This window comes from Gymnodraco acuticeps, unplaced genomic scaffold (assembly GCF_902827175.1).
Source record: "Gymnodraco acuticeps unplaced genomic scaffold, fGymAcu1.1, whole genome shotgun sequence".
NCBI lineage: Eukaryota > Metazoa > Chordata > Actinopteri > Perciformes > Bathydraconidae > Gymnodraco > Gymnodraco acuticeps.
The window spans coordinates 1,552,035-1,696,213 of NW_022989803.1; the positions used below are offsets into that span (position 1 = coordinate 1,552,035).

At 41.8% G+C, this 144,179-nt stretch overlaps 7 protein-coding genes and 2 non-coding genes across 21 annotated transcripts in view; 1 reads left to right on the forward strand and 8 right to left on the reverse strand.

The window, feature by feature from the left end:
* Positions 1-5,708: 5,708 nt before the first annotated feature.
* irf2bp2a (interferon regulatory factor 2 binding protein 2a) lies at positions 5,709-8,553 on the reverse strand. The gene is made up of 2 exons (XM_034227443.1): positions 7,128-8,553; positions 5,709-6,829 (listed from the first exon to the last, which is right to left on the reverse strand). The coding sequence occupies exons 1-2, from the start codon at positions 7,960-7,962 to the stop codon at positions 6,111-6,113; spliced, it is 1,554 nt and encodes a 517-aa protein (XP_034083334.1). The 5' UTR covers positions 7,963-8,553; the 3' UTR covers positions 5,709-6,110.
* A 22,639-nt stretch (positions 8,554-31,192) lies between these two features.
* tomm20a (translocase of outer mitochondrial membrane 20) lies at positions 31,193-33,521 on the reverse strand. Its single transcript, XM_034227305.1, has 6 exons — positions 33,320-33,521; positions 32,936-32,982; positions 32,765-32,846; positions 32,353-32,495; positions 32,027-32,094; positions 31,193-31,741 (listed from the first exon to the last, which is right to left on the reverse strand). Exons 1-5 carry the CDS (start codon positions 33,504-33,506, stop codon positions 32,053-32,055), a joined length of 501 nt encoding a protein of 166 aa, XP_034083196.1. The 5' UTR covers positions 33,507-33,521; the 3' UTR covers positions 31,193-31,741; positions 32,027-32,052.
* On the reverse strand, positions 31,839-31,970 carry LOC117553515. The gene has a single exon (XR_004570153.1). It is a non-coding gene; the product is annotated as a small nucleolar RNA SNORA14 (small nucleolar RNA).
* On the reverse strand, positions 32,169-32,299 carry LOC117553506. The gene has a single exon (XR_004570152.1). It is a non-coding gene; the product is annotated as a small nucleolar RNA SNORA14 (small nucleolar RNA).
* A 323-nt stretch (positions 33,522-33,844) lies between the features above and the next one.
* Positions 33,845-78,022, reverse strand: arid4b (AT-rich interaction domain 4B). 4 transcript variants are annotated; one of them, XM_034227269.1, is made up of 24 exons: positions 77,801-78,022; positions 75,685-75,727; positions 63,217-63,327; positions 59,374-59,439; positions 58,977-59,067; positions 57,125-57,204; positions 56,537-56,628; positions 54,055-54,196; positions 52,602-52,681; positions 47,814-47,890; positions 45,762-45,910; positions 45,600-45,672; positions 44,245-44,339; positions 44,030-44,127; positions 43,614-43,812; positions 43,316-43,512; positions 40,405-40,587; positions 39,323-39,407; positions 39,110-39,245; positions 37,676-38,905; positions 37,432-37,542; positions 37,076-37,318; positions 36,231-36,377; positions 33,845-36,109 (listed from the first exon to the last, which is right to left on the reverse strand). In XM_034227269.1, the coding sequence occupies exons 2-24, from the start codon at positions 75,688-75,690 to the stop codon at positions 35,958-35,960; spliced, it is 3,843 nt and encodes a 1,280-aa protein (XP_034083160.1). In that variant the 5' UTR covers positions 75,691-75,727; positions 77,801-78,022; the 3' UTR covers positions 33,845-35,957. The 4 variants fall into 4 exon arrangements, with proteins under 4 accessions (XP_034083160.1, XP_034083154.1, XP_034083175.1 ...); XM_034227263.1 differs by having other exon boundaries at positions 39,038-39,245; XM_034227284.1 differs by lacking the exon at positions 40,405-40,587.
* Positions 78,023-78,257: 235 nt separating this feature from the next.
* Positions 78,258-93,609, forward strand: ggps1 (geranylgeranyl diphosphate synthase 1). Its single transcript, XM_034227295.1, has 4 exons — positions 78,258-78,734; positions 80,653-80,745; positions 85,178-85,248; positions 92,023-93,609. Exons 2-4 carry the CDS (start codon positions 80,673-80,675, stop codon positions 92,824-92,826), a joined length of 948 nt encoding a protein of 315 aa, XP_034083186.1. The 5' UTR covers positions 78,258-78,734; positions 80,653-80,672; the 3' UTR covers positions 92,827-93,609.
* A 17,509-nt stretch (positions 93,610-111,118) lies between these two features.
* Positions 111,119-122,092, reverse strand: b3galnt2 (beta-1,3-N-acetylgalactosaminyltransferase 2). The gene is made up of 12 exons (XM_034227457.1): positions 121,857-122,092; positions 120,813-120,939; positions 120,360-120,460; positions 118,393-118,592; positions 117,784-117,879; positions 116,461-116,571; positions 116,277-116,355; positions 115,644-115,827; positions 113,580-113,705; positions 113,258-113,417; positions 113,124-113,180; positions 111,119-112,095 (listed from the first exon to the last, which is right to left on the reverse strand). The coding sequence occupies exons 1-12, from the start codon at positions 121,963-121,965 to the stop codon at positions 111,958-111,960; spliced, it is 1,488 nt and encodes a 495-aa protein (XP_034083348.1). The 5' UTR covers positions 121,966-122,092; the 3' UTR covers positions 111,119-111,957.
* A 4,961-nt stretch (positions 122,093-127,053) lies between these two features.
* Positions 127,054-142,985, reverse strand: LOC117552930 (guanine nucleotide-binding protein G(I)/G(S)/G(O) subunit gamma-4). Its single transcript, XM_034226641.1, has 3 exons — positions 142,414-142,985; positions 141,086-141,191; positions 127,054-127,734 (listed from the first exon to the last, which is right to left on the reverse strand). Exons 2-3 carry the CDS (start codon positions 141,182-141,184, stop codon positions 127,606-127,608), a joined length of 228 nt encoding a protein of 75 aa, XP_034082532.1. The 5' UTR covers positions 141,185-141,191; positions 142,414-142,985; the 3' UTR covers positions 127,054-127,605.
* Positions 142,986-143,255: 270 nt separating this feature from the next.
* Positions 143,256-144,179, reverse strand: part of lyst (lysosomal trafficking regulator) — a 78,169-nt gene continuing 77,245 nt past the window's right edge. For all 10 annotated transcript variants that reach the window (XM_034227357.1, XM_034227340.1, XM_034227330.1 and 7 more), the window contains one exon: positions 143,256-144,179. This exon is cut by the window's right edge and continues 1,342 nt beyond it. The gene's annotated coding sequence lies outside the window, so the exon portion shown is untranslated.

The window sequence follows — 144,179 nt, forward strand, 5'->3', positions numbered from 1 at the left end:
GTGAACAAAGGCGATAAAAGCTTTATTCTGCCTCTGCAGATATTGTGCAGTGGCTGCCACTATAAAGCCTTGATTGACAACAACATTAGCACTCAGAGGAGAAATTGCTCCCACTCACGGTTATGTAACATACAAAGAAACTACAGCGAGGTTGTGGATGGGTATTAGTGTGCATGTGCTTATGTGTGTGTGGGCATGCACACGCTTCGTACTCCCGGATAAAAACACAAGTGACAGGATATCTAAGCGCGTTCTTATCTTCCGACAACTGTATGCCTGCATGAAGATGAAAGGCAATGTACAACTCGCTGAGGAATCCTGGTTTTATGCAGCACATAAAAGTCGTCTCAGACAATTTTGCGTGGCGCTTTGTTGTTTGGCAACGCGACGGTGAAAGTTAAATTGTGTGGTTGTGGTGGAGGCAGCTGATTTTGTTTTATGCAGACACTGAGTGCTGTGTCCCAGCTTGAACTGGCGATAATTGTCGGTGGCCAAGGCCCTGGAACAGACAGGGACACGAGGAAATGAGCATCCCATTATACATCCCCACAGACCTGCTGACACACCCCAGAAACATCCATTCGTCTAGCCCGTCCTCTCAACAGACATTCAGCTAAAATAGTTGACATCACTGTAGCTGCTATGTTTCCCTTTTATCTTAATATGGTTCGCTGTACGAGCCCTTTGTTTGAAAAGATCTGCTTAACCTCCGTATCGTGACTTCAGGCACATTCTGCGTTCCCCTACATGGGCTTTGTGTCGTTGTTCAGCTTAAAAGGCAGCGCACAGATGGCCTCACAAGCCGCCACATCCATACAGGCTCTCAGCTGACTAAACAAGCACCTCAGGGTGCGGGGGGGACAGACAGTCACCTGCTACCCCCGTAATGCCTATACCCACAACCACCACCGAGCCCATTCACTGACAATACAGACACAACAGCACAACTATGATTGCATCAGTGTTTTTGAAAAGGCTCACTGCCTTTCAGAATACACACTGCGTGTTGATAAATGCTTTTTGCCAAAGCCCTAGCTGGCTACGGATCCTTCCACAGAAAAGCTGCTGTTTACTTTTAGCGCCTCTAAGATTGACGGCTACATCTAACTATAGCTCAGAAGTGGCAACAAGTATCTTACTACTGTGACTGTCATGTCCCTCCCAGAGTCTCAAAATATACGTCTGGAAGGCAAAGTTCAGTCAGAGAAAGAGGGAAGTCATGACTTTTGTTTCATACAATAGATCTCTATAGCTGTTCAAATCTGTAGGGGTATTTTTACATTACAATGTTCACAATAGGGTGTATTTAATTAAAGCCTCTTTAGGGTTAAATTCGACAGCCGCGTTGTTATGCACTGAATATTATAGATGGCAGGAGATAACACTCCCCTTGCTCGCTTCCTAGTTTTCATTTGGCATCTTAGCAGAACGCCATCTTATCAGCTGATCCTGAGCCAGAAGCTAGGAGTAGTGGCTCAGCAGAAAAAAAGAGGGATTGTGCTGGTCTCGGCTATAATGTGAGAAAAAGCCCAAATGCTCTTGGATCAGTCCCATGCTTTGTCCTCATCTCTCACGTTGCCTCTCTCCCCTGTACATTTTTCATCCTCTCTCCTTTCATCTTTTTTGTCATGCGCCCCCTCTCCTTCCTCTGCATTCTGCTCACTCTCTTCCTCCAACCCTCTCTCTCTCTCTCTCTCTCTCTCTCTGCTCCACTTATAAGATTTGGCAGCACTCCAAGATCTGAGAAAAACATTGGAGGCATAGCCTGGTTTTGATGTCTGGAAAGAGAGGGAGGCTGAGAGTGAGAGAGCGAGAGAGTCCTCATTTCCATTTCACAGACTTGATTCGCAGCAACACCACAGCAAAAAGGAGGAATACAGGAATATCGAGAGTGAGCGTAACCGCCAGTCAGAGAGAGAAAAAGAAAGATGGAGGGAAAAAAAGGCTACCATAGATCTTATTTCGCAAGAAAGAAAATGAGGTTCACAAAGTATGATGATGTGTATAAAGGAATGCAGATGCAAACATGAAGGACAACGTAAAAGGGAAAGGAAAGACAGATTTGGAGACAATGATTTGGTTTCCAGCATCTACGTAGAAAATAAGCGCTTTCGAAACAGATTCAAACTCATTGAACTCACATAAACACAGAACTATTCGAAGGCCTCTTACAGCAATTTAGTCTCATACCAGTCTGAGAGAAAACAAATTTGGCACCCAGCATTTTAATCATCTTGAGTTTGCAAGCCTTCATGGTAACCAGGCCAGACCAGTAAGATGTAAAAACCCCCCTCAGAGCACCAAGCCAAGAATCAGAAGGGACATTTTACACATCCTGCGGATTCAGCCGTGCTCCTTCCTCCTAATTGCTGGTTGGAGCTCCAGCTACTCCCCCGGTGCTGAGAAGAGAAACTGTCATTACTAGTCTCAAAGGAGCTCGAGACCAACTCCAAAGGGAAACTTTGATTGATGAAAGAAAGGAAAAATGAGCAGATCCCAGCGTGTCCTCGATACAACATTTGCTGTGACCTTGTTTTGCCTGACAGGTCTAAAATTAACCAAGCGGATCAGTTATACTGGGAGCGGTGAAATGTGGACCAGATTCTCATTTTGGCGCGTCTCTGTCTCCGCTCGCTTTCAGGGATTACAGCAGCACGAGCATGCCTCTTGATTTATTGTGCTAAACATAGATTCATTAGTGAAACAGCTGGCTACGGCGAGTGCTTCACTGTCTCCCACAAAGGCAGCCCTTCCCTCCCTCCAACCACCCACTCTACCATATTCGACGTTTTAATGTAAAAATGTAAATGTAAAAAAGCCTAAGGATTAAACATTATAAATCTTTTTGATGTAGATGTTTTCAGCGTTAGTCACTTGCTCTTTCTAGCTAAATGAATGCATATAAATGTGATTTATTTTGTGTATTTTTTAGTATTTCTTCATACCAAGGTGGCATAATACTAGAAACATCAAGCACATGCTCCAAAAAATACAACAAATATGAACTCTGACCAACCCAGATATGGCTTTACTATCACATAAAGATCTTTGTGTAACATTGCAGTCGACCTACAATTTAGTCAACCATTAAAAGGAGAGAATAAATCTGTCATTGCCTTTCACTTAGCTTGATTAACAAGACTGTGTCAAGTAAATCAATCAATGACAGGTTTTATGACCATTGATTGGGCTGGGTGTTGCCGCAGCTTGATAAAGAACGTCTGGGTTGGAGTTACTTCTCACTTGGATGTAATCCTGCAACACAACATGACTGTTAGCTAAACCAGACAAAAAGCTACTATAATAAAGCAGCGGAAGGAGGAGGAATTTAAATTAATCTCTGCCCGAGGTGATATCAGTTTCACCTGGACTTCACCTGGCTCAGACTAGGTTTCCCATAAAGAGGTTCCAGGGTAAAAGCAACATCAAAGTCCATTGCTTGTCTCATAAGCAGGAGATTAAACAAATAAAATCCCTGAAGGTTCTTATAAGTAAACAAAAATGAAAGCCTGTGAGTCATTTACCACAAATGGCTCCTGCATGCTTATATGGAAAACAGAGGAGATATTTTCACTTTAGGAAGTGTAAACACAAAAAAATATATAATCATAGAAATTCAAGCTCCTGCCATCAACTCTGTGTGACCTTGTGTTCACATGCAGGTTGTTTACTGAAAATCTCCCCATAATGTTCCCTCCTGCATATAAATGGGCAGGCTGCAGCCGAGCATCTGCTGTGCACCGATTCCTCTGGTAACAATGCAACACCCGAGCATTGTGTTATGACAGAGCCACTTCCAGAGACACATTATCAGCGTATTAGATACGGCGTATAGGCTATTTTAGTCAGTACTGAACAAACAGGTATTGGCCGTGCTGCGATAACTCGTTACGGGAAGAGAGACAGAGAAATGTTCTCGTTGCATCATGACAGGCTGCAAAAACCTGCCTTTCATCTCTGATAGCATACGGTGTGTCAAGTTCAACTATCCTCCCAGTACACTATCATAAGGAACAAGTAGGTCAAAGTGCCGACTAATAAAATCTCTGAGAACAGTATGTGAGTCGAATATTGTAGTGGGTGTGTCGTTGAGCACAGTGAAATGTGAACCTTTATCCAAACTGGGCTGCGTTTGAAGTCCAACTGATAAGATAACTATTCCAAAGATTCCGGAAAAGGACTAGAAACAAACAGCTGGCTTTGGAATTTGCACTAGTGAAAAACAGGTTTCTGTCGGTCAGAAAAAGCTCTTCAGCCCCGGATCAAACTGTAGAAAGCTGTTTGTTCTAAATGTTTGAGGGTTTGTTTTGTCAATTAGGGGAACGAGAATTAGCCATGCCCTTCTTAGTTTGCTAAACAGTGGGGTGCAAAGGCTATGTTTTCATTCAACATAATGAATCAATCAGTTAATCAGGATACCATACAGCTTATTACAGAGGGGGTAATCCCTGTTAAGTCTTCAACGTGCCTACCAAAATACATTTAAAACATCAGTGCATTGACGTCAATGGACTTTCAGTTCAGAAAAAAAAATGAATGGGCACCAATGCAACACAATAAAGCCACGACTTAAAGGTCTGTGTGTGGACAAAAAACTAAATGTGCTGAATTTAAGGTGCTGCACTGACAGCTCCAAAGAAACATGAGCAGGAAGCAAGTTTATGTGTCAAATTATTACGCAACCACACCAAGTCACTCGCTGCTAGATATGTATCTCCATGTGACTGTCGGCTTGATGCAGTGTCAGCCACATGGGAGTGAGTTTTCTTTGTCTGAGGGAGCAGAAACCAGCCTCAAAATCGCTTCTCTTTTGCAGACACAGTAACTGCAGTTTGCCACATAACGACCCCATAAGGCGCTTATTGCTTGTAGAGATGAGTCTGGCTGCCTACTCGCCATTACGGAGACAGAATTGCTGTTTTTATGGCTGTGCCGCCATGAATCTGCGACAATTAAATGTGCATCTCAAGAGATACAGAGCGAGGTTGGTACGCAAGGCAGCAACAGTGTCATTGTTTACTCTAAAGGAGCAAACATTGCATACTTAGGCAGACATTTGCTCTTGGTAGTATCAGTGATAGTCAAAGGGGGTGTTGCTGCAGTGCTTATGCACCTTATCCATGCTTGGGGATATTTTTGACATGCTGGTTTTATTCAAAATGGGTTTTCATCTGCTTGGTAATTCAAAAGTTTGAATATTTTAAAATGACAGGTTTGTCTTAAATCAAAAACGTCACAACATCTAAAATAATTTGCATACACGCTTGAAAGTATGTGGCACCATTATAAAAGCTATGAATGTTTGCAGAGAGGTGAATTTCAGCTAAAATTCCAATTTGTGGAACACTATGGTATCATGTTGACAATCATGCACATTCACACATTACTGACTCAACAGATTCCAGCTGACTGAACATGACTTGGCACCTATTTCTGTACGCTGCCATCAGTTACAGTGATGCACAATCTGGAGCAAATTTGGGACAATGTGATTTGTGTTTTTTTCCGCCCATGCTTTTCCATGAATCATACACAGGCATGTGTGCAGAAAACACAGTAGCCTACTTATGTTGTGCAGCGTAAATCAAATCTCCTGAGCCGTCACAACAAGCCTGCGCATCAGAGCAGAGAGCCACCTATCCTCATACCCCTCATCTGTCCATGTGTAACTTCTTAATCACTCAAATGAAGCAAGCTCAGACAATAAGTTCATACAAGATCAGAAATTGTATTTGGCAATTTTTAAACAAGTGCATACAAGTACAGCTAAAAGCATTTCAGTTTTGCCAAGTGCTCGTAGAGTAGCATTAGTCACATTCTACGTTAAACAGGAACTGCCACCAGACCTAGAAGTACATCAAGAATTTTGTTAAACATCAACAAAGAGGAACGTAGTCCATTATAATGAGTACATACCTTTATCTTCAAAAATATAGAAACACAATGTATTCAAAAATCAAAAATTATACAACCATGTTTACGAAGTATACTCTTCCCTTGGGTCCAATATGTACAAGTCCGTTAGTTTGTTTGAATGGTATGTATGTGATATTTATATATTTATACTCATATTTTTGCTTCCCCTTCCCCAAAGAAGTGTTCAAACAAAATCAAGGGTCCCTCTCCTTTTTTACTTTGACATCTCCTGCAAGGATGGTGGCGATTTCTCCTTGCATGAAAGCCCACGGTACGTTTGAGCCAACCAGGGGACATTTCTCTCCACTTGGACAGTACACTTCACCCGTGGCACCTTGCTGCTTTATGCTTTCCCTCGAGCAGGGGAAGCAGAACTTGTGAGAGGGCACAGACGGGCACTGAACAAAGTGTGTGTCCTCCAAACGCTCGTGGCACAGCGTGCAGCACAGGGGTATGCTGCCAGGTACCGAGGAGTCCGGAATGCTTTGGGGGTGCACTTGGTCCATGCCTGGCACGTGGGGTGTACCTGCACCGGATGCATCTCTCTGCGCCAGCCTCCTTTGATTCATGGAGGACGGTGAGAGGGGACTGCTGCTGTTCCTCCGGGTGGTGGAGTGGACTTGGTTGGCGTCCTTGGGGGAGCTGTTCCCACCTGCATTGTCTGCCGCCATGATGAGAGCAGCCATTGGGGACTGGCCGTTCTGGGCAGCCTCAGGTGGGGTGGTGCGGGAGTGGGGGGATATTGTTGAGGGGGGAGAAGCGAAGCTTGGCGGGGGAACTGGAGGCATTTTCAGTCCGTCAGTAGGTGGTGGTAACCACTGCTGTCCTTCTCCATTGAGCTTGGCGGCTGTTCCCTCTCCGTCTGGTTCAGGCGAGGCTTTTCTCTTCATGCTCCGGGGGTGTTTTCCTCTGTCTGGAGGTGGGAAAGGGTTAAACAAAGTAGTTGAGTTGCATAGCTCAGACAAGGACCAACAATTCCACTGAAAGGGAGACATGCTTTTTTGCTGTTCCCTGCTGCATCACAGGGCACAGAACGAAAAAATAACAACAAATACATAACAATAAAATCAAGTTTGAAAGTTGCAGGCTACTATACTTCTAATTTGTACACTACAACCCAATTACTATTCTTTAACAAGTAAATACAAATAATTTAAAAAAAATTAAATTGCACAAAATATTCATGAATTTCAACACTATTGGATGCTTACCTGATTTGGAAGCCGTGGCGCTGGATTCATAGCTCATAACCCTTTGTTGCATGGCCGCATGGTCCTTCTTGAACCTGTTGTCGAAGGTGTGCAGAGCCATCAGGTCCCTCACCGTTTTGCCCTTGCCTATCCACTCCGGGTCTGCCCTGTTTTTGTGGCTCTCGGAGAGCTCCGGCGTGAGACTGTCCGGTCTGTGCTTCTCCTTGCCGTCTCTGTCGTGCTCGGTGCTGGAGACCGAGACAGGTCTCTTGCCCATGTCTGCGGGACTACCGCCCGCCAGTGCGGAGGGAAGCCCCATCTGGCCCGGTCTGCCGTTGACTGCGTGCACCGAGGGCATGTTTCCGTTAACCAAAGGCACTAGGTTCGGGGGGACCGCGCTATTCCTGCGCGGGTTGGGGCTCTGGCGGTTCAGCTCCGGAGGTTCGTCAGGCTTAGGAAATCCATTGGGGACGGGAATACCGTTTGCCTGCCTGCTAGACTGATACTCTGGACCCAGCCTGGGCGGGCGGTCGGAGGACAGCGGGTAGCGGTCCAGCGGCTGAGGCGGCCGGGAGCCAGGATCTCCGGCAGAAGCGTGGTTGATAGCCTGGATCTCCTTCCCGGAGAGCTGCGACTTCCCCGGCCCGGGAGACCTGCCCTCCTGAAACCCGTGAGCCCTCTTGAGCTGGCGGGCAGTCTCGATGACAAACTCAATGCGGTCTGCTCCTTCGTAGTTGACACATCCCCTGCAGACGGGCTCGGTAAAATCCCAGATCATTGCCCACGGCATGCGGGGCAAGTCGCATAAATAACACGACTGCCTCCTGGAAGAAGCAGCGACCGCCGCGGACGACATAGCGCTCGTCGTCAACCCCCCGAAAAGAAACCCAAAATATGTCTTCTTCTCCTGCTTTCCTCCGAGCTCCCTTTAAAAAGCCAATAAAGAGCACGTTCCCGTTGTCGAAAAAACACACAAACTCGTCTTCTCCCGACGTATAGAGCAACAACGTTGAAGTTTTAGAGGGAGAAGTTCATGACGGTGTGTACTTTACTACGGCGCTCCTCTATCTATCTCCACTGACTCTCTACTACTGGCTCAATGTGGAGCAGTGACGTCACCACGGAGCTCTAAACGCCTGCTTCCACTTCAGTTTCTATTGACTTGATTTCTTCGACAGACCCCCCCTCCTTCCTCTCCCCCATCGGTTTACTGCAGCCTCTGTCACTCACTGCTTTTTTTTATTTTAATTTAATCACTTGAGCCTCTGCCAAAACTGCACCCAGTTCAGCCTCACCTCCGCCTCCGACTGAATAGAGTAACCCGTGTTAGCTCAGTGTTATTATTATCAAACCTGCAAAAATATGACCGCCAATACCAACCTGCCTGCAGCGAGAAGGAGATTTTTTTTTATGACCAAAACGTGGCTGTAGGTTAGCAGTAGACCGCCAGGGGATAAAATAAAAAGAGAGTCGGTAGCTCCTGCAGTTGACTGTTGCTTTGTCCTAAATTCAGTGTATTATCCGGTTCAGGCTGAAAAACGCTCTGCAGCTTGTTTTTCTCAATGCACACACAGCGCCTCGACGCCATGAGCTGCTACTACTACTGTTGTGCAATGAATGAGGTGGATCGATCCTTGGAAAAACAATTACTGTAATCCAGGAAATATACATATAAAATGTGCAGCAACACACTGTTTTTTGTTTTTTTTCATAGGGGATATTTTTAGGATCATTAGAAGGTTTGTAGCCTACTGCCAATATAATGATGTCACCTTGCCAGAATGAATTCAAAATGCACTGACTGGTTTTTTATCACCAGTTGGATAATATTTTCCTACCCTGTTAATGTTAAAAGAAAGAAAAGGGCACCTCTGTTAGCCAGTAACCAGGAAGCTCTGTCATGAGGTGGGGATTTCCAGCCAGAGCCAGTGTGTTGCAAGCTTGAATGGATCGGGGTTAGAGCATGAATATAGCTCTGCCTGCCCACATTTTATTCTAGTGAACAAAACAGTCAGTCATCTAAATCTGCCACCACTAAATTACACTTGAATGAATCATCCATTCTGACTTGTTTGTAAGTTAATGATTAACTAAAGCACTCAAAAATAAAAAAGTATTAGGCCTACTCTGAGTGAGATGTCAAGATTTGTGTTTACACTATACACAAAATGTCACTCGAAAGTTTTCATATGCAAAAAAAAAAAAACCAGCCAAAAATCCCCTGAAGTAAAAGTGTAGGTTTGAACTGGAGGAGTGTCCCAGGAGTTCAGATTCCTCCCTCTCATCTGGGCTCATTCCAACTCATTGCAGCTTAGCCTCGGGCTTTGGGTGAGGCAATGCGTCTGTAACCTGCAGACACAACGCAGGATATGTTTGTGCAAGTCCATGTGACGTTGGAAAGAGGAAGCAAGATGTTTAGTCACGTACCCTCATCCGCCTCACCCATCTACGGGACATCAGGGCATTTGGCTCCCTGCCCGGCGGCCATGATTCAAACACTGTGGCGTGAGGCTTTTTTTTTCTTCAGAGGGTTTCCATAAACAAAATAATAAGACAGCCATGTTACCACCAAGCACATTTCCATTACATGATTGTTTCTGCCCACAATGCAATACAATTATATTCCCTTTAGAACATCACATGGTTTTAGTACCCCCAGTGTTGCTCTGAATGTAAACTACTGTATTGTTTGTTTCCCATGTCCGCTTTCTCTCGAACCCTAGTCCTTGTTGGGTGAACAACACTAGGAAGTGCTGGTATAGGCTTTATGACACAGTTAGGAAATGGCCGTTGTGTGGAGCAAAATAAACAAAAGATTTCCTTAAGATTGGTGGGAAACAGTTATGCTGTGATCCTTTGCTTTTCCGCTCACTCGATGTTTGTGCAAGCAAATATACGCACTATTATGCAAGACGGAGGCATGCTGGGATTTAATTAAATGACAACTAAATCACCCGATTCTATAATAGGAACCCATTGATTTAAAATAAAAGCTGCTGTGGCTGCAGAGCAGAGGCGACAACAGTCTGAGAGGAAGCCAGACATGCACATTATGGCTCTGATTGGCAATATGAAGCATGAATACAGTAAAATCACCACAGTGTGACCCCGCCACACCAAACCAGATGGAGTATAACGCTGTTTTGAACTTTTTTTCTTCGAGCAGTATGTAAATTGAGACATATCTAAATAAAGAGTGAGAGCTACAGTAGGTGACGGCCAGGGGAATACCCAGAGTGTGACAGCATCGCAGGCCTAATGTGATTACGTTATTTTTGTTCTATCGCTTTCTGAGCCTGTTCAATTTTATATTGGTCATCTTTTATTCATGGCAGCAAATCATAACAAATTCTCTCTGAAGTTTTTTTATGCCTAAACCGAACTCAGCACTGGATGTTTTCTCCATCTGTCCTTCAGTAGAACAACATCCATGTTATATAACCTTTTTCGGCACAACTGCTGAGGTGAGCAGCCAACTCAATGCTAACATGTTGCACAGACATAAAGGAGGTTACAGCAGGACAGTGTGAGGACATACTACTGAAGTTAAGCAGCTGCTGTGGTGACCTGCCTGCAGATTAATAGCTGCACAGAGTGGCGGGGGGTGTAAATGTAAGGACTAATGTGCAAGCTTTGCAGAGCTCCTGTATGCAACAGGGATATGTAACCATGGAGATTATCACAGTACCCCAATTACCATATCTATCCTGTTTACGGCGCTATTTTTAGCCAGCGAGGATTAGAGTTGATATACAATGAAAGATAATGCTAAAGCATTATATATTAGCTGCTATCCTGATTTCTTTAAAATATGTTTTATTGCTTTTTCTGAATGGATTCATTCTATTTCCTGGTTGCATGATGCATGGAAATGCTGTGCAACATATGCACAAAAGCAGAAATTAGGCATTTTAAGGAGTCTGTTTTGATTAGGTATAAAATGGTGGAATTCAAATAAAATGGAGGGTCGACGGCGAAAAGGGAAAAATGTGCTGGGCGGCTGGAATCTGGGGGCTGGAGGCTGCAGAGGTGATGTCATTGGGCCAGAGCAAGAGGCGAGTGAAAAACAAGTCTCTCTCTTTATTCTGATCCTCTTTGCAGTCCCAGTGGGGGTGGGGGGTGGAGGCCTGGCAGTTGGCCCAGGCAAGGGCTGCTGGGAAATGGCAAAGGATGCCAAGCAGGCCCCACCGCCAACATTAGAAGCTCACATCTTTGTTCTCAGAAACCTGGTGTGCTGCCAAAGGCCTCATTTCGGCTCCATGGCATGATTACACTGGATGTAGGCCAACTACTGAGAGCTTGCTCGATCTCCCTCCCTTTTTTTTGCTCTCCCTTTATGCTCCCTCCCTAGGCTCCCACTCTCTCTCTTTTTCCACTGCCTTCAAAAGCTTTCTGCCAAACATGCAGCAGTTGCCATGGCTGCAGAGAATGGAACATACAAAAGTGAGTAATGAGTCAGGCTTGGACCCAGATGCGCCACATGTGCATCCATTTAGAAATAAAAAACAAGATGGTAACATATCCCCTTAATCTGACCGCATCGACCGGGCACAGGCGACCCAGAAAATAGCAGAGGCGAAAGTAGAGGAAATAGTCCCAGAAGAAAAAAAATGTAAATTCATATTGTTTTCACATCCATTTTTTAAACAGAAGGATGCAGTGCAGAGTCTATTTTGGCAGTCAGGAACAGAAACTGAGCTTTGCTACTGTAATGCTAAGCTTGCATGCATAGCAAGCTGACGACATAATTTCCGTCCAGTGGAAACCCCCATACATTTGCAACCAGACGTTGATGTAAACAAACCTTCGCTGACCTCTTTTAGCAAAATCAGCACATAGTTTGAACTCGCTGAACCAGTATTCGAGGTTAGGTAGTCCAATATATAAGTGACTATTAGAATGAGTAACATTAACTGCACATTTAAACGGTTCGTACTTATTGCCCTTAAAAGGCAGTTTCAGCCATGACTCATAGTTGTTATGTTTAGCTCACTGAACTGAGCAGTGCAGTCATTCCAGCTTTGTGGCAGACTCAGACAAAATATTCATAATGTCCTCATGCATCATGCACAAAACAAACACACACATATTTATAGAAGGACAGCACAGTATCACTGCTCTAGCTTCTGTACGGCTGGTTTGTTCTCATACCTTGAGTGATTCTCATGCATACAGCGCAAGGGACAAATCCAAATTATGAGGATCTACAGCAGTATGAATATGTATGTACAGTAGGTGTCTGAATGTGTGTATTTGTGTAACAGGAACGTTTATATTTTTGACACATAGCATTTTTCCCTTCAGCTACTCATCTTGACAAAGGTTGCATTTCTTTCCTCTCGTTGAGCCAAAAAAGAAAAGAGTATTTCATGTGTTATGTAACCTCTACGTCTGAGCCAAAATAAAACTTTCCCAGAGTAGGCTTATTTATTACCGGTGCTCCTGTCTGTTTCTGAGCTGCCTAGCTAGAAAATGGACTCTGACATCCCCGGCACAGCAGTTAACACAGCACTCGGATGTCAAATAGTTCAAATGCAGCGCATGATTTTCACACTGCTGCTGTCCTTTTCTGTCATTAGTTAGAGCACCCGTGTGATTTGTGATTTGTATTTACTTCTTTGCATGTATTAATTCAGCTCAAACTGGATAAAAACCCCGGTGAATAATGCATAACTATGTGTGTGTGTGTGTGTGTGTGTGTGTGTGTGTGTGTGTGTGTGTGTGTGTGTGTGTGTGTGTGTGTGTGTGTGTGTGTGTGTGTGTGTGTGTGTGTGTGTGTGTGTGTGTGTGTGTGTGTGTGTGTGTGTGAACATGCATATGTATAAGTCCTTTATTTAGAAGATATTTCAGGGTTGCTATTGGAAGAAGATCAAAGCGACTCCTTTTCTAGTAACATTTGCCTTGAAAGCAGAAAGGGTAAGCAGAGTAATGTCTGTGATGTATAGAATATAAAAATAACTGGGAGGAAAGGAAGCCAAGAATAGCAAATACTGACCTAATTGGAAAACCTCAATTTTCGGGGGGAATTGTTCATAGAGAGAATGTGGCTTATTCAGATTGGGAAGATCATAGAGATATGCAACCGTAATGCATCGCTTACAGATGTTGTGGCTGGATTTGGAAAGTGATCTCTCTTTCTCCCGCAATTACACTCTAAACACATTTACTTGGAAGCAGACCTTTTTTGGTATTGGTCATAAATCCGCAGAGGTTCCCGTCACAGATTCCACAGATGCTTCCCTGCCCTCCCTTTGATTGTCTGGTTTATGGAGGATGTTTCATCATATGCTGTGAGCGTCCATGCCAGAGATGTCCTTCCCCCCCTTTCCATAAAAGTGCAAGTTGTCACGATGGCGTGGCATTCATTATCCGCCTGTGGTTTTGCAGGCCTGGCCCCTGAGCAGCTGAGGAGCATTGGTTGTCACATTCAGCGTCCCGCCGCAGTAAAAGATGGGAGGCCAGGCGATGTCCTCCTGTCTGTGTGATAAAGCCCTCTTAACCACAGTGTCTGGGCATCTGGGCACACGACGCCTCACCTCCCACGTCCACTTCAAAGCCTTGTCTCAGAAAAACAGCTCGCTGTGAGGAGCTGGAATAGAAAGTAGAGCTGGAATGACGAGTACAACCGTGTGCGTGTGAATTCACGGGGGATGATCACAGTTTATTACAACTTGGGACTTATTTTAGTTGCGTTTGGCCATTAAAGTCAATGTTGATTTTTGTTTTACATGGGACATGAAGAGCGGTCCCCTGTTAAAAGGTCATATAATGGTTTGAACCATCCATCCACCTGGACCTTCTCACCATTCAGACTTTGATTAGAAACCTTGACAACAAAATTTAGATTACAGTTTTTTTTATGGGAATGTCATTTTTTGGATACCAAGCTGCTTATGTTGGTATATAATTCTCTATCAAATATTCCTTTCATCCTTGTGTTAGAGCCCTTTTTTATGGAATGAAAGTGGTGACAACCTTTATCTGGGAACTTAAGGTCACATGACCTCACACTCTCTTCATCTTTGACCAACCAGTTTTGCAACAAATATGAATGGTGTTGTCATACATGCAGCCATTATACTTACCAGGCACACAGAGTAGTTTAGTCATATTCACCACATCCAGCTCAGCTTAAGTGGTACAGTAATACTGTGGGAAGCACATGTAATGAATAGCAGAGCCTTTGCACAACAGTAAAGTCCCAACAGGATACAAAAGGACGGAGTGAAGGGAGCACTGTGGGAAAGTTCAGTGCCCTTGAAGGAGCCTGATAAGCCTGAGGTGATATGAACCCGCGTGTTTGTTTTGTGCAAATGTGTAACGACTACAAGCTTGCTGTTGATAGAGAGCCGTCTTGCAACATGTGTTTGCAGAAAAAACCTGCCTGTCCAAAGGCCATGTCGAGCTGGGTGTGGTAAATGATATCTGTGTGTTTCTTGTGATGGTAATGTAACAGTGTGTGTAGATTGGGATTGTTTCACACCATCAACATACAGGTTGGGGCAGTTTTCAAGCTGTTAACATTTGAAAGCGGGAGATTACCTCTCCTTATGTGGAGTGAAGGGATCCACATTGTTCAGCAGGCTCACATACTCTGTGTAACTTGACCTTGCTCTATGCAAATAACTTGAAAGCTTTCTCTCTCTCAACAAAGCGGGATAAAGTTCACCTACAGCACATTGCCACACAATGGCAGGGAGGAGCCAGACGGCCTTGAAGCGGAAATGGTTTCACATTGACTGACACGTCTGGCTATACCCAGGGTTGCCCTGAAGGACAAAGCACCCTCCCCATTTCAACACTTTTATTTTCACGTGTTGCATCTACTTTGCAAAGAGTATGTTCCTGCCTCCCTTCCCCAGGCTGTGTGACGTGCTTCGCTCTCCTCGCATGACAAAATCGCTCTAATCAGTTGCCTAACAACAAGACGAGCAAAGTTCACCTCCTGTGTAACTGCAGTGCTCACATGATCCTCTGCCAAGTTAACCATTCACAGCGAGGGGGAAGAGGAGAGGCTTAATCTGGGTAAACAGGGTGCTGTGTTTGAACTAGTTAACCCAGCTCCTCACCACCTCACCTCGCTGCTCATTAACACACAACATGCAGGGACATGGAACTCGTCCTACACCGACACAAAAGCTCCTTCCTCCTTCCACAAAACAATGCAAGCGGGTCGGTCAGAGCATTATGAAACCGCTCTGTCACAAGACAAGCGCCTCACAGGAATGCTGTTGTGACACATGCGCGCTGTTGACACAAGGGTTAAACATTGAACCGCTCACACAGACACACACTCTTGAACTGCCAAAAGGGCGGGAGCTTTTAACCGCTTCAGCTCTGGTTTGCCGGCAGTTTGTGTTTATCTTTCCACTTTTGGCCGACTTTGCCTCCGCCACCTCCCAACAGTCATAAGGCTTATCAAAAGAGAAGTCCTCAATATAACTGTAGCCAGGTGCAGCACAGTGTAATAATTAATGCAGCAGACACTGCAGATTGCCTAGCCCTAGCATGTTTGGAGCTTTGCAGAGGTCCCTGAGTGCAAGTGTGTGTGTGTGTGCGCGAGTGTGTTGAATGTCATGTGCTGCTGATCCCTGGCTCGGTGCTGGTGCAGAGGGTTCAGCAGGAGTTCAGTGCCGATTCATTATTCATGCATTTCTGTTCAATGATGGCACCAGGGAGCCAATTCACCCTGAAAAAGTCCAACTGCTAAACTCTTTCTGTTGTATTTTTATTTTTAAGCAGAGAAAAATAATTTGAAAGGAGGTATTTATGAGCTCAGTGCTGCTGTATTTGAAAAAAGAACTTGTTCAGTGTTTGTATCTTGGATTTACCATGTATCGGTGTAATTCTGAGAGATGTCTTCACTTGAATGTGTATTGGCAACGGTTTGAAAAATCCCTGCAAAGTAAAGCCAAGTCACCTGGAAATCACATGACTTCCTGAATCTAATTCCAGGCCGCGCTATCAGACTGTCTGACTAGCAGCTTTCATTGTGGGGTGTAAACATTGTAGGCCTATGTAAGGCATGTTTGCCAGAGTCAGTGTTGAATCAGGCATTAGTACTCATGTAATGCCTGCGGTGAACTCAAATGCCCCGGCAAAGCCCTGATTATATTTTCTCCCTGTCTAACAGATTTATAGTGAACAGTGAACTATTCTTGTTGTCTCAAATGCAGTCTACACTTTCCTCCAAGCTAGTAATAACAAATGCTAGCTAAGGTGTGACATTTTCAAAACCTGTAATTGTGATCTGAAATGCACAAAGAACAAACAGGAAAAAAAACAGTAAGTAAAGGTATGACACCACCCAGAACAAAATCCCCTCTCATGTCACCGCATGCTGTGTTGGCGGACTGTGACCTCATCCAAAGTTTACACGCAGCCGCCTCATGCTGCTTTGTTATCTTCAAAACTTGCAAACCAGCACATTCCAGCCCTCAGCGGCAACAAAAAAATGTCAGCGTGCAGAACCCGCTGCGCTGTGAAAAATGCGATAAGCAAATAAACGAACGCCCCACAAAGTGAGTCAGAGAGTGCAAAAAAACCACACTTGTATGTGTGTTTGCAGCTACACAAACTTTCATGAGCACAAAGGCTGAGATGTATGGCAGGTCAGTTGTGGACACTGATTGGAGCTTTGCGTGTCTGCTTACTCAGCAAGACTGCACCAGCTTAGCTCGCTTTCAGTCTTTTTTTAAACAGACCACAGGGTAGTAAATAGCTACGAGGAGGATCACAGCCTTCACAGCTGATTGGCTTGATGCTCGCCTGACATAAACAGGAAGTGGGCCTTGCGAGTCAGAGAAGGGAGAGAACAAATAATGGAAGGACCAGAGACAAGCAGAATGTGGTTGCAAGACAAAGAGAGAATGTGTAAAGGCCTGAGGGATTTAGAAAATGTCTTTCTGTTTGTGCCATGTGACTCATGGAGGAATGCAGCCTGTGATTCAGTCCTCTGCATTGTCAGCAGGCAGTGTGCAAATATAGTGATGAGGTGTATTGGTAACAGTAGGGAAATACAAAATGATGCCACTCATAAACTGTACTTAGATAATCATTATGGACTGCAGTGGCGTAATATGTTTACATGGTTCCATATCATTTGTATGACCTATCCTTGTCATCTGTATGTGTGAATGAGATCATGAAACAACCAGAGATACCTAGCTGCTGCTGCTGTGAATCTAAAGACGCCACTCCTGCATTTCTTTTTACACCTTTTCATAAAAAGATTGCACCTCTAATTGTACACCTCTATTTCACCCGAGAAATGTGAGACCTCAGCTGACGTGATTTTTAATGAATTCCTCTTATTTATTTTTATCAGGTTGCACAATTGTTGTGTTACGTAAGTGAAGCGTTCAGTGACAAGAATGATTTCACTTCCCTGTAATTCAGCCTTTTGGGTAACACTACACAAGTTCCCTTTTTACATCTGCTTATAAATGTGTGTTTATGTTCGGATAGTGTCGAGAAGATGTACAGAAGCTAATACTATATGCTGATGATAGATTGTTTTAGATAATGCTTTCTCATCTGATAGCATTGTGAAGCCTCTGCGTGCACAGCAATGTTTCTTTGCATGTTTCTCAGAGGGCTGTGACAGGGCAAAGGCACGGAGTGGAAATAATGAGTGACATATCAGCCCTGCTACCCAAAGAGCTTAAAAAAACACCCCTTCCCCCCTCCGCCCCCTCTCAACCTACTGTACCATGCCTGGCTTTGAAGGTCAGATGAGAAACAAGAGAGAGTGACTGGTTCAAACAGGCCCTGCGAGGTTGGGGAGGGGGGGGGGGGGGGGGGGTGGGGTGTGGCCCACTGAGCATGCCCAGTGAGGAGGAAGGCCATGTGATAGCAACACAGTGGGCTCTCCCATCTGCTGGTGCAGTGTGCACTTCTCGACCAAGGCCCTTTTCCATCCAGTCTAGTGAGCAGCCAGATCAATTTACTGTGGAATGAACACAAAGTCAGCGGCTGACACATGCACACACACACATATCCACACATTCTTTATGTACAGCAACAGCGGCGACCCGGATCCCTGCAGTGCAGCAGGCGGCCGCGCAGAGAAGCACGCATCGGAATTTACTCATGCATGCAAAAAAATAGTAAGGCTGAATCAAAGGGCTGATATATAATTCAGGGAAACTCCCCCTCTCCTCCAGCTGAAGTTTACGATGTTTTATCCTCGCTGCACGCAACGCTCGAGAACGTGTCGATATTCTGTCGTCCAAATTCCTGTAGCATACTGCTGACTCATCTGATCGGCACAGGCAGAGGTGCCTTCATTTATCACCGGGGTGGAGGGTGATGGCTGCTGATGGCGTGTTCAGGATTAATGGCGCCGACTGACGTTTTCATTGTTGAGCCGTGCACTGTTTCATCACCTCTGTTTTTGCTAAAATGCCAGAACAAGAAGCATTATTTGTGGGAAATGCTATCATCTGTCTTCAAACTCTCTCACACACACACCAATGCAAGGTGAGACCACATGTGTGTGTCTTATGAATAATTGAGGAGGCCTGGCTTGTGTAGTTGAGCAGGCACTGGGGGTGGCACTCTTAACTACTGTGACAAAATGGTGTAGCGTGAAAAGTGACATTTAAGGCATATTGACACTAAGGCGTATTGTCAGGCTACTTAATCGTCTGTGTGCGACAAAGCAGGCGGACACACCGCAGGCTTGGGAAAACTTCCAAAAGCTAGTGCTCGAATGAGAGCTCAAGAAATGTTAATTTCCTCAGCTGAATGCAAATCCAGGTGTGACTCGGTTCCATCCGCTGGCTCTTACATTATATGAATAATTGAAGCATATTGTGAGGAGGATCTAATGTGTTCTTTTATTTGCAGAGTCACGCCTGTGCTTTCTGATATGCTAATGGGTCTCCCTTGGAGTAATTGAGCTGTGCTTTGGAAAATCAGCCAAGGCCTAATGGAGCATTGTCTGAAAGGATGATCAAAAAGCAGCCGAGACGGGGAAGAAAATGTTCTCGATGATCCACAGATGACATTGATAACGAGGCACTTGAAGGAGTTTTCTGGCACGACGGACAATGCGGACGTTTCAGTGCTCTCCAGAGAAGCTCTCGAATTTCATCTCAACAATTGTCTCTTGACCCTCAATCGGAAGAGAGTTTTTTTGTGCGTAACATGTCCTTCACAACTATGTCCTTTGCCTCCCTCCCCCTCTTTGACCCCCAACCCCAAACCATTACAGCCCACTCCAGACTGAGCTGCTGTGTCTCTGCCACCCCTCCTCATGCCTCTAGCTCGAGGGTTTCTAAATCAGGACCATCTGACATACTCGCCACCTACTCGTGTGTCTCTCTGCAACTCCCTGTGACCTCGATCCACCCTCTTACTTTGGAATACGGTACAATCTTTCTTTAACACTGTAAAGGAGCCCCATGTACAAACACAACCCGTGACCACATGTACGCGCAAATAATGCCAACAGGAGATGGGCAGCTGCAGTTCAAAGCTTAGCAACAGCTGTGTTCCATTGTCCAACCGGGTGCTGGGTGACATTTGAAGCTGGCGATGGCTGCCTTTAAACGCTTTTTTTCTTTCTCTCGCCTTCCCTCTTATTTGCCCCCTCCATCCGCCCCTTTGTCCTCCACGGCCAAACACTTCTCATTCCTGTTTTGTTTTTGGTGTCGCTGAGGTCTGCCTAGACACCGCAGTGTCTCCGATTCTCACTCAGTAACCCGGGGAGGTGCAGAAAATGTGCCGTATTTGCTTCCCGCAGGAGGCAGACACTCAATCCAATCTCTTCACTGTCAGAAATGGAGATATACTTGGCAAGATGTGTTTTACGTCGCCCCCCTTGCCCCCCTTTTTCCTTACTCTCAGTGTGTGTGTGTATGTATGTATCTTTCAAGCCCTTCATTTCCCAGAAAAGGAGCCAAGGATTTATGAGTGCATGAGCCGCCCCGAGCGACATCTCCAGAGAAGGATGAGTGTTTCCTGAAAACAGTTTGGTGGGGAGGGGAGGGGGTGCTGCTGTGTGTGTGTGTGGGGGTGGACAGCTCCCATAGAAACACTATCCAGTAACACTTGAAGAGCGTCATCAAGGGGAGGTGTGTGTGTGCACATGGAGGGGGCGTCTTTCTGAGAAAAAGCCCATGAGGCCTGCAGGTCTGTGATTGACAGTTACCTCTGCGGATTTCTGCCCCTCAGGGACGGACTTTCGACGACAGCTGCTGCTTCAAACTCATCCTGAACTGTTGCTGCCTTCAGGTTCTCTAAAAATGTCCTGAAAATAAATTATCAGCTTAGCATAGCATCCAAATCCTTCTCTGTGTCTTTATTTCTAGGAACGCTTCCCATAAATCTGACACGAGAGGGCCGTACATTGCCCAACAATCCTGCTGAACTGACATGTATTTGCAGAGTAACCGAGCCCTTTATCACCGCTCTCTCTCTTTATCCTACGCCGCCGGGTGCGGACGTGAGGAGTAACAGTGACCTCATGGTGAGTGGTGTAAGAGAGGCTGGAAAACCGAGCCATGTGAGACAAATGAAAGTGCTGAGGCGCCGAAAAAGAGCCAGTGTTTCCAAAGCATGCAGATATAAAAAAAGCACCCGGCAAAAGTCACATGTCATGGAGGACAGACAGGGTCCGGACTCTGTGGACAGTGCGTGGTAAAGGGCCAGATTTGGAGGGGGAGGTGGGGTTTAGAGGAGGGGGGGGATCTATTCCAGTAGAGAGAGAAAGGTCACAGTGTAAGCTGATAAAGGCAGGAGGCAGAGCTTGGGGCTTCTTCCAGGCCAGCTAGTCAGCTGACGCCTGCAGCTGTGTTTGGAACATCAATATGAGCCTTGTTCACCCCCCCCCCTCTAAAACACTCTTTCTCCCTCCCTCTCCTGCTCACTCGGCATCCCCTCTCCCCTCCTCCTCTCCCTTCACGCTGTTTCCTTTTTTTTCCCAACTCTGATTTATGAAAGTAGGGCATGTGCCCATAACTGCTGCATCAAGGCACATGGCTGAGCCTCCAGAGGCTCTGAGACTCTGTTTACATCAGCCCAGACTACTGCACCGCATTGCACAATCGCCACAGGCAAGCTCTGTTATATAAAGACGGGGCCACGTTGGCTCCATTGTTTTTGTTTTTCTGTTTCGCCTTGCCTCCACCTGTGATTCCTGAACTGCACACAAATAAGACCCTCTGATCTTTGATGCTCCTTAACGCAACCTTTAGCTGAGGACTGAACGTGTCGACCTGAGCGTCAAATTACCCTTTTCCCAGACTGAAAATTCACCCAGCATGTTTGGATCAAACGGCTCCATGGAACATCAATAGCTATGAGGTAGATTTCAGCTATGTTCGCAGGATTTTTGGGGGCTTTGTGTCGCTGGGAGGCTTATTGTCTATGGTGAAGTATTGGAGCATGAGAATATTCTAACAAAAGAAAGCTCTGGCGAGTGTGAATCGAAGGGCGTGCATGTGTTTGTTTGGGGATGACAATTAGTCCCAAATGAAGCACCAAGGCACTTCATGATCCGTTTCCATGACAACAAATCACACTGCTCAGCCTGCGGTAGACAGGGAAATGTGTTGCTAATGAGCACGGACAAAAGCCTTTGAGCCGGAAGCCCGAGACAACACTGATAGCACAGTAAAAATGCCTAATCATGCTGTGAGTCTGAGCCAGGAGGCAGATTGAAGATGATTCACGAGTGAGCAGGTCAGAGATGTCATGGATATTAAAGAACATATCATCGTGTATTGTTTTGAACCATCTTGCACATAGGAGAGGTTTTGTGGGTGAAGCCTGGAACAATCCTAACATGACCAGCTATTATTAAACAGAGTTGATTACAGGCCATGTTTCCACTGTACAGAAAACCATGAAACTGAGCTCAGTGCAGCCTTCCCTGTCCGTATGCTAAACCAGTGCTGACTCAACAGCAGGCCACTGGGTTCAGCTCCATATCCGAGCCCCCTGAACCAAAAGGACACACGATCATTTACAGCCCAGGGCTTCGGAGCTGGACTCTTTCCGATATTTCTGCCTGCTTGTGAGTCATTACAGGCTGTGTGCCCTTTGTGTGTAGTGCTGTTAGAGGTGGGGTCAGCGCAGCAACACACACTCATTACTCCAATTTTCTGTTCTTAAAAAGGATTATCAGAGCGGCTGCTGTTTGGTATGCAACACAGCACTTATTTTGTTTGTGTGCCTTTTCAAGAGACTAGAGCTGCTTTGTTATGCACCCAAAGTATTAATATTGTCTGGCAGGCACAGAGAGAGAGAGAGAGAGAGAGAGAGAGAGAGAGAGAGAGAGAGAGAGAGAGAGAGAGAGAGAGAGAGAGAGAGAGAGAGAGAGAGTGAGATTTTCAATCCGGAGCTTTAACCTAAATAAACGCTCACAGATATTTTCCCCCTCACGCTCGCAGTCTTTGTTGGTCGCTGTCTTTGTAGAAGCCCTCGTATCCTTCCTCCCTCCCACCCTCCCTTCCTCCCACTCCTCAACGCCAACGCTCCTGTCCTCCACTCTCATAACTCAGCTGTTACTTGGCAACATGGTCCCAGCTGAACCCAGCATCAGCCGTGTTGCCATGGCAACGGAGCGCACACATGCAGACACGGAAAACATGTTGGGTTTCACTTTTCCGCCGGTGCTAACATGCACAACAACATAAAAAAACCACACATGTGTATTGGGCTCTGACTCGCTGCCGTAGCATCCATCAAAGGAGAAACGGACAGATTAATCAATGTGGGAGAGATTGCCAATATATTCTCCGTGCACCTGCAGCATCTTTTACACGTTCGGGGTAAAAAAAGGGAGAAATAGATTTGGAATTATGATGTGATGGATTGCTGATTGTGCACAGTGATTCCTCATTGGAGAATATCCATCTGGCTGCATTAATCCACCTCTTCATCTTTTCAGTTTCTCACCTGCTGTGTTTGTCACGCATTGCGTCATTGTACATTCACGGCCAAGATCCGCTCACAGCCTCGAGCATATGGATACTCGGGGAAACAAACCTCTTCTCCACGCTCTGGGTAGCACTGCATCTGTCACCATGGCAACCAGATCCATCATCTGCAGGCAGATCAATTGATTCATTATTAAGTGAGGCGCAGCCCTCCTTCTCTGCTTCCAGTTCACGTCTACTTACTCTGCCTTCAAGCATCCATTATTGCCCACTCGCTGGGCTGAAGAATAGAGAGCTGTCAAGTTTTCCTCGTAAGAAATACAATTCAGATTTCTCTGGAAAAACAGTGTGTTTGTCGACCAGCTTGAGAGGCGGGAAGAGTAAGCACATAGTACAAGATGTTCCCTTCAATCCGTCACACATCTTAATATGATCAAAAGCAGGTCGGATCACACTTGTTAGGGAGGATACATTCACATAAAGCGGCCATTCCTACATGTGTTAGATATTGTGAATGAGGTGGAGGAATAAGGGCGTGAGGGTCTTTGTTGTACAGACAAGATGAATTAGCATCAGCTGAAGCTTAAAAAAAAGGGGAATGGATAAATGTAATGCGACACACTTAGCCTGTTCAAAACACTGCTTTCTGGAGCAGGGCATTTATAGCTGCCGGAGAAGACACTTTGATGATATCCCCTCTTATTCCAGTCTGTCCTCCATCGTGTGGCTGCACACCTAAGTAGAGCCTGGAGGCACTGGGAAGGGTGGGGGGGCTTCAGTTTTCTAGGAAGGAAGGCTAAGGAAGAGGGGTAAAGAAAGGAAGAGAAACGTACATTATTGGAAAATGTGCGCTAAATGGATGATGTCACTTTGACATTTTAATGTCATCTCTGAGGGAATGACATCATTAGCCCTCTTTCCTGGCCTAGCTCGATGCTGTGAAACCTCCTAATGGATGTCAACAAGCCGTCCCTGTGGAAGAACGGAGCAGGGGGGGTGGATGTGGTGATGGTGGGGGGTAGGGGAACTTTCTCTGAGGCCTCACGCCGCGCATCATCTGGACTGAAAGTCTACAGTGCATTTCTCCCCATGAGATTAACTCAATCTGCATTGCCTTACTTATCGGACAAAGTGCAATAATCTGCGAGCCCCTCTCCCCACCAGCCCCTTACTACTGACCCCAAATGACCCGGCGTGTAACAACCTCACAGTGGAGTTGTTTGTTAATTATTGCATGCATTTATAATTACAGGAGCACATTGAGTTGGCAGCGCACGAGCTTCTGCAACGATTGTGCTTCTTTCAATTTGAAAAGCTGTCAGGGGCAGCTGCCCCGAGATCACATGCTGTATCCAATAATTGATTCATTAATCATCTACAAGCCCATTACAATTCAAATCAAGTCCAAGAATTCTGGGCGAAACTAAATGGTACAGAACTTATCCGTCTGATTGACTCCCTATACTCTACTGTGAAATAATTTATGGAGAATAACACCTCAAACTAGGTAAGGATATAAAAAGATAAGCCTTTTATATGCTAATGAATGTACTGCGGTTTGAAAACAAACATAACGAGTCGCTCATATTTCAGGCAATAATATCCTATCATCACAGTAGCTGCAAATAGACTCCAAACAACCATTGAGGGAGATCAAGACTTTAGTAAAATAGGTCAGATGGGGGGTATTGACGTAGAATCTCAAAGCAAACCGGGGATGTGTTTCTGCATGCTCACACGGCAATATGCTGACACAAATCGACAGTGTGTGAAAATAAAAGAGATGAAATGGGGAAGAAAATTGTGAGAACGGCCTAATCAATTCCATGTAAATATGATCAGACAGAGATAATAGAACATGGTTTCTTCAGCTGCATATATTGATAGTGAAGGATGGCTGCATGGTGGATCATCTCAGCCTTGAAGAGGATTTGGCGTTAAGTGGAAAGCCGAAGGATAGGAAAGAGCGGCATGGCTCAGCAGCTTAGGTTCACCGAACAATCACAAGTCTGACCGGTATTTCAAATGGATTTGGGCGGTGGACAGAGGGAACTCATATTTCCAGAAGGACATAAAAAGAGTTAGCGTGAGAATCAGATGTTGCGAATGACGTCACTCCATTCTCCGCGTTGTCCCTCTTAAAGACTTTCTTTTGAGAGTCAAAGCCCGACTCGCTGTTATTATCTTACGAACTATGAGCCTAATCTCCGTCCCCAGTTCATTGAGGAAAGCAGATTTGATGCGACAAATCCGGGGCCCCAGATGACAAATAAGCCAGGAATTTGCGTTGATAAGCACCACTCACTTCATGGTGCAGCTTCCTTATAGACTGGAAATGGCGGGATATCTGTTTCACCCTATTTGATGCATTCTGCTCTGTTGAGGCAGGATTTAACATCAAAGCATGACCCAGAAAGACCCACCACTGGCCAGACTCATGACCAGATTGATTTATTCTCTTCCTCTCTGACAGCTTTACTTTCACGCAGGACATGACCTTTAATATATGAAGAGTCACTTTTCATGCATCCTACAAAAAAGCAACCGGTGCTTCCTGATTTCTAATCATGCAAACACATCCAACTGAAGATACATAAACAACAGAAAATGTAAAATAGTTCTGCAAGCACAGGCTAGTGTGCATGAATGAATAACATTAAACGAGTGGGGCAGATAAGCTACCCCCTTATGTGTTCGCCTCAGATTCCGATTTAGCATTGCGTAGGGAATTGATGAGACACAGAGCTCAAAGCCAAGTCTTCAAAGACCGTAGTTACACAAGATGCAAGGCGGCAAACCCACTTTGTAGTTCTCGGGCGAACGAGTGGGTTGTAGCTGCCGAGCTACACAGGGTGATACAGCAGCAGAGTTCTGCGAGACCAAGAAAAGACGATAAAATGGAAAAGTTACAACGAGGTTACATCGCATGTAAAGGAGAACAGAAGCGATCTTTTGTTGTTTCTTTTTAAGGTGATTGTAGTTGTGGGAGTCGGGGTTGCTCCATCATGTTTCAAGGTTAAGCTCCCCTTTATCGTTGCCATAAAATGTAGCAGGTGTGGGAGAAAGGGAAAAGCAGGAGCGCCAAGGGGAGAAAAGAACAACTCGCAATAACAAGAGAAGTACAGAGCTGATGGTATATTAGTGCGAGTTTCATCACATTCAAAATCAGGTTTGTCATTTTGGGAAATATAATGTTTAATCTTAGAGTTAGATGAGAAAATCGATTCCACTCTCTCTAGCTTAGCATAAAGACTGGAAAAAGCTATCCAGGATCCATACAAAGATGATGAAATACACAGGGGTTACAGACTTTGTGAACAGGAAACAGTCTTCAGCAAATGGTCTAGCACAGGGGTGTCCAAACTACGTCCTGGGGGCCAAATACGCCCGCGGAGCATTTTTAATCGGCCCTCATCAAATTACAAAAGTATAATGGAATATGGCCCACATATGAAACTTGTGCTTGTCTTTTATTGTACTTAAAATATATTACCCAGTAGTATTCATGTGTTATTAATAAGACCTATTTCTCCTTATTATAATCAATCTGGGGCTTCTGTTTTAAGGGATGAGCTGCCAACACTCACAAGCATTACTTATAACTGATCTTATGAGGCAATATACCTCTAGTGAGTGGCCCAGCCCTTCGTATATTTCTCTGTATGTGGCCCTCGGTAAAAAAAGACACCCCTGGTCTAGCACATCATCAAAACTATTTTTAAACTTCGGTTATTAGGATAGAACATGTTAGATCCCAATTCTGTGCACATTTTTCAAGAAAATATGTGCTTGCTTTCTGTCCGAACACACCTTTAGAGCCACTGCAGATGCTATTTATTAGCTTTTTTCCAGCTGTTTCCAGTCTTAATTCTAAGCTAACTTCCTGCTGCTGCTTCTAACAAATTGGTAGCAATCTTGTATCCTAATTCTTGGCAAGAATTTTCCAAAATGTCAAACTATTAATAAAAGAATTGTAGATTTGTATCTGACTATTGTCCTATCCTGCAATAGGAGGTTTCCAGTTTGGAATCGTTGCTCCTCGAGAAACCATTTGAATCCATAGCAGCCCCAGGCCTGTTGTGAAATAGCATTTCCCTTTACCACATTATTATGTTGCATTGTTAATGGCAGTCAGCAGCAGCAAACTATTTGTCTAGGTAACACTGAGAGCACTTAGCGGAAGTCGAGGATTGCTACATTCTTGCGGAGGCCCCACATTCCCCAGAGCCCCGCAGTGGGGTTGTTGTAGCTCGTACAGTTCCCCCTCTGCCACCCCCTTCCCCCTCTGCCACCCCCTCCTCAACCCCCTCCAACAAGCAGCATGGCCGCTCAACCCTTTCCCTTCCCTGTACCGAGCTCGGTCAGGCTCCAGTTCCTTGTACCCCGCGCTCCAAATACATTATTTACACTCCCCCCTTCTTTCAGCTCAGCTCAAAAGAATCAGGGCAGAGGGAAATAACACCACTGTATACAACCCCCCCCCCCCCCCCCCCCCCCCCCCCCCCACTCTCCTCTCCCCCGAGCACTGACACACACACACATAGGCTGGACCCTCCCTCCACCAGCACTGCCCCACCTGCTCTATCTTTTCTCACTCTGCGGGACGAAAACACAGTGCAGGACTGGACTGCGACAATGGGAAACTCTGTGAGGCCCGCGCCCTTCCATTAATCCCCCCTGACATGCCTCCCGAGGGCAGGGATTTGCTACAAGTCAATGCAGGAGACCTACAGTATGCAAAACAAGCCTGTCTGCCTCTCTCATGATTTTCAAAGCCACTGCACTGTGAGACAGGAAGGCAGATCAGAGAGAGAGAGGGGGGGGGGGGGGGGGATAACTGCACACAGTCTGCTCAGTTAACCCTTTCCTCACCCTGCTGCTCAGCGTACGTGTCACTTCCCTCTTCTAGTTTCACTCCTAGCCTAGATTGCACAGATAATGCTGATGACAGATGACAGGATGAGAACTGATGCTGAGAGATATATTTGTGTCTTCTTCTCCCATGCGGCACTGCTGCTGTTATCCTCTTTGTCTCCCCTTCATGACAAATGCAGCTCCAAAACAAGGCTTGTAACCAGACCGAAATATTTTTAAAAAACACGCAACATAAACAGGAATTCACAGACGGGTCATGTGATGCACTCTCATGCAGTGCTATTGAATTTCCGCCTTATCAGGGATCTAGTGATGAGGAGATAGGTGGAGGCAGGGTGGGGGGCAGGATGGCATTAGAGAGTGTTGGGTGGAAGGGGGGTTTGGCTGTCCACACCCTGCAGCTCACACTCACTGGGAATGTAAACAACCGAGATGAATAGTAGGCTGGATTTACACATGGAGGAGGGAAGAAACCTGCATGGAGGAAGGGCAGCAGGAGAACCAGAGGGATGGAAAAACAGTTGACAGTAAAGACACGGCCCCACAGAGGAAGAGAAATCCGGCAGGATTTGTAGCCTGCTTTAGATTCACATGATTGGCTCCCACCCCCACTCTTTTTTTCCACCCATCCACAGACCCTTTGAGATGGAAAAATGGGTCATCTGTGTGGAAGTTAACACTCCGAGCACGTACAGTGCTGCTTTATTTTAAGGACGTGCCTTGGAATGTTCTCTCTCCTTCATTCCCTCACTGGTGAATGACACAGAGGAGAAGGCAGTTGGTAATTAATATACCGTGTTGCTGCCGTGCACACAAGTGGCAGTGCAGAGGAGAGCCATCTTTATTATAGCAGCCTGGCACAGCATGGACATGTCTCGTATTTCTGCCCCCTCCATGGCAACGTACAGTAGGCTGCAGACTCTGCCATACCAGCAGTGACATCAGCAACAGGGCATCGGGCTGCTGGGAAAAAACATGTTCCTAAACAAAGACGCAGGAGCACATCCAGGCCTCTTTGCACGCCTCCACCGAACAGTCAGTGATCAGCAGCAAATACCTCCCTGTGAGGTTAATGCTCGTACACTCTCCAATGGTGCAGCATTGTGTAGCTTTGCAGAGCTACATGAAGCTGCCATAGCAACCGCATACAACAGAGTTATTTCTGGCTGCTTTAAAACTCCCAAACACAGCTGCTCCTACATAATCAGACATCTCCACCCAGCCTATCTGTGCATGTATGGCATTCAGAGCAGTAATCAAGCTTTGACATTCAAACTCACAAACTGGAATAACACAGTGAAGGTGATTACTGCTGTGGGTAATTTGTTGACAGGATTTCCAGTAATGAGTTGTGGAGCTCAAGTGATTACAATATTCCCAATACAACGTTTGACATACGTTCGGCATCCATGCAAACAAATTACACTCGGCAGTCTGACTGTTTTGCTCGACCTTATCCTGGGATTTTAATGTCGACTTCAATAATTTCCTGCGCCTGTAATGAAGAAACAGTCTGTGATTGTGAGCACATTAGAAAAATAAAAGGATTACAAACAGCCAAAAATCACCCCTCCCGAGCACATGGTCTCTGTGCTTCAGGCACAGCCATTGTTATTGCTGTCAACTGGAGCTGTTGTGCTCTCTCCATTCAGTTGTCCTTCACTACAGTCTGCTCACCCTGCCTGGAGCAACACTTCCCCCTACTGCACAACAAGAGGGAGTTTCTTCCCTGCCCCTGCTTCATCCGATATGAAGAGCTGACTCATAACCAATTCATTCAGACTCAAATAGAGCAGAGATGCAATGAAAAATAATTAAACTAACGGAATTACAACCAACACCTTGTTGATTGCATTCATTTCCTACTCAGGATTAAGGACACAGAGCAGGGTTTGTTTTTTTAAATATTTGCTGTGTCATCCTGAATTGAAACAGTGTCATGGGTGTATGTCAAGGCCCTTTCATATTGGCATGCAATCAGAGCATATCATACAGTGCTTCTCAGCTCAGGGCAGAGTGTGTGTTCATCAAAGGGTGTTCATGCAGTCGCTGGGTGTCTCTCAATGTAGATGACGCTTGTAGCACATGTCTTCCGAGTCACTTGCTTCAGAAGCGAGGCAAGAATCCTTCCTAGCCTCAGAAAACGAAGAATTGTGGAACAGGCTAACAGGTGTGCATCATATGCGAGGCCCCGCCTTAAATGGAGCGCGATTTCCGCCAAAGATTTTGAAATTGGTCCGTGCGCAAAGCATCGCTACGAAGTACGCCGGCCTCGGTAGAATTCCAAGTATGCTGGACATTGGAACAGTCCTTCGGCGGCACTCGATTACGTTGTATGCTTGAAATAGTGGCTCTGGAGCAGCCTTCCTCGACATTGAGAAACACCCCATGAGTGTTTATTTGCAGGAGGGAGGGAGGGGAGGGGGGGGGGGTGCAGGGGTCTGAACTCCCCACCCCCAGCTCAAACTACAGTCTGTTATTTTTGTCCTCTGTACTCCCCAAAGGACAGATTAACAACGAGTCACTTCTTCTGCACACTCACTCCAATGCCAGACTACTCTAGACAGGCCTTCTCCTTTTTCACCGAATGGCAAAATAGCAGGAGCGCCGAAGAGAAAGACTTGCAGTGAACACATGAGTTCATGGAAACAGAACACCGTCTACCATTTAGTCTTCACTCGACATTTCTGGGCCGCCGTTCAATTTTCATTCCTAATGTAGAAAAACGATTTCCCCCTGCTCTTGTTTCCTGGCTACCTCCAGGCCCCGGTTTCTGTGGCCAGAGCCTCTTAGAAAAATAGCTGGAGACAGGGATACAAATAATTATAGCTCTATTTGTCTTCCAAAAGACACACTTTCAACCAGACCTACTCCCTTCCCCTACAAGCTGCTCCACATTCGCTGTCTTGAACAGACAATAAAGCCATTCACAATAAAGACACCGTGGCTAAATGTTCTCGCACAACTCATATTTCGCCATGCTGGCACTGTACTCGCAAGAGGAAAACTGCCTCGTTCTGGCAGTGTTTGCATTTCATTAACTGACGCAATGTTTTATGGTACTTTTAACAATAGATGTATGGATCTTAGCCATTTAGTCCCATGAGATTGTATTCAACACCATCCTCCATAAGAGTAAAAATGTCAAAGAATTTATTTTTAAATCCAGAAGAATAGTTGTCCTTTCCTTCTGCACATAACACTCCCTAAACTGCAAAATGACTTCCAGACGGATAGAAAGTGACCATAATCCACATTGGAAAATGCTGTAAATTCTCCTGTGCATTGCTACTGCCATCTAGTGGTGAATGGAAACTCAGAAACTGAAGTGTTTTCATTTTTTATTGTAGGATTTTACACACACAAATATGACCAGAGATGCAAGACTGAAATATAAAAATAAAATTATTCGACAATTAAATAGTGCACAAAAAAGTGTTTAGTTTAGTGAAGGCACTCTTAAACACTTCACATGTAGAGTAAGTGCACAGCAATAAGTAACAATTTATTTACATATGTGGTTTTATTTATTAAGCACATAACATACCAGCAGAATAAAGCACATTACTTCTGAGGGAAATGAATAGAATGATAGAAAACATGAGATCTGGTGGGCACAAGATAAGATGGAATGTGTTTCACCACTCCTACAAACATCACCCTGCAGGCTTATTGCACCTCGGAGTGCCATGATAAAAGAGTGATCATTCACCCGATGTCCAAAGGTCAAGCTCAGCCATAATCACTCACAACTGCAGTCACACACCCCAAACAGTGCACAAACATCAGTATGAAGTAGTCAGAACATCTGAGTAATCTCACACGCAAGCGCACACATTCATTCGACTTAATCTTCGTTACAGCTGATGATCACTGAAAAAAAGAAACATCTTTGAGTATAGCATTCATTCATTATTAACAGCTAAATGTGTGCACAACTTTCTCACAGAAAATTAACAAACAAATTAGCATTTGTCTTAGAGGTGAAATAACCAAGAGCTACTGACACTTGTCTCTCAGCTTTGGATTCTAAGGTTTATCTTGCACCCTTTCTTGTCCCAGAGACCACGGAAAGCAACCAGGGGGTTTATTAAGGATGCGTCTTAACTACAAATAAAACACGTTTTTAAAAAAAAAAGTGTAGCCGGAAACGCATACCTAGCAGACTTCCATCGAGAACACATTCATTCAACGTCATCTTCTGATAAAGGCTGAGAGTTGATACGCTGAAAAACAGAAAAAAACATTTCAGAGGTTATGCCATTAAGTTTATGGCACTCATTTTTTTGGTAATGCTGGCATTTGTCTTAGAGGTGAAATAACTAAGAGCTACTGACACATGGCTCTCAGCTTTGGAATCTAAGGTTTATATTGCACCCTTTCTTGTCCCAGAGACCACAAATGCAACCAGGGGGTTTAGTAAGGATGCGTTGCAAGAAATACAAATTAAATCTTTTTGAATAGGAAATGCAGGAAACCCTTACCTGGCTGATGGTGGGCAGTTTGGTGAGCAGCATTTGGAAGACTGGAGGTGGCAGCGTCTGCTGGAGCACCTGAAGCAGCTGCTGGGGTTGACCACAAACTGCAATCGCATTCGTCAGGTGGTCTACGCCTTTCTCAAAGTCACCTAGAAGTAGGGGTAAAGAAGGTTTAGAAATGTATGAGAAATACAACTGGGGTCGGCTTATGTATATATAAAAAACGTTACGTTTTAGATGGCTTAAGTAGCCACTTGCCTGATGGAAATGTAGTACAATACACAATTTAGCAGAAGTACTACAACTACATGGAGACATATAGTGTTGCACAAATTGTGTCCCTGAAAGATTTTTTTTTATGTACGGGTGTATCAGGCACAGAAACATAGCTTATAAACTGAACAGAGAAGTGGCTTACCTTGTGAAAGGAGCTCCTCTCCAAGCTGGATTTCCTCCAGAAAGAATTTCTGAACAGCTTCTGCATCCTTCAGGTCAGGTAGCTTCAAAGTAAAAAAACAAAACAAGTTTTAAAAAAAATGCCAATTTAAGCAAATTAATACACACAAATCTAAAAAATAAGTTGTCCTACCCTTGCCAGTCCAGACTTGTCAATAGAAACATTTTGTTTTCTTCTACCTGCGAGACAAAGATAGCTTTAGATATATGTATGTTAACTGTGCTTACAAATCAAAGGCACGTGGTTAAGCTAAGCTGTTAGCTACCGCATGTTTCTATGCACGAGTTATCTAACCTAAGACTTACTACCTGAGACAAATAAGTTAGTATTAAACGTAATTAGTCTCTACACTACAACCACTACATTTTAAAAAGACATCATAGCGTTTTGTCCATTAAGACTTTTTAAAAACATGTTCCTCGTGGCTTGTTTGCCACATTAAGGCTAACGTGCTATGCTACATGTTGCCTGTGCACTCAGCTACCTTTCTCTGCTCCCTCTAGCTCAAAAACTTACGTCCACGTAGTTTTTCTTTGAAGCCAGGGTCACTCCGCCGTTTTCTGTCAAAATAAATACAATATGCGACGAAAAGGCCCCCACACACCCCGGCCACAACTGCACCCGTCCGACCGCTCGCCATATCTGAGACTATTGAGGCGAGGCACGCTGCTGAGGAAGAGCTGAGAGGAAGTGCGTCCACCATGACGCACTTATAGTTACATTTAGCTTCCGGTTAAAAATGGCAATGCCAAACTGTAAAAAAGTTTGTGTGTTTTAATCATCAAAAGCCACTTAAGGCCTTAAAAAGAACCGAGAGCTTTAAGTCTTAAGCAGCATTTACATGTTCACTAACTTTTTATTTACAAGTCATTTTGGATAATAACTAGTTAATATTTAACATTGCATCCTATTTTAAATGTTCCCACTGAAACTGGGTTAAATAAAGCATTACGTTCAATAAACTAGTAAATATAAGTATATGAAAATTGTAATTGAAAACATAATTGGTAACTTCCACCACTGATGGCACCAGACACCATGAATACTTCACAAACTATGGCATTTATTTCAAACAGAGGCTTCTGCTTTGCTTACATTTTTACAATAAATTACACAATGACCATCGTCAGATGAGCCTAATAAATACTATTGAGCATTTTTCCAATAAGCTCCATTACTCTCTCTTAATCTATGGTCCAGACTAGTTTCCATATACAGGTTCATACAGCTGTAGCTTCAGGCCATGTACAGGTTGGGAATAGTTTATCCTCGTCCAAAACCCCCATTATTCTCGTACAAGTACAAGCTATAGAAAAAAAACAGAACAGTACAAACTAAAACAAAACGTAAAACTGAAAAGGGAAGACAGGAAAAAAAAAAAAAGAGTAGTTTAACTGATGAAAAAAGGAAAAACATAAATGAACTCAAAAATAAATCTCTTCCTACAACAGAACAAGAAATAGGATAAAAGGAAGAAAAAACATGCTTAAACCCTCAATATTTACACTCAAACTGCAGTTAAAACCGTAAAACTGTCTGTACAGAAAGGTACATATTATTAACAGTGCAAGATATTAAATAGCCTGACTCAAAACACTTCTCAATATACAAATGTATAACAAAAGCATACAATTACATACAAGTGCCAAACAAAATGTAACTTCAGGTTATCATACAGTAGGGGTTCTATACAAAGGAAACACTGGAGATGTCTTCAGAAATGTATACACATGTCACTTTGATATAAATGCACATTTACAATATCTTTACCTTTTAATCTGGTCAAAGTACAGGAAACAGAACCAAAACAAATTTTGGTAGGGATGAGTATGAGAAGAAGCTGGCATGTCCTTTTTGATCATGAGTAAAATTATAAAAGAAATGCCAAAAGAGTATGCGTTGCTTTATTTAACAAAGTAAAAAATATATACTTAATTAAGTAACTTCATGTTTGTTTGAAACACTGCAAAATGTGGGATTAAGCTTCATTCATGTGTTTTGCAGCACTGAGCTGCCTTCACGTTAACTTGATCCAGTTGCAAATCTTCAGTGAAGTTGATGGGTCCAGGGGAGATTAAATAGGTGATGGAAACATAATCAAATAAAGCAGATGGGCTTTTAAAAAGGCTGATGAACTGGAGTAATGTGACCAACTCCATCATTGCACAGTTTATACTGCCAAATTGAACAGTTACACCCAAGCTGGATGAGTATTCAGTAGTAGATTACGGGTGATCCAGTTTAGGAGTTCTGCTTTTACAATTATACTCTTTAAATATTATTATAACGCTGATAAAAACCATCATTAACTGTCAGCCCTTCGATGCCTGTTCTCTCACACAGCATTCAACAGTCTTTTTGTCAGGAACACATTATCCCGGCTGACGCTCTGATTTGAGAAGAGGATCAGGAGACGAACAAGTGCTGTCCTTTCTCAAAGTGCCCCATGGAAAAGAACAAAAAGGCACTACAATATTCATCCACAGAGGCTGTCAGTGGACTTATGATGGTCTGAAACCCTATTCTTCAATCCCGACTCGACCCATTCCAAACAAATACAGGACCACGTGCCTGTACGTGAGAGGAGCATCGTCAACCACTTGAGGTTTAACCACACAAAGGCCTTTTTTGTAATGAGTGTGGACAGAGAAACATGGCGAAGATACATTATGTACGCTCTGCCAAGGTGGCAGTGTTTCTCTGAATTCCCCACTATAGAATGGCGAGCACAGGCTGTACCGTGTTGAGCTTTGAGGACAGAGCACGGAGGGGTCGTCCCTGGAAATCAACCCTTACCAATACAACTTTATCAAATGGAAACAATTATTGCTTGCAAAAACAATTCTTATAAATGGTTAATTAAGAAGAGCGCAAAAGACAATATTGTAATTCTATATTTTCGACAAATGTTATCCCCCTAAACAATCTTCATAAAAGTGCACTTAAGTGCCATTAGCTTGCCAAGGAAACAGTTGTCAATATAAAATAGTGCTTGATTCTTGTTTTTGTTGTTGTTGTCTCTGGTCTGGTTTTTGTGCCCCAGTAGGTAGAGTTAGCAGGGTGACTTGTCCGTCCTGTTGAAAAGGAATGGGGGCGTTGACCCCAGGGTGCTGGTTAAGTGCTAAGTGCGGTGGCTTTTCGCTGGTTCGTCCTGTCACCTGCACTCCACTGATACCCCAGAGTTCTGAGAAGAGGAGGATGAAGATGACACCGGGGGGTCAGCCAGTGTCAACATGACTGCCGCAGTCAGAGAGCTGGAGGACGGGGAGGAGGAGGAGGACGACGAAGAGGAAGCTGCCACCGTGCCTGCAGGACAAGACATTTGGGGTTATGGTAGGCATTAACCCAGATTGTTGCATACAAATTTAGGAAAATTGATTTAAACCCAAAAAAATTGCGCTGTTGAGATCATAAAGAGCCGACTCACTTTCCCGTTCCTTCTTCTTCATGCGTTTTCGTCGTCTGTCGATAGAGGCTACCTCAGACTTGAGGGAGAGGTAGTGGTTCCTGATGTCCTGTAGCTTCTCCTGAAGAAATGAAATCCTCTCCAGACTGCTCATCTTCTCCAGGTCAGCTGAGTGGAACAGAAATAATGCAATTTAGCTGCTAAAAGGATACCCTACAGGTGAATAGGGGTAATATCAATTTGAAACTTCTTCTGTGGATGTTTTACATGAAGCTAACCCCTTTTTGTGACATTTTTCCATGATTTATTATTAAAATATGCATCATCATTTTGTTGACATAACGTTTAAACAAATAATTAATCATACGTTAAAAAAAAAAAAAAAGGATGTTTGGATATCCATAATAGAATACAAATGCTTCCTGATTTTAAATATCAAATGTTCTATAAATTAGTCTACAAATGATATATGAACAAACCCCTGGGTCAAAGTATAAGTCTTCATCTAATTCTAACTTTTAGTGACACAATTAACAATTAGAGAAGTCAAATTAACACCTTAATGAACATTACTTTTCACTGTTAATATACTCCCTACGAAAACATGTTATGGATGCAAAATAGCCAAACTCTCAAATCCGACCAGTGCATGAAAGAAGGCAGTTTTTGCCTGCAGTGTTGTGCCTTAATAGGGAATTGACATAAATGTATATGAGACTTAATTTTAATAAATATAATTAAATCAGTTGCGAAATTGAAGAAACAGTTTATACATATCAATTAAAAAAGACTATTAAAACACATTTAAAATTACCGATTCAATACCCTCAGGCATAACAAATTACGAAAAATCTTGTAACACTTACACATCTGAAAGCTCCACTTGTACACGCGTGGCGATCTTCCATGGTGGTCCCGGTGCTGGCTGTGGTCGGGGTCACCCTGCTTGTGGTACTTATGGCTCGAGGGGGGAGATCGTCCGCGAAGCTTAGGCGATGTGACAGCCTTCACGTCTGGCATGTTGTTCTTGGAGGCAGTTTGTTTGGCAGTGCCCTCAACAACTGACTGGTCTTCACTGTCACTGCTGTTGGCTGGAGGAGGGAAGACAGCTGAAGGGATACAAAAAGAAAGAAGCAAAATGTCATTTTCTTTATCCACCTGAAATCTGTTAAAATGTCAGGTGGGAGAAGGTACTGCAGGCGTTTCAAATGTGAAGGCTTACCTGTCTTCCTATTCTTTTTGGGAGGCACACCAAGGCTTTTGCGGTTTGGCTTGTGTTTCTTTGAGACTACGACTGGCTGTGGTTCTTTCAGTCGCTTTTGACTCACAGAGGCTACAAAGACAATGCAAAAAGACGGTGAGGGAACGGATGGACAGTGAAATTAATTGTCAGCGTGTATTTCTTAAGTACAGCATCTTAAAGAAAAAACTGTTATTATGTATTGAAAGAAAGATGGCTGTTGTACCTTTGGACTTCTGTTCACTCTCCTGATGGCTGCTGCTGCTCAGCTCGAGGCTGCCGCTGCTGCTGCTGTTGCAGGACAGACTGACGTCAAACCCCTTGGAGGGGGAACCCGCCCCCTCATCTTGGGGGAGATCTGGTAGCTCCCCACCCAGACTCTCCACTTCCACCGTGCTGCTGTCTGTCTCACTGCGCACGCCTGCCACTTCCTCCTGCACGGGTCCTGGGGGTAGGGGGTCAGAAACCGGCTCTGAAGGCAGGGCGGGGGGTATGGACGGGGGCGGGGAGGAAGGTTGTGCTGGACCGGAGTCTTCCACGGCACTGCCCCCTCCTCCTGAGGGCGACTCGGGCGTTGTTGGTGGCGTGTTGAGCACGGAGTTACTGCCGCTGCTAGGAAACTCCTGCAGTCTGTCGTTCTCCATCTGCTCCTGCGAGGCTTCGTCCTCGGGACCGGCCTCCTGCTCGGCGCTCGGCTCCTCCAGGCATGGCGGTGCGGGTGGGGGGGGAGAATTGGCCGCCTCCGTGTCCGAGTCGGAGAACAACTCTTTGAGAGTCTTCTTCGGCCACTGGGCCTGGATGCTGGACCAAACGTCCTTTTGGCCTTTGGAGCGGACAGCTGGTCGTTCCTCCGCATTCCCAGACACTTTGGCCCTCTTCTCAGGAATCTCCCAAAAGCCAGCTTGCCGGCCAGCTTTGGTCTTCTCCTTCATCCCGTTGTATTTCTTGGAAGGCGAACTTTTGGTTTTTGGCCGGCTTCGCTCGCTTTCCTCAGCCTTGGACTCGGAGCGCGCTGCACCCTCATCGTCTGAGCTGCTGCTGGACAAGCTCCCCCTCTCCTCTCCGGGGCCCGTAGCTCTTTCCGCTAGCTGCTTCCTGGGAGAGCCTCCAGGCAACCAGTCGGCACTCCTTGTATTCCGGGTCTTCGCTTTGGATTGGCCTTTTGGGGTCCTCTCCACTGCACTGTCAGATTTCCTTTTCCTGTTGCTCACCTCTCCCTCAAACTCGGCCTGACTTCTCCGCTTCTCGGCACCCTCTGGACCAACTACATCCGGGTTCTTCCCTGAGACAGAGGAAGGTTTGGATGCTTCAGGAGGGCTGTCCCAGCACTCTGATGTGTGCGAGGCCTCTGGTGGTGGGGCCTTTCTGGGGCTGCCCCTGCATCCGGGGCGATCCTCCGCATTACGTTCGCCCTCCTCGTCCTCGTGATCACTTTCGTCCGTGGACATCTCGGAGGCTGAGGGAAACGAGAGAGAGTTTGTGTTTTAGCAAGAAATCAACAGGCATACAAAATGCACCACTTCATAGAGACACAATCCTAAGCTGCTATAAGTGTGCATAAGGACTACAGCCTAGTGAGTGTTGCTACCTTGCAGGCCATTGAGGATAGAAGTAATTTCTATAGACTTGACTGGAGACTGCTGAGTCCCTTTGTCCTCACCCTCGTCCATCTTGGAAAAGACATCCTGGCTCAGGCCACATTTGGAGCGTGCGAGGCGGTTAGCGTTAGTCGAAGGGCCGAGGCCGTCTCTTTCATTGAGCCTGTCCAGCCTGTCTCTCTCCCTCTCCGCTTTGTTCTGTTGGGAATGCAGCAAAGTCAGCGATTCACTCCATAAAATAAACCAGGTTGAGTTCAAATGTAACCAAATCATACCTTTATCTTTTTGCGATGCTTTATTTTTTGTACGTTCTTATTTGCGGGGCGCACAATCTTCTCTGCTTTGATCCATTCGTCATATCTAAAAGAAAAAAAAGAAAGTACAAAAGACAAGAGACAGTTTTATCATTTGGATCTCTGAGAGGAGCTGAAGAAATATCCTCTCACACCACCACCACCACCACCACCTCCACCCACCACACAGACGCCTCTACTGTCTGACCCCGACATGTTGCTGTGACACAATAAGCCAAAAAGGAAGAAATCCCATGGTGTTATGTGGAAAAAGACAAAACCTTTAACGATGAAGAAAGAAACAATATTTACACCGACCACCACACAAATCATATTCAACAGAGTTCCGACAGTACCAAGGGTGCTACGTGGGTCGTATGAGGAAAATGAAAAATAAAAAAACGTTCACAACATCGCACACGACAGACACAATGCAGAGAGAACATCCCGCTGTCTTTTATAGAGTGCTAGAGGACCACACAACGACATTGAAGACAATGAAATGCTATTTGCACTAGTTCACCTCTGTGTCATGGTACCCTAACACTCTACTTAACACTGCATTAACCCTGACCCGCTGGGGAGGGGGGAGAGGGTTGAGAGGTAGAGGTGAGTGTAGAAGCACTTTGGTTGGCCTTTTCAGAGATCCAAAGGGAAGCTCACATTGAGATATTGTAGTTTTAAATGGTTTAATAAAAAACCCCTTGTTGGGTATTTCCAAAAGGGGGTTCAAATTCCGCCTGTCTGCAAATTAAGTTGAGAGACAGACAGGGGATTCAATCAAAACTGAGCGAGGGAAGCTGAGGAATGAACCCCATCAACCCACTACTCAATTTGGTTTCCGCCACTAGGTGGCAAAGTGTTCTCCATCATCAGAGTGCTGACAATGGATCAGGTGAAGCAGAACTGTGAGGAAGGGATGTATCTGTTAATGCTGAGGGGATACCCATGTAGCGGTTAATCCCTTGAGCTGAATTGACTGTTAAGTGATGTTTTTTTTTATTTGATTTTTTTTTTAGGGTGAATATAGACGTTAGGTGATTTCTCCCCAGGTCCTGTCTTACCTGACGTTCCAGCCACAGTAGTGCACCAGGTAGAGCACCTCTCCCCCCTCCACGTCTGCCTCTTTCACAGTGGCCTCGTACGTCTTCAGACTGCGGCCTCGCCCATACCTCACCTGCACCTTCATCCCCGGGGGGTAACACTCAAACTCCTCCCCTTCCTCCCCCTCCTGACTGCTGTCATCCCTGCAAGAAAAACAGTTCAGCACTTTCCTGACCCTAGGCTGCCCCGCAGAGCACCACCCACATCCGCCCGCCCCGACTCGACTACCTGCTGCTAGGAAGCTTGATTTCTAATTTACTTTGCTCCACCCTCGCCTTCCCTGTCCCATTACAACACTACGCCCTCTTCCTAGAAACAAACTTCCCATTTATGTCCTGCCTTAGCTCCAGTGTAACCTACAGCAAAACTGCAGAATAAACAACTGTTCATTTACAGCAAGCCAGTCAAAGAACAGTACATGGAGAAGAATAAAACATTCTTTCATGGCAAATAAAAATAATCTTGCATGAGGAAATAACACTACTGTTAGGCTGTCTAACCCTATATCCACACACAACAACATACTTGGGATTCTCACTCACACACACGCACGCTGTAAGAAACAAAAGCAGCCACAAGGAGGAGCTAGTGGGAAACAGTCAGGAGATGTCGAAGCTGGAGGGTGTACGGGCGGTGCAGGAATGCCAGCAAGTGGTTGAAGGCGCGGGGGCCAGAGGGGTGGGTTAGCACGGCAAAGCACAACTTGGCAGGCAGCGCAGCAACTTAAAGCGAGGCTACAATGCTGAGAGGAAGCACGGGCTACCAGATCCAATTTGGTCTGCTGCCACAAAAAACAGCTACAGCAAAGAACTCCACACAATCCCTCTCATACTAACTGTTCAGAGCGGGTGCCCGACTCTGAACAGTTCAATCAACAAGATGCAGTGTGACAACTGAAGCTGTAACCACCCTAAAGACACTTCAAAATGCCTAATTATGTTTAAAAACACAATGCTGTTTTTCCACAGACCTTCTCCACCCCTCAGTGATTAATATGGTCACCAAACACAAACAAGTACGGAGATATACAAACATTTAGAGCTTTAAAAATTAGTCGTAGGATCAGATAGTCGAGCCACAGAAAATAATTTGCAAGTATTTCAAAAATTGATTTTAGTCTTTAAAAAAAAAAATCAAACATATTCAGACACATTTCTGGACTGTTGATTGGATGAAATAAGACAATAACTGACGATGTGACGGACAATTTCCAAAGTTTTCTGATATTTAATAGCTGAAATTAATATAAAAAGAACTGCCAGCAGAGATTATCATTAAGGACAATAATCATTAGATGCAGCCCTAAACATGATCTAAAAGCATCAGTTGCGTCAGGAGTTGTTATTTCCTCAAAGACCTGCACAATTCAACTTCAGTCAATGTGCCTTATTATGCATTTACAAATCTAAAAGAAAAGAAAGGCTGCAGTGTCAGTCCAAGTGGGAAGTACACTTTTCAATAAGGCAGTTCATTAGGCTTCATCAAGATAAATAAAAGACGGTAAATAGAACTTAGGCAGTTACTCAACCATCACTGTCGGACAGGAGTTTACTTCTCCATGCTCTCATTAATATAAATGAATCAACACCATTTTCCTATTTAAGCTCATTGAAAAGAAGCTCTCACACAGTCTGTACAGCCGGGATGAAAGTGGTGGGGTCAGACTGCAGGTCCGGATTACAGGAAGTAAACATTGAACAGGTCTGATACCATCAGGATAAATCAGATCAGCCCGCAGGCTGTCATCTGCCGTGTGAATCTGTAAACCCTCACACTGCCACACCATCACAGATCCTGACACAGCCAAAGGAGCAGGAAGCCTCCTGATTGTCACAAAGTCCAGGTGTGATGGAAATCGGCATGATCATACTGCTGTGAGCCATTGGCCACTGATGATAAAAAACAACTACACAGAGAGGGGTGCCAGAAGCAAAAAAGTGTGATAAGAACATCTTAAAGTAAAAAAACAGAAGCAAAACTGTTGCTGTGTAGTGCTTTTCTTCAAGCAGCCCAAACAACCTCAAAGATGGGTTGGGGGGGGGGGGCGTAAACAAACATGTCAGAAAGCACTCATTTTGATTCTCTGGACAGGAAACAACAGCTACATTTGAGCAAACCAAACAACTTTTGATTTTCCACAACACCGAAAGACACTTCCTCTAAAAAGGCTACTGCCTCTGAAGCACTATCTTGCGTCTAGTGTGCTAATGCATCAGTGACAACACTCACACACACATTGAACACTTATTAAAGCTGAACATCAAAAAGCCAACAAATGAGAGAGTAGACAGAAAGGGAGAGAAAGGAGGAGAGAGAGAGAGAACGAGAGATCAGGGAAAGGTCAGAAATCAAGAAGCACAGCCATGTTGTGTGAGAGAGGCTGGCCACGGCTAGACAATCCCAGCCAGAGAGAAAAAAAGGGGGAGGAAGAGAGAAAGACAGAGAGGGAGAATTTGAGAGAGCACAGCATGACATGCCAGGTGAAAAGGTAGCAGTCAGGCTTTGGTGCTCTAAGATGTCTCTGCCAGCTGATGCCGACTAAGCCACGAGAAATTAAAATAGCACAGAGGGCAGTGGGTAGCTTAGTTAGAGAGAGAGGAGAGCAGCCCTCTCTGTTAGCAGGTAGAGGTGGATTGTGGGTATACGGCTGGGTATTAGTGTCATTAAGGTCAGAGGAGACCTCATCTGCTAAAGGTCTTTTTAGATTTTTACTGCCACCAAGGAAAGTGTTGGTCAATGGTCAGATTGAATATTCACAGAGTTCTTTCACCATGCAGGAGCTCTGCACGGAGCTTGTGTTTGTGCCATGAGGAGATTTTTTGTTTTTTTTACCACCCTGGTGGAGGGAACCATCCATTTCAGACCACCTACCCAGAGTTGTCTTTGCTCTCCTGCTCCTCGTCGCACTCCTCCTTCACGCTCTCCCCCCCGAGGCGAGCCGTCGACGAGCCCTCGTCTGCGTCCCCATTGAGGGGGCTGTCTTCTTCCTCGTCATCTTCGCTCTCCTTTTCATCTGTTTTTATTGGTTCGGGCTCCGTTTTTTTCCGGGTCAAATCAGGCTTCTCGTCCTGAGAGGAGAAGGATTTTATTATAATAAACAAGGGAGGCTTGTAATGGTGATGGGATTAAAAGAGAAACAATTATTTATATCATATTTAGGGAAATGCACCTTGCAGACGATAAGCTGTGTGCTACTCGGTTCTCCATCCACCTGCGGTTTCTGCTCCTCTGAGCTGGAGGAGGGGGCATGTGTTGCTACCGCTTCCCCCTCAGACTTCACTTCTCCCTTGGGAGCCTGCTTAAGAGGGAGGTCCATCCTGAAGGTGATGGCAGTGGAGGTGCAGTATTCTTCAAATCCATTCAAGTACCTGGGTGATTTGTTTAGAATTTCCAGAAATGTCACAGCTCCTCTCATACATATTCCATCACTTATGGCAAAGCTATGTAAAATGGTAACTTCTATGTTTTGGAAACTGGACTAATTTATTCTTGAGGAATTTGAAAAGGCTGTTAAATAAATACATCTATGTAAAACAAAACAGAGAAAAGGTGAACAGAGTAAAATCTAAGAGCAGCTGTACATACTTGCGGTAAGCACATTTGACATTGTAGCCAGCGGCAGAGTTGAGCACAGGGATCCCCAGATCCTGATAGACCAGCTTCCAAACAGCGCCGCTTTCAATCTGCTCAAACAGGGACAACAGAGAAGACAGAGCCGGAGTCAGTCAGCATATCAAATGAGACAAGTGTGACCGAAGTCAGGCCACACCGCGGGGAACCGCTGTCAAAGTGGCACTCACGTTGTTGAATCCTCCCAGTTTGTGCACCAGCCTGTAGAGCTTGAACAGGTTGAGGTTCTTGTAGCCCAGAACAGGCCGCTTGTTGATGGGAGTTCCTGAGGAGGAGAGACGCTGTGGTGAGGAGGGTAGACAGGCTGATCAAAGTGAGCCTGCATTACTTTGCCTGCTCACTGTAAACCTTTTAGAAATGCTTTTTTAAAGTTTTCCTGGAATAAACCTTTAGTAGTGTTCAAGGACGTTTTGAGATGCTTTACTTTAATGAAAGTAGCGAAAAATTGCGAAATGAGAATACTTCTATAACAGGTAAATTGCCCCGCATTCAAAAACGCCCCCCCCCCCCCTCTGAATGTTATGCTATTATGATAGTTACTTTACTTTTCAGTTGTTTTACCAACACTTTAAAGAGGCCAGCTAACCAATCAGGGCAGACTGGGCTCTGGTTTCAGACGGAGGGTTGAAAAGAGGTGCTGCAGCGCAGGCAGTATGAGACAAATAAAGAGCTTGTTGAACATTAAAGCATGAAATATGTCACATTAGAGCAGTGGTTCTCAAACTTTTTCTGTCAGGCCCCCCCTTTGGAGAAAAAAAAAAGTCGGGCCCCCCCAACACAAGTCAGGCTCAGTGGCGGCGCCAGAGATTTATTTTGAGGGTGCTGTGGGGTAGCTTGACGTTTCATAGAGGGTGCTCAAACATTTAGGGTTTCCCCTTAATGTACTGGTCGCTACAGTGGAATTTTCTACTGCAACACTCCCCACACGATAATCAGCTCACGGCTAACAACAACGATCTCCGGTACCGGTGCGCTCTCTCTCTCGCACACAAAATGGCTCGTTCCACACACACACACACACACAGAGCCGAGCTTTAATGAAACACAGAGACCCAGACGTAATAGTACTGTACTGCATCATATTATTTTCGAATCAATCATTTTTAAAATTATGATTTTTTAAAAAAATCTTTTATTTTTTATAACCATTTTTCCTCCTGGTCTCTCGCGCCCCCCCTGGCATGCCTCTGGGCCCCCCAGGGGGGGCGCGCCCCCCACTTTGAGAACCACTGCATTAGAGGCACAGAATACAACTATGAACCTGACAATGAGGATAATAGGGCTCCTTTAAATAACAGTCCATCATATCGATTAGATGTGTTTTTGTGTAAAAGCTCAATTTGATGATTAATTAAAGCTCTCTAACAATAGATGAGTAGATAAATACTAACTTCTGAATTGTTGTGCAGTAGAAGTATGAAGTTAGAAGTCAGAAATGCGGTACTTCATTCTAAAGATGCACCTTGAATCTTAACAAAAAAGTTAGTTTTGAAGAAACCCTGTAGGCTGTGCGCTCTGGCCTCACCTCTGTCTTCCATGAACTTGTAGAGCTGCTGCAGAAAGTTCTCCCGCTCCTCTGGGTACGGCTCCACTTCCTCCTGTAGACATAAACAACACAGTTTGAGGGTCTTTTTATTTATTTTTTTACTTTGGAAGCTGTGGGGGATGTGCAGGGTTCTGCCTCTACCTCCTCATCTTCACCGCTTGCATCCCCCTCCTGTCCTTCCTCTTCCTCTTCATCCTCATCCTCGCTGCTGGAACTTTCCTCCTTCACCTCTGTTTTCCAGGAGCTGGGCACGACAAACTGATGGAGGAACTCCAAGGCTGCGTCCAGAGCTGTGGAACACACACACAGGGATATTACACATCTACCACAACCAATTCAAAACTGTTGATTTGGTAATACAATGCAAACATCTATTAGTACTAGTACTAGTATTTATATTTCATAGTGCTGGGCAACGATAACATTTTTTTTTGCATCTCATTGTTATGCGCACAATTCAATTATGAATTGCAAAAGTAGTGTATTGCGCACTTATATTTTAAAAGTACTGCTATATGAACAAAAGTGCAATAACATTTGGTTATTGCATTTAAGTGATACTTCAGACTCGAAGTACTACAATCAAACTTTGCAGTGGTTACAAATACGTTGGTTCTATCAACTCCGCCGTCTGGAAGAGATTTAGAATGTCCATGTAAGAGTTCGGTACCTTTGTTCATGTGAGCCCTGCAGCAGTCTTAGCCCCGCCCCAAATGCTCTCATTGGTTGAGACGCGTGATGAAGCCCATCCTAACCCAAAACTGATCAACATCCCACCCCTCCTGTGACCCATGGTTTGTCTGAATGTGTAGTCAGAGCCAGTGAGCAACGAACTTTCAAAATAATAATAATAAATAAAACTGTTAATGCGCGATTAAAATAATTGTCGGCGTTAATTCATTTGACTGGTTAACGCGCTAATAACGCGCTAACTTGCCCAGCCATGCTTTTTAACACACTGTTTTAACACATACATTTCTATGGTGTTTTACTGATGACACTTTTTTCCAGGCAGAATAGAAAAATTATACTGGTTTGCCAAAAATATGCTAAAAGCTGTTATTTTTAGGACCATATACAAAACTAGGGGTACCACTTTACAATAAGACTACCCTTATAAAGGGTTTATAATTAGGTTATTAATTAGGTTGTAAACACTTTATTAATCATTAAGAACCATTTATAAACCAGTTCTATCATAGTTTTCATACATCAACACAGGCTCACTATTTGGCAAGATTGGCTACCTAGCTTACTTCTTCATCAGCCAACATCCTTGGTATCTGTTGTTCACCGAGTTGATTCCTCCCCCCTTCCATCTTGTTTCTTGACATGTCATTATGACCATGTATTTTACTAACATGTATAACTGCCAAAAGGGAGCCTTATTGTAAAGTGTAAAACACATTCCCATTTATGTTTTGAGTATGTAAGTCGCTTTGGATAAAAGTGTCTAACAAGTAACATGTGATGATGATGATCATGTGATGATTTATTAATGAGTTAGTACTATTTCTAATAAGGCTTAGCAGTACAGATAAAGGTGGTTCACTATTTGGCAAGCAACCGGTCACAGGTGCCCTGTTTATTTTGTGTCTTATAAAAGCTTATTAATGATTTATAAAGTGTTCACAACCTAATTAATAAATGAATTACAAACTATTTGTAAACCATTTATAAGGGTAGTCTTATTGTAAAGTGGTACCAAACTAGGTTTGTATAAAAAGACATTTTGACATCAACAAGAAAAATATCAGCCGTGGTTAAAGCAGCATGACAATCTGCCAGGAGCTTTCACAGTGACGCAGAGGCTTTCAGCCACAATGTCACAGGTGTGTTTAAGGAGCATCTAACCACCTCGGCAGATGCTTGTTTTACACACTTGTACATTTGGAAATATCACAGTTGTGAGTCAACCACCTGTGAATAGCAAGACTAGAATAATATTAACCTGTTTCCTAACTGTAATCATGAAAGAGTGAGAGCTCTGCAGCAAAAAAAATTGGGGGCACTATATAAAAAGCCTGACGAGGACTTCAAATAAAAATAGACTCGACAGTAGTAGTATTCCCAAAGAATAAAACAGAAATTCTCTTTCTGCAACTCACTGCAAATATGTGTCGACACAAACCCTCCTTCAGATGTTGAGGTATATGCTATGCACCACATCCTAAAGCTTTAGTGTTGACTCACCTGGTTTGAGCCCTGCGTCGGCTTTTGGAGGACAGTCCCCGTTCAGCTCGCGGATGTCTTTCCGCAGCACCGTGTTACTGCAAAACAAAGCAACCCTGATTAATACGTGCACAGAAGTGAAGTACAGTGAAGTGTTACTACATCATGGTTCAGCTCTTCTGTGTGACTCTCTGTAAAGCCAATCAAAGCCTATAGGACTATAAAAACACATACAGGGAAGTTCTTTCCAATCCTGCAGCAACAAAACCGGAGCAGAAATGGCTGAATTTACAGCCTACTTTCTTTAGCACCCTACAGCAGCTGGGCGAAGTGTTGGAGATTTGGCAGATAGATGGATGAGTGGAGCATGTAAACTGAAAGCAGTCAGAGGCTTTGCGAGTGGGCCAGAAAGACGATTTACTGCGGTATCTGTAGGCAGCTGAGCTGATCCAATGACCAGATTGGTAATGGTGTGAATAAAGGGAAAAAAGCTTGATATTGCAGCCATCAGAGCTAATGGGAAACCTTGATTTAAAAGAATAATATGTAACAATTCCACACAATAAAAATAAAAACTACTATATTTTTTCGAGTGGTTCTGACAACTCACACCTAGAGAAGTTGTCATCTTGATCATGGTAAGGGTCGGTTTAATTTGGTTGCCTGTAACTTCTACTATCCCGTTTGTGCATTAGTCGACGTTGGGGTTTCTGTCAAATATTGCCTTTTTTTAAATACACTTTTTAGATCTTACTTGTTTGTAAATTGATCTCTTAGCCGGATCCAGTATTTTAAATCATTGAACTTCTAGATTATAAACTACCAGAGAAAAAAGCTGAGCAAATGTTAGCGGCAGCTCAGCTCACACCCTCATTTGTTCTCAGTGTTTAAACACTGATTTATAACTTGTAACTGCTTTATTTAAAGTGTTTTAATCAACTGCTCTGTTTATTCTTCTGCGAATAATTTGGCTCTAAGTAAAGAAATCTGAACACATGGATCATAAAGGTCACGTATTATGCAAAATCCACTTTTTCATGTCTTTATACAGAAATATGTGTCCCCTCTGTGTAAAGACATTCGGAAAGTTTCAGAAGGAAACAATCTCTCTCTTTTGTTCTGATCCATTTATATAATGCACTGGCTTCCAGTTTGGTTCAGAATAGATTTTAAAATCCTTTTATTTGTTTTCAAAGCCCTAAATGGGCTCTGGCTCCGGCCTATGTAGCCGAACTCCTCCATCGCTACACCCCAGGCAGAGCCTTAAGGTCGGCTGATCAGCTGCTGCTGCTGATCGTGCCTAAGACCAGGCTCAAAACCCGAGGGCATCGAGCTTTCGCAGCAGCCGGCCCCAGGCTCTGGAATATTTTGCCCCTCCATGTGAGGTCGGCCTTAAAACTCACTTTTTCTCTCTGGCCTTCTAGGCTTCTCTTATCAAGAATAACTTTTACCCAAGACCTTTTCCCTCTCTAACCTCTCGAGGTTTTATTAGAGGGAAACGGTTTGTAGAGTGGCTTAGACAGGCCGGGGAGTGTTACGATTCGTAGACACAGCGTACCTCCCTATCTCTCATTAATTTCCAACTAAGGCTCCAGTGGGGACCTTGTTCCCTGAGTGTGCCTCTCCACCTATGTTTCTTACTCTCTTACTTGCTACCCTTTGCCCTCAACCTATTCTAAGGGAGTGCTTGTTCTTCCGTCTGTCTGTCTGTCTGTGTCTGTGTATTCTCTTGTTTCCGATTAACCCAGCCAAATTTGTTCTTGTTTTGTGTCTATATCTACGCCGGGATCCGGAGTCGAGGCTGATCTTCTTGCAGTGGTCCTGTGTCCTGGATCCTCTATCCTGAGTTCTGGATTAAGTCGTGGACTTCGGGTCGTGGCTAAACCTGTCTCTGCGGTCCTGCCTTGGGTCTCGTCATGCTGCTTCCCTGATGGGAGAGGGATCCCTCCTCTGTTGCTCTCCCTGAGGTTTCTCCATTTTTTTCCCCTTAAACTGTGGGCTTTCTCTGGAAGTTTTTCCTTGTACGATGTGAGGGTCTAAGGATAGAGGGTGTCGTTTTTCTCATACTGATATTCTGAACAATCTGTGCTGTTGTATTTGCTGTAAAGTGTCTCTACTGTAGGCTATTTTTATTATATGTACAGCACTTTGGCTCGACCAAAAATCGTTTATAAATGTGCTATATAAGTAAAACTTGATTTGATTTATAAAAACCTGTCTGAAATTGAGCTGATCAGATTTTTGGCCACTTTGTGATGTCACAATGTTTTTCTGGGTTGTGCAACCATTGGCCAATAATCAACCAGGTAACCCCCGCCCCCCTTATCACCTGACTGTCCTCCTAGAGCACCATTGTTGTTTTATTAAACCAATCATCTCTCAGAGGGGCGTGACCAGCAGCAGCTCATTAGCATTTAAAGCTACAGAAAGAGAATCGGCACTTTTGAAACCGAGCTGAAACAGAGGGGTTTATGGAATGTTACAATGCATGATCTGGTTGGTATTTTGAGCCAAACACTTCAGAGACATGTTTTGTATATATCCGAGACCAATAATATATTGTTGAAAAATAGTATAATAGGGGACCTTTAAGTTATGATGTGGTGAACCAACCAACTAACTAACTGGCCGCTATCATGGCCGGAAATGAAATGTGTTGTTTAGTTTATTTAAAATCTTATTTAAAACATTTGGTTTCTTATGCCAATCAAGCTTAAACTGCTCCACATCATTACTTACTGGCTCATGTGAAACAAGGTCATTATTGAATTGAAAAATCAGTTTTGTGTTTAACATGTAGGTTGTGCTTTACAATATGTACTATTTACAACTCTAGCTTAGCTTTTTCTTGATGGCAGATAGCACAGGAAAGTTTGCAAGTTGGCCAAAACGAGAACAAATTAAAAACAGCTACTGTTTCCATTGTTACTAAGGTAATCAGATCTGACTAAATAAGAATAACCACTTCCTGAAAAAAAATCCTCTGGATATAACCTTACTTTCCATGAAAAATGTTTTCCAGAGCCATTGTTATTTGAAAAGGCACGTTGAATGGTTATCCCTAACAATACCAAAGTCTCCAGAGGGGAGCGAACACACTGACCCCCGGTCTGAAAGGTCACATGGCTTGTGTATATGACCCCTTTTCAAACACACACAAAAAAGAACCCAGGGAAGTTAAAACAACTGGACAATAACAGACAAAAAGAGGCTGACATAAATGATAAAATGTGAAACAACAAACAGTTTTAGTTTCATCATACTGCACAATCCCAGAAGCAGATCACATGTAGTTAACTCTGTGAGGGACACTTGGGATCAAACTGTAACACAACAGAGGCAGGATCAGACTGCATCACATCACACATGAGCACCAGTACTGATATCCTCTTCTCATCTCTATTCCATCCACATAAAAGCAACAAGGAAGGGAGGGAAACAAACCAGAAAATCTCATTAAACAACGATATAGATTTTCCGATTTCTTAAAATATTTGTTGCCTCTATCCGTGGATACACTGTGCTGATTTCCCTGAGTGAAATCAAATAGCTACAGAACAGTAAGGGAACCTGCTACAGTGCGATTTAATTTGCAACAAAACCCATCACAGGGGTGCCGGGCTCAGAGAGAAAATACTTCACAAGTATATGACTTCTAGTTTCCTCTTGATTTATCATCTCTTATCTTATCCGTCGCATCAGCCAAGCCTGGATATTTGCCAGAATGCGAGCGATAGGAGGGACTTTTCACACTTCTTTTGCAGCAAATGTGTTTTCAGCTGCAGATAAAGGCTCGTGCTGAGGAGGATTTCTTAAGGAATGCAGACTGAAGGCTGTTTTGTCATCAATGGAATCCAAACAGACAGAGAAGGAGACTTTGGAACGAGAGCAAACAGGAGATTAATTTATGCCGAGTGTGGGTTATGTTTCTGCCCACATACGGAGAGAGTAAAGCACCAGCTGAGCACAGACCCCTGACAGTACTTCTTCCTCTCTTTGCCACAGACAAAACAATCTGGCGAGGGGAGGCCGCAGGGAAGCTACCTCAGTTAACCAGAAACTTAGCCTGAGGACAAATTAAATAACACAAGCAGGGAAGTGCTGCCAGGGAAAGCAAACGGCATCTTAAATCTGAGGTCATATTCTTCCTAGGCTACAAACAAATGTGTCAATTAAATACACAAAAGAGGGATACATGTCATCTGACAAGCCCCCTCAAACTACAGAGATTTGTAATGAGTGGAAAGTTCACAGCATGTTACAATAAATAAATAAAAAAATAAAATAAAAAAAGGCATGACAATTTTTTTAAAGAAGTGACGCAATTATCCGAAACACTGGCAAATATGATGTTATGCAGCTATATCTGAGAGTGCCCCTATTGATCTACTGCTCATTTATTCAATTAAAACACCTCAATAACGTTTTAATAAGTGTCATGCTAGTACTAGCAGCTACTTAAATAACAAATTACAAGCTAGCTTACCTTGGAAATGAAGAGTATGAGGCTATGAATCAATAAATAAAAATAAGAGGATAATCACATTTTCCACTAGCTTTTTGTTAAGGTGCTGTTTACCGTGAATTGGAACACTCCTTTATTCTTTGGCTTACAATCCTTATCATTAAGCAATACTGAGCCCTTACTCTGTGCAGGACTAACTTTTGAGTAATTACACATAAGTTCAAAACATAATTGATGTATTTAATGACAATGAAAATGTCAAATAGTCTAGTGGCAATCATTGCTGCAGGCCAACTTCCCAAATGGTGCATAATGTGGATTTCAGCACATTAGTGATGACTCACAATTTTCCATCCTTGAACGAGCGCACGAAGATGTTGTCCTTCTTCACAGTCACGTCGTCGTGGCAGTCTGGGGAGATGACCTTGTTGCATAGAAACAAGAGACAGTCAAGAGGTCAGATGAGGTTGGTGATGCGCATGCGCCCCCGTGCGTGTGTGTGCGCGTGTGTGTGAAGTGGAGGAAGATAGGGAGAGCGGTGTTGGAGAGTCAATAACTAAAAGTAGTTTCAGCTAAAGGCTACGTTGATGGATTACAAATATGCCCTCAACGAAGCAAAGACAAACAAGTGTGTGTGATGAAGAGCGATCTGAGAGGGGTTCGGCCTACTCGCAGTGTGCGCCGCCGCTGTTTACTGGAGTTGAGGAGCACAACAGTGGGAGTTGTTCCAGCGCCAGGAGGCAGCACTGTCATTATGGAGATTTGATTTCCACCAGGACTCTGCCTGCTCTGCTCGCCAACACACACACACACACACACCACACACACACACACACACACACACACCACACACACACACACACACACACACACACACACACACACACACACACACACACACACCACACACACACACACACACACACACACACACACACACACACACACACACACACACACACACACACACACACACACACACACACACACACACACACACACACACACACACACACACACACACACACACACACACACACACACACACACACACACACACACGTTTGCTCTGTGTTAACCGTTTCCTTCTGCAACACATATGCTAAGCGCTGCAAATTATGCAAAATGGAAGCCCACACATGTCTGACTTCTATTTTACCAGGCATGGAAAGAGTTAACACCGTTTGATACAGCCTCGATCATCTGTTGTGTGAGACATCCACCAGTTTACTGCTCCACCACTCAGCCATACTGTCCCAGGGTAAATAGTGATAAACTCCCTGTGTGATGTACTTCTCTGGGCCGTCACAAGGAGGCAGCACGGAGCTCAGTGCACGCCAAGAACAACAAACCCTGGAGGCGGGCTCTGATGACTACACATTTAAAGGGACAGCATTCCCCACCCTCTCCCATATCTACTTGTAACGCTTAGAAAACAAACAACGCCTGTGACCATTGCATAGTGTGCAAACGGTGGCTGAGAGTTTACGGTTGGTGGGATTGGTCTGGAAAAGTCTGAAAACATCAAACCAGTGTGTGTGCTGCACACACTGGTTTATCCTACAAAATAAGAGTTCAACTGTTTGAAATACAGAAGGCAGCCACTGTAAAAGACACACACATGCATATTTTCAAACATTTGATGGTGGGTGTACTGTTACGCAATGGGATAATCCTGCTGAGGTTACATAAGCAAGCGTTTAGATGAAATGGCACAATGCTGGGAGTGTAGTGGTCCCTGTTTCTGCACAGTGATGTAGCAAGAGAGCAGCGAGGGAAGGGAGACTGTGAGCTCACCAGAGCGGGATACCACGTGGTTTTCTTTTTCTCCCCGATGGCGACTCCCTCCACACAGACCACTTTGCCGAACAGATCCTCATTCTGCCTCTTGTTGCTCTCCTCCTCTTCGCTGGAGGATGAAGACAATTCTTCTTCTTGACTGTATGACGGGAAAGGACAGTTTACTCAGCTGACTGCATTTCAGAAAGGTACAGTTTGCATGTTGGACGAGCATTAATACATTATTTATATTCATCACATCTGGTTAAGTGTTGATATTAGATTTTGAAAAGCGCTGCCAATATATCTCTGTGTATTTGTAGCATTGAAATACGACCTATTTTATATCATTTGTATATATGGAATATAATAATACATGGGATTTTTATAGTGCTTTTCCTTATGCTCAAAGGCGCTTTACATACAATCAGAACAGAAACAATACAAAGAAAACTAAAAATATACAGAAGAATATATAGAATATACAATACAAAATACATTGATATAAATATACTTTTTTTTTTTTTAAATGTCCAGTTAAAATTATAATAAAAGTCCGAAAAAATCCACTGTTAAAAAAACATTTAGGTTAATAAACGCATGATATTTCCAACGTCTGTGAGTGTTAAATAATCATGATCATATTTTTGCCACAATCAAGCAGCCTTATAAAACAATCATGCTTTCATGAAACATCAAAAAGAATCCAATGAACAATGCATATCTAAACAAAACCTTTTCTTGTCTGATCATTATGAAGCGCAGCGGAAAATAAGGCTGGCTCTACTGATGAGCTCACTCATTAGGATCGCTGTATTTCGCTCTCTGCTGACAAGACCCTGACGCTCTGATTGTAGCCGGCAGACAGACAGCAAGTCTCTAGAGTGATAGGGCAAGCAGAACCAGCAGGCAAACATATCCTCTGTCCTCTTTTTATGCCTCACTAGAACTGCTCTATGTACATATACGCACACACAGTTTGGCAAGAGTGTCCGGCTGTAAATCAGCCAGTCTGCTACTACTACTACAACAACAACAACAACAACAACAACAACAACAACTAAGCTGTGAATCAAAGTAATAAACAAAGCACTCGAGCCACTCAATGAGAGAGAGACTACAACTCATGTCGGGAAGAGTTTGCTCCACATATAATTACTATTGTAGTAGGGAGTGTTTGACAGCTTTTAAGTCATTTAAAGGAGCAGTCCAACATTTTTGAAATGTGCTTATTTGCTTTATGCTGGAAGCTTAAACTGAATATTGATCTCTTATCTGTACTAAAGGGGTAACATCCGTATCTTAGAAGTGAAGCAAATCTGAAACGGACATAAACCTGCCTTTTTTCTGATAGACAGCAGAGGGCGACTTCACTGGAAGAACAATAAAGCCCAATCGTATAGAAGTCTATGATAAAAAATGACCCTACTTCTTACTTGGTTTATTAACTCAGTAACATTTTTACTTTGAGTTTATGGTCTCAATTGCTAGTTTCAATTGTTACACAATACATCATGATGTTAACTTTGTAAATGATGGTCCTATTTAAATAAAATATATATATACGATAAAGAAGGTTGTTCTTTAGGTCGTGGCTACGTTGTGATCAACAAATTGCTAATAAATACAGTGTTATTCAACGTTTCGGAACTAAAAGATAAGGATTTCAGATTGGTAGTTTTGTTTTAAGCTAGCCAAAATTAGCATCCTAAACATATCAGTTTACTTGAATATCTGATATACCTTGCTAACCAAGCTAGTTGCTAACGCTAGCATTAAATATGGTCACTTCTGGTTCCAGAAAAACAAGGATAAATCTTCTCTTCCAACCCATAGCAATAGCATTTTTTTTCCCAATAATATCAATCTCCCCTACATTTTCAAACCTTAAGACCCAAGGATTAGGACACTAATATTGCAAAAGAAGACATCAGATACAAGGCGCTAAATTGACATTTCCAAGTCAATAATGCATCAATGTTCACAGTAATATTGACTTTTCTCTGAGTGCCATTAGCAAAGGGTCGTCGGAGAATGAGACTACGTAGCAGAGTGTCCTCTTTATAACAGAGAGGAGCAACAATTATATCCAGCGCCAAACTGTTTCTATTCCCTGATGAAAACTCCTGCAGGCTCCCAGGGGTAGGCTGAACAGAGCATCAAACACCTACTGGAACAGTTGAGTCTAAGGAGGGGGGAATAAAGATAATGTGAAGCAGGACCATGCTGTGCTCACTCTGCCTCTGCAGCACACACAGGAGGAGCCCAGCGTGATTAAGGAGGTGGAAGAGGAGAGCAGGCTCTACAGGCCTCAGGCGCTGAGGGGATGGAGATGGGAGTAAATCTTTCATTCTAACTGCTGTCAGTGAACATAGAACAGCCAAGCCTGTAACTGATGGTTTTAGATGGCTACAAAAAAAATCCCCCCAGCAGCAGACACATAAAATATCAAGTTTGAGCCCTGCAGGGTGTATAGAGACAGGCGGAGGGAGATACTCACATTGGGTTCGATCGCCTGCCGCGGTTTCCCTTCTTGCCGATGACAGGGGTGCCGAAGTGCTCTGGGTTGGTGAGAGGGAGTCTGTCGAGGGTCTGCAGGGGAGAAAAACAAAAGCAAAGAGCCTTAGTGCCACCTTGTCAGCCACTAAATTGGAAGACAAATGTAAGTTGTTATCTTGTAAACATGGAATAAATTATCTTTGAGTGATTTCATCAGTAATAAATGGAAGAAATGTACCCAGCAGTTTAGCAACATTGCTGTCAAATGTATTTTTTGCAAATATACAGCTGTATTTCTTATTAGAAATGTTCCAATGTGGCATCATCAATACATTTAATTAAATTAGGATACATTTAGTTAATTTAAAAGAAGTTGAAAACTATAAAATGAGCTTTGCATCGAAAGCAAACAGATAATGCTGCTGTAACCTCGGGAAATCCATACGGAACTAATTTGAATGAACAAAACTGTTTCTAGTTGTTCACCCAGTGCTGCTGTTGAGAAAAATCACATATTTCTTTACGAGGAATATCAGGAAGAAACTGTTTTCAAAAAAGAAAATTCCCTACAGGACAGAGCAATACTTGCCTCGCTCTCTGCAAAGTGACGCGCTCCTTTCAGGCAGAGAGAGGACCGCCTCAGGGTCTTCTCATCGCCATCGTCAAACACTGCAGAGATTAGAGACAAACTATTAGGCTGCTGTATGTCTTCCTCCAACACACACAAACACGAAGATAAGCACAAATTAACTCCAGTCTCAGTTTCCAAATGCCCACTTGATTCAAGGGCGGACTGGGACTAAAGATCAGGCCCCCTTCGGTACCGCTAGTAAATTGTCACAGGGGGGGGGGGGGGGGGGGGGGGTAGTGACTTATCCGACCGGCCCACATCGTCCGACCGGCCCACATCGTCCGACCGGCCCACTTCGGTGCCGGCCCATCAGGATTTGTCCCGAACATCCCGATGGCCAGTCCGCCACTGACTTGAGTTATAATGCGTCGAAACAAATATTGTGTTCTAACTAAGGCTTGGATGGATCCTGACAGGCGCTTTCAGATCACAGCTTTAAAACAGCTCCAAGGAGTAAATGGTGAAATAAAAGAGACATGGGGAAGTGTCGGAAGAACTAACAGATTTTATTTACTTATATCAAATCTCCAAAGACTAACTCTTACAATAAGCATGCATACTATATGTCATATTTAAAGGACTAAAGAAACGTTCCTTTCACTCTTAGCAGTTACATCACTCCCACGGGTAAACACAGATATTCAAATCATTTACATTAATCATTGCTCACCCCATTGCTCGGCGACAACAATGAGGAGAAAACACTTGGTGACTTGTGTTTGTGATGATGAATGAAAATAATAAATCCCAGGGGCCCTCTTTAGTGACGAGGAGTTGCTGAGAGACTGAGCAGCGGTGTATACTGTGTACTACCTGTTTTATGTAATTTATATATAAATACAATACATTTGCACTGTTGGTCGGAGAAAGGATTACACTTCTGATAGAAGTGTCTTTAACATGTATTGACACATTACAGACAACATCATAAGACAGAAAGAAAATATAAATTAATAATAAAAATGGTCTTTCGTTGCAGGATTTACCCCTGTCCCACCTGTTGACTCAGCATAGCCCAGTCTAGTTTGATCAGCCTCTAAAGCTACCAAAGATTAAAGATAATTCTTCAAAAATATATTTTACCACCTCATCATCAGTACCTTTTATTTAAAGGGGCCCTATTATGCTCATTGTCAGGTCCATATTTCAAGCTTTAATGTTCAAAAAGCTCTTTATTTTTCTCATACTGCCTGTGCTGCAGCACCTCTTTTCACCCTCTCTCTGAAACCAGAGCCCAGTCTGCTCTGATTGGTTAGCTGGCTGGCTCTGCTGCGATTGGTCAACCGCTTAGATATGTCCTGCCCCTTAGCCTATCACATACAATGTGTTGGTGTGTTAGTGTTAACACCAAAATACATAATAGGGCCCCTTTAAAAAGGTAGAATGTATCTTGCCCATTTTCTCTCGCCAAATAAGTTGCTTTCACACTGGACAATATTTAATAGATACAAAAGTCCATTTCAATATGATGTATGTATGTGCAGTTTGACCCCCAGTTTCTTAGATATCAGTTCTAGATATTTACTGGACATTTAATTTAATCACACAACCAATGGTAATGGGTTTTGATTGTAATGGAGATTTTAATATTCTTTGCATGTAAGGGACTTTTTTAGTATTCTTGCTGACCTGTGAGAAATCACTTCATTCTTAACCTTTTCTGAGGAATTGATTGAAAAAGCTCCTTGCAACATCTTTCCGTAAAATACAAACCATTTGGAGTTTCTGTTGTACACAAACATGTTTTTGTGAAAAAGCTGTAGGGAGAGTGCTTTGAGTGAGGAGGAGAAACAGTTTGTTTTTGACTTACCAACAGTATATATACTCGCATCGGTCAGCTTATTGATGGTGGCCTCCTGGTAAACACCATCCTGATTCTTCACCTCTACAACAGACCCCACCTGTGGGACAGACACACCGCTGTTACTTGGCGTCCTAATGCGCTACTAATGACACATCTAATGAAGTGGTTTTAACTTTAAGTAATGAGAAAACCATACAGCCACTACAAGAATCGACTGAAATGAAATGCAAAGGGTAAGCTGTATTGACCAATTTTCTCGCAATTTCTCTAGTCATTCAATGTGTTGTTATAGTAAAAAAATAAGTAAGTAAGTAATAAGAGTACATTTTAAACACTATATGTGTGTTATGACAATGTTCCAGCTGACTGGAACATCATCCTCATGCATCTTTTCATGCCTTACCTTTAGAACTCCTTTGATGTTTTCATCATGAACCTCAGCTGTGGTCAGATCTGGTTTAAAGGTCACCTGAGGAAGGGGGGGGGGGGGAGAGAATCAGTAACAAGGATAAATAAACAATTCCCCAAAGGCCTGACTGGGCCATATCAATCCTCCACTTCACAGAGGCAGCATGGTCCTTTAAGCGCTGCAGGACTTTATCAAAGCGAGGATCATGGAGTGTATCACGCAGTACTTGGCAGCGAGGCAGGTTGTTTTTAAATTAGTGGGGTAACCTAGTAAAGACTTCCTGGTGTTTTTAGGCAAGCAGCATGTGTGCGAGTACTAAATACTATGGCTCATTTCTGGCATCGTTGAGTGCCTGACCCCCCGATTGGCAACTGTGCCGCATCTGTTAGAGCCAACTGCGGTGGATTTCTGTTTCGATTGTTAGGGCTACACTAACAGACCCCCCTCTCTGCCATTGCAGCCTCCACTAAGTGAGCCACAGCAGATCATAATCTGATCATACTGTGATAATCTTGCATCTGCATGGCAACCTGGCAACAGAAAAGAACACACACACACACACACACACACACACACACACACACACACACACACACACACACACACACACACACACACACACACACACACACACACACACACACACACACACACACACACACACACACCACACACACACACACACACACACACACACACACACACACACACACACACACACACACACACACACACACACACACACACACACACACACTTTATGAACATGTATCCATGCTGGAAGTAGATTTAGATGTTTTAGGAGTGAGATAGAGATTATTATCTGATATATGCATCCAATGAAGCATTGCATGAAGTCTGTTGATAATCAGAGCCTGTTGTTGGGGCTGCATAAACGTTTTTTTATTTTTGTTTTGTAGGCAAACCATGCAGGCCAGCCCGATGGTCACCAATGTTCATGTTTTAATACCATTTTTACAAAAAAAGCCCAGGCGAGCCTAACGTGAAAAAAGGGCTTAGAGTTAAACTTGGGCCTGCGACCAAAGTTTTACTGTATTTTGTTTTTAAAATCCACAGCGGAGGTTTGTGACGTACTACATGCGGTGTATTTTGCATATCTCTCAGTAGCCAACGATCTGTGAGTCTGTTGGCTCGGACATAAACTCCGTAATAAATGTAGTCTACATTTCACAAGAGGTGTAAAATCTGAGCATTTTAAATCGCATTTGAACTAAATGCTTATATAATCTGTAGTTGTATTTGTATTGGTGATTTAATGTGTGAACGAGGCGATATAGAGAAGGTTAAGCTGTCATTATTAGGCTGTAATTAGTTATTTACTGTTGGAGTGGTAAGCAGGCCTTTTGTTTTTGGATATGTGTGTGGAGTTAGGTGGTCCGCAAGTGTTTTTTTATTGGTTAAGTGGTCCTTGGTCTGAAAAAGTTTGAGAACACTGCCATATAGGAACGGAACAAAAGGGTTGCACACGCAACATTTAATAACATTTCTGCCAGTGATGGAATAAAATGACTTTCTCCACAGAGGGAGGAAGACTCTAGAGAGCATCACCAACACCTGCCTGTCCTGACAACCTCTAACTGTGAGCTTGGTTACCTGCTGGGTTCAACTGAGCTGAGGTCTGTACACACAAACTGTGTATGTACTTAGACTTAACAACAAATATTGGAATAAGATATGAAACAATATTTCTGATAAGATACAGCCTTCAGAAAATGTATGAGACTTAATGGGATTTTTCCTCGGGAGCACACAGTCCATTATATTACTAGATTATTTCTTCCAATAAATCCTAAAATGTCACTGAGCTGCAGGATGTTTCACTGTATTAAATTCAAAGTGGTTAGTGAGCATTTTTCCAATTTGAAAAAGCAACACTTTAATGTTTCCGTTTATTTGATACATGAAATGTAAATTGACATGAAACAACTTTTAATGTGATTTATTCAAGCACATTTGACTGCAGAGGCTATATCTTTTGGTTATGTACAACAAACAGACTGTAAGTGTGACATTTGACATAAAACTCAACTCTAGTTGTGTTATTTTTTTCTACACACACACCATCTCTGTCCTTTTTACAAGTTCTACTTCATTGGATTATTTTACTAAAAAAATAATCAATCTGCTAACACTGGTACATTGACACTGATGTGTATCAATGTGTCTGGTCCTTGTAAAACAAATGTAAAAATATATAAAAAAATACAACTATGATTTCAAACGGTGGGAATAATTCTTAAATGGTTTTGATTCAAGAATAACTCTAGTATTGTTGCGTTATTCGTATTTAAAAAGCATACCATAGTGTACTTATCAAGAGGGGAGGTGAAATGTTTTTGTTATAATTCAGTTAACCAGCAGGCAGTAATCTGAAGCTAAATACACAGTTTATAAATTGTTACCTCTTCTACTAGTTGTTACAATGTTGGCAAACATTTATGTATTTCTATTCATTTTACAAGTTATTTCTTTACTTCAATCAGTTAGATTGCTAGGTAGCCAGCTTAATGGATAATGCCAGTTTATGAAATGGTAAAAGTCTAGTTTCTATCCTCATATGACATAGTAAATACAGCCTATGAGCATTGAAATGTTCTTGCAGCTCTCATTTTTTGACACAGTACTTGATACTGTGCCATAGTGTTTGTCCCGACTGATCAAATGTGTGCTGAACATGTCACAGTAAGTGTTACTGACATGGTGTAATTGCATTTTGTACAGGTCTCCTAGCACTGATCATCATCATAAATAAGAGTTTGCACTGGGTTTTAAAACCACTGAAAAAAACACCCGTGCCATATGCTGCCACCCTCCACTTTGTTCAACAAGCAGACAGAGATTAATGAACCAAAGAGCTAAAGAGGAATTCATTACAGAGGAATATTCAGATTCATAACCACTGAATAATTGCCATGTTCTCCGTTTGTGTAACAGACCTCACATTCACATTACAGCTAACCGAAAACAAACCCCACACTCAGCCAATTAGTATGCTAATTCATTTATGAGCTGAGACTGTCCTATTAGCTTTGTTTTAGTCCACCATATGTAAACCAAGAAAATCAAATAGTCTACTTTGTTATTGTATTCGTCTCCCTGTCCACGAGACAAAAAAGCACATTTGATGAGTTCATCTGGTGTGTCAGAATGGTAGAGCATTGGCTGCTCTTTTGTCTCTAAAGGGGGAACTAGAGTGCATTAACACAGTGAAAAAGCCAGCATCCAATCTTTGTTCCTCCCACACACTATCGCAGAACGAGAGACAAGCGATCTGTCTCTATTGTATTATCCAGATGCTCCAGCCCCACTGGGAAAAGAGACACTGTACTACGTGCATCGAGCAATGCCTTCATCAGTAAGGCATAAAATCAGTGGGGAGACAGCAGACAAAACATGGAAGCAGTGGGCGAGGGGGATGACTGAGGATGTGATGGGTACCTGGTGGGCTAGACCTTGCATCTGTCACTGCTGGGGCCCTGATCAGCGTTTCAGCTGTATGAGCAGTACTAACAACATATAGCAGGTGGTAGAGCTAAAGCATGTAAGCAACACAGCTGGACCGTTGACAACATCAGAGACAAGGAGATATTTTCACTGCACAGCCTAAGATTCTCCTGATATAAGTAGCAAAGATATTTTTTGGAAAACAGATTTTAAATGTGGCCTTCTCCAATCCAAAACGGCTCTGGAGCTTCAGCTGTGCGATCTTTTAGCACACAGACAAGAAGAGCCCCTCGCCGTTGCTGCCACCCACTTCACACAACACAGACAGACAATACATATTTAATTTTTGGATCACTTCAAAATGTGACTTACCTTTGCCTTGACTAGCCTCTTGGCAGTCTTGATCTTAGCCTCGCAGAAAGCCCCTCTGTACTTGGCACTCACATCCGTCCCTACCGTCAAGTAGGGGGGCTCCTCCAGAGTCTGAGGAATGAAACAGGAAACCAGTGAATTCAAAGCTCTTTTTTTTTTACATGTATAGCTCACTGACATAGGTGTATTTTCACAGCTAAGGCGGCATGACACACATACAAGCTTCAAATAGTGTAGGCCAGCTACGCAAAACCAACCCGTCTCAGTGATTCAACCGTGGAAAACACATACTGTACCATCTGCTCTCTGGGTATTGGAAAACAAGCCACAGAGGGAGCAAACAAAAAGGCCACTTCACTACTGCTTTGATGACTACAAAGAAGAAGCTATCCGAAACACATAGCACCATCTTGTGCCATCATTGGATGTTTATCAAACCTTTTTTTCCTCCCCTCAATAACTAATTTACAGAGGGTCGGGTACACAGAGATAACAGACTTTCTATGTGTGGAATAGGCGGAAGATGTTTGTGTTCATGTAGTGTAGAGAGGAATTTACTGAGGGGTGTTTGGCTGAGGCTACAGAAACAACACAGACGTATATGAAGACTTTTTCCCAAAATAAGACACAAAGGGGGCACACTTGGGGCCGAGAGGACACATAAAGACCAACTGAAACACCTATTGGCCAATGCTCGTCTAGCAGCACTGAACACGGACACACATCTTATTTTCTGAAAGGATGAATTAAGTCAAAATCCCTTAAGCCAAGTGAAGTGAACAAGCTCCTTAAAAATCAACCATTCCCCAAACATGTTTTGCATATTAAATGTCCTACTACAAGTAAGATACTTGAAAGATTTAATAACACATGTTCTTTTTCCAATACCACACACAGTTTAAGAGATAAAAATCAAATACATAGAGCCAGGAGTGGTTGTGCCAACTATATCTACAACAGCAATGTACCAATGAAAGCAGCTGTTGCTGATGTACCATGGCTAGACCAATTTTAGGCAGAAATGGTTAAAAGTCCACATTTGAAAAATGGGGTATCAACTGCAGATTGAAGGGGCCCCATTATGCCTCTATTGTGACATGTTTCCATGCTATAATGTTCAAAAAGATCTTTATTTTGTGGTGGAAGTGTGCAGGTGAGAAACTCCCTCTTGTGCGGGTGAGAAACTTTGGGAATTTAGCCTTTGGAGAACACTTACATGCACAAAAACCTGTATAACACACTACAGGAAAAGGCAAACCCCAAAAAGCCTAATAGGGCCCCTTTAAGATGTTTTTATCGAAACCAAAATACTCCTATTTCGTAACAGGTTATATTAACTTTATAAGTCATGAACCTTTGTATATTGTAAACATATGGCAGCGCCCGGGACTGACCCGTGAAGACTTTGCGGAAGTGCCTAAAGCTGCAGTATTCAAATGGCTTTTTAAGGCTGGGTCCAAAGGGAAGTCAAACCATGTTAAAATGCTGAACTTTACAGCAGATACAAACATACAGTAGTTACAGCCTGATAAAGAAATGGGGGTTTAGTCTCTTTAGCTAATTTCACTATTTATCAAAAAATAACATTGGGTGAATTGAAACACCTGTTTACTGCGAAGTTGGGTCGGAGCCACCAACTTTGGGCTGTACAACGCCTCAAACCTATGGGTGACGTCACAGAGACTATGTCCATATCTTAATCGGTGTGCGATTGTAATACATTGCGCTCTTTTTTTACCATCTATAACATATGAACAACAGTACGGCTGTCGTGTAAATATCTGAATCGTTTCCAACGTGTGGCACATGAGCAAACCCTTGAGTGGCATGAACAAATAAAAACAGCTGCCTTGCCTCTATTCCAGCAATGTATGCAGATGAACCGACACACCTCTTACAGTAAGTGTAAGCATTGATTAAGTACTGCTTCTTTATGGTTTAAACCAGGGATAGAGGCTATTTAAATGTCAGTCATACCTACCGTATTATGTAAGGAAATAAAGTTATTCACACAGGTTTTAAACTTGGCAGATACTCAATATTAATCAATGACTCAGATCAGTATCAAGAGTCACATCAATATAATATCAAGGCAAGGCATCTCTAATCTGTGTCTCATACTGAACTGATGTGCAGAATGTTGCCCTTCTTATAAAAGAGAAAGAGGTGAAACAGAAGTGTGGTTAAAAATATCCACTGTCCAATTATCTAAATGAACACAAGGGTTTCATATCCCTGTTTAATTTATTTGTTACCTGAGGCTAAATCCCACATTATTTTATTTCACAGACAACTTTAACAATGTAGCAATTTTGGGCCTCACACTTGAATCACCAGATCAGAAAACAATATGATTCATGAGACATTAAAAGAGAATAAGATTAGCTTGACGGCCAGACAATAAAACACTTTCATTAATTAAACAGGTGTCACAATAAGGTATTATGCATAGGGATGGGTATCGTTTGAAATGCATCGATTCCGATTTCGGTTCTGCCTATCGATTCCGGTTCTTATCGATTCCGGTTCTTATCGATTCCCTGTTTCGATTCCAAAATTGTAAAAGAAAGAGGTCAAACGTTTAGATAACAAAAATATCTTTATTCTTTTAAGCTTTAACTGACATTTTTACAAATAAAAAATATACATGCAATACAAATGTATTGCACAATAGCTTTGCTTTATTTTAACTGAGCTATGCCTGTGGCAAGCTATTAACAGGCTTTACACTGTGCCTTGTCTTTTTCTTTTTTAGTGTAGTGGAGCCTCACTTCAGAGCGTTTACCGCGACCCATCTTTGGTGTTATGAAGTGACTGAGCTCGTGAACTGTCTACGGGAGCCCATGGATGTATAATAATGTCGCATGTCAGCGCAACTTTTGGTACATTTTCACTGCAGCGGGTCGGCCCGTTTAAGCGTCCTTAATCGCCCTCAAGCGGCCAGGCCAGTTTTTGGTGGCCTTTCCATATAGCGGCCCCATAAAATCGTGGTTCTATCAGGCCAGGGCCAGGGCTGAACTAGTGACGTCAACACTCTCGATTGCTGATTGGTCAGAGAGAATCGTCACAAGATCGCGCGCGAAATCATCTCTAGCGTCGCATATATATCTAGAAGCAAGCTTGCAGCATTTTTGTACACGGAGGAGCTACAAAAATGGCAACGTCAAAGAAAAGCACTCCGTGGTCGACCGAGGAGGTGACGACGTTTCTACATCTCATTGGGGATGATAAAATCCAGCGGGAGCTCGAAGGTACGCTCACTTCTAACAAAGAAGTCTATTTTATCCTTACATTAATGTTCGACAACCCATGCTTTTATGGAGCCCCGAAGAGCTACATAGCTAGCTGAGGCAGATAGCCTAGGCAGATAGCCTTAGCTAGAGCTATTGTTTGCTAACACCATATGTGCCATTGTTTACGTTCAGTTTTTCTTTTCTATAGTTGTTGTTGCTATTTAGTATTGTGCTGCAGTAGTTTGTGGAATTAACAAGTCATTTTGCTGTTCTAGATGATTACATTGGGACTAGTGAGGAGGAACATTCCCGAACAACGGGTGATGGCAGTGTTCCGTCCACAACATCGTCATCGAATCCAGAACGGACCCCAACTCGACCACAGACACCAGCCGAAGAACCGACACCAACTCAACCACCGCCGAGTGCCATCACGACACCGCAGCGTGTGGTTCTAGGTAAGAAATAGAAATGACAAAACGACTGGAATTGTGTGTTGTTTTTTTTTTAAAACCTTGGTTCATCCATCGTCAGTAATTAAAATAAGCTATACCACTGTGTGGAAATGCTCTGTTACAAGTAAAGTCTTAGCTAGTAAGCAGCTAGTACAGTTGTGTGTGACATCCTATCATATATTTATATTCATTATCAACAGGCTGGACATAATGTTTCACTTTCACAATCATTGTAAACATCTAGGGCCAGAACTTTCTTTAGTTCATCCTTACTGTTGTTCTGTTTATACATGTTATTCTTATATCCTTGTGTGATCCGTTTTTTCCTTATTGCTAATTATTATCTTATTGTCACCCAGGCAAGAGGAAACGAGGAGGAGAGGATCGGGCCCAGCAGGAACGGCACCATGAACAGCACATGGCCCAGCAGGAACGGCACTTGGACTGGGCCAAAGCGTCTGCTGAGCGGAGATGGGAGTTGGATGCGGCCTTGAGAAGGGAGGAGGCAGTCTTGAGAAGGGAGGAGGCCGCTCAAGCAGAGACCTTCAACCTAGCCTTCCTGCGCACTCTTGGCGTGGTGCTAGGGGGACTGGGCAGCCGACGTGACCCGTCTCCTCCGTGATACTTCAAATAACCTTAATAGTTATTGTACATAATATTTTTTTTTTTATCTAGTTAATTTTTAAATGCAACATTTGTACTTTATTGTTTATTTATTTTAATTTTTACAATGCCATGCTGGCTGCAATACAGTTTTACATTTTTTTATTTGTATTGTTTAATGGCATGCCTTTTTGATACAAACATTTTTTTGTATTGTATACTGCCATCAATAAAGTACTTCTTTGACTTATCTTATCTCTTGTTGATAATGAATTGCACCCAACAGAAAACAAATCAGATTCACATAATCTTGATTTAGAGAAGATATAAACATACATGAATTTATAAAGCAATAACAAACACCATCAGTTAGGAAAAGCCCATAAGATAAAAGTTAGTTTAAGAGATTGAAAGCAAGAAATTGAGTTTGCTAGCTTGAGGTCCTCCTCTAAAACATTATTACATGTTTATTTTGTAATGGTATTAAGAATACATGATAAATACATAATACATGTAGTAGAAATTGCTCAATTGTAATACCCTCGTTCTACTAGACTCAAACACATTCCTTATATATTTCAAAGACGAGAGAACAAAAGAAGAAACCTATAACCCATTCAAGCTAGCTTTTAACATGTCTAGAAGAAAGATTGAGGTTATATTTTAATTAGTGGTGCACGATAATTATCGGTCCGATATAAGGAATTATGACGTCATCCAGATAAACCCGATAAAAGTATTAATAGCCCCGATTATATACAATATATTTTTTGGGTTAAAAAAATACTGCGGTGTGGGTGGATTGGGATGAGGGGCGCTTGTTTTTCACTCGGCTCCTCCCGTTTTGCCAGTACTGTGGTTTAGGAAGAGGGGAGTTTTCACAAATCCAGCGCTCCCTAACTCATGCCTGGCTGTGACGTAAATGGTGTGCGGCCGTGAAGCCAGGACAGCAAACAAACATGTCGCCGGTAGTATGGGACTATTTCAAAGTTTCAGAGTTAGATAGTTCGCTTGCTATTTGTATTAACAAATGCAGAAGTTCCACGAGGAGGGAAAAAGGCAACAAGCTATAATACTTCCAACCTGATTAGTCACCTGAAACATCGCCATCGCTACGATGGTGTGTTAAAAGCGTACGAAGACGCCTGCGCTGCTAAACTAGCGGCGAATCCAAAGCCAGCTGCAAAGGCACCGGGGCTTTTACTTATCGACGAGGCTTTTAAAAAGGCAAGAAGTTTGCCAGAGACGACCCCAGGGCTAGTTTTGTTCATAGTAGTAATGCTCATGTAATTTGCTCACTACTAGTCTTTTTTTTACCACCAGGTGTGCAAAAACTACAGGTACATTTAATATATATATATATATTATATTATTATCGGTTTAAAAAAAACAATATCGTGCATCCCTAATTTTAATATATTTTATGTTGTGGATACTTTAGCCTCCATCCATGTTTACAATTGTCCACACTATTTTACACTTGCATTTATGAATATAGTTTTGCTGTGTTTTACACTTTAGTATTTATGTTTATAGTTAGCTTTGATGTTCGCTTAATTTATTAGAAAGATTTTCTTTTCATGATCTGATATTTCTTGCTGTGGTAACAAGCCACACACCAAGAAACAAGTAAATGATCACTTCCACATCCTCCATTGTTGTGTGTGTTTTGTGAGTTGTGTAAAGCCGATCGCCCCGCCTACACTGCGTTGCTACCCCAGGTCCTAAACTGTAATGGAAATGCGCCACGGCCTCGGACAGCCAGCGAGGCAGCCCGAGGCCTGAGCGAGGACGCTTAGGGACGCCTAAACGGAGCTACCCCGCTGCAGTGAAAATGTGCCATTACATGATGCCATTTCAAAAAATCAAGGGTGGTGCCGGCCGTCAGCGTACCGAGCCGGCCGTCAACGGCCCGCTGACGACCGGCCGTTCTGTGATTCTCCAGAACACACAGATGGCCAGTCCGCCCTTACCCTGTATTCCACCGGGTCACCGCGGCGCAGACGGACCCGGTGGAATACAGGGTCTACCGCGTTTAGGAACCGTTAAGCAGAACCGAAATTGTGTATTTTGTATGGGTACCCGGTACCCGGCATTTTCTTATCGGTTCTCATCTGGAACCGAGTTTCGGTTCCCAACCCTAATTATGCAGGACAAACAGTTTGTCTGCTGTGCGAATAGGATACTCCAATTAACATTAAATTGATTAGAAACAAATTGAGCATGGTGGTTTGCCAACTGTAGCAATCTAATCCAGCATTGTGAAAAATAATTGGATGCTCTGTTGACTTAGAAGTTATGTTTCACTGTTACCTTTTAAAAATCTTATAAGATGAAGTGACCATGTGCAAAAAACGTGAATATCTATCAGTTTAATAAAACGGCAAATCCTTTTGAGATGTACCACTGCAGAGGCAAATGATACTAAATCAAACATGCATCAAAAGACTCAACTTAAAAGTGGCTTCAAAAACTAAAAAAGACCAGAAACAAGTTTGTTAACAGTTGGGCAAATTCAGAGGTAGGAAGTAGTGGAGTAAAAATACTTCGTTTCTGTACTTAAGTACATTTTTCTGGTATCAGCACTTTACTCCACTACTTATTTTTCTGACAACTTTTTATTTTACTTCTTACATTTTTAACACAAATACCTGTACTTTTACTTCTTACATTTTTCAAAACAGGCTCGTTACTTTAGTTTTAATCTGTGTTTAGTGGCGTGATCATTATTATTTAGAGTCATTGCGTGCCTATTGATGTTAACACCATCCGTGTATCCATCATTTCCTGGTCTTCTCTAAAGAGGAGGGACCAATGAAAACGTTGTCATGTTGCCGTTGTTCAGCATCGAAACATTCATTAGCCAACAATGACATTATTGTTGTATTAATATAAAGGGAGGTCAGTTACTCTTTAAAACAGTTGGTAGTTATGGGTTTCGAAGCCCATACTTCTTTACTTTTACTTGAATAAAGAAGTTTAGTCAGTACTTCTACCAGAGTATTTTTAAACATGAGTATCTGTACTTCTACTTGAGTAAAGGATGTGTGTACTTTTGCCATCTCTGGACAAATGATATCTGCTGCTTTAGAAAGGCCATGAGCATGTCACAGTCAAACCGGGACAGGTTGCCTCTTCTCCGGTTTCTCTTGGAGTTCTAGCAGATGGGATTTGTGGGCAGAGTCCAGGGCCATCAGCCTCTCCACCTCTCACACAAACACATCATTAGTCCTGAGGGCAGTCTGGTCTCAGCACCAGCTGCCCTCGCCAACACAAGCTTTTTCACTAGCTGACCAAAGTCACGGTGCTCTTTTATACAAATACTTTTCTCACTTCTTAAAGGATAACTGAGTCAAGAGAGGGCAGCTTGGGTTATCTTGACAGCTTTGGCTGCCAACCCCCCCTTAACTTAACAAGGCCAACGCAAATAGAGAATGGTTTGTCTTTTCTACTGATAGCGCTCCACGTCCCCGCATTAAACTCAAACTGAATGAAAGAATGCCTTGGATAAGATTGCAGTTTAGCCTACAGCTGTCTAGAGATAAACACTGACTCTTTATTTTTTCATTACTCCTGCCAGTAGAGATATTGCCCCCCCCCCTCGCTCAAAAAATCAACCAACCACAATGACTAAGCTCAGAGAGGCGGAATTCCTCTGCCTTTTGGGAGGTGTTACATCCTCTCACCAACTTAAAATAAGCAAATAAGCCAAACACATCATTAGAGCTGCTCTCAACGAAGATTCTGTCAAAAGAAAAGAATAGCAACGCCGTTTTAGTCATAACCCACAAGCGCTTGCAAAAGTCAACGTAATGGTAATAACGCTGGTACAATCAAAAATGGCTCTCTGGTTTTTCACCTAATGTCACCGATGTGGAAAATACTCTCCAGGCACACATGCTTGATTAAACACATCCAAATGTAGGGTGACAAAAAGCACCTGCGGCTGCCTGGCATGGACTTAAAATTGTTTGAAAAATTAGCTTGACTGAAGGACGATCTACATGGATGAGTCGGAAGTGCACGGATATAACATTAGATAACAACTTCCATGTAATCATGCCACAAAAGCTTTTTCCCCTCTCCACAGGAGGAACAATCAGAAACAACTAAACAAGTATTTCAATCTTTCTAGTCAGGGAACAAAACAGGCAATGCTGCTACATTAAGCTTTGAAATCTTTTAAAAACAAAATACCTGGGGTTACGCTGGCAACAGCAGAATGAGAATCAGTTTCTGCTCAATAAAGACTCTCAGGTCATGAAACATTTACCAGCCAACTCCACAGAGCGCTAGTTGAAAACAAGCTGCTGTTGCTTATAGCGCATTTCTTTGACAGCCTCGGGAGTATTGCCATTTCATTCTACAACTCTGAAGGTAAAAGTCGCACAGGAGAATACACACTAATGGCACTCTATGTGTGGGGTGATGTCATGTGTGATTTGATTTGTAATTCAGTTCATATCATTCATGATTAGGGAGGGGCTCGAGGAATCCCTGGTGCTCAACAGACCACATGCTATTTCTGGGAGGCTGGACCATGGAAGTATGCAGATACCCATTGCTAATGTATTAAGACACACTTGCATCAGTCTCTCTGCTCATTCACCTCAACTACAGCCAACGAGACTATTCAATTACCAAAAGGGTTTTCCACTTAAGAACAGTTTTCAGTTATTTTGTTATTATAACAATTCACCTAACAGATATCCTAGTATTACTACTACTGTTGCAACTGCCAAGGATATAATCCAGATTGAGTACCTTCTGAAAGCTATTATGACACGCTTGTTGTGAGGATGATGTGTCAGTGTCACTATTGCTTGTTGGTATGTTTAAGTAACACAACAGCGCAAGATGATCCTAGAAATATAAACTGGTTTGTATTCAGCTGGGCGAGGGTGGAGGAAACAGGATGACATAACAAATAAATACCTTAATCAAATCATGTGCACTTCATTTCAATCTAGCAAATCATTGGTTTTGAGTCAGAGAATAACAGTGTATTCATGTCTGCATTAGCATACCAAATCACACATTTATTTAACATACTATTCAGGCATTTATCAGGATAACTCAAATATTATAAGCAGTAGTTTCTGACCCATTATATTGTGCTATAATGAATAGGCTTGTAGGCCGGACAAAGGAACATACAAGAGACATGCAGGAAATAATTAAGCTCCCTCCCGGCCTAGCTCACACGTACAATAATCCCGCTGTGAATCACCTCTTTGTCCAAACCAGAGTCACCACTATTCCGGTGACTGGCGCTTCAGCAGGAGGTGCCTTGGCAATGCCATTGTAGCTTTAAACTGGAACTATTTCAAACCTTATGTTCACACACTTGAACCCAAAGATTTAGTGTGGTCTTCCTGCAATATCAAAACTTTAAGAATGTTTTTCAAAATGTATATCTTTTCTCCCCTATTTGTATTTTTTGAAATGATGTGTAGCAGTCTCTTACTCACAATGTCGCTTCTTTTCTTAACAACTAAATAATCTCACAGCTCTACAAATAGTCATGCTGACACACTCACAAATCAGACTTCACACTTTAGATGTCTGAGGTTATTAGTTTGACAAACGACTTGGTTCCCAGGCATGGAAACTGGAGCAGTCTTCTGCACCTGACCTGCTCTTCCCCAATGCTTCGAAAGTACCACATCACCACATGCTGTTAACTCGTCTTAATGCAGGAATAACTCGACTAAACACATTTCCTTCTCACAGCAAAGCAATTTTCATACCGACAGCTTTGATCAAAAGCTGTGCGTTTCGACACGCCATAGAACAACTTTGGAATGCCAACAGCAGATAAAAAGTGTATAACAGCAATTTAGTACTGGGCTCTCATAAAGTTGGGGGTCTCCCTCTCACCATGAGACAGATTTAAAACAGAATGATCCAAATCGAAGCAGCAGAGGCAGACATATAATGACACTTCATCTCTTAAAACGCTGAATCATTTATTTCCAAAAATGCAACTCAATAGCTTTTTTCACGAGACCTCCCATGCCTCCTGGATGCTCAATTCCTACACCTCCAGTTTGTAACGTATGCAGGCCTCGGTTTACACATCCTATATCGCAGGGCAAAATTCAATTGTAAAAAAAGGTGGATTGGCACTTTAACATAGGTTAGTCAATGTTTCAGGTATTATGGTAAAGTTTAGGAAATCTTAGCATAAACTTGACTGTTCTATAATAAATTGATGGAGTAGATGAATGGTGCAGACACTATCAGACTATGATTAAATATGACACAGTCAAATATTTACATGGGGCTTTGAATGCTGATAGTGAGTTTTAAGAATATGTCTAGGTTACCTAATCATTGACATATTGCAATGTCATCCACTAGATTACTTGGAATACAACAAATATATGTATACTCATTTCAGCAAAGTGTTAACATTATATTTGCAGATTAAGTTCATTAGGAACCCCAGAAATTATTTTAAATGATTAAGATGATAATTAAGGATGTCTAATGTTTAAAGTGTTTCTTCCAGTCCACAGTGTTAAAGCAGGGTGTGAAGTACATGCAGAAAGGCTGTGGAGCATGAGCCGGAGTGACATGAAATGCTAATGACAAGTTGTCCTCGTTACAGAGCAATGTACAGTTAAGGCAGTGAGCAGATGCTCTTAATATAAAGAGCTGTAAAATAAGTGAACACTCCTCAAGCACTAATAGATCCAGATGACTCAGAGGTCAGAGCACAATGAAAACAGCAAAGGCTACAACATTGAACCAGAAATATCAATGGGAAAACGCCAGTCCTGTCGGCAGTTTTGAGAACAAGCAAGTGTAAGCAATATAATCATCTAATAACAGCTTACACTGCTATCCAGTTCAAGAGAATAATATCGGAAAAATTCTAGGGCACAAACAACAACAAGTCCTGGGCACACACAACAACAGTTTCATGAATTTTCACATAGAGTTCAAGCCTTTTTTAAAGTAGACGCATGTTACAAATTAAGCAGCAAAGATACCCTACTGTGTGGATTGGGTTATATGCTTTATTCTAATCCCATTGTTTTTTGTATACAATCTGTGTCTGCCGGGAATGCATTTTCTAGTCATGACAGTCTTAACTTCATTGACTATCTGTGACACAAACAATTTATTACATAATCACATTGCATTTTATAGGATAACACTGCTACTAGTTGGTTATGTTAAGCTTATTGTGGTTATAGTTTGACTAACCACAATAAGCATTACATCATTTTTACTTAAATGACAAGTATACAAATCATTCCCAAACCAGCTTCTAATTTCTCCACCACTAACCCTCTAATCACAATTGGATCTTATTTTTCACAAGGTTTCCTCATTATCCTGTTAATGCACACTATTAGTATACTATAACATCCACCAGAAACACACGTTTCTGTATGTCATATGTTCAATTTAAAGGTGAAACAACCTTGCAGGTTATGACTATGTAGGGCTCACATGGCAACAAATTATGAGTTAATACACAACAGCCTGCAGGCATAACAACAGCCACATCTATGATCCATTGAAACTATAAAAAATGATGAAATACAGTAGCTTGCATCACAACCTATTCCCCAAACAGTGACAGCTGTGTCACTTTGAAATTGAATACAGCTGGAGCAATATACATTGTCTATATTTCACAGTTCATTTATTCCGCCATTCATATAGAAATAGCGTCATACCCACTTAAGCTTGAATTCCGTTCAGACACCCTATAATGCAGTTTTAAAAAACAATATTCACTAAAAGTACAACACATTCAGACCCTATGTCAGCATCCAACTCAATAACATTACATAACAGAGTATGACAACATCACAATTCCCAATTTGTGTTTGCAAATACAGCAGGTGCCAACGAAAACTCAATATTATGCTTATCAAATCAATATATTACTTTGGCCTTTTTCCAAGACACTTGCCTGACTGTGTTTAAATGTGTTACAATTGACATTTAGTAAAATATCTCACTAGGCTTATTCATGAGAATAAAATAATTAGGCCATGCATATAAAACATGTATACTACATTTCACGTTTTGATTTGCCTGGTTAGGGCATGTTAATACAGGTGTTCAATGAGCTAAGAGTGGAAATGCAGAAGTGGGTGTGCTCTCATTGAGTTTCCAGTGGCATTCAACACATGCAAGAAAATGAATGAACATACCTTCATCTCTCTATGAGTCCTCTAGGTGCCCAGCGTAACGAATCTAAGGATGAAAACAAAGGTTGAAGGAGATGTTAGACATTACAGACACTGCCAACTTCAGTCTGCCATGACAAGACACGGTTATGTTATGATGACATCACTTGTTCTGCTACACTGCTGGATGCCATCTAAAAGCTGGTCGGAAGACTCACACTTTAAACTGCTTAGACAAACATCGCCTGCTCATCCAATTCTCCATTTAGGGATTGTGGGTTTCATTCTAGAGTGAGGGTGCAATTGATTTAAGAAAAGTTTGCTTAAATAATCCCGACTATTGCACGGGACTAATGCTATGTGTGCTTGAGCTTTGGGACACATTTCCCAAAATATCTTCGTTGTAAAGTAAACCGTGACAGACTGTTCGCTCTCATTCGCAGAGCCATAAAAGCCGTGTATGTAATCAGCAGCCAGACTTGGCTTGTGGCAAAGAAGGGTGAAACACAAAGTAACTAGTGCTCTGCTCAAATGCAAGCATAAAGAAGCCGTAAGTATAAAGTGGTATACGGTAAAAAGCTGCACGTTGCACGGGTCTTTCAGTACGGCAGCGTGGTGTGCCCGCTGTCTGCACTGCACTGACTCTACAGCAGAGGATGACGCCATTTCTGTAGCTGACAGTCGGCTAAAAAGGAGAGAACACTTCACTGAAACACTGGAAGCTGCGGGACCGGTGGTCGCCATTCATCTGCCCCGACTAGAGCCATTACTGTTTCGGAGACGAATATCTTGGTATTTACTGAAAAACTGCCCCGTGACCGTTCATTTTGGGTTTCGCTTCTCCTTCTTGTCTCGGTGCTCTGCGGAGAGTGCACTAGACAGCGAATATAAAGCGATAATAACACTCGCGACTTAACCACCCCGCAATAGATATGTCCCGTTAAACGTGTGTCCTAATAGCAGCGTTGAGTTGAATAAAGTAAGAAGCAGCCGTGCAGCCATTCTTAAAGTCACTTTCTCTCTTCACAAAATGTTGTCTTTATCGGCTGGTCTGGCATTTCGCTGACTGTTCACTGAGTAAGGTTGCGTCTGACAAAGAAACAAGTCGACGAAACGGTTCGCAACAAGGTCAAGCTCAAATAATACGTGTAACGCAGCAACAATGCATTTATTACCTTCAACATGTTATTGTTTTTAACAGAAGACAAGGTCGCAGCCCTCATGTGTGGCTCTTGGTCGCGGTGAAGGATCGCGGAGGATACAATGTCATCCGCCCCAGACAATTTGCTCAACCAGCCGCTGCAAGTGAAAGATAGACCACCACCAAAACAATTCACACAAATAGCCCGAGCCTCCATATTATTCCCTCCTGCACTAAAACCTGGTTGCATGTTTAACTAAAGCTTCGAGCCCATTTAAACCTCTTCTGTCCAGACAGTTTGTCAGCGGGGATGTTGCCAGTTACGGAAATGTGCAAAATACTGGTCACGCACGTACACACAGCATCGATACAAGTATTCTACAGCAGAGGGAAATTAGTCCACATCGCATTTGGTAATTTAACTGATCAAATGGGTGAGTTCCTTGATACAAGGTATCCCATCTGGTCCAACCTACACTGGAAAAGTCAATCGTGATAAGCGAATCATACTCGCGGCACAAAAGAAACCACTGACGATGCGATTTACCTGTTAAACTACACCGTTTAGTCACTGATCGACAAATCACACCCTGCAACGATGTCAAGCTTATTCAGGTCGCCGATGGTTTCATGTAATATCACTTTTGACGGTTATTAGTGAACACCATGACAGGCGCTGCTCGACGACAAGGATTCCTCCACAACACAACACTCCGATGCTTGTCCAGTAGCATAACCTCTCACTGTGCTCATCGTCCTCATTTGGATTGCTACAGAATAACTTTGTTATCGAGCTGACCAAGTTTTTATTGTGTAATCTCGGCAGTCATCTTTTTTGCTATCCAGTCGCTAAATTCATTCATTCCCCAAGATCCCTCAAACACATCACAGCTTTAGTTAACAAGTTAGCTTACGTCAAGGTTGGATTGGTAGCAGTGGGGAAGCAAGCTAGTTAAATGTTCAAAATAACGATAGCTTGCCGAACAAAAGCAGTCTTACCTATGCTGTCAAATTGAGAAACACCTCTGTTTTTCGACGAAAGTGAATTAGTAATCCATAGGAACATTTATGTAATAAATCAGACGGATTTTAACGTCGTCCGTTGGCCCCTAGTTGATGTTGGATGTGGATGGGTAAAAGTCGTTTTCGCAGAGCGCTGCTGTTTGCCTTGTTGAGTAGCTCCTCTAGCCTAGCTCTTTCTGTGATCCATCTCCCCCGCCTCCTGAGGATGAGTGACGGGCACATTAGCCCCGCCTCTCACAAATGTACGCTTGTCTATTGGATTGCACAGCGAAGGGAAACGCCTTAGCAGCACGTGATTGGCTGATCTTAGAGAAAAATACCCATGGTAAAGTGTACGAAGTAATCATACTGGGTCGTTCTCACAATACACAGCGACTAAAAACTACAAAATCAATTTTCAAAAACATGTATGTTTGATATATGTTACTGATGGTGCTGTGTAGATGTATGTGCGTATTTCCATTTCCCCCTAGCTGGAGATTTTACTGGGCGATGTACAAATAAAACGTCAACACATCTATGTGCGAAGAACCCATATTGTTGCAGCCCCCACCTTCTCTGCGCCTGCTCTGTAACGACGCCGAAGCATATATAGGTTGCTAATCGAAACTAGCTTGTCATGTGAAGGGTCTCCACACCGTGCGTAGCAAGAACGCCATTAGCCTAGCATAGCATCCGGTGAATAAGCCATTATCACACGGACCTAAACATGATATGAAAGCGTGCTTGTGACAGTCACGTTGTGTGTATGAGTCGACTTGCGTTGATGTGGACGTTTTTATTTTGATAAAGAAAGAAAGAAATGCTCAACGGTGGTTTGCCGGCGCGTTTATGTTAGCCTGCTAATTCCAGCTAACTAGCATCCTGGCTAACAGGAAACCAGACAGCAGACTGACAGGGAGCAGCAAAGGTGGGTGGAGTTAACAACCGTAGTAGCATTTTATTTTTCAAACACTTCTGTTTATGTGTAATTAAGGTTACGGTGTCATTTTAATTTCTTTAATATGGTCAGTCAAGTTCCCATTAAAAACATTTTCAAAAAGATGGAATAACTTTTGGTAAACTTGTTCTTCCTAAAAATGTTGCAGCTTCTTCAATTCTATATATGGCTTTTTCGTTGAAATTTCAATATCATAATAATTCAGAGTTAAATGATTGAATATATAGAATTGAACTGAGTAATGGTTTTGTTTTCAAGTTAATTGGCATATCAAATGGATCATTCTGATATTATTATAGTTCTAGTAAAGCACTTGAGACAAAATGAGGATACAACAGTGTATTTACTTTTTATGTTTTCCAGTGTGCAATTATACAATACACTGATGTCATTTGCAGGCCTGTGTTAGATAGTACAGTACCTATTGAAACCATCTTTATGCTAGGGTGTCAGATTTTCAAAAACAATGAAGAGTAAATAATATAATGTGATAAGAGATTTGGTATTTTTTTGGTATATTCTCTCGATGGAAATGCAATGCTGCTGACATTTTGTAAAGTTTGAGAAGATGTTTTTCTTTAATGATCACTAGTTATGTTTCTATGTTGATTGCCACACCACTCATTAGTTCCTATAACTTTCCAGTATTTTCTTTTGTTTTAAATTATCCAATCATGTGATTAACATGTCACTCACCATGCACACATAGATATTATTTATGGCTGTGCACTATTCGGTTCATATGACATAGAGCATGTTTAAACCCTTACCTTTCAGACAGCACATACAAAACATAGTTTTGCATTTCTTCTTTTCATTCATGTGCTTATTTAAAGGACAATTATTTATATATAAAAAAAAGTTAAATGACTAAGGATGTGTCCGAAATCCTATACTATATACTATCCTACTACATACTCAACATGTGTACTATTGTTAACCCTACATACTTTGGTGTCAGAAAACAGTCATGTACATCTGTTCGGACACACTGTGCTGTAATTACACGGCACTTCCTATGAAGCCTCATTGCCAGTTGGAGACGCGTAACTATGGTAACTCAGTCAATCTCAGCTCTGCTGGAATCTGTAAGCATGATGAACAGCTTCAGTTTTTAGGAATACTTGAGCTATTAGAACATTTGAATTTCAAGAACAGATGAAGCATTGCGTAAAAAAAACAAAAAGCAGGCCCAAACAAAACCAAAACACAAGAACGAATTACAAATAATGTTAAATAAATTCATCGATGAATGTTTTGTCTTCAGAACTGCATAGTATTGATTATACATATGGCAGGGTAGTGTCCAGTGTTTTCATACTGTAATAGTTTGCAAATCCAGGCCTATTTGTTTCATACTAAGATTCTAGACATACTTCAAAATCTCACATACTCATAAACATCTAATAATAATAATAATACATTCGATTTTTAAAGCACCTCTCATTGCTAACAGCAATCCCAAGGTGCTACAGGAGGCATAATAAAAACGAACAACATAAACAAACGTTAAATCAAAAGCTTATTAAACACACAACCTAAAAGTATCACTCATGAATAATACCTACCCAGTTCTTGTGTATAATGCTATAAAATTGTTGCAGCATTTTGCAGTTATACCTCTGATGTCAGTTGCACCACGTGTCTTTGAGTCTGCAACTTCTTCCCTTATGATTCTGTCCACTCAACACTTCTTCTATCTGTCAGTTAAAAGCCAGCTTTAAGTGTACTGCTGAGAAATGGACAAGTAATCCAACTTGAACACACCACAGGCATCCCTCCCTCTTCTTTGACTAGTGCGATTTTGGACTTGCACCAAGCCTTTACTTTTAGAGCTAAATAGTGTCCAGATTATTAACTTTTCTATGTGCCTTGTACTCCAATATAGATTTGTGAAAACTTCAAGCAATGGATTGCGACTCAGAAGCCACATCTGAGCGAATTCTGCTGGAACCCTACAAGTACTTGTTGCAACTACCAGGTGAGTGTCCATGTCAGTGAATGCATAGTTGTGGAATATATTTGTATGCAGCTATGTGGTCATCGGTTTTAGAGCTTCACTGAGCCCTCAACTGCTTTCTTCTCGTTAGTGGCACTGGATAATGGCCTCACCGACATGTATACAATAACTGATGTGATACTACTGAAAAGCAGTTTATATATGATGATGATATGATGAAGCTAATTTAATCTCATACACTGAACAAAAATATAAACGCAACACTTTTGTTTTTGCTCCCATTTTTCATGAGATGAACTCAAAGATCTAAAACATTTTCTATTTACACAAAATAACCATTTCTCTCAAATATTGTTCACAAATCTGAAAAAATCTGTGATAGTGAGCACTTCTCCTTTGCCGAGATAATCCATCCCACCTCACAGGTGTGGCATATCAAGATGCTGATTAGACAGCATGATTATTGCACAGGTGTGCCTTAGGCTGGCCACAATAAAAGGCCACTCTGAAACGTGCATTTTTGCTTTATTGGGGGGGTCCAAAAACCAGTCAGTATCTGGTGTGAGGGGTAGGGTTAGGGTAATGTTGTGAATCGAGTGGCCTGTGTTCGTCGTCCATAACATACGCCTGCCCATACCATAACCCCACCACCACCATGGGCCACTCGATTCACAACATTACCCTAACCCTAACCCTACCCCTACTCCTCACACCAGATACTGACTGGTTTTCGGACCCCGTCAGACCCCCCCAATAAAGCAAAACTACACGTTTCAGAGTGACCTTTTATTGTGGCCAGCCTAAGGCACACCTGTGCAATAATCATGCTGTGTAATCAGCATCTTGATATGCCACACCTGTGAGGTGGGATGGATTATCTCGGCAAAGGAGAAGTGCTCACTATCACAGATTTTTTCAGATTTGTGAACAATATTTGAGAGAAATGGTTATTTTGTGTATATAGAAAATGTTTTAGATCTTTGAGTTCATCTCATGAAAAATGGGAGCAAAAACAAAAGTGTTGCGTTTATATTTTTGTTCAGTGTACATTCATGGGATTAATGTAACAGTAAGACAGAGAATAAGTGTGCACCCACATGCACTATTTTTGTTTTTATAATGCTGTTGTAAATACTCCTGTTGTCTGCTGTGTTCAGACTTAAGTCATGTGTGTGATGCCACATTCAGGACCTTCAGTGTCCTTTTTTTAAACAGAAGACCGTAGCTAGAAGCTGCAGCTAGACTGCAGAAGTATTAGTTTTTTGTTTTTGAGGATGGAACAATTTCACACACAGATATAGGGAGGCTAGACCTATACAATTGATTTATTATGGTTTATAATTTAATGTCAAGATGAAGAAGAAAAAGATGGCTGAACTGTTCAGTGTCTGTGGAGATGGAAGTTATAAATCTCCAAAATCATGTTCATATAAGAGCATTCGCCAAGCACCACTGAAAATGTCTGCTTTATTTGGCTCTACAGACCTTTGTGAAGCAGCTTTTTCTGACATGAATGTCATGAAATCTAAATACAGAACAAGACTGACTGATGAACATTTAAATGACTCTATTAGAGTGAATCTAAGTGGGTACACTCCAGCATTCACCTCTATGGTGGACTCCATGCAGTGCCATTCATCTCACTGACTGTACAAAAGAGTGAAATGCTTGTAAGGTGGTGATTAAGGACATTTATGTGAATTCTCAGTGAAGTACTCACTATGTGGGTCATAATAATATAGGGATGTAACGATAAACCGAATATCGCGGTAAATAAACGTCCCAATACCGTCGTGAGACTGACCAAATCTACCGCGATTTAAAAATAAATTAAAAAAAGTTTTAAAAAAAATAAATATTTTTTTTAACACTTTTTTTTGTTTTAAACCTTTATTTAACCAGGTGGTCCCATTGAGATGATCGATGTCTTTTTTAAGAGAGACCTGTCCAACATGGCAGCAAGTAGGTTACAACATGAACATAAAACAACAGAACACAAAAGGACATCGTATTTACAGGGCTACATTTACACACCTAGAGACATTGACAAGTACCAACAGTATATTTATATCTCGCCCTGTCAATAAGCCTCACCTTCTTGGCAAAAACTGTATTGTTATTGAAGTGGTGGAGAGACAATGCACAGTTTGACCCACTGCTGTCACCCATGGCCAAAGCATATCTCTCCGTCCCACTGAGGTGGCGTTAGAATTTTTCGCTGTCCGTCATTTTGACAGACAGGATCGTAAAATGTCCGTCATAATCCCTTATTACCCGTCGGGTCTGAACAGTTCACGAGAGAGCACGCTCGTGAACTGTCAACGGGGGGGGGGGCGGTGTTATGCCGTGTGTGCATGCACCTCGCGGGAGCGCGCACAGCGTAAAGCAAAACCTCCCAGACATGTATTGATCTGTACGGCAAAGTACGGTTTGGAAACTATATAATTTCCTTTTGGAGGGCATGCATAACACGGCATAACACCAGAGCCTCGCTGCGGGGAAACGTTGGCGCTGTTTCGAGTTTGTTCTAATCTGTCAAAATGACAGACTGCTTTCAGATTTTTCCGTCATTGTTAAATAAAATATTCGGTTAACGCGACCACTGCTGTCCCAGCAACATCAGTACCAAGCGAGAGAGTTTTTTCCAGAGCAGGGGATATTGTAAATGCCCAAACATCCCAGCTTATAAATACCTGGAAATGTGGACATTCTCATATTCCTAAAAACCTGTCTGATGATGCTGAGTGAGTGACTAGTGAGTTTGAGTTGAGTTACTTGAAAAACTAAAGTGAAACTTGATTTATTTTATTGCAGGGTCTGATTATTAAATGTCCTTGTTTATTTGTGAGATGCAGTGGCACAAAGAAAATGCCTACTTTGTTTGGTAGTACTAGTAGGTACAAAAACACTGGTTTTCTTGTTCCAGTCTGTTACTGTCACTTTGTTTTTGACACTTTAAAATACTGCTATCCTCCTAAAATGCTGTAAAAATCAGATTTATTATTTAATAAAGAAACATTTTCGAGTAAAAAAAATGTGTATTGAAAAAAATATATAATTTTTTTTCCCCCCTTTATTATTCAATATCGCGATAAATACCGTACCGTGGACTTGTTATCGCGATATTATCGTACCGTGAGTTTTTGGTATCGTTAATATGTGAGACATTTTCGTTTTCTTGGACCTTGATGTGAAGTTAAGATTTGTGATAAGCTTTAGATATTGCAATTTCAAACGTGTACAAAAGTATAGCTTAATTCAACTGATGAGGGCTATGTGAATAAATGTAAGCGATGTGATGCCAGTAGCTCTTGGCCACTTTCATTTTTTAGCTCTCAGATGAAGAAAGGTTGGAGACCCCTGCTCTAGATAATCCATAGACCTTGTTGTGAGCAGTTATGTAGTATTGTATTTTATTTCTTATACTTCGTACTTATGGCATTTTCTGTGGCCAATGCCAATGATTTTGAAAGCAGGGCGGCAGATGGCGGATATATAAAGCCAATTATGATGTGCTTTCTTTATGCAGGAGAAAATAGTTTATACATGAAATTGCTCAAAATAAGGACTATGGATTATCCTGGGTAAGAAGGTCAGGATTTCTGGAGACACGCATTGCTGTTAAGACCCTTCCAAATGGGTTTTTAACATCAATTTCTTCTGTCTTGACCAAGCGCTCCTCAGCTGCTCTTTGGGAGATCGTCTTTATTTATTTTTTGCAAGTAGCAAAGTGACTAACCTAACGCCAGAATCACATTTTGGGTAAATAGGACAGGTCCTTCGGGTTTCTGTTGGATGGGATGTTTCCCTTTTAGCATTGTCACTGTCCTTAAAGCTCATAAGGAAACATATATTTAATGTCTGGCAAGAAACATTTTCATTAAAGACATTTTGCAATATTGTACCAGGGTCTTTTTCATAGTTTTGGGCTAAAATATCTATATTTTGGATTTAAAAATATACTTGACCGGCCCTGTTTGGAGTGTGGCTGCGAGCACTCAGCTGGAAACAGCTTCCCAACAGAGAAGAAAGACAAAGCAGCTTGAAGCCTGGTCTTAGAACAACAGAAAACGTCCTGTGTTTCATTCAGACCATTTCCACTTCTCCGGTCACATCCCTTCCTACCTGCTGCCTAAACAAAATATTTGTGCTCAAGCCAACCTTAAAGTTGAATTCAAAATGATTTATAAATAAACATGTAATTTTCCTTTTTAAGTTTGGTATCTCTTGGGATATGTAGCTACCTGGGTGGTAGCTACATATCCCAAGAGATACCTGCCACCTTCAACAAAGTGTCAATTATCACAGACATAGGGACTAGAAGAAATACATGTAAGTAAGAAAAGCACAGGGAGCTAATGATTTGTAACAGAAGTAATGTGAAAGATGCATTTAAAAGCTACCCTTTCTTTAAGTTTGAAACCCTAACTTTTGTTTTCCGCTCTCTCCTCAGGAAAACAGGTGAGGACAAAACTATCCCAAGCATTTAACCACTGGCTCAATGTTCCAGAGGACAAACTGCAGGTGAGGAATCAACCGTTGGAGCCTTTTAACATTCACATTCAAAGTCATCTGTAGTCGTAGAATGCTTTAAGAATGTAAAATGATGGAGTGCTTATTCAGAATCCCTTTATTAGTCCCACAGAGGGGACATTTGCATCGTTACAGCAGGAAAGAGCCGCAGACAGCTTAATGTTACATATGTTTAAAAAAATACTAAGTTAATCAAATTCAAGGCAATTGATGTTGTAATGCAACCAGAGTGTTGTTTCTTTACTGAATGTAAATGTAAAGCTTGGATATAGATCTTAGAGCATCCATGATGTATTACACCATGTTGTTAATCCAGCTGAGACTCAAGTGGAATGAAATTAAAAAGGTTGGCTGTGCTTTGAAAAACCGTAAAGTTATCCTTTTCTCTACTTTTTGATCTGCAGCTTTCCCTTATTGCTGATATCATGACTTGTTTACATTGGATGCATTTTGTTTGCCCTCATACAGTGCTTGCTACATGTTCTCACTTGCTAGATCAGTGCTTCTCAAACTTTTTTCAGTAATGTACCCCCTTTGAAACATTTTCTCAGCCAAGTACCCCCTGACCGATCCCGAACATTTTTGATCAAAAAAGCCTATATAAATAATTACAATATAGTGATGTTCTCTCAGTGTGTGATGTATTAACTCCTTCGTGGTATGCATTACAACAAACTAAGGATATTTTCATTTTATGCATGAAAAAAAATAACATAACAGATTGATTTAGTAAATATAAAGTAATATGTTATTGTGAAAAACTATAAAATACAATACACACATTTGACATGTTTATATGAGGACCCCCTTGGTGGTTCTAGGAATGTTTTATATAAAATTGTGTTTTCTATTTAACTTATTTTACTAAGATTATTTTTTTTTTTAAATCTCACGTACCCCCTGCAGTACCCCAACGTACCCCCAGGGGTCCGCGTATCCCCATTTGAGAATCACTGTGCTAGATGTTCCGATAGTTGCGAAGTCTGTCTGGTTTAGGAATGCACAGGTTGTTTTTTTCTGAATATTTCGACATGCTTTGCTACAAACTAGTTTAAGACTGAAGTGAGACTGAACTGTGCTGTAAAGACAAGTGCCTTAAATCAGGTCAAGACGCTAGAAGTTGGCAAGAGCTTAGTAGAGCTGCTGATTTAGCAGATTTTTACAAAGAAAATATGGCCGTAACAAATTACAATGCAGAAAACAACTATAGATAATATTGTTCACTGAAAGGGTCAGTAATGTATTTTCATTTTTAAATGCAGTATCCTTCAGACAACTGCTCCAATAAAGTCCTGCTAGCTCTTTGCTTTGTATTGTTAATTATAAACTCTATGACAAAGCAGCTGCTGCACCTATTGTTTCATATCATATCCTCCTTTCAAGTAGCGCAGTAGTAGCACATTAACAATCATTTCAACACCTCTCAAAATTACTTTTAAAGAAGTAACACAAATGACTATCCAACGGAAGCATGAAACAATCAGACCTTTTAAAAAAAGGACACAGGATTTTGACGAATTTGATGTTTTCATACTGTCGTTTCTTCATTTGAATTCTGAACATAGTGGATTGCCTGCCATGAGGGGTTTTGCTTGGACTGTGACTTGTGTTTTGACTGTTTGTAATATAAAAGTCATTTCTGAATACAAAGGCTTTACTGCAACAATGTGAAGGGCCTCATATACTCTACTGTATTTGTATCAGCTTCTATTTGCTGTTTGGTTATACCTGTTCAGTTTCCTAAAGTCACATCAGATTGGTACCTTTTTTTTGCAGTTTGATTGAAAAAGTCAAATACTAAATTGATAGTAATCAGCTGTCCGATTGAATTCATGGGAATCCAGAACAGTCTTGGAATGTAATAAATTGAGTATGACTGGAAAGCTGAGGCTCTTGTTGATTCAATGTGTGATGATGTTGGTTTTCATACTAGCCCTTTCATTGTAGTGACACTATTCATTTAAGATGACCTCATTGTATACAATGAAATCACAGCCTCATGAAACTTCACAAGCACAAACTAAAGACCCCCAGGGTATTCAGAGGAAGTATGGCTTTTTTAGAAACAATGCACTTCTTACTAAAATCACAAATCAAAAGTTTTGGAGGCATTTTGTTTTGATGGAATCTTAACCTTTTTGGTCAATTTCACAGCAGTGGTCAAATTCAGTACCAAATCTGTGTAACAAATGGTTTCAACCCAAAACAATTTTAAGACATAATAGAGAAACCATCTTATATGACATCCTAATGTTCTAAGACCTTAGACACTTCCATATTCAATTTGAATTCATTCATTTTCTTTTCAAATGTATAACACAAACAACTTAACGCAGTGCTAAGCTCCTTTTGAATAGTCTTCACTTTCCTAGATTTTATATTATAGACACCAATTATTTATGGCATATGCTGTTGAACATGAACAAAGTTAAGGAGAGCAGCTAAACCAGTGTTAGTTTCTGCTTCTGGAATTAAACTGTTAAGGCCATTGTAGCTTATTGTTGTACTGTAGCGTACTCTATATTCTAGATCAGTGGTTCCCAAGAGCCCCCCCAAATTACTCCTGTTGGAAGTTGCGCCCCCCCCCCCCCACACACACACACACAAGGGCGCAACAGCGGTAATTAAAGTTTCAAAGTCTCAAAATGCTACAACTACTGTCACAAACTGGGTGAATGTGAAGTATTTTGTTAAAGGAGGATGAAAGTGTAATTAAGGCGCACTATTGGAGTGACTTTGATGGTTATTGGACTCAGGATTAATTCATTTGGATTCCCGCTGTATGAAGAAATTAAAGGAAGGCGCGGAAGTGGAACCAATTCACAAAGGGATTAAACTGTTTAAAACACGTGCTCAAAGTAAACCGGATTTTGTAAATAATCTACAAAATGGAGGAGACCGATCTGATCGGAGCAACTGTGACAAATAATTCAACTGAAACCGGCATGGACAATGACTATGTTTTAAAAATGCGCTTATCCAGACAAGCCTGGTTTGGACACTTAACGTGCAGAAGAAACATTTATATTAAAGAAAGAATTATACATTTCTGTCTTTGTATGCCTTTAATAGCTACTAACTTGAATTTGTATTCAAATTAATTAATCAATGATTTTTTATATTTTATTGTAATGTAGAGACAAGGCCTTTAGTGACAATCATGTATTGCGTTACAATTATATGTAAAAAAAAAAACATTTAAAAAAATAAAAATAAAAAATCTAAATATGATATTTGGCCTCAAATCATCTGAGGCCTGGCGCCCCCCCTGCGATCTTTCGCTCCCCAGGTTGGGAACCACTGTTCTAGATGATGCCGTAACTGGCAGTCAAATATTTTAGAATCATCTGGCAGCATTTAGAGATGACTTGTTTCAACTTCATGTGTTCCTGATCACCTCTTTGATCAAAGCATGGTTCAGGTCACAGACAGCTTCCCAAGCAAACATACGTCTCCATCCATTACAGTGTTTTGGTCACACATTCTAGGATCCTGCCTGATTAGATCGCAACAGACATATTGAAGTGTGTGTAAAGATCGCGAGCTGATTGGCCTTTCCTCTGTCAGATTAATTTCAAATGAGCCATTTAGGATGTATTGGTTTTATTGAGCAGGGAGTAGGGAGACCAGGTCAATTAAAGTGAACACTTCTGAACTATTGAACTGAATATTATCCAGTGTCCAGGGAGGAAAATATATAACTTGTATTTTATTAACGTGCATGCCCTTCACTGTGCAGAATGCTAAGTGCTCAGCCTGTCCGGTGTCATTAGATGTTGTGTTCAAGAGGTCTCCCTTTGTCCTACATCTTTTATAAGCCCTCCTCATGAAGAGGAATCCTAATCCTTCAGCAGAGGTCGCGCTGTTGTCTCCTGTAGTAGTTTCATCTCCCAGTGCATAATAAAAGTCAATTTAATAAACCAAAAAAACGATGTTTCTGAGTAATACAGTTGTCAGTCTCTTCTGAGTAATTATTAAATATAACAAATCATCCATCTTACAATTTGAGTCAGTAGATATATATGTAATCACAGCTTTCACACTGCTACGCTGGGTTGCATGTGTTCGAATGAATAAATGCTGACATTTTGAATCCACGTTTACATTTGCTCTTTGAGGCTACAGTGACACATTGCTTTTTGTATTTGAACAGGTCTGGATCTGTTGAGTTGAAGCCAGCTGGCAATTCATATGGCCTACGTTCATATGCAGATTGTAAACAAAGGCATATCAAAGAACTGTCTCACCCTATGACTCCCTCTGGCTCTCCCCTTTGCACTTCATGTAGCAGCTCTGTAAACTCCTGAACCCATGCAGACTGAAGAGCTCTCCTCTCGTCGTCATTAGCACACCGCTGCCAACAAGTCGCCGCCATGGAAACAACCATGCCTACAGATAGATGGAGGCGATGACAGTGGCACACTCTTGTTCATTTGGCAATGCATTTTTAATCAAACCCCCATCCAGTCTGTGCTTCTCTACAGTGTAGCACAGAGTAGGTGCTAGAGGTTTGGGAAATTCCCTCTGTTGGATGGTGACCTTTAGGCTTCCTCCTGTTCTCTGTGATAGTGTAGGAAAAGTTAGCTGTCTTCTATTTATTTTGAAAACGTGTCATTCATGAGACTGTCTCCTGCCTCGGGCTTCGAGCTTCTTGTGGGTTTAAATTGTGTGACTGATGCATAGTGACTATAATGAAGCTGCCTCCGTGAGAAAGTAATGAGGAACTGGATTGCGATAAGCATACAAACATGATACAGAGCAACTCTAAACTGCCGGAGAGTTTAATCATACAAGGGTTTCCCCGGGAATTGGTTTCACAGCAGTAGTTTGACACATCTCATCTCTTGATCTATTTCATACTGACAGCCTAAGTAGTAGCCACACTCGTTTAATATAATTATGCCCTTCTTGAAATAGCTCTCAAGCTCTGCGGTTTTATTTCATAAAAATGAAAAAACAAATGACACCATGGCAGTAGTGTTTGTGTCAGATGAGTAGGGGTTTCACCGTGTCTATAAAACACTGCAGGACAGCTCTGTATTGTGAATGAGTTAATCATTTACAAGCTTCATTATCTACATTGTGGGAAATGTGCACACAAATTGGCAGACACACAGCAGCAACAGACAACATTCAAAACACACAAGATAACAATCCCAGATTATGATTATACTTTGGTTCCAGATATCTGTACTAGCACACCTGCCGTACATTTGAAAATACATTTGCACACTAAGCTTTCTGCTCTAGGTGAACGAGGAAGCATTTTTGAATGACACACACAAGTAGGCGTGCTGTGTGATCATGTGACCATGTTAAAACCTTGGCTGACTCAGAGGTATTGCTGTCTGCGCTAACCACAGAGAGACGGGTCACACATAACTGACCTCTCAGTTTCAGAGTTATTTTCTCTCAATATATTGGACTCAGCGCACTTGTTTGTTGTGAAGTGATTGTTGCCTTGGCAAACAGGATGAGTTTCTGCGTCAGTAACCTCTGCTGCAAATCAATGAAGTCTCGCCGAGTAGTGAAGGCACTCTGCACTTAAATGGCTGCATTATACAGCGACATTCTGACTAATTTGTTTTCATGAAGACACTTTGAATCTCATTTCTGGTGCTTGTGAGTTTAATCATTACTGTTAGACAACACGTGATATATTGAATAGCCATTGAATAGTTATTCATAGAGACAACAGTCTATGTTCCATTTTCTCCATGTGTGCATTCATTGTAGCCATTACCCACAACCCCCCTGCTCTTGTAAGTGGCACACTGAGGTTGCAGGGTGAGCGAGTGTCCGGGTTCCTGCCGAAGGAAAGGTTGTGTTTGGCAGATAAACTGCTCTCTGGCCATCTGCCTGACCCACTGAGCCCCTCGTTGTGCTCCCCAGCCCCACACAAACAGCTTTCACTACCAGCCACACCACTTGTCTTTAAATCAGCCCAGCACTCAGGCAGGCTGCACGGCCAGCTCGGGACAGCAGACAGATATGTTCTGTTATCAGGAAAGGCATCCACCTGATGGACAGGGGACGTTTACTAACTTCTCCATTGAGAGTCATGCTGTATTGAAGCTGTTAGAGCTTGTATTTCTAAGGATACGTACCATACATCTGTTTATCTTAAGAGTTAAACCTGCGCTAAGTCATGTAGTGTCACTTGTAGCTGCTTAACCATAATGTCTTCTAACCCCTCAAAGCCACCGCGAGCGTAAGTCTTCATTCTCTGTGACTGCCTGCCTGGTTTGTTTCAGCAACAACAGTTATGTCTGCTCACTCCAACTACATCAGTTCAGGCAACAGTGTAGACATGGCACCATCTGCTGTAAACATGTTGTAGTGCATCATTCACACAGAAAGTTCCTGAGAACCTGTTACTGGATGTAGAAAGTGTTCTCAGTTTTCGAATCATAAATCTATCGATCATAAATGTATCGGTTAGATTTATGATTCGAAAATGGTAAAAGTAGGGTAGACATGTGGAGATTATCCGACTGAACAAAACGTGATCCGTCTCTTAAATGTGTTTCAACCACAGACCTTATTTCGAGCTATTTTCCTAAATCCTATGGAGAAATTGCATCGCTTTTTTGTCGAAGGAACCCATGCGCAGCTTACTTCCGGGTTTTAGGACGCGTCACTGTGGTACTCTATTGTAACAGTTCCTGAAAGTGAGAAGATACCAAAACAAATTATATTAATATGGTAAAGTTGATTTGATTACACAATGATTCTCAAATGTTGGTGTGTTTGTGTCCTGCTCAGGGGATCATCGAGGTGACGGAGATGCTGCACAACGCCAGCTTGCTCATAGACGACATCGAGGACAGCTCCACGCTGCGGCGAGGCTTCCCAGTGGCTCACAGCATCTACGGCATCCCCTCCGTCATCAACTCAGCCAACTACGTGTACTTCCTGGGCCTGGAGAAGGTGCTGACCCTGGAGCACCCTGAGGCTGTCCCAGTGTTCACCAGGCAGCTGCTGGAGCTGCACCGCGGCCAGGGCCTGGACATCCACTGGAGGGACACCTACACCTGTCCCACGGAGCAGGAGTACCGCAACATGGTGCTGCAGAAGACTGGAGGGCTGTTTGGCCTGGCCGTGGGCCTGATGCAGATCTTCTCAGACTGGAAGCAGGACCTGAAGCCCCTCCTGGACACACTGGGCCTCTTCTTCCAGATCCGCGACGATTACGCCAACCTGAGCTCTCGCGAGTACAGCGAGAACAAGAGCTTCTGCGAGGACCTCACCGAGGGCAAGTTCTCTTTCCCAACCATTCATGCCATTTGGTCACGTCCCGAGAGCACACAGGTGCAGAACATCCTGAGGCAGCGCACGGAGAACATGGACATAAAACGCTACTGTGTGGACTACCTGGAGAAGGTGGGCTCTTTCGCCTACACCCGACAGACACTGCGCGACCTGGAGATCGAGGTGTACCGCCTCATCCAGGGGTTTGGGGGAAACCCTCAACTGGAGAGCCTGGTCAAACACCTCAGCCAAATGCATCAGGAGCCTGAAGCCCCAGCAGAGGCCAGTCCTGAGCCACACTCCAGCCAAAACGACTGACCTCACTCACATCCTACCCCCACACACTCCACCAAACGTGTGCTAATACAGTTATACAGATATACACATTTACCAAAAACCTCATCACACATTGCAGAATGTTCAATTTACAACAAAAACTTGAGCTTTTGAATTCTGCTTTGACGGCATACGGCGGAACCAAAACCGCAAAGCAGCCCTAAATGTTGCCTTTCTCTTTGTGTGCTGGATGGCATCCTTCACATGTTGTCACTTTTTGTATCCAATTGTAGCTGTGCAGTCAGTGGAAGAAATACATTTAAAAAGAAACCATCTTACCTTGGTATTATGTTTGGTTTTCTGAAAATGAAAAAATAACCAGATGTCAACAGAGCTTAAAAGACTTTCTTTTCATGTGCATATAAATGTTTTTATGCTTCCAAACAGAAATGGTTTATCTGGAGCTGAGTAAAATCTGGGTGGTTGGAATAAGATGTCTCGAGTGTGTGACGTGTGATTTGAGTATCCTTGATCATTAAGCCGCCAGAGTGCCAATCCTGAAGAAAAGAAACTGCAACTCAAGTGTCTGCTTCTTATGTAACCAGCCGGTATTATATGCAAAGCAGTGTTCGTGCTGATTATGCTCGGCTGTATATGAATACTGTTGATGTTCGTAGCAGACTGCGTTTCCATTTGGTTCAGATTCAACACAGCTCTTTGCATCCCTTGTATTGTATTAGGGAGACTCAGTGACGCTATGTGTAGACCCTGCTGCAGTTAAGAACCTCTTTTGCACATATTGAATTCAATAAACATCAAAGATAACCTGTAGGCTTTTCTGACTTCTAAAATGGTCACAACTCTGTGGCATGATGGCTGATTTTGTTTTCATGATTTGAACTGAACATGTGTGATGTGATGGGGAACAGAGGCACCCTTTTTCCAGACATAAGCAGCACCATCTACTGAGCACACTGGTGTAACTGAAACTCAAAAAGTAGCTGTTTGTTAAAGTAGTTATAGGCTAAATCCTACACTGGACCTCAAGGCTTAGTTGGAATCACATGTCTTTAATATACACACATGGCCCCACCATTGCTCAACATTAAGCCATCATTATTTGCAGTATTTGTAATCATAATCCTTCTTCTGTTGCACCAGACCCATGTGTTTACTTTTCCAGGCAGCCAATACCTTTGCAACTTCTTGCTGAAAAGTACAGGTACTACCTAGTACACAATTCCCAGCCACAAGCACTATTATACTTCTTTCCTGTATAGTTCAAGATTCAAAGATTCAAGATTCAAAGGTTTTGAATGTCATATGCACATAGGCTAAGCTACAGTGTAGAAATGGCAATGAAAATCTTATGACCCGAGCTCCTCCAACAATGCAACATGGTGACATCACTACGTAACACTTGCGCTTCTATTGGCTAGTGCTCCAGCACATTCAACGTGATCGGCTTTATTAACAAAACAATAAAAACACCCAAAACAGTACTCTTGGGTTTCTTTCCAAGGGTTAGAAAAGAAAATCAATACTGCTCTCATAGGGGCGGGTTGACCAATCACAACAGAGCCTGCCAGCTAACCAATCAGAGCAGACTTGGCTCTGGTTTCAGACAGGGTGAAAAGAGGTGCTGCAGCACAGGCAGTTTGAGCTTTTTGAACATTAAATCATGTAAACATGTCAGAGTAGAGACACAAATATGAACCTGAAAATGAGCAGAATACGGCCCCAGAGGAACCTTGACTAAGCACTCACAGGGGCTGGTTGAAAAAAGGATTTGTTTGGAGTTATACTGAAAGTCTGAAATACATCACACAGGAAATCTAAATCCTGTTTTATCTGCTGCTTCTGTTAATACTGTTGTCTTTCCTCAGCCTGGCGGACAGAGGCTATCTGTCACACAGCTCTGTGGACTCACTGAAGCTCCTCCTCTTGACAGCTGCAATTCAATTAATTAAAAATAATCTTCTATTCATCAAAATGTCAAATTCTTGTTGGTCTGAGGGACCAGTGGGCCTTCACTAATTTCCTTCCAGCAGCCAGGAGTGCATACAAAGTTGAGATGCAAATACATTTGTGATTCGATAAACAGCGGAGGCGTATGAAGTGGCTTTCGCAGAGCTGACATAAGTCCATCACAATAATCAAAGCCTCTCACGGTTCTCATTCCTTCTCTCTCTAGGTTGACTAGATTGATTTTCTCCACCCACAGAGTCTGAGTTCTGTTTGAGAGCAAAACAGAATAGCTTTTGTGTGAAGAGCGACATGGCTCACTCACTGTCTCCCTCATCGCCTGCAAGCTTTGGATTATTTATCACGCCTGTAATATTCTTATGGCAACAACAACTTGTTGAAAAGCTCACTGCTGAAAATGGATTGAATTTTGAAACGGATGTATTCACTAGAGTAAAGATATCTGAGATCATGTTAGATTTTTTATAGACATAGTCTACTGTTACTTTTTCAAAATACTTTCTATACCATGCCTTTTTGCAAAACATCTTTGACATTCTATACTCTGACTGTTTTCATATTTTTTGACATTCTAAACTATGAATTTATTTTCATATTTTACTATAACTGTACTATAACTAGGACTTTTTTCATTATATATTTAAATATATATATATTTAGACTTTTTTCATGTGTTTAGATACTATACTATGATTTTTATATGACTATTTATTTTCATATCATACTACCTTATTTAGAACATTTTATAACTTTTGGACATTATTCAAATACTTTTTTTTATTTTACAAACGAAACTATAAAACGGAAAACGGAATAAATAAAGGTTAATATTCTTCTATATCAATTTTTCTGAATATTGTTGACATACCTTGACTTTTGCATGATATTCTTCAACCTACTACTATGACTGTTTTTACATTTTTTCAACATACTATACTATGAGTTTTTAAATTAAATATATTACTTTTTTCATGATTTTTTTAAATAGTATGCTTTTTCCAATATTTCAACATATTGGAAAAGTCCCTTCCGGACAATACCGAGGACACTTATCAAAAAGTTTGTTACGGATATAAGGGGGGACCTTTATCTAAAAGCTAAACTAGGACTGCGTGCAAAAGAATGACAAGAAATAAAAACAATGCCCATGTTTCTGGAAATAAAGAAACATATCAGTCCAGCAGAGGCAAAGTTATCTTTTTTCTGGAGTTCCATTAGGCAATAGAGGAAAACAACTATATTGAATACAATATCCGATTGCATTATCCTTTAAAATAACTTCGTCCAAAAGTTATGCAATTCTTTAGTGTGGTAATCATATTTGTGTCACTGTTCCCAGAACAGTTCTCATGAATAATTGTGCAAGCACTCTCTTATAAACCTCAGTGTGCCTCATGGTCCATCCGGGATAAAGAGGAATAACTCACTTGTTTCCTACTGCTATCACTGTAGCATCAGGAAAACGTTGTGTTTCAAATGTCTGATTAAAGCAATTTGACCCATTAAGTTAAATTCCTCCCGCACCATAAGGATGTGAAAGCAGCAGTGGCGGTTCTACGGGGTGGCAGCTGCCACCTCAGAAAAATGCCTTGCCACCACAGTTGGCAGCTTTGTTTTGAAAGAAAAGTTGTGGGTCATCGGACATTTATGAGAGAAAATCTCTAATGTCCGAGTGCAAGGAATGCAGCACAAGACGCGAGCCTTGTAACCCCTCCCCCGGCTCTGGCGCGAGCGTGGAAATATGATTGGCGGCGATTACATTTGAACGGGGGGACAGCGCAAAACGAGAAGCATTTCGGACCCAAGTACACGGAAGGAATGAGGTATTTGCAGTCGACAATGACAGAGAAGAGACTGTCAAGTTTGGCTGTACTCAGCATTGAATCAAAACGCACAAAAGCTTTAGATCTTAATAAGTTTGTGATGCGTTTTGCTGAACAAGATGGTAATCGCCGCATTCAGCTGTTATAGCTAGGCGGAGTTTGACATTTGCGCTTGGGGGGGCAAACCTTTTTTACTGACGTCAGTACACAGTCCCAACTATTGCGTGGGGTGCTACGGATACAGAAGCAATAAAACCAGCACTGAGTATGACTTTTCCACATACGAACACAACTCGTCTCGTCATGCACGCCTCATGCACGCCTTATGCCCGCCGTACACACACACTCATATGGAAGGGGCGGTCTCTCCCCCCAACAACAGTGTATTACATCTGTAAAACTTATCATAACTGTGCACAATCTTATTTGATAACTACTATATCCCTTGGTTACTTGAACACGCTACAATATTATTAACCAGTGTCCTACTTAGTGCAGAAGTAGACGCCTTAAACGTCCCAGAAATTGGATGTTTTAAAAATCGCCGCATATCTTATTGTAATACAATAGCTGAATCACTTGTATGTAAAAAAAAAGGAGGGAACTTGTGTTCTTAACCTCATACGTCACACACACATCACACACACACACGTCACAACATGCGACTGCTCAAAAATGAAATTATTTCAAACAAAACATGATATTATTCAGATTTGTATTGTAACAATCATTATATTACATCTATTAAAATATTGATATACGAAATATTTGTATTGGAACAGTTTTAGAAGTAGTAATGCTGTAACATATTTCAGCCACTAGGGGAGGCAATGCCCCCCCCGCAAAATCCGCATATGTGTTATAGGCATGCCAACTTAATGCTCTGCTCACGGATGACTCGATGAGCATAATAAACTATTAAGATGATGACCTTGTATGTATGTGTGTATAACATTTTTCTTCTTTGTGGGGGTCTGCCCCCAAAAAACAGTTTTAAGTCATGATAAAGTCAAATAAGACGGTGTGTAAAACACTTGCCCAGCCAAAAAAAAAGTAACCACTTTGATTTAACTAGGCCAGTAGATAAGGACTTTCCACTGGATAATAACTGCAGTGATGTATGTGTTTTTGCTGAATACACGTTTTTTAACCCGAATTGATGCAGTTAGTCACTTCTTTAATGTTTGTTCTTTCTGATGTAAAGTCAAGGTTGTAACTGTTTGCAATAAAGTTGTGGGGCGCTGAACTGTTCTTTTGAATCTTTTGATTTATAATAGTAATTACTTGTCTTTCAAATTTGAAGGAGGGTGAGCAAGCATCTTGAGGAACATTCATCATTAACTCCTCCAAAAAATATAGTTTATTTAATAATAACACTGAATATGTGAATCATAACAGTGATTGACAGCTGATAATAATATGATTGTTAATAGTATCATATTAATTTAGACAAACATCGACGAGACAGTTAATTAATGTACTTATTGCAGCAGTCTGCATAGATTTGGTACCCCTGTTGGTCTAAGAGTGAAACAAACTCATTCAGTTATTGTTCAGTTAAAATGCATGACATTATGTCTGTCACCTTATATATTTCTATTTAAGGCTTTACTGATGTGCCACAATAATGTCACCAAATGTTATTGAGTTAAAATATAAATATTGTGGCTTTCCAAGTTAACATGAATTGATATGACTGCGATTAAATCAGCATATACTTTTTCCAGGGGATGCCACCCCTGAAATTCTCCTGCCACCCTCTTGCCACATGAATATTTTTCTAGATCCGCCCCTGGAAAGCAGTAGTATGATATCATCTGAAGGGAGATCAGGGTTATCTGGATTTAGAGATTATTAATAAATAACAGAAACGAAAGATTTGCAAGATACAGGCTGTGGTGACTATTGCCATCTCAATGATAATATAACCATTGTAATGGGTGCAACACAGGCCTTTACCATGTAAGACAAATCTAACAAAGGATGCTTTGGAGTTGCATAATAGAAGAAGTATACGATCAGGCGTACTTGGGAATTCAAGTCTGTTGCATCAAGTCAAAAAATAAATGGCTGAAGTAAAATGCTGTACTGTGCATGGGCAACTGGATTCATTGCATCAGGTTACATCAAAGAACTGAGTGGTTTCCAAGAATCTCATCATCAGACCGATGAGCTGATTCATGATCCTCAGAACAGAATGGCTGTCAGTGGTTCAGTAATAACTCAATGTCTAATTATTTCTCACAAACACTATCAGTGTAAATCTGCCATGTAGCTGCAGCGGGGCTCAAGAGGGCTTATGAAACTCCATGATTCACACTTGGTAGCCTACTCCATCACTTTGCCAAAGAAGTGTGTAATTACGTGTACTGTCTAATAGCCAACCTTCTACAGAATGTATCATCTACCCGATCCACAATGTCACACAGCTGTGTTCTGCAAATGTTTGCAAAAAGAGACAGCCATAACCTTACCCAGCTGAGACGCTGTAGCTGCTATGGAAATGAGAGTGAGAGCTGTGTTTGCAATCTCAAATTGGGAATGAAAATGTTGCCCCATTAGGGCATAGTTGTGTGTCTAATAATATCGTCTCATCACTGTGAATCAGAATCAGTCATAAATACTGGTTTTAGATTCCGGATTTCATGAATACATGATTTCCTCCTGGTTTTAGTGCACACAGAGGAGGAGGAGGCGGCGGCGAGGAGTTTGGGAAGAGGACGCTGATTGACAGCAATGTGTAATGCTCTGCAGGAGAGTCTAAGAATCTGGAGTTGTCTGAATGAGTATGCAGATGCAGGCCACTCAGCACACTAGCTCCTCTTTCAAAGACAGCTGCGCCTGATCTGAATCAGGGCATCCTCACAGGTACATTTAATCCATAATGTCCTGTATGTATCCACAGTAGGGATCGATATGGCTTTTTCAAGGCCGATACCGATACCGATTATTAGTAATCAAGGAGACCGATCACCGAGATTTGGAACCGATATACATTTGCAGTAAATCAGAAAATCTTGGTGTCAAAATGTAGAATAACACAAACTCAACACAACTTCTTTGAAATGCATTTAAAGGTGGGGTAGGTAAGTTTCAGAAACCGGCTCGAGATACACTTTTTGTTATATTCCATGGAATGCTCTTAACATCCCGATAGCAATGAATATCTTGAGTACCAATCCGTTTAGCCGGCCCGGCTAAACGGATTGGTACTGAAGATATTCATTGCTATCGTTGTACTTTTTACAACCAATCCGCCGCCCTGTCTGTCAGCCTTCCATCTCGTGCACGCACAAATGTATCTCGTGCCCTCATTGGGCGTGCATTGCGCGTTCATGTGTGTTGGAGGAGGTGCTCTGTAAGGAAGTCTGAAGGAAGGGGCGGATTCTTTTCGGCTGTGTACTTTCAAATTTTAGTGCACTCGAGCCGGTTTCTGAAACGTACCTACCCCACCATATATTATGTTTAATGAACTTTTAAACATCTTACAACTGGTTCCCTCTCTGTGCCCTTTTCTTTAGTGCAGCCATCTGCAATGAGTTAGCGAGACACAAGAAGTGGGGCTGCAGGCTGACATGCTTAACTAACAATAATGCTTAATTTATTATATAAAAAAAATGCCTGTCTATCTAGCATAAAATCCCAATAAGCTGCTAGCAACAGCAAAATACTAGTGCCAGCTAATGATTTGTAAAAATATTTTGCTAAACATTTGCTAGATACATGTTGGCTAGCTAATGAGCTTCACATATCAACCTGAACAACTGCGAGGTTCCACTCGCAGCCCCCCCCCCCCCCCCCCTCGCACCACAGTTACCGCTGCGAGACGCTGCACGCACCCCCAACTCTGACTGACTTCCCGCGTCCCTGTGTAACTGATAGAATTGGATCATAAAATCGTGGTGTTTTTGCAACTTCAGCATAGGGGATTGGGATGTTTATTGAATTTCGGTTGAACACATGTATGGCTCTGCTGCTTGCTTCAGTCTGTGTCTGCGTTCTTTCGCACCTGCCTGTAATCTGAGAAGGTCCCGCCTCTCTGGCTGGCTCCCGCCCGGAAAATCTTCAGTGTTGATTGACACTTCAGTAATAGCCTATCAGATCGCGCTGTAGGCGGGACATAGAGTGGTGACTGCAGCCAGAGAAACGGCCGCATCAGAGCCAAAGTTTTATCGGCAATTTGATAAAAAAAGGCCGATGCCGATAATCGGTCAAATGCGGAATATCGGCCCCTAATCCACAGTGCTGTAAAATAAAACACACATGCCCTCCCTGGGGGTAAATAAGCTTTTAATAAAGAATTGTTATTCTGAAAAGTATATACACCGATCAGCCATAACTTTATGACCACTGACAGGCAGTGGCGTTTTCTCCCGGAGGCCAAGGGAAGCCAGGCTTCCCCTGTTTTTTCGGATTGTAGTTATAATTTAAATAAATAAATAAAAACACTTTGTTTTGTTTCGATAATTCTCCTTTGCTGTGTGTTGCTGCCGGCCCGTCTCTCCCCCATTCTCATTGAGTATTTTACAAAGAGTGAAACAAACAGTGCCCCTCTAGATGTTATGGTGAAACAGTAGATTGCACTCACTGTTGCGAGAGGAGGCCAGCCGAATCTGGCTTCCCTTGGTGAAAAAAGATGGAGGGATTGACCAATCAGATGAGGCTCACGTGATGCCCCTGCCAACCTGTGATTGGTCAGGGCCATGCCAAGGAAAGCAGTAGCGTGGGGTGGGGAAAAATGTAGGGGAAGCCAATGTTTTTGGGTCGGGGGGGGGGGGGGGGGGGGGGGGGGGTGGTCAATAACGTAACCAGATGAGTGATTACAGCGCCCGGTAACATTTTACACACATTTGTATCATACAGATGCAGGACTTACACACGCCTGTTATCTAAGCGACAGGTCCGCATGCACTCTCCAGCTGAAACTCTCTCGTCTTATTAATTTAAGCATTTTCTTATTAATTTAAGCATTTTCTTATTAATTTATGCCAACCTCCACCCACCAATGCAATACCAGCCGCTCAATGCGCAGTGCAGATTCGGTAATTAATAAATAAGAAGCATTCATTCACAAACTAAATCAGGAGACCTTTAAAGTTTTACGTTCACATCAAAGTATCAGTATGCGTTGTGTTGATAATGGACGAGACCCGCCGAGTCAGCGTAAAGTTGAGACGATCTCTGTTTAATGTCTGAATCTGATAACAGATAAAATGATCAGTTTTACATACATTTCCCTCAGTGACTCCTCTCATTGCTTGGAACGTTTACAAAAAGGGAAGAGGAAACGTGAGGGACACAATATATACAAAAAGTAAAATCACAAAGAAAGGAAATTAAAGTCCTCACAACAATAAACTCCTGAGCACAGCTCTCCGACCTTGCCAGGTATTTAACATTCAATAAAATGAAGAACACAGAATACAATAATATAAAACACAGAATGTGTGTGATTATACAAAATTAAATTAAATAAACCCCACTGCATATTTACATCTGTTACACTAACACACACTGCAAGTGCAGCAACAGTCCTCGTCTCTGTAATTAGTTCAGTCCGTAGTCCAAAAGTAACACAAAAATATAAACAATCTCATCTATTCAGGTGATCGGGCCCTATATGGCATGCTATCTGCGGTGCTGATTTTCGGATAGCAGCACCCTGTGCTAATTAAACAACTGCAATAAAACAACTACTTCAGACTGAACACCTGCAGCTAAATCCAGGCAAGCAATGCACAATAACCAACAGAACCACATCAGAAATTGCACACATAGCTACACGGGCAGTTCAGGCAACAGGTATGCACAGAGAGAAAGGGGTGTGCATTTCACTCACCCTATTTGAAGAGGAAGGCCATTCTCCTGTCTTTCATGGTAACGAAGTGGTCAATAACAATGTCATAGAACTTCCCAGCGGCCTTTAGGTCCTCCACAACAACAGAGTCAATGGATATTGTGGCTAGGTTGACAAGTCTGTCCTGTCCACACGTGTTCAGGGAGCACGAACCCTTGTCAAAAAGAAGACATGGCCAGCAAAATAGACGCTGAAGTTTAGCGCTTCCAGTTAGCCACTCCGTGCGGACATAATTGTCCTCATTGAACGTCCGATTAGATCCCTTATTCCTCTGTGTACACAGCTCGAGTGTGGGCGTTGTCCTGCCATCTGCTTTAATTTTTAGTTGCTGCTGTAGCGGAAGTTTAGTGAAGTTATGCTTAATTAAGTACGCCAAATCTCCTCCCTCCATAATGCTTCATTTGCTTGATCATTTCTAACGGCGGTGATGACAGTTACAGTATTCAAATTGATGTTGATGTGATTGGATGGCAGTGTCCAATCAAATCGCCAGCCGCCAGCCGCCCCTGAAGGGAAGCTAGAGGCGGCTGGCTTCCCCTGGCATGGCCCTGACCAATCACAGGTTGGCAGGGGCATCACGTGGGCCTCATCTGATTGGTTAATCCCTCAATTTTTTTTCACCAAGGGAAGCTAGATTCTGCTGGCCTCCTCTCGCAACAGTGAATGCAATCTACTGTTTCACCATGACATCTAGAGGGGCGCTGTTTCACTCTTTGTAAAATACTCAATGAGAATGGGGGAGAGACGGAGAGACGGTCCGGCAGGAACACACAGGAAAGTAGAATTACAGAAACAAAACAAAGTGTTTTTATTTATTTATTTAAGTTATAACTACAATCCGAAAAAACAGGGGAAGCCTGGCTTCCCTTGGCCTCCGGGAGAAAACGCCACTGAAGGAAAGCCAGAGGCAGCTGGCTTCCCTTGCCTCACAGTCCAATCAAATCGCATCAACTTAGTGTTGCAGTGACGCGTCCTAAAATCCGGAAGTAAGCTGCGCTCGGTTTCCCTAATGTTTCCCTCGACAAAAAAGTAATGGGATTTCTCCATAGGATTTAGGAAAATAGTTCGAAATAAGGTCAGTGGAAAACGAACCTGTTAGATAAATGCAAGTTTTGTTCAGTCGGATAATATCCACATGTCTACCCTACTTTTATAATTTTCGAATCATAAATCTAATCGATAGAAGATAGATAGCGTCACTGCACCACTCTCACAGCCGTTAGAAAGTAGCAAGCAACTGAAGCAAGTGCAATTATGGAGGGTGGAGATTTGGAGTATTTAATCAAACATAATTGTACTAAACTTCCGCTACAGCAGCAACAACAAATACAATCTGATGACAGGCCGATGCCCAAACTGGAGCTGTGTACAGCGAGGAAAAAAGGAGCGAATCGGACGTAAAACGTTAAAGGTCTCCTGATTTAGTTTGTGAATTAATGCTTATTAGAGTTTCGGCTGGAGAGTGCGTGCGGACCTGTCGGTTAGATAACAGGTGTGTGTAAGTCCTGCATCTGTATGATACAAATGTGTGTAAAATGATAAGCACTCATCTGGTTACGTTATTACATTGACCACCACACCCCCGACCCAAAAGAAAGGACGTATTATTGGCTTCCCCTAATTTTTTTCCCACGCCACGCTACTGCTGACAGGTGAAGTGAAAAACATTGATTATCTCGTTAGAATGGCACCTGTCAGTGGGTGGGATATGTGAAGCAGCAAGTGAACACTCTGTCCTCAAAGCTGATGGGCTGGAAGCAGGAAAAATGGGCAAGCTTAAGGATGTGAGTGACTTTGACAAGGGCCAAATTGTGATGGTTAGACAACTGGGTCAGTGTATCTCCAAAACTGCAGCTATTGTGGGGTGTTCCCGGTCTGCAGTGGTCAGTACGACAGGGACATGGGCGGCCAAGGCTCATTAATGCGCGTAGGGAGCAAAGGCTGGCCGATGTGGTCCGATCCAAATGAAGAGCTGCTGTAGCTGAATTTACTGAAACAGTTAAGGCTGGTTCTGTTAGAAAGTAGCCGCAGACCAGTCAGGGTGCCCATGCTGACCCCTGTCTACCGGCGAAAGCGCCTACAATGGGCACGTGAGCATCAGAACTGGACCACGGAGAAATGCAAGAAGGTGGCCAGGTCTGATGAATCATGTTTTCTTTTACATAATGTGGATGGCTTGGTGCGTGGCTTACCTGGGGAAGACATGGCACCAGGATGCACTATGCTGGAAAGAAGGCAAGCCGGCAGAGGCAGTGTGATGCTTTGGGAAATATTCTGCTGGGAAACCTTGGGTCCTGCCGTTCATGTGGATGTTACTTTGAAATGAACCACCTACCTAAACATTGTTGCAGACCAAGTACACCCCTTCATGGAGACGGTATTCCCAAATGGCAGTGGTCCCTTTCAGCAGGATAATGCGTCCTGCCACACTGCAAAAATTGTTCAGGAATGGTTTGAGGAACACGACGAGTTCTAGGTGTTGATTTGGCCTCCAAAGTCCCCAGATCTCAATCCAATCAAGCATCTGTGGGATGTGCTGGATAAACAAGTCAATGGAGGCCCCAACTCGCAACTTACAGGACTTGGAGGACTTATAGGATCTGCTGCTAACGTCTTGGTACCAGACACCACAGCACACCTTCTAGTGGAGTACATGCCTCGACGGGTCAGGGCTGTTTTGGCCGCAAAACGGGTCCTACACAATAATAGGCAGGTGGTCATAATTGTATGGCTGATCAGTGTATATCCAGTCCAGATATTTCTGATGATAAGGAACATAAACAAGAGGCCTGTTTAGTGTGGGTACTTTTACAGAGTGAGTTATGAAAATACTGTTGAAATAGCTAAAGGGGTCCTATTAAGCTTTTTGGGGATTTTGATTTCCTGTATGTTCTATGTTCTATGTGTGCATGTAAATGCTTTGAAAAGGCTGCCATCTCAAAGTTACCTCCAGAGGGACTTTCTCTCCCACAAACTCCCTCCCTGCCTGGAACGCCTTGATTGTAATCCATTTTTATTTCCGTAACATTGTGACATCACTACTTAACACTTGCGCTGCTGTTGGCTAGCACTCCAACACTTTGTACGTGATTGGCTAAGGGGCAGGGCATCTCTAAGCGGTTGACCAATCAAAACAGAGCCGGCAAGCTAACCAATCAGAGCAGAGTGGGCTCTGGTTTCAGACAGAGGGTGAAAAGAAATACTTTAGCATAGGCAATATGACAAAAATAAAGCACTTTTTTGCATTAAAGCATGTAAACATGTCACAGTAAAGGCACAAAACTGACCAAAAATGTATGTATAATCTGTAGAATATAGTAATTAAAACAAGTAATGACAGGGTATAGGAATCCTGAAGTCAAATGTAATACCTTTTAAGAACTTTTTTAAGACCCTTTCCATACATCGCCACTTCGAGTTTTAACCGGTTACATTGGCGACACACTTTACCTCACATTTACTATATACAGTATTGATTGTCCTTCCTCCTTATCTTCCAACCATTTGGACGCAAACTTGCATTTCCCCATAACGATGTTGTTTAACAACCGGCGTAAACGGACCTTCGCGCGCTATCAAACAGTGAGCGTGCGATGTCCTGTTCACATGACGTCAAATCCAACGGGATGGCATAAATAAACTCCAAAGAATCACACTACACACCTACGCAATGATTACATTCAGGCAAACTTTAGAATACTACCTCTTTGGAGAATTTATATACTTATTGAAAACAAGCTACAAAATGTAAAACCTTGGAAAATGCCATTTAATACTTTTTAATAGCCTTAATTTTCGCTAAAATTGATTTATCAATTTTTAATACTTTTTAAGACCCCGCGGACACCCTGAATGAATAAAACATTGAAATAGTTCATTAAAGTAACTGGAACAGTTAATGAGTTAGGATGGTACAGTACTACTGAGGATACAACTCAATAGGGTCATTTGACCTAAAGTCAGTGCGCAGAGTCGCAGACCCTAAAGAACATGATCACATATCATACCAAAATACTCTTTATATAATGTGTAACGCTGTTTAGGATTTAGTAGGAAATCACTGGAAACTCGTCCTTTTCAGAACATGACAGTGGCCTTTAAGTAAAAATGGGAGTTTAGATTGTCCATTCTGAGCTATAGAAACATGGAGGAATAGAAGAAGACGGCCTGCTTCCTTGTAGACAAGAGGGGCTCAAAGCAAAAAAAATAACAATTGTTAGTTTCAGGGGGGCATAAATTAACAAAATAGCTATGAGCAGATTCCGTATCTGCACTGTTGATGAAGCGCTTCATCTGTTGAGCTGTAAGTGGGACCATGAGGAAAATTAATCAAATCCTTAATGTCAAAATATTCCTGTGATCAAACCGCAGCGCAAGAAGATGAGTTTTGAGAGGAGGTAACTCAAGATGAAAAGGATTTTATAAATACAATTAACTTGAGCGCCTGAGTTCCCTCTGTTTTCTGAGAGCAGTGCTTGTCACTGGCTAAATGGATGATTGACCTTTCATGGCAAAATATTAATAGAGTGGAAATAAATCAGTGGTTCAGGGAATAGTAATCTCGTCGTTTCTTAGAAAAGATTACAAATTTGTTTAAGGGCAGATACGACTAAAAACGTGTGAGGTCATTTGTAGAACATATGGATGAATCACATATTCTTGAATCTAGATCATCAAGATCTTTCCTTATGCCGGGGTTTTGTAAACTTTTTTTTCTAGTTCTGCTTTACGAGTCCAGCTTTTTCAAAAGGATTGATTTAGAGAACAAAGGAATTCTTCAGTAGTGTTCCCGTCGGTCTGACTCTGACCCAACATTATCCAACCATTGCTTGTGCTAATACTAGTGCTGTAGCGACGCGTCGACGACTTCAAAATATCGTCGACGACATATTTCCGCGTCGACGCGTCGCTACACACACGTGGGTCACCCAAAGCAACAAGCAGTTCGCAATCGCACTTCAAACACAATGGAGACTGAAACGGCTACCACCTCCTCCTCACAGGATTGCGCACGAAGCCCCCAAACGAAAACATCTCGCCCTAGGTCTTCAAAAGCATGGGAATATTTTAAAGTTAGTCCAAAACGCAAAGATATTTATATATTTATATCTCACTGAGACTGCTGCATAGCCTAGCAGAAGCAGCAGCTAGCTGTGGTGGCTACCATTAGCAGCTAGCATTTGCTCTCCGATTTTTACATAAAATGGAATTATGGATTATAAATTCAATCATTTTTTTATACATAGACGTTAAAAACCTATGGATTAACCGATTCAGCCGCGTTTTTTCTCATTTTATTGCCATTGAACACGTCTTTTGATCAGATTACGGTGGTGAGACGATCTCCCGAGAAGCTCTGTGAAGGTACGTGTTGTGATGACTGTATTTGCTTCCCCTGTCGCGAGTCCGGATCACTCAGTGATGATACTATATACCTACATAATCTGTGGAGTCTCAGCTTTAATCGGATATATTGTATGTGCAGCTATGATAAGTAATAAGGGTACTTTTATCTTGAGTTCTGTGCCAATGTCCGTTAGCATTTTTCGCTCAGTGGTCATTTAGATGCTTCTTATGAGACTTGTGTTTTGTTTTGGTAAACATGGTTTGTATCGTCAGTTAGAGATTATTTCCGTTAATCTGGTATAACACATTAATAGGTTCTTAAATATTAAGATCCCCTGAGACACAGTATCGTGAAAAAAAATTTTTTTACATTACGTTTTTTATGAATTGAACAACAGAAAAATAATCGTTAGATTAGTCGACTAATCGATCAAATAATCGCCCGATTCATCGTTTTCAAAATAATCGTTTCCCCCCAGCACTAGCTAATACATTCACATTTTTATCGCTCCAAGTATGAGACGTTTTCCAGCAGAAAAGTACTCTCTATATTATGTAAATACCCCATGTTGGCAGGACATAGGGTGAGATAAAGTATAACAAAAAGTGGTAAAAAGGACCCCTCAGGAAAAGTTCACAGCGCTGCATTTGTAAGGCAAACATTGTACAATTTCTCTGAAGTTATTATGATGTGGTTGAATTGATTGCCTGGTTGGATGGGTAGGAAAGAGAGAACAGGGTTAATACACACCCAGGGAACAAAGGAGGCAGAAGAAGATTTGGAGCATATCTCTGGAAGAAGAAAAAAAAATGCTAATAGTTTAAACATTTCACATCGCTGAGTGACATACCCTCACAGCGTTCATCAAAGTTCAGACAAATTCAATAACATCATCTTCTACAGATGCACCAGAGCGGAAATGAGAGCTTGACTTTTATTTCTCCTATCTGCGTGTTATTTCCACGCTTCTCTCATGCTTCACAATGAAGGGCTTTGAGCCAAATCAGCGAGAGAGAGGCTGATGGGGTGAAAACTGTCGTCCTTATCTACGTAGGAGAGTGGAACAGATGCGGATATGACTCTGTTATCATGCAGCTCACTGAAAGAGAAGAGGCGAAAGATTAGCTGGGAAGGGAGAGAAGGAGGAGGGGGGTTCGGAGGAAGAGGAATGTGTACTCCAATGTCAGGTTAATTGCAGGAATAGATTTTTTTGCAGGTAGGAGAATCCTAAACAACTTGTATTACCCCCCATTAGTAAATATACTCAGCATCATCTTTCATTTTCACAAAGAGGCAGTCCTATTCTCGTTACTTGGCATTAATCACTTGGCTAAACAAACAATTAGATGCAGCAACTACGAGCATATGCTCAGAGAAGAATGCTCCTAAAGAAATACCACATTCGCTTTATGTCAACATTTTAAAGTCTGTTCAGTGTGTATGAGCTGATGGCTGGATCTCTTCAGTCCTATTGAATAACACAGCCGCTGATCAATATTTGGGGCGAAATCACTCCACTAGTTTCCCCGGTTATCATTCTAGCAGTGTCCGTCTGACTTTCTCAGGAAAACAATCACCAAAAGAGATCAAAGTGTTTCTTTTTAAGTGAACCTGTAACCATGTGACGACCAACCTTTGATCAGGGGCAATCATACCAAATAAATGACACCGCTGGGTGGGACACTCTTCCTCTTTCTATCATTCTGTTTGCTCTCTGTTTTTTCCTGGTCCCTCACGGTTTTTGGTTGCTGATTATTGGGCTGCCTTGCACTTAGCACTCCTTGGCCTGCCAAGAGTTTGGTTTGTTTTGTTTCAGGTGACAATTGTGCTCACAGTGTTCACAATAATCACACACTGACTGGTAATGAGGCCAATGCTGTCCACAACATTACCAGGGAGCATAGCTTTGAATCTTTTGTTGCTTTTGACTAACAATAGTAGTCTTTGTTGGTGATAGGTGTTGGACACACGTCTTTGAAGCGCTGTTGCCACCTATAATTAGTTTCAGATTCAGGAGTGTTTAACTGCTTTCGATGCTTTAAGTGGACTGCTTTCTTTCTTTTTTTTATTAACTTGCAAATGTTTATGTTCTTTTACCTTTAACCACATGTGTGTCTCTTCTCTCTCTCAAGATCCAGAGAGGGAAGCTTTGTGTTTTTCCTGCCACTAAGAATGATGGCCTCAAATCAGGGGAATCTAATTATGGAAGTGATAAGAGGGACAGTGGCCAGGATGACGGTACCCCCCCTTTGCAAAGGGGCAGTTCCCCACAGTTCTGTTGTTCTGGCAGTAGGGAGGAAAAGCCAGTATTTGTGGGCTGAGCGGGACCCAATCTGTAATCCGAGTGTGGACCTCATGCAAAGATAGTGGGAGATTATGCAGAGGACCCTCAAATAGTGGCCTCAAATCAGCTCTATCTTTTGAATCTATCACGCCAGTCTCCTTCATTGATGCCACCAGACCCTGATTATGTATCCACCCTGGCTTTTGAGGGGTTAGGAGGACAAAGGTCAGGGACAAATCTGGTTCTGGTCAACAAATCTGGCGCCTGAACAGCTACCTCTAGTTGCTTCCTTCTTGAGTGCTCTTGGTTGGGACTTTGTTTTTAAGTCAGTCAGTTCTGGATTCTGTCATCAAATAGGCATGCTTGACCAATGAGAGAAGGAAGGAGATTATGGAGTGCACCAGTGTCGGCAGTGCAGTGCCAGAGGGTGTTGGGCCTCTTTGTGGCTGCTGCCCAGTCTGTGACACTGGGCCTGTTGCACTAAAGCCCGCTCCAGCTTTGGTTTGAACGCCAAAAGGTCTGCCTTCCCAAAAACACTTGTTCCATGGCAGCCTCAGGGTCTTCACATGATTGATGTACTCACAGGCTGTCTAGGAGGCGTTGCTCTGGGACTGGGGGCTGTACGGTGACCATAGCGCAGGTTTGATGGGGGGGTTCTGTTCAGAGTCGTGTCATGCACAGCAAGAGTAGCATGAAAACCGATATTGAGGAAGTTTAGTCTGCCCTGAGAGACATCCTCTGAAATATAGACAGGTTATGGTGAGGACAGACAGCATGGCGGGTTGGAGCCTCCGTCCCTGGACAGAGTGTAACAGCTTCTCTTGTGGGCTCAGTCAAAGGTCAAAAACATTTGTTTTATATTCTTTTGAAGAAACCCTCTCATATAACAACATAAGAAAATTGACTGTGTCTCTAGTGCCGAATCAGCAGCCCTAACAGCTAAAACAACACTTGTTGAGGCTCAACATGGATCCAACAAAGAAGCCACCAGTGACTTGTTATCGTGTGCATCATCCCCAAAACAACAAAACAAGCAAGTCATTCATCTCTCTTTATTTCCTGTGAGGAGGGTTTCATAAAAGCAGTGCCAACATAGTGAGCAGTCACTGACTGCTGATCCAAGTTTCAAAACTGTGCGTTGCAAATCTGTGTTGATAGCACAAGTGTTATAACATACACACAGTATGACCCCTAACAAACACAGTAATGCCACATCACTATTTGCACAATGACGGTTACAGTACAAACTGTGTGTGATTGTAATAAAGCTCATCGTAAATCTACAAATTGTGAAGGAGGATGAAAAGGTTTAGACAATAATTTACAAAATAAAGCAATGTCATCATCTTTAAATGTCCATCAAATATCGCTTTTAAACCAAACGGTTTATCAGAGTACCAATAATTACAATATTACAAAGTAACCAACTCCTACAGCAGTGATTCTGTACACAATAACCACATGCTGCTATTGTGCATGGGTCTTGTCCATCCCTTTCAGTGATCACATTACTAAAAACATTTTTTAATCCAGTCTTTCTCCACCTTTGTCTGTTCAACTGAAGACATTTTCATTCTCAAACTAAATAATCAAGTTCCTGATACAAATGCTGACATTATGCTACATGTGAGTTTTTAACATATTCTAGAGCTGCATATGGTTTATAATGTTGGTACAGTATTTTGTTGATATTAAGAACCTGCAATGAAATCTAAAATGTTTAAGATTATTTTCCAACAGGAAGTCGCCAAATCTCAAGTGTTTTAATCATAAAGTAAAACAAGTCAGGTTGGGGTTTTACGGAAACTGAACTTACACCAAGTGCTGAGTGCATATTACCCACAGTGCCGCGTGGTACTTGTGCTGGGAGCTAGACTTAGTGGCCCCAGGGACAGCCGCAGGGGTCTCCACAGGCCCTCTTCCTGTCCCAGAGGGTGTGCAGCTCCTCGGCGGTGTGTTGGGGAGACGACAGCATATCCAGGTAGCACTCCTTCTCACACAGCCAGCCGGGGTCCTGGGCAGTGGTCCGTGTTAACATGCATATTCTGATTTTGTTATCAGCCATACACTGGTTAATGTCTTACTAAAGTTTGATTGTTAACATGAAAAAACTGAATCGCAGGCTTTTCCCCCTCTCTATTCATTTGACTGAGCCGAGACAGGCTGTGTCCCAGCGGATCGGAGGCGGGGCTTATGCTCTAACGCAAGTGTGTATGCTCTCTGGGCCCGAGTCCCCGGATGATCCGTGTATTTTTGTTCCTGAGTCAGGCCATTTTTGGCTTCATGCGCCACTGAGCACCTTTCAATGAATTGGGCTGAAGTCAGTTCTCTTCATACATCCATGGTTTTCAGACTCCTCAAGCACATGCTTTTACAAGTCATGCTGAGCTTAAAAGCCTGGTATACCATAGGGAATGCGCCATTTTTATTTAATTCAAAATAAACATACCAGTTTGTTAAAATTATAAAAAGCACAATAATTATAAAGTCAAATAGTGAATTACTAGTGAAAACAATCTAATTGATTAGCCCTGCTTTTTGCCATGTATATCAAAATGTTTCAATAAGATTTGAGAGAAAAGGTTTAAGAAATTAAAAATAAGAATGTTTATTTGTTTTAACTTCTTTTAGTCTCCCTTTGTTTTACAGTTTCTTTCAGCATGTTCTACAAGATGAGATGAGAAACCATGATGCTTGAATATGATGTAATTATAGGGAACATGTTATCTTGATCGTTTTGTTTACGTTTATATTTAAATGTTTAATATTTTGTTGTTTTTATTGACATTTGCATCTTGAACTTATATATCATACCTGTCATATATGCATTTTTTTACCCTGTCATCTTCCTGAAGAATATGTTACATCTTTCCTCTCTCTAATATATCTCAAAGTCAGACATTGAATGCCGATATCAACTTCATATATAGTGTGCTATGAAAACACCTACACATACAAAGATGGAAAAAGTGAGACTTCATCTTACCCGACAAAATCTGATGAATTGAATTCTATACATGATTTGCATTCCATTTATTTTACCTGATATTTCTGTGGTCCAACAGCTGCCATCCATATCCCCATGCTCACATCTTCTCCCTGTAACAAGACAGGACAATTCCTCACATTATGATCAGGATTATTTACCACTGTAAACACTCTCTGGGGATCACTACCTGGTAGGCCTTCAGTTTATCCGCATTACTGGCGAGCCACTGGACCAGGTCACGAGAGACCACGTAGCCCGAACCGCAGGCGAACGCTGGGTAGGCGGGACTCGGGTACTCCAGCTCCTGCCACTTCCCAATGCGGTCCACTGCCCAGCTCTGCCTGAAACTGGGTCAGGACGGCACATTATCATCACTTCCTGTCTCCCTTTCATCGCTTTGACAGAGCAGTCCTGTTTCTTTCATCTTAAGTTCAGCTGATCGAGTCAAGTGGATTGAAATCACCAGCAAAATATACAGTCAACAGGCTCAGACAACAAATCGTACTTACTTCCCCCACCAGAAATTGCTGCGCTTGAGACCCTTGTGGTCAATCTTCATTAATACTGAGTCCACGTCGATGTAACAATCATCATCCGTCTTCAGCAGCAGATTAAAGTCAGCGTTTCCCACAGACCTGTCAGAGAGGGAATTTGTAACCTTATTAAAGCCCACCGCCAGATTTTTTTATACCTAAAACCACCGCCGGGGTCAAATTGACCCGGTATTAGAATGCATTGATTTTCAAGGTAAAAGTATTGTTTTAAAAAGAAAACTGGTCCTGTGGTATTGGTATTCTTGCAATTTTGTTAAATTGTTTCGTTTATTAACGCTACAACATAGCGTTTTGTGAGGCGGTTGTCTTGTTGGGTGAAAAGCAAACAGCTGTTTTCTGCGGAGTGCAGTGCGAGCAGTCTCCCGTGAGCGGGGAGCGCGCTCCTTCACTACAGACTGTCCCTATCAATATATCTATCTCTCTCAATCTATAAGGAACCGCAGTAGCCAAAAGGTGTTGCTATAGCAACACGTCATGTTTGTTTACATGCAAAATCAATAGCGCGAAAAGGGGTGGGGTCAATTTTTTGGGCGATTTCTTCAATCTGACTTCATATTGACCATTTTTCAGTGGCGTTTTCTCCTGGAGGCCAAGGGAAGCCAGGCTTCCCCTGTTTTTCCTGATTGTAGTTATAATTTTAATAAATAAATAAAAACACTTCGTTTAGTTTCGGAAATTATTTGTTGTGTGTTGCTGCCGTCTCTCCCCCATTCTCATTGAGTATTTTACAAAGAGTGAAACAGCGCCCCTCTAGATGTTATGGTGAAACAGTAGATTGCACTCTCTGTTGCGAAAGGAGGCCAGCCGAAATTGGCGAGACTTGGTGAAAAAAAATGGAGGGATTGACCAATCAGACAAGGCTCACATCATGCCCCTGCCAACCTGTGATTAGTCAGGGCCATGCCAAGGGAAGCCAGAGGCGGCTGGCTTCCCTCACAATCCAATCAAATCGCATCAATTTAGTGTTGCAGTGACGCAACCTAAAACCCAGAAGTAAGCTATGCTCGGTTTCCCTCGACAAAAAAGCAATGGGATTTCTCCATAGGATTTTGGAAAATAGTTCGAAATAAGGTCAGTGGAAAACGAAGATAGATAACGTTAGATAAATGGACGTTTTGTTCAGTCGGATAATATCCACGCTACTTTTATAATTTTCGAATCATACATTTAATCAATAGATAGAGTCACTGCACCACTCTCACCGCCGTTAGAAAGTAGCAAGCTACTGAAGCAAGTGCAATTATGGAGGGTGGAGATTTGGAGTATTTCATCAAAAATAAATTGTACTAAACTTCCGCTACAGCAGCAAAAACAAATACAATCTGATGACAGTCCAATGCCCAAACTAGAGTTGTGTACAGTGAGGAAAAAAGGAGCGAATCGGACGTAAAACGTTAAAGGTCTCCTGATTTAGTTTGCGAATGAATGCTTATTAGAGTTTCGGCTGGAGAGTGCGTGCGGACCTGTTGGTTAGATAACAGGCGTGTGTAAGTCCTGCATCTGTATAATACAAGTGTGTGTAAAATGATACCGGGTGCTGTAATCACTCATCTGGTTACGTTATTACATTGACCACCACACCCCCGACCCAACAGAAAGGACGTATTATTGGCTTCCCCTAATTTTTTTCCCACGCCACGCTACTGCCATTTTTAACAACATAGGGTGCTACATAACACACTTTCAGGAAAAGTCACGGACTGAGAGACTTTAATATTTTATTGAAAAAAAAGTTACATACAATAAAAAACAGCTCTGGGTCAAATTGACCCGATTGGCGGTTCTAGTGTTAAATACCACGAGAGTGAAGGGGCAGTGGGTCTTGCAAATACGATCACTCGCTAGATTTTTCTACCTGATGACTTACAACTGTAGATTTCCTAACTGAGTGATTGCAATCGTGTTTCTAACAGCGAGACACTTTGAGGCGACGACACACTTTCATTTCAGGTGGCTGATTTCCTCAGAGGGCCCAGGCAATTTGGAGACAGAAAATCGAGTCATTAGCACTTGTCTTACCATTTATAGAACTGAAGCAGTTTGGAAGGCACGTTCCTGTAGGTGTCTACCACGTCTACGAACACCATGTCTCCGTGCCGGAGGCTCTCCTGCTGCAGGGCGGCGTCCTCCTCCCTCAGCCTGGAGGCATGGCGCTCCATCCTGGCCGGGCGGCCCTGCAGGAGCCCCGACAGACCGTCCTCATCTGAAGTGGACATAGAAACAGAAACAATAAGAGAGTTTTCCTCTGAAAGAAGATATTAAAAGCTCTTTGAATACATTAAGGCACTTCTGAGGGATAATGTCTTAAATCACTGAATGGCAAAACTCTATATAACAATTTGTTCTTTTCCACAGGATGAATATTTTTTTCTGCTAGCAGAAATATTGTGTGAGGACTTAATTTTGTTTAACTCAACATGGGTACAAAACGATTCCCAGATAAAGGCAAATGCATGTAAAAATCAAGAGGGGAAATACATATTCATTTCCATTTAGCATAGATGCTGTAGCCCTGAGCTGATAAAGGAGCTATTCTCATAACCAGCCAGAGTGATTTAAAAAATAAATAAAAAGTATATAAAGTATGCTGATTTGATATTGATCGAAATGTTTTTACAAAAAGCTCAGTATTAGTTATTTTGCAGGACCAACCATAGATAGTAAATGTGAACCCTCCAGCCAAACCGGGAAATCCAAGCGCACTTCTATGAGGCAATAAGCCCTCGGCGATCTGCAATTTAGGAAATCAGAAGAAAAAAAAGGTTTGCTTTCTTTCACATCAATTTAAAGGGAATATTCTGAATGTATTTATCTTGAATACTCCATGGGTACGTACAGAGGAGATCTTGAGGACACCTCCTCCGTCATTGAGCTGCACAGAAGACGAGTTGACCGTGGTCAATCCAGCAGAATCCAAATTCTCCCAGACCAGTGTCCCCTCAAAACCCTGCGTGGAAAAAAGTCCTGTGAAATCTCTTTTTGGTGTTGCTTCCCGTGCAACAAAGCATATTTGTACGTGTGCATTCACCTGTTTTTATGCACAATTAGCAGAAACATGATAAATGAATACTGTAAACTTTGGAAAAAATTGTGTATCAATAATAGCAGGTGGTAAAAATGATTTGAAAGGTATTATACAGATTTTCTCAAAATGGTTAATGGTTCAAATTTGCGATACATTTAGATAAAGGAAAGAAGTATTACCAAACCAATTATTGCCTATAGCAGGCATGGCCAAGGTCGGCCTGCGTCAGATTTAATATGGCTCACAGCTTCGGTCTTAGAATGTATTATTTATGGCCCGCTATCACTGTCAAACCAAACTAAATTGCCTTTGTTTGGGTTGTAACTGGACTCTTTGCTAAAAGCGGATTTAACTGTATATATTGATCTGAGGAAGAATGGACATATGATTTATTTTGTATTTCAGATCAGTGATGGGGAGATATTTCCCGAATTAATTTGTGTATGGTTTGACTGAGCAATTTATTTTCAGTATTTTAGATTATTATTTGTCAGACCTGATTCTGACTAGCAACCTCCTTAATTAAAAATAGGTAAAACCCGCTATAAAGTTGAAGGTATTCCATATATTTTGTTCAATGTTACCTGACATTCCAGATATGAATGAAAGGCAGAATTGCGTTTTAGTGTCTTTTATTTGGTTACATTGCCATTTGAAAAATAAATATAATTGTGACCTTGAACATTTTGATTCAACAGTGTATTTGTATGTTACTTTTATGTTTAAAATATGTCAAAAGGGAGTATTGGCCCCCCGCGCATATTCACATTATCAAATCTGGCCCTCTCTGAAAAAAGTTTCCACAACCCTGTCCTATAGCAATTTATTTTCTGTTGGGAAATAATTCATTAAAAACATTGAATATGTCATTTCCTGGTACACTTCCTGAAAAGAGCTATGTTTAATACTCTGGTACTAATTAAATGAAACATTAAGAAATATTTTTGACACAATGTTTTGGTATTAGTTTGTTGTGTTCGCCATGGATCATTATTTAACAACTACTTTATTTAAATAGAACTTGCAGAAAATATTTCCATGAAATATCCAAATAACAGGGGAGAGTGTCAGTTGGCGGACTTGGGCTCAAAATTGGTAGCCAGGATTTTTAGAAATTCTGAGTACAAAACTGACCTTGGGCAAGATGAACTGCTCCACTGGTTTGTACCACACCCCGCTCACCACGGTGCCGGTGCTGATGGCACTGAAGCGAGCCGTGACCACAGCCTCCTGCAAAGAGCACACACTTTTACCACATAAGAATTCATCGATAACAGTTTTCACAAACGTAACTTCACCTACACTGAATACTCCTGCTATCTTTAAGACAGTAACTTTAGTAAGTGTCTTTCAGTAAACACCACCAGCACTGAGTCCTCCAGCTCCCCCCAGGCTGTGTGTCTAGCAGCCTCCAAAAGAACACTCATACGGGACACATTATGCTCAGAGTAGGGCTGCTCAATTAATCGTATTTTAATCGCAATTACGGCTTGCAACGAAAACAACGTAATCGAAATAAAACGATAATTGTTTTATTATTATTATATTTTGGTTTTTCAGTTGAATTACACTTAAAGTTCAGGGTAATCAAATGTTAAACACTGTTCAACATTTTTTTCTTTTTTCAAAGTAAATGGATAATCGTTTTTAATAATAGTGATATCAATTATTGACCCAAATAATCGAGATTATGATTTTTGCCATAATCGAGCAGCCCTAGCTCAGAGGCGAGAGTGGTGTTACCTCCTGGTCGAGCTGGAGAAGCTTCACCGTCACATTGCTTTGAAGCTCGGGCTGGGTCCCGCTGGGAAACACCCCCAGCCTCGTGATCACCACTGGGTGGAGAACTTTGAAATCCAGGGCGATGGCAGACACGTCGGAGGGGGCGAGCAGCGAGGGGTCAGACACCTTCACGATCTCTATCTCTGCATCCGGCCCCACCACTGGCACAGAGGGATGGCAAAGATTACTGTACAAGCAAACGTGAAATGTATTACAATTCCAACATGCTGACCGTCGCTTTTCAGTGATGAAGACCGAGTTATTCAGGGAGAGGGAACGCATTCGGAGAAGAAGGCAGATTCTGGTAAAGCTACACCATCAGCACTTTGAGGAGCCGCTGTCTTCAAAGCGAGCTTCTGTTCAGTGAGTGTGGTTTCTTAATTACAAAAGAGCAGTTTATTACCCAGGAGATCAATGAAAATATCAAGGCTGTTAAAGGGAAGCAGTCTTTTTTACTTTATATGCATTCTACACAAGTTCTGCTGTTCACGCCAAACAATTAGAGGCCAGGAATCACAGACAAGACAAAGCAGCACTTTATCAAACCAACTGTTTCTCACACAGGCCGAGTGGAAGTGCGCTGCACTAGTCTGTGAGGATATATATTTAAGTATCAATTAATAGTTTTAGCACACTTAACAAAAAGAGCCATAACAGCGCTTGCCAACATGCTCCCTTTTTGCTAGTTTATTCTGGCGGGAAATAAATAAAACTTTGCATAAATTCTTAATAATAAACAGCAATGTAAAGTTATTCACTATATATATTTTCTTTAAAACAAAATCTAAGAATATCCTTTATTGCTTACAGTTTAACAGTTAGTGATGCAATGTACAAATCAAGTCAAAAAGGCTGAATCTGAAAGGCTGAAAGTAATTTGCATTATAATCAGTTGGTTATCATCAAAAATATATGCAAACATCAACATCGATCAACAACATCCAGTATAAAAGATTAAATTCACATTTGAGAAGCTGGAAGAGCTGAGACAATTAACAAACACAGAAAAAGGAAAAATAAATATCAGCCTTGAGGTCACAAAATCTATTTAAATCATCGAGATTTTGACTTTTGTCACCAGTACAAAGCACGCACCTTGTGTTGCTGGCAGATCAGAGTCTGAGTAACTAATTAGCATTCACCTTAGTTCTAGTCACCAAAAAAAAATCCCTAATGATGAATGCAGCACAAACATATTTCAACAACAATTAATTGTCCATGTAATGTGTGCTTTGACCTGAATCCTGAGTAAGGTGTAAGGTGTGTAAAAGCAGCAGTTGGCTCTTTCTCTTCCAATCACAACGAGCATCTCGCTCCAAAGCCGCCTTCAAGCCTCTGATTATGAAGCAAATCACGTCAACAGTTACGACCATTAACCCAGCGGAGAGCAGAGAACAGGCTGGAAAAATAAAACATCACCATGACCCTAAAGGCCGCCGTCTGAAAAAAAGCGTATTCTGATGAGCGGTAATTATGTTTTCATGAAGGCAGCAAACACCAAACTGACTGAGAGAAGTAGTGAATCGCCTGAATAGAGCGGGCCCTGTGAAGGTGAGAGACATAACAATTACTGTGGATTTGACAGTGAGCCCGTTCAATGAATTCCTATATGGTGCGTCAGTGCTTTGTATAGCTTTACTTTGTAAGTGTTAGAAGGCAGTTCTAGTTAGGGCTGCAGCAGCTGGGAGAGACTTTGCTTTGGCCTTGGGTAAGGAAAGGAAAATAATGGTGTCCTTGAGCTGTGGGCGAACATGAATAAAGGTGTTTTACTTATTTTCTGAACATGCATTCTTTCAGCTCATCTCCTGTTATTCAGCCTCCACTCTCCTATTGACGATTTCACATGCAAGGGAGCGTCTCTTGATATTACAGCTGCAGATGCCCCTTCATTAGTGGGTGAGGCTGACTGTCATTTATATAATTTTTACCTGGCTTTGTAAAGTTCAGGAGGGAGCAGGAGTATGGATCCTCTCTATCCTCCTCTGGAATGGAACACCCATGTTCTCCGACGATGAACTTCACCCCCACTCTGAAAATCAGCACAATCACACTTTTGCAATTTCCCCCAATATTAGGCTGTAGGATTCCTAAAAAATTTCCATCTATCCACCCTCCGTTGCCATGGTTACTGAGGGTTGCTTAAAGGCCATCACACCTTATCCACGCTCAGATCACTGAATGAGAAGGAAATGGACAGAAAGGAAGAAAGAAAGAGAGAACAATATTGGCCTCTGGTCAGGTAGAGATAAAAGGTTTAGTTTGGGCAGTCAGTTATTTGCTCAAACCCGAAGGCTTTATTTCCACCGTATGAATCTGGCCTTGAAAAAAGAGACAGAAAGAAAGAGAACCAAGAGATGAAGTTGGAGCTCCACCCTACAGACCTGAGCTGGAAGTGAGGGTGGTCTCGGATGTAGCCCAGCCAGGTCTGCCTTATCGCTTGTCGCAGTTCATAATGGTGTCTTGCTGACAGCACTCCCACCAAAACGTCATAGAAAGGTAACGATTCATCTGTATCAGAAACAAAAAGCCATGCAAAAAATATTGAAATGAAAAAACTAAAAAATATGTAATTTGTGATCCAGTGATGAGAATGTGAAGATAGGGATGATAAATGACCAACAGTCGGTGACACCGATAAGGCAACAACCAGAGATAATGAAATAACATACACTTTGAGGCATGCTTGATTTATGCTATCCATCTCTGATTCCGACACATCCGATTGTTAGTCTGCACTGACTTACTGTGATGGATCCTATCATTCTACCATCATGCATCAAAAGGTGGTTACTATATTCCTCTGATTTAAAAAGCGGGTTCACCCCTCCAGGGTCCTCCTGATCATACGAGACCAAAGTCCATTTGAAAGCAGCGCAGAGATCAGTAGTTGTAACAAGACAGAGATGTTCAGCTCACTTCAGTCTGTTTCAGACATTAGACTATCCCAGCAACGCCCAGCCCTACTGAACTGTAACATTATCACACACACACACACACACACACACACACACACACACACACACACACACACACACACACAACACACACACACACACACACACACACACACACACACAACACACACACACACACACACACACACACACACACACACCACACACACACACACACACACACACACACACACACACACACACACACACACACACACACACACACACACACACACCACACACACACCACACACACACACACACACACACACACACACACACACACACACACACACACACACACACACACACCCACACACACACACACACACACAGCATTAAACTACCTGTTTCCACACAAACTCACAACAACAACAACAGACACCACGGGGCGGTAAAGGCAAAGTTAGCAAGCCGCTCGAATATCGAAAAAAGTTGCAAGGCTTTCGAGGTAAAACCCGAGAAAAGTACCCGAGTGTGTGTTGTTGTCCAGCGGGCTGGAGGAGGGTCGTTGTGCCAACCACAAGTGCACCAGGACGGCGACAGCACAGGGCAGCAGAATGAGCGCTAGCCTCCGCATGGACCCTTCATTCAGCCGGAGCAGCCTTCAGCTTTGGCGGCGCTGAGCCTCTTCCTGAGCCGCACTGCACGGTGTGAGCCGCTCCGTGTGTGCTCCGCCGGGCTCTCACCACCGCCTCATGTCTGCCTCCGCTGCAAGGAGAGATAGACCAATGGGAGACGAGCAGCCCTCCCGCGGTGCACTCTGGGAAAATGAGTTCGACGCACTCCAGCCAATCAAAACAGTACTGTGATGCCGAAGGTACAATAAAATATGAATAGGCTATACAAATTGGTTAGGATAGAATTAAACTTGTTCTGTGTTATAATTATTGTAATTTATATATTAATACTATTATTAACAGCAATTATATAATAAAAGTTGTCATTGTAATCAATACATAACAGCTGACATATCATTTTTTTAAGGGGTTAGGGCATGAAATACAAATAATGAATATCCAGATAAGAACAAAAAAAAGTATAATAAATCTAGGGTTACATAGCATTATTATCAGCAGTAGTATATTTCCATTCTCAAAAATGGTATGTTGGTTTATTCTATACATTTTATCATTTGAAACATCTCCATAAACAAATAAAGCAGGTATACAAGTTTCATATTTAAAAGGAACCAAATGTTATTGTAAGCACAAAACAATGCAAATAGTTTATCACATGTTCTTAGAAGTAGTGAGCTATAAACAGTATCTCTAAGGCATGTTTATAACATAACATTTCAGTTTCTTTGTTGGGTTTTGCTTCAGTCCAAATTGGGAATTTTCTAATCAGAACCACATTCTAAGCAGAGTAGAAAATTAAGATACAAATCATTTTATCTATCTACAAGACCCAGGCAACGTGTTGTAGCTTTAAGATTAGAACATAACTTTATTAAACCCGTTACTCTGTGGTGCATATAAATAATTTAAATGCAATCTATTGTGCATGGCGACGGGTGTTTGAGGAGGATTTCTTCTGACTCTGAGAGCCCCAGTGTTCCTGCTGGAGAGGAAGAGAGGGCCAGATACCAGGAGCACCTGCTGCCATGCTGTAAACATTTCATTTGTACAGATGTTAATAGTGAGTGTTTCACACATGTTATTTTAGTCATTTTAAAACCCTCTTTCAGTGAGAAATAATAACGTAATGGAATACACTGGCATGCAACAGAGTATGCCAATGTTATGAGTAGAAATGCTGAGTGTAGATAAATAATCTCATCAGACATTAGGACTATTTTCATTTATTTTGTGCACACTTTGGGGGCTCACTGCTCAATTTGGAAAATTGCTCCAGCACAGATTCCCGGTGTAGATAACCAAGTGCCCTAGGGATAATTACTTTCCTGTGTATTATATAATTATTTTTGGAATCATATTCATAGATGTACTCATTACAAAGATGTAGTTATCTCTCTGCAACACATTATTCATTTGAAAGGAAAAGGCTATTCATAGCATGTTCTGGGTTTCTCCAAACATAACCTAACATCCTGCTTTGCTGCGGACCCTCATCTAAGCATAGTTTGTGGTTTTGTTCCCCACTCTGATCTTAGTTCATATTTGTTTGTTGAAACCTATTTATGCTTTATTAACGCATTCCAATCTTCTTTGTTGCAGTGTTCAGACACTCAGCACTCACTGCCCTTTTTCTTCCTTTTACAGATCTATAAAGATGTATTTGTATCTAGTTATGTCCCACCTGAGAACTATGTGCATTCCATTTACTATTGAGACATACTTCTTGAATGTCTGATTTTGGTTCATAAAACCAATTTGTGAAAACAATGTTCTTATCTGAATTTGAAGTCTAAAGAAAGAGGCTGCTTCTGTTGTACAGACAGCAAAGCCCTCTGGGATTTGATTTTGGGCTATATATATATATATATAGAAGTCAAATTAACTTACTGCAACTAAAAACATTTTTTTCAATCCTAAGTATTTCATTTATTTGGTATAACCTGAAAAATACTTAACTAAACAACTAACAATTACCTTTAAAGGTAGGGAAATACAAAAGTAATAAACAATTATTTATTCAGCTAATGTGCTTCATTGGGACTGTACGGGTGAAGTCGGATCAGATAGTTTGACAGCCGATCAATGTTGATTATATTCTAATTCAAATATTGCTTGATTTTTATTGGTGAAGGGAACATTGGGACATTAGGATTTTTAAGAAAAATCCCACCCATCCCAAACAAAGAAAAACAGACCAAACTAAAGACATAAATACAGAAATCTCTCACGTAAAAAAAAAGCTAAACCCTTCACGGACACAGAAGTTCTCCTAAACTTAGGAGAACTTCTGTGTCCGTGAAGGGCCCTATCAATCACAGTAAGAAGCAATTTGAGAAAATAGGTTTTTCAGGGGGGCTTGAAATAAATGTGAATAATAATCCACACCACAGCTGTGCCATGGCTTAAGAATATCTACTTCTACTTAATTACATCCTGGTCCTTTGGGATTTGTTCAGAGAAATCAATAAGGGATACCTGACTTGTGTTATTAATGTCATTCATTACACTTGTCCACACTGTTTTGTACAATCTGTTCAGTTGTTGCCAGTTTAGTTGTTCTTTTTTTGGCATTTTAATTATAGAAGAAAGACAGACGGGAAAGGGGGAGAAAAAGTGGACGACACTCAGAAAAGGGCAACGTGTCAGATATAAACCTTGGTCGCTTAAGTAAGGACTACGCCTTGCCAGTTTTTATAACTTGACCTATTATAGAACACACCACGTACATTTGACCATATGTCGATGACTCATTAACCTTAAAGCACAGTAAGATAGTGACAAAAATAACCCATCTTGGTAGAAATGGGTTTCAGTCTGTTCCCAGGGGGAGGCTGTATGCATGGATGAACACATCAAATCGCTACAACACAAAATGTTGCTGTCAGCAGCTGATACCCTGAATCATTGCAAGGGACATTTTTCATCAACCTGCGGTGTCTGAAGATGCTTTCTTTTTTATAAGCAGTGTAAAGGGCAAACTGGCTGAGGCTGCATTGAATCACAATCCTTTAAAAAAATATGACAGTGCACCCAGGTGGCCTATGGTTGAGCTCAGCCACAGGGGGTCTCCACTACACACCAGAATGTCATGCTTATCTGAGAGAGCCACAATGACTTGCAATGGCCTTTTATGACATCAGTTGGATCAAATTTCAGTGAAAGACAAGAGGCAGAAATATTGCAGACACAGCACATTGGGGTTGCCGTTTTCCTTTAATTCATTTGATCCATCAAGGATTTACAAAGCCTGTTATTTAAATGCTATTTTTTTTTTTTACCAAAACGATAAAACCATTCATGAGTACATCTGCACATCGTCGACATATCCGAACTCAAATGACATTATTATGTGCTGAGTAGCGCCCAGAATGTCTACGAAGAGGCAATATTTCATATCATAATAGTTCTCTCTGTTATAGATAGAAATAAATCCATGCAATATTCATCTCTAGACGTTATATTTCAGATTTGGCACCATCCTTGAGAAGAGAGCGCCCTGATGTCACTCTCACGTTTTTAAATTTAGGAAATAAAAACAATATTTATCCTGAAAACAATTTCAAGTCCAATAGTTTGTGACAGTCACTTTAAATCCTAATGCAATGGCTGTTCAAGTACCAAGAGGACATTTCTTTTAACTTTACAGAAACAATGATGCAAAAAGCCTGAACCACCGAAGGGATCATAATATGTAAACCGACCCTTACCATTATTTTTAAAAAATACTCGGATAGTATCAATAATTGCATGACTTATAAATGTTTTTTTTTCTTCTCCTAAGTATCATACAAGCTTAGTAGCACTACACGTCATGTAGCTGTCAGTGCTGTGCAACAAATATTCAATAATACTACCGATAATAATAACAATATTAATAACGATCATAACAATTAATCGTAAAAATTAGCAAATGCTATTCGACTACCATGTAAAGGAAAGGTTTCAACAGTGTGCTTTTTCTTCCAAAAACAAACCAAACGGAAAGAAGGCTGCGGGAGCACGTAGTGTGAAGATCACACTGCTCGCACAGAAATTGGCACTGTAACGTACTGTACACTCTAAAAGACGGACAGTCCCTCGGAAACAGAGGAGGCTGTCAAAAAGGAGCGGATAAACATGCAGGCCTCTGGTTTTGGCATTAATGTCAAAGGCCTTGCCATTCACTCTAGGACAGGCAAAAAGAATCAGGCCCAGGAAACATGCCCAGAATGAAGATATAAAAGGAAAAGATGTCCTGCGACTTGTAAAAAATATCCCATTTGGGGAGCTGAAGGATTAACACATAGTGTCTCTGATTTGAAGTGAATGACGTATATGATGAGTAAATCAAACAGAGCAGCAAAGGTAGAATGCATTAGAGCGGGCCTGGGAAGGAGGGGGCAGATTCATAAATAACGTCTGACCTTAAGGGTTGTTTGCACAGTGATAACCCTGAAGAACTCGCTGTCCTAATATTATCTCTGCAACTTTTAATAAATAGGGAGTCTATTTATTTATTAGCAGCAGAACTGATGTGCAGCCATCTTATTTGTACTACCAGTGTTATTAGCACACACTAAAATAATTTACTATGCAATATAAGGTTTCTGTTTCTGGGCTTTAATCTGAATCTGACTACTGCAGCACTAATAAGAGCGGGTTAATTGTTTGTGACTGGAAGCAAATTAAAAGAGAAACCCCTAGTGAGTGGAGTGTCACATTTTAGTCGTACTTTCAGTAAGCATTGCTTCGAATCAGAGGTCGCGTTAACCGAATATTTTCCGTCTATGACGGATTTTTTTTAACAATGACAGACAAATCTGAAAGCAGTCCGTCATTTTTGACAGATTAGAACAAATTCGGAACAGCGCCAAAGTTTTCCCGCAGCGAGGCTGCTTATGGGTGTTATGCATGCCCTCCAAAAAGGAAATCATACCGTTTCCAAACCTAACTGTGCCGTACAAATTATTGAAATGTCTGTGAGTTTTGGCTGTACGCTGTGCACCCTCCCGCAAGGTGCAGCAGCCATGCATAACACGGCGCATGTGAACTGTCCCTCTCCCCCCCCCCCCCCGTCGAGCATGCTTCTCCCCCCACCCCCCCCCCGTCAGAGTTGTGTAAAGGCCGACGGGTAATTCTGGATTTTGACGGAAGTTTTACGATCCTGTCCGTCAAAATGACGGGCAGCGAAAAAGTCTAGCGCAACCTCTGCTTCGAATAGACAACCTGTGCACTGAAAGTAATGTCTTAAATTATGTCAAAGATAATACAAAGATATTTTTTTTCATTCAGATAAAGGGAAGGGACATTTAAGAAAAAGTCGTAGACACTGGGCAAATTTATGTTTCCTGAGGCATGTTAAAATCTAGCACAATAAAATAAAAAATAAAATAACATCTCTCATCTCAATAAGCAAGGCTGTTCTCTAATAACAAAGCAATAACAAACCTATTTAACAAGACATGATACGCTCACTGGGTTGCCAGTTCAGTAGCTGACTCCCCCAAAACCTTCAGCCACCAGGACAGAGCTGACCAACAACAGAGTGTCCACCTGGCAAAACTCAACTCAACGCCTATGGCCAGTAGCTTCAGGTGTGGTGAAGACAGAGAAGACAGGCAGCGCCGTGCCTGCACCCGCGCAGCTCTCCCGGCAGCTCATCAGAGGATGTTGCAGAAGAACTTCTTCTCCCGGAAAGGGTTCTCGGAGGCGGGGACGGGTATGATGAGGGGGTCCTCGCGTATGTGGGCGTCGCAGTACGCCATCAGGTCTGCAGCCGCTTTGGAGACCTGAAATGTTGAGACAAAGAAAAGGACACAGAGGGGTGATCAGAGGTTTCACTTTCTCTAACACTCAAACAAAATAAGATGTACAGTAGTCAACCATAGGATCACAAAGATGGTTCCTTCAAATTACTCTACCGCTCTACCTGAATCTTAAAGGTGGGGTAGGTAAGTTCGAGAAACCGGCTCGAGATACACTTGTTATTATATTCCATGGAATGCTCTTAACATCCCGATAGCAATGAATATCTGAAGTGCTTTGACAAAAAATCCATTAAAAAATGTCATCTGTGGAAGCCGTAGTACTGTAAAAAGCACGACCAATCATTTTAGCCGGCCCGGTGTACCTGCCTGGTGTACCTGCCTGTCAGCCTTCCATCTGTGCACAAACTTATCTCGTGCCCTCATTGGTCATGTAGAACATTTTCAGCTTTTCTGCCTTCATCAGGGAGGTGTCTGAGGTTGTTTCCGGTTTCCTGATATATAATTCATCATCAGTCAAGTGAATTAAAAAGTTCAAATCTGACCTTTAGTGCATCTCTCTGGCTTTCCATGTTTTTAATCTCACCTCTCCCCTGTTTCTAACTAATAAAGGCAGAACAAGGCCCGGAAAAAAAAATACGACAAAAAGGAGATGATGAGATTTCAGTTTTTTCCTTCATGGACCTAGCTAAGTCAATATTAGACAAACACAAAGCACAGTATATCTAAGGCTGATGGGAATGTCATTAGTTTTGCTAGTATTAGTTATAAATGAGTTTGGCATGATGATGGCACTTGAATAATATATCAAGAGATGCAACCAGGATTAAGCCTATGGGGACCTTGAATGTAATAAAATCATCAAATAGTGATGAGCTATTTCGGTCTGGACCAAAGGGGCCAACATGGCTATCACTTTATTCACACCACTACCACTATTATAGTATAGGTAAATAAAGCATGGATTAGTGCAGAAAAGTTCGGCTACAGTTAAGCTCACTCTGGTCTGCAACCCGCTGTGTGTTCATTCTCAGAGAAAATGTTTTTGGAGCTAAACTCTCAGCAGAGGAGAGATGTCCGAAACCTCGATGAATGTTGCATGGCCCTTTTTTCTGTAAAATTGCTTATCGTCTGTGTTTCTGCTTCGTCAGCGCCCGTGGCTGCACTGATGCCTGTTACCTCAGCCCGAGGCAATAAGAAGAGACAGCTCATCAAGATGACTGACAGGTGTTAAGGCGGGACCTTGAAAAACTGAAGGGGAAAAGAGGGTGGGACTAACCACACACTTTCTGCCTCAGGGCGAAAAGTTGCTTAGTGTTTTTTACAAAGTCAAATGGCAAGACTGCATGAGAATGTAGGGTTGTTTTATTGGGGGGTTACGGAAGGGAAAAGGCCTCAAATGGAAAGCAGAGGAGGATCTGCAACAGAGGGACGGAGAGGGGTCAGGGATCTTCATGGAGAATAAAGCCATCTGATCTCCTGTGCCATTTCACCTCATCCAATGATGCTCTCACAAGAGAATACGCCCAAGATCTTTTATGCTTCAAAAAGGGATTATAACTGTACAATTTATTCGGTCTGCAGCACAAAATAATATGTCTAATAGATTGCTCATTTCTGTTATTTAAAATGAACAATAAGGCTGGCGTTATCCTATGTTTTACATATTGTTAATTCTTCTCATGAAAAGACCATAACCAATATTGTGTGTCAGTCACTCAATCATTTCTGATTTCACCGTCTGCCACTCAGCTGTAAGCCCATCTTTCCTACTGTAGCATAAATCTCTAAAAACAGCTCTCAAATATGTACTTCACCAACATTCACTTTAAAAAAAGGCAACTGAAAAGTCCTTAAACGAATGAGCACTGGAGTCTTTCACAAATGCTACTTGAAGAGGGACTCATTATGCATGTGTCTGTTTTTCTTTTTCAGTAGTGGATTACCAAACATTTGATGCGGCTCATAGATGTGTTTTTCACATCTACTATATTCAACCCAGTCTCATGGCATTTCGTGTTCACCAACACGATTTTTAATCTATTGATTCGTGTTCACCAACACGATTTCCCCCTTTTTTTCGTGTTGCACAGCACGATTTTAAAAGCAATGTATTTCTACTGGTAATGTGTTTCGTGCCTGCAGCACGTCTTTTTCTCAGGCCGGGTCGTGGAAGACCGGAAGCTGTGTGGTTCATAAAAACATGTTCTTACTCAATATCAAGCCACAATTATTGCTTTTATTTTAAATCGTATAATTTCAGACTTTTGTTGCCTCAGGATACTGAAATCTGTATTTTTAAAATCTTTTTTTCCTTCTAATTTGTTATTCTTTACAAAATAACACAGTGTTATTTACTCACCAATAACACACAATTATCCTTGCTTTTATTTATTGGTTTAATTTCATAATCTCGTGCTTTTTTGGCGTCCGTCAGGAACTGAATTTCAAAATAAAAATAACCGGAAACAGACGTAGGCATTTCGAGCGATTACCCAAGATCCTCAGCTATGGTTTAAGCTTGCTGATTGGATGTTTTAGCCGCAATGCATGCTGGGATTTGGTGTTTATATGATATGAAATCCGGAAAACATTTTAAAAGAATAAAATACTTAATTCCGAGTGTTCTTGCTTTTCTCTTTGAAAGTCATCACATAACGGCATTGTAATACACGGTTCGGCTGCATTAAATATTACAGATCTGCCGTAGTTCTTGATTTATAGAGCCCTGATGAGAAGACCTTTGGAAAAACTGGAAGGAATGCCGCCGAAACTGAATACTTGACATGAATCATAAATATATCAACAATTAAACAACATCTTCAATTTCTCTTCATACAATACGTCTCCTTGCAGTATCAACACTAATTCGGCCTAATTCGGCTGACTTTTATATGTATAGTTGTGTATATGCAGGGCCGCCCCTCCCTACAGGCCAATCACGCAGGCTGCATGGGGCCCCGCCTTGCGCAGGGGGCCCCGCCCAGAGGGCCTCAGCTGCTGTGCGCAGTTCTCCGCTCAGTTATCCGCGCACACCCCGCAAGAGTGAGAGTGCGGCGCACGCCGCTGTGTGGACGGGCCGTGAGAGGTGACAAGAGGAGCACGTTTGTAACCCGACACCGTTGCAATGAATCGACATCTGACCAATCACGGCTTTGATACGGCCACTAGTGCAGGTGAAGAGATGTCGGTGAAAAGACAGTTTCAGTCCGGCGCAAAAAACAAAACATGAAGAAACTAGAGCACCACTCGAAGGTGGGTTATTGTATGAGTCAAATTTACAACTTACGAATGTTGTATAAGTCAAATTGCCAATTGCCATCTTAAAACATCAGCTGCAATTCACGACATGAAGAAGGCAGTCTCTGCATAGCATACAGGCTAATGGAGATGCAGTTATTTCCAGCATTCTTTATTTAACATTCATTTAAGTATGTTATGCCTTTTATCTGCTAATATACAGGAGGAAGAGTGATACTGTCTGTCTACTTGGCTTACATAACAGTTAAAGTTTACAGCCTAAAAAACATGGAGCATTTTTTCCCCTTTTATTCATTTTTATGTCAATTTGCACATTTCATGGTGACGCTTAGCCTCTCCCCTTAACTCCTAACAGTCATCATCATGTCAACCACAACACAGAGAAATACTGATAGAAATGTGTGTGTAGTTGTTGACACATTGCTGACAGAGAGAACTAGAATACAGATTTAAGAAATATCAGTTTTTGAGCATGTCATAAGCATGTTTTGTCTTGACTATATTACAACTATATTATAATAAAACAATATAGTATTTTTTATTATTGAATTGATTATGATTATCATTATTAATAGAAGTAGTTTATTTGCATTAATTATGTTTTTATCTTTTTGAGGCTAGTATTTGGCAGGAAATGCAAAATTCACCTGTAAACCCATACTGAACGACATACATGCACATTTACCATTTACTTCACTGTATAAAAAAGTAACCGTTGATAATAATAATAAACAGGAATTATATTTGCAAAGTAGCCTACTTTGTTTCCAAAAAAAAAAAGTTCACTCCTGTCGGTTAGGGGGGGGGGGGCCTCATCTCACAATGTCGCTTGGGGCCCCAAGTTGGCCAGGGGCGGCCCTGTGTATATGATATGTCAATAAACCTTTGAACATTTTGAAATCTTGAAAGGGATGTGCAAAATAGCCATTATACAGTCTTTAATTAACTATTAGTAGAGAATAACGAGTAATGAATATACTTTATTACTCGTTTCCATTCATGTCAATTGCAGATAAATGTTTAGTCTTCTCAAGCACCAACTATCAAATATCTCTCCTGATTGTCAAGTGCCAACAATCAGGAGAGATATTTGATAGATACAGACATAAATAAAGCAGCTGTATTCGCCATGTAGGAAACACACATTTAAAACGGGTTTGCCTGCCGTTTTTGTGTACACAAGCATTCATCAATGGTTCGGAAAGTGGCGCTGTACCTTAATAATATAAAGGCTTGTATTTGCGTGCATTTCCTGTTCGGAAAGTGTCAATGTACTGAGAGTGGAGGTGTCCTGCAGGCAGGCTCCATGGACCTGTCAGCTCCGGACTGCGCAAAATGCGTACATGAAGCGCTACGTCATGAACGCAAGAAATCATACCCTCGTGGGGGCGCGCTCATGTGATTGGCTTAGAATGGAGGAGACATCTGATTGGCTATAGATAGAAAAAATTACAAGTACGAATCGGCTGACCGTCAGGGGAGTCTCAAAAAACCCACACACGAATGCACAGCGATCCATGCACAGAAAGCGGTTTGTGTTTGCAGGTGCAGCGGTTTTAAACGGAAAACAAATATGTGAGGATCAAAAATACATATGTAAAACCTTTTTCTGTAATTGGATTTTATTTACATGTATATGAAACGGAACACATTTGTGTGTGCATTGAAAAACACAAGTGTGGATCCGGAAATACAAGTGTGAATCCTTTTGCGGATCATGAAATACAAGTGTGAATCCTTCTGTGTGCATGTGTGTATTATGAGACTGTTCTGAGCCCATAGTTGCTATGCTATATTAGAGAACGTAATCATTGTGATGTCACCATCTTGGTCATAGCGACCTGTCAATCATAATGTAGTCATGTCCCAGAGCCTAAGCTTCTGTATTGTCTATTTAACAGGACCATCATTTACCAATGAACATCATGCTGTATGTAATTGAAGAAAATTGAAACTAGAGCTTTAGAACATAAACTCAATTGAAAAGTGACTTCCATACAATCAGACATCGTATACAGCCAGTCTGACGCTCCCAAACACCTTTCCATGTCAAAATATACAGCTATTCAAGGACAAATCCAGAATTCAAGGACTTTTTTAGGATTCAAATCCCTTTAAGTTTACTTTCTTTATCTTAACCTCAGTTGTTCCTAACATTGGGTTTGGGGAGTTGTATACTATCAGCTCTAGAGGGCATCCAAAAATCCTTTGAATTATTTATTCTGAAGAGGTCATTGCTTCATTTTAAAAAGGGTCACATAAAGCAAAATAGTTTGGTGAACTACTGAGGTAGCCCATGCTGTGCTAGCAAGTTGAAAACAAGAATCCATCCATGCTAGCAGCTGTGAGGCCTTGCACAACAGTTGCCTTTAGCTAGATGCTAATGTCAGCAAGCTAACATTTGCTCTTAATCTTTTTCCTTTTCTTAAAGCACTTTGAATTGCCTTGTGTTTAAAGGTGCTATATAAATAAACTTGCCTTGCCTAACATGTTAGATTGCATGCTCACAATAAAGAATGCAAACATTATGATAATTGTCAGGTTTAATGCTTGCCTTTTACACCATAGTTTAACATGTTAGCTAAAATACTCCCTAAAGCTGAGGAAGAGATGACGCTCAAATACCTAGTCTGATATTACTGGTTAATTGTATTTAGTTCATAAATAGATATCTATTAGTCAAATCTGAAAAATCTACTCATTCAGAACACACATTTTAAATGAAATGCTTAATTATTTTAGCTGCATGGTTATTTTTGAATGTCTGTTTCTAGCTGACCTGATTATGGCACTTATCTGAGTCTGCAAAAAGTGGAATAGTTAGCAAATGCAATCATTATTATACTTCATGTAACTGCAGACAGGGTTTCTGCAGAGAACGGGAGCCCCACAGGACAAAGAGTGGTATTGCTCTGCGTGTGTCATTAGGCCCAGACTGACTGTAATTACACTGCATCCCCATGATGGAAGGAGAGTCCTTCTAATTAGCACAGATCACATTCCTTTGGCTGATTGAGCAATTAATGAGAACGTGGTGATCCCTCAATCAGCAGCTCAGAGACTCCTCTTGTCACTGATACACACACTGTCTCATCAGATCCCTTAATTACATTTAAGAGATCGCCAGACGTGGCCCACTGTCTGTTTCTTCTTCTGTACTTTTCTCTGCTTTCACTTTCAAGTGGTTATCAAAGCACGAACAGCTGCCCACCTTTCAATCATGCTGAGAAATCAATACCAATTTGAAATCATGCTGCTGATTAAAAAAACACCCTTTTTTGAACACTATATTTATTATTTCACTTTTGAATACATACATGTGTTTTTTCCACCTTAATGCTCTCCTTAGGTGTGATGTCATGATTATAGCTAATAATTTGTTAGGAAATATGATGCAAAGAGTACAAATTGAACAGCCAGTTGTGCATTTTTTAAACTTGTTCTCATAATTGGCTGAAATTCTCACTTTCCTAATGTTATATAAAACGTATATAAGAATGATGTCCTTTTTAAGAGAGCCTTAGTTTTTGCGTCATTAAACACTTGTAAAATTAATTGAACAACACTCAAATAGATCTGTTTGTCACGCATTGAAACAAGGAGGTTTGTCTTCCTGAAAAAAGTTTGGGCTAAACTTTCTTTAAGTCTTTCACATCATCTCAAAGATGCCCTGACTGAGAGGCAGAAGCCAATTATTCAGAAACCTTAAATATTTTTCAGACCCTCTATGGAGCTGGCTGAGTGAAAGCCTCTCAGATATAGATCAGATGTGACATTTAAGATTCATTCACATTTAAGTCCAATGCCTCTTTTCCCGTAAAATGCTAAAATGACAACAAAACTGACAAGTCAAATGTATTCAGACACTATGTGATCTGAACACTTCTCAGCTCATTTAACAGAAAATCATTTTAAAGCCTTCACCTTCAGCAGCGCTATAAAGAAGTTAGTTTACATTGCATACTATTTTCGCCATGGCAGCAAGTTAATATGCATACTAATGAGCAGCTAGCAAGGGATTGAACCAAAGCTTTGTTAAGCTTTATTTTTCATGTTCAATTACCCATACATGTACATTCTTTGATATTTTGCTTTTTTTGTGTCAATTCTTATGGCTATTACCACAAATTGTAATACTACAGTTATTATTTTCCCTCCAAACGATCTGGAAATGGAAAATATGTATTTCTGGTTCTATTTTTTCAGTTGTCACCAAGTATTCATATGAATCTTCATGAGAACTTGCTGCAGGCATGAACATAATGTGTTAATGTATAAAAACTGACAGTATTCAGTGTTAAGACTAGGAATTTGGATGAAATAGGTGTACAAATGTTAATATGTTATGCTCTTTGCATATTGCAGATAAATACACACAATACCCACCTAATGTCAACAAATGCTCCTCTCAAATTATTTAACTCAATTTAAGTCAAACTTTTAAAAATCACCTATTATCAAGTAAATCACTTCTTTTTCACCACCTTTCCCACTCCAGGTTTTTTTTAAAGTCTTAACACTTAGGGTTGTGTATATCAATTCAGCTTGAGAAGAATCACAAACACAGAAAAAAGAAACAATACAGTATTACATTCTGTTCAAATAGGACAATATTGTGTTTAAGGTTATTCATTTTTCTCTTGCCAATATCTGCATTCACTAAAAGTCAATATTGTGTAAAGTGATGAAAACATGATAGTAATGTTGCTTTAACAGTCAATGAAAAAAAAACACTTCTCAATTGACATAGTTTTAGACGTTAAGACTACATTAAGTCTAACTATTTTTCCTTAAAAAAACGTGACATTATCTGAAAATATTTTTGAATGAGGCATTGTGCCAACTGGACACATTGTAGGTTCAATTAGAGGCCTTCGTAATACATCCTCCAAACCATGATTATACGTAAGTGATAATCACTGTTTTTAAGAAGCCAGGGTTCTTGTAAGCGGCCTTTGTTGTGCTGTGTAGGGATGATGGTGTATGGCAGACTTCCAGGCTTCGGCTATAATGCTGAACGAACAGCCTCGAGGCTGTGGGGCAATCATTCCCTGAGCACATGAGGAGCATACCGAATGAGATGATGACACCGCCTTTTACTTACTGAGAAGTTGTTCATGAACAGTGTAAAATAGCCTCTTATTGGGGGTAAACACATCATGCTGTGAAAACAACAAATCTGGGAATGGTTCGATGTAGTGATTCTAATAGAACTCTCTATTCTCTGTTGACACTTAAGACATTGTGCCATTTTAAAGCATAGTGACTGACCTCAACCATAAAAAGCATAACGCGCTCAAGAGTCAATATTTATCTAGCCATGGTTTGATAAGGGCATATGCTCTTTATGAGGCCTAAACTTGGTTATGGATATGATCAGGAATATGATTATCATGAATGAACACATTTAAATATCTACATTTTCTTTGCTGCGGCTGGTAATTTTAAACATCAGCCATTAAGCTCACAAGCTTGCTGCACACTTGGTCGAAATCAAACACTAGACATGTAATAGAGGAAGAAGCCCTGCATGAGAAACTGCTAACACAGTGAAATCTCTATGATCAGTCTGAGAAAAGTTGACCCACTTTGGTAGAAAACAAATGTCAGAAGTGGTCAACGTTCACCGAAGCCCAGCATGCCTCTGGGTTCACCACATTAGAACTACTTGGGTCTCCCAGCTGTGCACAGTGGATACATTCTGACAGAGGAGGCGACACTGTGGCTTTCAAGGTAAACTAAAGCTTCATGTGACGTCTGTCAGAAGAAGTTGCTCTATACTAAGCTGAGAAACATAATTTTGTTTCCTAGTTATGGTATATAATGAACGTTTGTTCTAATGTTACAAAACGTTGTATGAAACCTTTTCTGGCTTAAGAGGGAGCTTCAGAAAGTCTGATAAATTGCATCTCCTGAGGACACTTGAGCCAGCCTTAAGTGAGACGGAAGACTGCTGTTTGAAATGATGGAAACTCTGGGTTGTGAAGTCCAAAGAAGTGAGTTAACTCTTCATCTCTGGTAGAGGCTCATTAGCTGCTTCTGGCATAACAGACCTGAATCTGTCAAAACTGTAGACTTTATTTAAAAAGAAGACGTCACATTCATTTGTGGAATACTACTTTAAAGCCACTAGTTGTTTGTGTCTAGTCGTAAACCAAGATGGTTAATGTTAGGCATTGACTTCGAAAGGTTGAGTTTGGGCAGCAAGTCTTGAAAGATTATCCCAAGTATCGCAAATCAAGGGTGTGGCATCTTAACTAGGTTCTAATTATCTTGGTTTTGGAACCAGCAGGTGATGGTGAAGTACAACTAAATGCTAAACAAGACATTTTTGGCAGACCAAAACAAGGATAAAACTAGACAAGGCAACACCTGCCATTCACAAGGTAGCCACACCCTGATGTCATCTATTTTACTCTAAATCGAACCATAATAAACAAATAAAAATCATGCTATTGGGACGAAAAAACACAAGACTAGCGATTGAGACCATAAATTCATGAAGAAAATATTAACTGAGGTAATAAATCTAGTGAGAAATTGGGTATTTTTCTCATAGTCTTCTATAAAATAGGACTTATTTTTTGCACTCAGTTGAGTTAGTCGCCCCCTACTGGCCATTCAACATAATGCATGTTAAAGACAAAGATAGCCTTTAGTCCACACTGTAACCAAGTATTTATGTGGTTATTGTAGGTTCAAGATTTTTATAATATAATTTCTGCTGCATCGATTTGGAAAAACTGTCTGACATGTTTGTAGGAGTCCAATATTATATCAGTGGAGTAGCCTTCTCTTACAAAGAAAGGTGATTGTGTGCTTCTGAAATGGCCTGTCCTGGTTTATAATGTACTGAGAAGGCAACTTGTTTACAATAGTGGAAATAACAATGAACGGAAGGACTTTATCTATATATTGGAAGCCGACTGCATTTAGAATTACGGCGTAGTAGACATTTTTGAAAATACCCATTTGCTTTCTGGCAAAGAAGAGAAAGACAATATGAAGGCCTCACTCTTCAGTAGGCTACAGATGTAGCTGGAGAGGGCAGCTGGTTAGCTTAGCTTAGCTTAGCGTAAAGACTGTAAACAAGCGGAAACAGCTAGCTTTGCTAAAGCTGAATTCAACCACTTCCAACACGTCTAAAGCTCACTTACATTATATTGAACGCTTTAAAAACTGTTTGAGTATTTTTTTTTTAGAAAAACTGGTGTTCAAAAACAAGACTATTTTTTCCCAGAATCAGTCACTTCCAAACATATTTTATATAATAAGATATAACTTGGCGATTACTGAGATTTAGAGGTGATGTTAGGCAGATTTTGTTACTTATTCATATAGCCAGGCTTTCCCTCTGTTTCCAGTTGTAATGCTAAGCTAAGCTAACATGCTGCAGCATAATGTTTACTGTTACCAAGGCTGGCATACATATTTGCATATGACACTGTAAGAATGTGATTAAGCTTATTTCCCAAAATGTCAAACTATTTTAATGTTATGTTTAGAGATTTAAAATGTCAAGCATGTGCATGTGCAGTTTGTCACAGGAGAGGTGAAGGTAATGGCTTGAGCAACAAACCACCTTGGACCCCTTAAAGGTGGGGTAGGTAAGTTTCAGAAACCGGCTCGAGTGCACTAAAATTTGAAAGTACACAGCCGAAAAGAATCCGCCCCTTCCTTCAGACTTCCTTACAGAGCACCTCCTCCAACACACATGAACCCTGATGAAGGTGTACTTAACACAGTAGTTTGTACGAAAGCGTTACTTGACAGGACACAATTGTGAATACTGGACAAATTTGAGCAGCAGATTCATACAATTAGTTGCACTACAGTGAACAAACTGTGTTCATTATAATTAGGCAGTGCACCAGTGAGGCTCATTAGTTGTACATTTGACATTTTTGGGCAAAGATCAATATTTAAGCCTGGATATTAGGTCAAAAAATGATTTCATTAAATTGCTGTGACAGGTAAATATTACGGAGCCCCCTAGGGGACATGGAGAAGAACAATTTTTTTATTTGAAAATAAATAAATAAAATGTTTTGCGAGATATCGCAAAACCCCGTTGCAGTTTGTAGACGGTCCCTAAGCACTCCTTTCCCTCCTCAAGCTGCAGATTGTGACCAATTCTTGATGTTTAGCTCGGATGACGGGGCGTATCGAACTGTTCTGATAAAAACGACACTGTAGCTCGTTGTCTACCTTGCTATGATTGTAAAGTCATGTTGTTTGTATTTTTACAACGTTATGTTCATGAGTTATTGATATGCGTAATTCAAATCTGTCAATAACTCAGCTCATGGGACGTGCATGTCCCTGACCAGGAAGTACATTGAGCTAAATGAAAAGTTTAGCGAGATCTCGCAAAAGTATTGCGAGATCTCGCAAAAATATATTTTTTTAAAAAAGGTTGGTAGCTGAAGACTGTTCAGAATCAAGAAGAGGATATATATATATGTGTGTAAAAACACACATATTTGTACAACATTAATCATATCAACATACTACGGTGGCCCTGAAGTGCAAGACACCACAGCATTTCACAAAACGCTGCAGCATTTCACAAAACGCCGCAGCATTTCACAAAACGCCACAGTATTTCAGAAAACACAACAGCATTTCAGAAAACACCACAGCATTTCACATTGGACGGAAAGGGTATTCCTTAGGGAGAACACTTCTTGTTTGTGATTGGACAGAGCCATAGAAGCACTGCTGTGATTGGTTGTTTTTGCTGCCAGTCAAGAAATGACGCTGCGTGATTGGCCCAACACATCAGCCGTTAGCTGTTAGCACACACTCAGAGCTCACAGCTCCTCATATTGATTGATTGATTGATTGAAAAGTTTATTAACAGCTTGTATATTGGGTACAGTACAGTACAGCTCAAAACATACAATTGTTAAGGGGATGCAGACCAGAGAAAGACTTTCGTCTTGTTAACATCAGGGTCAGAAACTGGACAAAAGTTAAACATATACAAAACACAGACTGTCTGTCATTTCGAATACAGTCGCTGCTTTACTTATGTCTGTATGACGTTGTTGTGAGTGTGGACGGAGCAGCTACAGGTTAGTTTAGCCTGATCGATCCAATTCCGATAGGATTTACATGGAGATACGGCCCGCCCCCTCTCCAGCGTCTTGTTTGAATGACAGGAGTAAACACATAATTAATGCTTTATTAATTCATGGTTTTTAAGGGGCTTATCTCCATGTAAATACTATGGTAGACCACCCAATATTCGCATCGCTCTAATCGCTCGAGTTTCACCGCGGCTGTCAGCTGTGTTTGCTCCTGTCATTCAAACAAGAGGCGCTGGAGAGGGGGCGGGGCGTATCTCCATGTAAATCCTATGGGAGATACCAACTACAACAACATGAACATATTTGACCGTGATTTAATTGTAATACACGTTTCAAAGTGATGCCGAAGTAACTACATACTGATAACGGTTAGTAAAAACCATGAATTAACGCTTTGACAAGTCTGCAGATAAGACGGCAGGCGAAAAGCTTTTAAAATGCGTGTTTTCTGAATGGAATCGGACCCATCAGGCTAAACTAACCTGTTGCTGCTCCGTCCACACTCACAACAACGTCATACAGACATAAATAAAGCAGCGACTGTATTCACCATGACATAGACAGTCTGTGGTTTGTACATGTTTAACTTGTGTCCAGTTTCTGAACAGATATGAGGAGCTTTGAGCTCTGAGTGTGTGTGTGCTAACGGCTGATGTGTTGGGACATATTTCGCTGTCGGGTGTTGACCAATCACGAAGCGTCATTTCTTGACTGGCAGCAAAAATAACCAATCACAGCAGTGCTTCTCTGGCTGACTCTGTCCAATCACAAACAAGAAGTGTTCTCCCTAAGGAATACCCTTTCCGTCCAATGTGAAATGCTGTGGCGTTTTCTGAAATGCTGTGGTGTTTTCTGAAATGCTGTGGCGTTTTCTGAAAGGCTGTAGTGTTTTCTGAAATGCTGTGGTGTCTTGCACTTCAGGGCCACCGTAACATACAGACATATAAGAGCAGAATGATTTTATGAAATGAAGACATTTAAACATTTGCTCACAAACACAGGTAAAAAAACAAAACCTGTACCTTTATCCTATCCATGCAGGCCTCCATCTTCAGCTGCTCCACAGATTTCCTGGCTTGGGAGATGCTGGCCGTGCTGTTGTTGGCGATTCCGTCTTTCATGGTGCTCCTGTGATGCCAAAACACAGGCACAAAGGGGGACACATGGAGTCAATGAACAGCACATTAAATACACAAAGCAACACCCCCCCCGGCGATGTCTCAACCCCCCCCCCCCCCCCTTGAGCAGCCACTCTCTGCCACAACCTTTTTATTTAAAGGACCCATTTTGTCTGGGTGAATCTGTTTTAAAGCAGCAGAGCTCCATTTTATCTGAGGTAAGAACTCAAAAAGGAAGCAGCTGGACAGCGGTTTGTCATTTTACAGTCAGTCAGTCAATCATGCATGAATATTTTTTGTGTTTGGCTCAACTGCATTGCTCAAAGGTATGTCTGCACACATTTGCTGCTCCATTTCCTTTCAAATTTCAGCTTGTGAACCCTTCTAAAGGAATCAAACCTGCAACCTTCCTATGTCTACCCCGGCAACTACAACCTGGAGCAGATCTGTCCACTTGCCCAACATGTAGGCTACATCATTACAGCTGCAGTGTATTTATCTGCTCCATTTGCAATCAGCCTTTCTGTGCATATTTCAATGTGACTACATCTTGCTCTCATTTTAGGCCCCTTGACCCCCTCACTCCTGAAATGTCCCAGTTTGGCAGCCACAGCATAGAGAGAGATGACACCTGACCACAGCTGTTTTATAATACTGTGCACTGAAATATGTAGCATTTCACTGAGGTGGTGTGCTGTTGAATTCACACTCAGTTAGATTGTTTTGCTTCAATTTGCTTATTTCATCGCATCAAGTCAAATTCAACTGTATTAAAAAAACAGATACGATTAAGCAGATATTTTTGTAAAGGGGGGCATGCAGACGGTGAATTAATTTCCAATCCCACCCTTCATGGATCTAAATACATTTTATAGCTTTCAATCACACCCTCGTAGGAAGCTACCAGGCCTTTCCATTTAGGTTTCCCATCGATTCGTCCACACGGCTGCATTTGGGGTACTAACGGGAGAAACACTGTTTATCCGAATGTAACGATGCTAATGTTGATGCAGATATGGCAAATATGGTCGAGTCTTATTTCTAAAGGGGATTAAATTGTAGACACACGCCGTGCGAGCTGCGGCCCTGGTTAGAGCAGAAAACAGCAAACCACACATCATGACAACACAAATGATTTTGCAAGAAGGAATTACATAAATAAATATCTGAATGCTTCGCTGCATTGCTCGGCTATGAACAGATTAATGTAGCCGCCTGAAAATGTAACCTACCTGAAATGTGCCAATGGTTTTCCAATTTGGAGAATTCCGGGTTGACTCCACCCAACACACACACACACACACACACACGCACACACACACACACACACACACACACACACACACACACACACACACACACACACACACACACACACACACACACACACAAAGACGATCTGTCAAATATGAAACGATAAGAGGAAATCCCAGCCTGGTTTCGGTCTGGACAGAACCCGATGAGGTGAATCTTGGCGTTTTAATTTCGCCTCAGCGGATCGCTCAGCACCAGTCCTGCGTATTCCGTGTAGGAAGATGAGATCCAAGCGGTCTTGGTGAGCACCACGGCTGGACTTGGAGAGATGTTACGCATGCAGCAGGGGGGGAAACCTCTGTATGACGATCAGATGCAGGCTGTGGGGCAGGGAGCACTCGATCAGTGGACCAGGAGCTGCAGCAGCAACAATGCAGGATGCTAAGTACAGACTGGCCGTAAACGCACCGACACAGCCTATTAGTCGAATTAGGATCTGCTGATTTCCTCATTTGCTTTCTTGCTGCAAAAGGCACCTGAGATCTGCAGGCTACCCCATTTAATTTTTTCATCAGTTTTGACATCACTGGGTCCCCCCCTCCAAAGTAACTGCTGGGATGTATCCATAAAAACAGCATTTTGGGGGGGGGGGGGGGGGGGGGGAATTTGCATCCATATAAAAAAATGATGCTTGAGAATATTTGAATGACATGTTTCTTTTTCTTGAGATTATTAAGATCATTTGTTAAGTATCACCAAGGTTTCCGTTCTCTATATATGCCCCTGAACGCACCACACAAAGTAAGACATGGACAAAAGATATGCTTCTTTATATATTTATATATTTATAATATTCTCATCAGTTGGTTTGTCCATACGTACACACACGCATATATGTACAAACAAAAAACAAACAGAAACACATATTCTTTCTAATTTTCAGTTCACGATGCCAACTGCAAAATCAGCCCAGGTCAAAGAAAGGACATCATTTCAGTAACTCAAGACAACGATCTTAAATTATGCATAGATACATTTATCAACAGAAAAAATATATTTCCTTCCGTGTCAGAAAGTACAAAAACATCGGCCAATTTCATGTCTTTCTCTCGTCTTTTGCCATCACAAAGGGGGAGGGGGGCACATTCATGCAATGATACATGTGGATTTTTGAGAGAAAATAAAAGGTTGTGGTTCTCATAGACTTTTATACATTTGCAAACATGAAACACAGTAAACAAACACAGTAACTTCATATTTTGCACAGGCTTGATGCCGCACACAACAAAGGGGTCCAGGTGGGCTGAGAATGAAAACCAAAAATAAGGAAAACACAAAAGGAATGATATCATGATATAAGAAGAAATATTCCCTTACTCGTAAACAAGTCAAACACCAAGTGTGAGAGTTAAGACATCATTTTCCAACTCACAAGGCTCACTGCGGTCGGCACAAAGGCAAAACAACTTTTTTTTCACAGCTGTGTTAAACAAACCCCTTCTGACAAAAAGTACCTATTGCATGTTTGATATTGCTTTCTGGATTAGTGGAATTAAATCAAGGCTCAGTTCATGGTAAATACACAGATTATTGGCTTTCCTTGAATAAAATGGTAGCTGATAAAAAAGTGCTTTGACTACCATTTCACTCATACTAACAGACAAACGGAAAGTGCCGTAGGTAAAATGGGAATGTAAAGAGTAGCTGCATGGAGCTTAAGGAAATACATGTTTGGTCGATTGGG

What these genes read in the sequence shown, in the direction of transcription:
- irf2bp2a (XM_034227443.1), bottom strand. Translation starts at nt 7,962, where the DNA reads ATGTCGTCCGCGGCGGTCGCTGCTTCTTCCAGGAGGCAGTCGTGTTAT. An exon ending in CGCCACGGCTTCCAAATCAG is followed by an intron (nt 6,830 to 7,127) that starts GTAAGCATCCAA and finishes TCCCACCTCCAG; the next exon opens with ACAGAGGAAAACACCCCCGG.
- tomm20a (XM_034227305.1), bottom strand. Translation starts at nt 33,506, where the DNA reads ATGGTGGACGCACTTCCTCTCAGCTCTTCCTCAGCAGCGTGCCTCGCC. An exon ending in ACAAGTCTGGACTGGCAAGG is followed by an intron (nt 32,847 to 32,935) that starts GTAGGACAACTT and finishes TTTACTTTGAAG; the next exon opens with CTACCTGACCTGAAGGATGC. An exon ending in AACTGCCCACCATCAGCCAG is followed by an intron (nt 32,095 to 32,352) that starts GTAAGGGTTTCC and finishes TCTGTTTTTCAG; the next exon opens with CGTATCAACTCTCAGCCTTT.
- arid4b (XM_034227263.1), bottom strand. An exon ending in TCGTTCAAGGATGGAAAATT is followed by an intron (nt 47,891 to 52,601) that starts GTGAGTCATCAC and finishes TTTGTTTTGCAG; the next exon opens with TAACACGGTGCTGCGGAAAG. An exon ending in CACAGCTTATCGTCTGCAAG is followed by an intron (nt 43,513 to 43,613) that starts GTGCATTTCCCT and finishes TTCTCCTCTCAG; the next exon opens with GACGAGAAGCCTGATTTGAC.
- ggps1 (XM_034227295.1), top strand. Translation starts at nt 80,673, where the DNA reads ATGGATTGCGACTCAGAAGCCACATCTGAGCGAATTCTGCTGGAACCC. An exon ending in GTACTTGTTGCAACTACCAG is followed by an intron (nt 80,746 to 85,177) that starts GTGAGTGTCCAT and finishes CTCTCTCCTCAG; the next exon opens with GAAAACAGGTGAGGACAAAA. An exon ending in TTCCAGAGGACAAACTGCAG is followed by an intron (nt 85,249 to 92,022) that starts GTGAGGAATCAA and finishes TGTCCTGCTCAG; the next exon opens with GGGATCATCGAGGTGACGGA.
- b3galnt2 (XM_034227457.1), bottom strand. Translation starts at nt 121,965, where the DNA reads ATGCGGAGGCTAGCGCTCATTCTGCTGCCCTGTGCTGTCGCCGTCCTG. An exon ending in CACCCTCACTTCCAGCTCAG is followed by an intron (nt 120,461 to 120,812) that starts GTCTGTAGGGTG and finishes GCTGATTTTCAG; the next exon opens with AGTGGGGGTGAAGTTCATCG. An exon ending in ATAAACTGAAGGCCTACCAG is followed by an intron (nt 113,181 to 113,257) that starts GTAGTGATCCCC and finishes GTCTTGTTACAG; the next exon opens with GGAGAAGATGTGAGCATGGG.
- LOC117552930 (XM_034226641.1), bottom strand. Translation starts at nt 141,184, where the DNA reads ATGAAAGACGGAATCGCCAACAACAGCACGGCCAGCATCTCCCAAGCC. An exon ending in CCTGCATGGATAGGATAAAG is followed by an intron (nt 127,735 to 141,085) that starts GTACAGGTTTTG and finishes TCAACATTTCAG; the next exon opens with GTCTCCAAAGCGGCTGCAGA.